The 108,450-nt window shown below is 40.5% G+C and overlaps 5 protein-coding genes across 14 annotated transcripts; 2 read left to right on the top strand and 3 right to left on the bottom strand.

Annotated features, from left to right (window-relative positions):
* The first annotated feature begins 3,323 nt into the window (after positions 1 to 3,323).
* Positions 3,324 to 4,906, top strand: LOC117247672 (fibroblast growth factor 21-like). Its single transcript, XM_033612283.2, has 4 exons — positions 3,324 to 3,920; positions 4,016 to 4,093; positions 4,230 to 4,333; positions 4,421 to 4,906. The coding sequence occupies exons 1-4, from the start codon at positions 3,773 to 3,775 to the stop codon at positions 4,706 to 4,708; spliced, it is 618 nt and encodes a 205-aa protein (XP_033468174.1). The 5' UTR covers positions 3,324 to 3,772; the 3' UTR covers positions 4,709 to 4,906.
* A 1,108-nt stretch (positions 4,907 to 6,014) lies between these two features.
* Positions 6,015 to 20,050, bottom strand: LOC117246952 (potassium voltage-gated channel subfamily A member 7-like). 2 transcript variants are annotated; one of them, XM_033611000.2, is made up of 3 exons: positions 15,153 to 20,050; positions 14,157 to 14,924; positions 6,015 to 9,755 (listed from the first exon to the last, which is right to left on the bottom strand). In XM_033611000.2, exons 2-3 carry the CDS (start codon positions 14,841 to 14,843, stop codon positions 8,850 to 8,852), a joined length of 1,593 nt encoding a protein of 530 aa, XP_033466891.1. In that variant the 5' UTR covers positions 14,844 to 14,924; positions 15,153 to 20,050; the 3' UTR covers positions 6,015 to 8,849. The 2 variants fall into 2 exon arrangements, with proteins under 2 accessions (XP_033466891.1, XP_033466890.1); XM_033610999.2 differs by having other exon boundaries at positions 14,157 to 14,928.
* A 148-nt stretch (positions 20,051 to 20,198) lies between these two features.
* On the bottom strand, positions 20,199 to 87,728 carry LOC117246951 (voltage-gated potassium channel KCNC1-like). Of its 9 annotated transcripts, XM_078163150.1 has the most exons (7): positions 87,570 to 87,728; positions 75,331 to 76,018; positions 47,159 to 48,140; positions 44,763 to 44,957; positions 43,621 to 43,749; positions 42,904 to 42,924; positions 32,743 to 32,932 (listed from the first exon to the last, which is right to left on the bottom strand). In XM_078163150.1, the coding sequence occupies exons 1-5, from the start codon at positions 87,593 to 87,595 to the stop codon at positions 43,628 to 43,630; spliced, it is 2,013 nt and encodes a 670-aa protein (XP_078019276.1). In that variant the 5' UTR covers positions 87,596 to 87,728; the 3' UTR covers positions 32,743 to 32,932; positions 42,904 to 42,924; positions 43,621 to 43,627. The 9 variants fall into 9 exon arrangements, with proteins under 9 accessions (XP_033466882.1, XP_033466884.1, XP_033466885.1 ...); XM_033610991.2 differs by lacking the exon at positions 43,621 to 43,749 and having other exon boundaries at positions 20,199 to 32,932; XM_033610993.2 differs by lacking the exons at positions 32,743 to 32,932; positions 42,904 to 42,924 and adding an exon at positions 20,199 to 25,392.
* A 7,453-nt stretch (positions 87,729 to 95,181) lies between these two features.
* rexo4 (REX4 homolog, 3'-5' exonuclease) lies at positions 95,182 to 102,970 on the bottom strand. Its single transcript, XM_033612319.2, has 8 exons — positions 102,425 to 102,970; positions 102,003 to 102,313; positions 101,767 to 101,913; positions 99,902 to 100,095; positions 99,682 to 99,770; positions 99,517 to 99,591; positions 96,095 to 96,169; positions 95,182 to 95,897 (listed from the first exon to the last, which is right to left on the bottom strand). The coding sequence occupies exons 1-8, from the start codon at positions 102,653 to 102,655 to the stop codon at positions 95,733 to 95,735; spliced, it is 1,287 nt and encodes a 428-aa protein (XP_033468210.1). The 5' UTR covers positions 102,656 to 102,970; the 3' UTR covers positions 95,182 to 95,732.
* A 196-nt stretch (positions 102,971 to 103,166) lies between these two features.
* On the top strand, positions 103,167 to 106,105 carry pigp (phosphatidylinositol glycan anchor biosynthesis, class P). The gene is made up of 5 exons (XM_033612320.2): positions 103,167 to 103,353; positions 103,557 to 103,641; positions 105,223 to 105,295; positions 105,442 to 105,560; positions 105,697 to 106,105. The coding sequence occupies exons 2-5, from the start codon at positions 103,560 to 103,562 to the stop codon at positions 105,810 to 105,812; spliced, it is 390 nt and encodes a 129-aa protein (XP_033468211.1). The 5' UTR covers positions 103,167 to 103,353; positions 103,557 to 103,559; the 3' UTR covers positions 105,813 to 106,105.
* The last annotated feature ends 2,345 nt before the right edge of the window (positions 106,106 to 108,450 follow it).

Genomic DNA, 108,450 nt, shown 5'->3' on the forward strand with positions numbered 1-108,450 from the left:
TTGTGCTTCTGGTTACACTTGTATATGTGACAGCTACAGGTAGCTGGCTGACAGTATCCAGCTGTCATACGGTACGGGGCAGTGGATTGCACTGTATAGTGTTTATATGGGAAGTATAAAGGTGTTTATGGTAATAACAGTGGCCATCAAGGGCCCTTTTTACAATGTTTTTTTGTTTTTGGGGTGGGGGAGAGAGAGAGAGAGAGAGAAGGAGAGAAGATGCTCGGTGTATTATACGTAGGAGGTCCCCCGGCAGACTCGGCCTAAGTCAGCCTAACTAGGGGCTGGCACGAGGCAAGCCTGAGCCAGCCCTAACTATAAGCTTTATTAAAAGGAAAGTCTTAATTCTAAGCTCTGGGTAGTAACCAAAGAATGAGATCGAGGATACAAGCAGCAGAAATGAGTTTCCTCCTTGGGGTGGCTGGACTCAGCCAGGAGTAGAGCCGCTGCTCCTTCGCGTCGAAAGGGGTCAGCTGAGGTGGTTCAGGTATCTGATCAGGATGCCTCCTGGGCGTCTCCTGTTAGAGGTATTCAGGCACGTCCCACTGGTATGATGCCCAGAGGCAGACCCAGAACAAACTGGAGGGATTACATATCTCATCTGGCCTGGGAACACCTTGGGGTCCCCCAGGAGGAGCTGGAAAGTGTTGCTAGGGAGAGGGATGTCTGGGGTGCTTTGCTTGGCCTGTTGCCCCTTCGACCTGGCCCCGGATAAGCGGATGAAAATGGATGGTTGGATGGGGTGTGTAATTGGCATTCAAATGGTTATTTGGGGGTGAAGCATTCCTTTAAACTTTGAACTTCAGCTTGGGCACATTACAGTTAGACAGAGAAGTCAGGAGCACAACAAGGTAGGAAAAGGTCATCAAGGGGGAAACATTAAGAATACTATGCCTCTATGAGGTTTCAGTTTAGGATTACTTTTTTTTCATTCATACAGAATTTACGCCTTAATGTAAAAATTTAAAATGTACATACAAAGGACATGGTCTTTGTTTCCTTATAGTGACAGCCATTTATTATCTTTTGGCTGCATTATGGCAAAGAAATGGACACCCTAACATACAGTATACTGCAGCCCCAACATAGTATACAGCATGTTTTTGCTCAGTTAAGGGTAAACCAATCACCACAGGAGTGGAGATGAGCCAAAACAGGAAGAGGGAACCCCAGTGCTTCTTAGAAATTGCAAATGATATAAATAGTGCGGGCGTTTGTACACTAAACAGAATTAGGGATTTTTATTTTTTGTATTTGTTGTTTAGAAATTTGTTCAGCTGATATTTTGCAACCTACACTGATTTTAATGGGGACTGTTTTTATATTCAAACTTACCCATACCCATTCTCATTTACATCCTTAATATAAATACGTAGGAGGCCCAACAGTCTATTCACCTTAAAATATTCTGTCTTATAAGACAAGACATAGGCCTACATGTACACATAAAGATGATAGCGCTGGAGCTTCCTGTTAGATAGTGCTCATATATGGAGCCTTAGAGTAAACAGGGTAGCGCCATCTCCTGGCTGAGTTCCATCTTTAAAACTGCATCCCATATTTGTTCATCATATGGGATTTAACTGTTATACAAGCTGAATCAAATCGTTTTTTTCAGTGTCAGTTCAGTTAAACTGTGGGGCGAGCATGAGGTACACACAACATGAACAAAACATAAACATGAAGGAATGTTTATCAGTGTTTTGGTCTGCCATTCTGTTTATATTTCACCTGAAATATTTCACACCCGGAAACACGAGCAAGCTTCATTATCAAACACAAATGTAGTTTCATTTTTACATACAATCCATACAAAATAATGGTACCTCAGTTCTTCCCCTGATGTCTGAACAGTTTGGAAGATTAAAGAAGATACACTTAGTGATATCTTGCATCAGAGTGAAACATCACAAGGTGGTAGTTCTTGAGGAGAAAGTTAAGTTCCTCGGTAATGCACCATATTTCTTAACTCGTGACTTTACTGACATACAGATTTTCTGGTGACCACACAGCTGCAGTCACATAAACACTTGTCCTCTGCTTGTAAATCAGTTTCACCCACTGTTTCCCTCATTCTCTCCGTCAAACACACACATATCAAGATAAGATAAACACTGTGAAACCCAGTCACTTCCACTTGTAATTGTTTATTATTTAGCAGATGACGCAGAGAGATGTGTTTGTGTGACATCTTCTGGCTGTTGTGAAATTTGTATATTTTTTAAGTTAAGGCCTGAATGGGAAAACACTCTGATGTAATTTAAAAGTGAACTGTCCTGTCGAAAAATGACAAAGCATAGTTACTGATATTTATCAGTGTAAACTCATAACAAGTCTTAATGAGGAAACTCATTCTAAAATATTTGAAATAAAATAAAAAAGGTAAATGCAATGGAGGGATCTTGACATTGTTTGACATGAACCCTGACTAATACATATCTCAATTATTCAAATCAAATCCCCAAAAATGTATTTAATTAAAAAAGTACTGTTGTGATAGGATGAGAAAAGGTCTAATTCTAGTTAATCCTTATGTATAATTAAGCAACAAAATCAACTTTAATAAACTGCACATACAAATGTAAAGGGTAGAAGATGTCAAAATTAAACTAAGACAGCAATGTATACAAAACATTAACAGGTATTGGTAAACATATAAGAGGGGGCATTGTAAAGGGAAAATAATAAATAAATAAATAAATAAATAAATAAAATTAACATAAATTAATAACTATATTTAAAATTGATAATTTATTTTTTAAAATAAATTAAAAAAGTAAAACAAATAAATACATTTTAAAATTAATAAAACTATTTTTATGTCACATTTTCTGAATAAATTAATTCCCATTTTTTGATATATTATGTTTGGCGCATTCATTTATTTATTATTTATTTATTCTTGAGTTTGACAACCTCCTTCTTCCTTGGAAAAAATTAAGAATTAATTAATTAATTAATTAATCTCAATGACTTCATAAATATACATGTTATTAAATGTTCTAAAATAATATTAAAAATAAATGTAGGCATTAATCTATTTACTTTCATATTAATTCCTCTATTGTTTTTTACTTTCCCTCTACCATTATATTTATTATTTTTTGTTAGTCTGTCATTGTATTTATTTTTGCAATTTATTTTTAGTTATGAAAAAATAAATTGATTGATTAATGTTTAGATGTATATATATTTTTTTTTTATTATTTTATCATTTTCCTTTTGCATTTCTTTTTCCATATTTGTTTCCCAAATCATATATTATTTATATTTATTCATTTATTTTATATTTATATTTATATTTTTGATTTTGGCAACTTCCATCCGCCATATGCAATACATAATAACTATTATTCAGAGTTCTTTGAATGGTGCCAAATAACTTTCTAAAAGAATGTAAGCAATGGAAACTTTACAGAATATACCATCATACTCCTTCCATGTGCTAGTTGGCTCGGATGAGTTTTATCCACCTGACTCTCACATGAATCCAAACACCCAACTTTACTGGCAAATGACAGGAAGAAGCCCAAACATAGTGTTTAAACACAGGTCTTCCTCCGAGCATTAAATCACGGTTTCATTTTGTAGAAATGTCTGACTCACACATTCAGGAAGTTGGACCTCCTTCTCCAAACCCCTTTATAAGGACGCAGAACATGCTCCTGTTTAGAATTTTTGAACAGTAACTGGCTTGTACAGAGCCGTATATTTCTAGGCTTTTTTTAGGCTATTTATTTTTATTTATTCTTTATTTATCTTCTTTTTCCAAATGTTTTTGTTTCCACACTCCTCTTTCTCATACCTGTGTCCTTTTCTCTTAATCATCCCACTGCCTTTCTCTCTATCATTCTATCTCACCGACTCCAACCCTCTATTATCCTTTGATAACCAAGTCAGAGAGGTACACCTCTACACAGGTATTTATATATTTATTTGGAATATTTATGAGAGAATGCTGCTCTTAAGTATTTTTAAATTCTTCATTATGCTAATTTCTTTCTTCATGCTGCAGAAAATCACAGAAGAGGGATGTATCTGCAGATGAACCTGGATGGCAGAGTGTCAGGAAGTGATGCTCAGACACCTTACAGTGAGTATTTGGGAGATAAATCAGAGTGTGTTTTTCAAACACAACCATGGTGGGTCGTTGAAGGCCCAGAGAATAAATGGAAACCAACAGGAGACTTATAAAGAAGACACATCTATTTCTGTTTCTCTGTCTGCAGGTGTGCTGGAGCTGAAATCAGTTAAACCAGGCCACATAGCCATCAAGGGACGGTCATCATCTCTGTTTCTCTGCATGGACAGTGGAGGCCGTTTGAGGGGCCAGGTACAGTAAGCCCAAAAATCTTTATTTTCCCATGCTCTCCCTCCTTCCTGTCGTTCGCTGACAGTTTACATCTGTCTTCCGTTTCAGGGCCAATACTCAGATGCTGACTGCGCCTTCAGAGAACTGCTGCTGGCAGACGGATACACCCGCTTCCTATCTTCGTACCACAGATTTCCTGTGTCTCTTGCATCAAGACATTCCCCAGATCAACACTCGGTCCCCTTTACTCGATTCCTACCGCTTAGGAATACTCTGACAGTGGAGAGTGTGTCTGAGCAGCCACCAAACGACCAGAGATATTTCAACATGGACTCTGATGATCTTCTTGGAATGGGTCTTAATATGGTCAGTCCTCAGTTGTCAGTGGACAAGTAAAGGAAATGAACAGATGTATAACTGTAATGCACATTGCAGAAATGTATTTATTGACCATTGACTTGATTTTGTTGTGAAATGAGTAGCTTTTGGTTCTTAATATGTTTCCATGGTAGCATTATTATTAAGTTATTTATTTATTGTGTGTCTGGTGTCTTTCTAATGGTTATTTAAAGACTGAATAATAAATTATGAGATTTTGAGTGCATGTTTGTGTCTGAGTAATTTGTAATACTCTAGTGTATTTATAAGGCAAGAGAGAGGTTCTGAATGAAAATAAACACGATATAAATTTCACATTTCTTAGTGTTACAGCAATGTCACAAAACAATTAAACAAAGCGAGAAGGATCAATTTACAGAATAAGTAAGAAGATATTCTGGCCAATGATCACACAGCTCACATGCTGGAGGAGAGGAAGTTGGCTGAAAATTGTGAGAGCTGGAGCGCTCTCTGGTGGACAAATAAATAATGATGGAAAGTAGGCCAAGCTCTGAACTACTTGTCTTAGTTTATGGGCTCTGGTGATCATTTCAGGCGTGTGAGCAGGGAGTCTATGATACCATTTCTCAGATGCCTTATTATAAATGAATGGTATTTGGTATGAGATTTTTACAGGCCTAGACATTTAGAAGATTTTTCTAACTCTCGCTGCAGTTATCATTTTTTTAACTTTAACTTTAGTACCACAGGGAAAAAATAAAGTTATTTGCCGTTCTTTGTGATGAACATTATTCTCATGTGGAAGTTTTTAACTTGCAAAACCAAGACAGGTGGAAAACTGCAAACAACATCAGCTTCTAAATTTGGTTGGCATTTCCGGTTTATTTCTTGACTGTCAGGACCACTTTAAACATCTAAATTTTCATGGTGCCCAGTAGCTCAGTGGGTAGAGCAGGCACCCATGTGCAATTCCAGCCTGCCTTGCAACATGTCATCCCCCCTCTCTCTCCCCCCTTCACACTCAACTTGTCCTGTCATTAAAGCCCAGAAGAAAAGATCTAAAAAAAAATAAGAATAGATATTGCACTATTAGAGAAAAGGGCGTAGGTTCGATGTTAACAATGTAAAAATAATGGTGTCAAAATAAAAGAAAGGATGGCAGAAAAGATGCCCACACACCAATACAACTGTGCTGGATAGCCACAAAAAAGGTTTAACAGGCTGAGATCAATGAAAAAAAGAAAGACTTTATTTAGAACATCCGTGCAAGAAAAAGGGTGTTAAAAGTGCAAAAAAAAAGTGGATAAAAACACCAGCAAACATTTCAGTCCTTGACTATCATCAGTGCTTAGCACTGAGCAGAGCCCGGTCTCACTCCAAAGTTGTCAGTTGCCAGCGTCAGAAACCAACAAAAAAGGCGTCCTTTATAGTTTATAGCATCCCTTTTTATAGTTTAACGGCACCTGGCGGCGTCAGGGGGAAAGCAGCAGGACAAGGACAAAAGCTAAGGCAGCAAATATCAGAATGGGGTGGGTGGCAGGGGACGTGGATGGGTCCAACAAACACTGACCCTTACCCGAGTGAATGGTGTTTGCGTCGTGAACCCTATTCTTTTTTCCTAAACCTAACCAAGTGCTTTTGTTGCCTAAACCCAACCATGTGTTTGTTGTTGAAAGGAAAAAAATGTCGATTTTCCATGTTATACAGATGTAGTGCATTTATTTTGAAAGAGACAGTATGTAAACATTGAATTTCCTGTGAAAACGGAAGTGTATCTTGAAAGAAGACAATGCATGTAACAGGCAGAACTTGACATGGTATCCCAGAACGTCAACAACCACCTAGGGTACTTTCACATCATATGTGGATGTGGAAAGTCCAAGCACATCAATATGTGTCAAGGTCAGTGTTGGGTAAGGGTTACTTTAAAAGTAATCAAAGTATGTTACTGCGTTAACTGCTAGTTTACATATCGCACCGTCATTTCAAACTCAACACTTGTTTCAAATTAAAAGCCCCTTATAACCTCAGCTGAGAGAATCCCTCCATTTTCTAAATAGACTTTTATTCTGAAACATTTGTCAGAACTTCCTGTGGAAGATACAGTAGCTTGACAGTTTACTTATGGCGCTTCAAATGGAGCTCCTGCCATCTGCTGACGCTCTTAGGTGACTACAACAACATGTCGGCTGGCACATGAACAGACACAGTTCTGGCAGTCACTCAAATAATAGTCAAAGTAATAAAAACAGGACAAGAATAACCCGATGACATCACACACGCCGTGAAAGACGACCGGGGATAATTGGTGAGTACCAGCGTGTAGCGTGTACCAGGCATAACGTTAATGCAAGTCCTGAGTCTGAAATATGTCTGTCAGCGAGTCCTACTCCGCCTATTTAGACTCCACCTATTTAGACAACGGCAGCATTTCTCCAACCACATAGCGAGCCACAAGCTCCGTGGCTTCTTTCAGACTGATAGGTTTAACGTTGTCTCCGTTATTAGAACCAAATGACAGCCGTTGCTGTTTCGGGGCTGAAGGACCAGCGTTCTAAAAGTAACAGAAGTAACTGATGTCTTGTTTGAAAATGTACTTAAGTATTTGATTACTCAAACAGCAAACTAACGCGTTAGGTTACCCGTTACTGCAAAAACTAATAGTACTCTAACGCGTTACTTTGTAACGCGTTATACCCAACTCTGGTCAAGGTCAGAGTGAGAATGTGTTGCTGAGCACTGATGATGGTCAAGGACTGAAATGTTTGCTACTGTTTTATCTCGTCTGCTGTCCTTTCTTGGTTGTCCATTGTACCTACGTACCCACGATAAACTTTTTTGTTGCCCTATGTAGGTGTAGTTTCACAGAAGCCCTAGGACTTTGCAGTCAAAATAAAAGTCCTCTGCTACTTTGCTGAACGTGTTCACATTATTGAGGGGAATGTCTACCCTGTGTCCCCCTGCACCCCTGCATACATATATAGAGGGAGTGTTAAAATCAACATTATGTTTAATGTCACTCATCTAAGAGTGTTAAATTAACATCAATAAAACAAACACATCAGTGGCAGCGCTTGCAATAGCAAAGCTACATTAGTTCACATACCTTCCATGGATCATCACTGTGCTAGAAAGTCTTATGTGTTCCAGTGACATTGAGAACAGCGTTGTTGGAAGCTACATGCTGAGAGCAGCTTAGTGGCTGTGGTAAAGGTCGTTCATACAAAAGGGAAAGACAGATTGCATCTGGCAGACCTCAGCGACAAATGTTGATCCTAGGGATACAGTAGGCTAAGTGGTGACGGATTAAGTATAATTTTGTTTCTCGAGTTTGTTACGTTTCATTTCCTAACATAACACTGCTATACCTACTAGGCAAATATTATTTTTTCAGTGGCACCAGCACCTTTTCTTTAAATAATTGCTCTATATCACAGGCAACCATAAATAACACTTCTGTTAAGAAAGTTAACAAAATAAAATCTTTATTAAAAACACTGAGAGCATATTTGAGCAGGTAAATACAGAACTTCTGCAATCAAAACGTTCCCCTTTAACACAAATGGGTCACACCGTGTCACTGAGTAATGCGACAGTGTTGTGTTACAGCAATAAAGGTCACGCCAGGCGCTTCAGGTCACATGAGCCGAATCTACACAAATGTGAACTTTGTACATTACCTACAGGAGAATGTTGAGAACGTGGGGTTGGTTGACGAGGGAATCTCGATCTGTCCGTGGCGACAGCTCTGCTGGTGTTTGGTTGAGTTTTGGTGACGTCTATATTGTCGATAATCTATCTGTTTCCACTTCAAACATTAAGCCAAAAAGTGACATCAAAGTGACTAAGACATCATAGTTTTAAGGCACAGAAAGGACATTCAGAAAGTCATTTTAAAACACAAAGCTGATAGCATTAATAAATAACAGCTCATACTATATTTATATCAAGACCCTGAGAATGTTAAACTCACTCAGTCTTTTTTTTGTGGCTTTTTTAAAGCTATATTATACAAAAGTTGCCTTTCAGTGACATTTGGCTGGCAAGTGCTGTCATAAATACCTTTAAATGAACAATAAAAGGCAGTTTTATTTTCCAGTTTCCTTTTTTCTAATTTCATTCATTGTGTTTCATTCTGCTTTTTTGTTCACTTCCGACTGTGTCTTTGTCGAAAGCTACAAAACAACACTCAGCCTCCCTACACTTGAGTAACCAATGGTTCCCTCAGATACATGTTTCCTCCTCTGAACTCTGTGCTTTGCCCTGTACACAGTCCAGCCAGCAGAGTCCCATTCAAAGGGTTGCAGATGCCTTCAATGGCATAATAATCTCCCTCCGGATCTCTATCACCTTCCTCTGTTTCCTCCCCTTCTGGCCCCTCCTCCTCCCAAAGACTCGTCTGGACGTGTTTGTACTCGGTTTGATCCTCACATTCAGTCTCCCGATGGTAGAAGTAGCTAAAATTGGACACTATGACAGGCACTGGCAGTGAGATGGTGAGCACGCCGGCAATGGCACACATCGAGCCAACCATCTTACCCCACACTGTTTCTGGGTACATGTCACCATAGCCCACTGTGGTCATGGTGACAACTGCCCACCAGAAGGCATGTGGTATGCTAATGAAGTCGGTGTCAGTGTGATCAGCCTCGGCAAAGTAGATGGCGCTGGAGAAGAGGATTACGCCAATAAACAGGAAGAAGATCAGCAGGCCCAGCTCGCGCATGCTAGCCCTCAGTGTCTGACCCAGGATCTGGAGGCCCTTGGAGTGACGAGACAACTTGAAGATCCTGAACACCCTCACTAACCTGATGACTCTGATGATGGCCAAGGATGTGGCTGGAGAGGCGTCATTGTCCTTGGCCAGCTCCGTTCCCAATGTGACGAAATAGGGCAGGATAGCACTGAAATCGATGAAGTTCATGACATCCTTGAAGAAGTGCGGTTTGCTGGGACAGCAAGCAAAGCGCATGAGGAGCTCAAAGGAGAACCAGCATATACAGATGGTCTCCACCATGAAGAAGGGGTCTTGGAAAGCACTGTTTGGAGGAGGCATGTTCTCAGATATGTTCTTTGCCTGGGAGTGGTACCTGTAATAATATTCCTGACATAAAAGAGACAGGACAGACAGGAAAGACAGAAAACATGCTAATTAAGTATGGAAATACACAATTAGACCTGTCACTTTGCTAACTGTTCTTCAAGCCCAGTTGCCAGGAGAAGGTGTTGGCATTGTATGTTTCTGCAAACCATGTGTTACATGTTACATTTGTACATTTGATATGTATCATGTCAAAGTTCTGAAAGTGATATATTTCTGATCGCATGTATGAGCTGACATCAGGATGTGGAGGAAATGGTAGATGGTGTGACAGCAAGGTGAGATGGCTGCCAGACTGTAGACCATTGTTCCAGATGGACAAACAATAAAACCAGGTGTTTCTTAGCAAGACAAAGGCAGCAATTCCAGCCATGATTGTGGCACCAAAACTGTATTTTAAGCCAAAACATGATCTTTTCTTAACCATAACCAAGTGTTATTTGTTTCTACACATAACCACAGCATTAAAGAAACATAAAGTTATGTACAAATGTTACACAGGCAGAAATGTACAATGCCAACATCTTTAAACTATAAATAATTAACCAAACTGAAGGGACTAGTTGGATTTGGGGGAGTATGTCTATTTGCTTTCTTGCCCAGAATTGAAAAGATGGAAACCATCACTTTTAAGTCTGTACAGTTGTTATAAAGCTAAAATCAGCAGACAGTTAGCTTAGCTTAGCACAAAGATTGGAAAGAAGGGTAAACAGCTCGCCTGGTTCTTTTCAAAAGTAACAAAATCCACCTACGAGTAGCTGTATAGCTCACTTATTAGGACATTATAATAAGTGTGAAAACAACACATACAAAAACTGAGCAACATTTCTTGCTTGAAATCGTCTGGCACATGACCCTTTGTAAAACTGTGAATTTACATCGTTTATGCTTCAGTTTTTGTATAGATTTTTTGTCAAAAACTAGAATTACCGCCTCCACAAACCTGTCAACTCGCAGTTACAGTTTACATCCATGTCTGTGAAAACATGGATGCTTCAAACCCATCTTCAAGAATCAGCACAGTTTCAAGGTGGGCTCCTAATATTAGCGTCACCAATTCAGTAACGGACCAAATGTCTCTCCGTCTGTTAGATATGACGTTGAGTAATGGCCAGAAAATTGTTTTATGCAGATATTATGACGTCACAGTGAAGCTGACCTTTGACCTTTTGCATGCAAAATGTCATCACGTCACCATTATATCCTATTAGACTTATCAGATTTGACGAAATCCCCTCAAAGCCTTCTTCAGATAGGGTGTTCACAAGAATGAGACAGACGCAAGGCCACAGTAACCTTGACCTTTGACCACCAAACTCCAATCAAATCATCCTAATCACAAGTGGACATTGAGCCAAATTTGAAAATATTCCCTCAAGGTGTTCTTGAGATATTGCACACAAGAATCGGATCGATGGATGGATGGACAGACGAACGGACAACCTTTAAACATAATGCCTCTGGGCACAGCTATTGCCAATGTGGAGGCATAAAAATAGATATAAAGTGTTAATTAGTGAGCTTAGAAGTGCTGGTAGCTGAATTATGTTACCTTTTGACAGAGCCAAGCTGGCTGCTTCCTTGCCTTACCAGTCTTTATGCTAAGCTAGGCTAACCAGCTGGTGGATTCAGCTACATGTATAGGCATGAGAGTGGTATATATATCTTCTCATCTAACTGTTTATCGATATGACAAATTGTTCCTTTAAATGTAGGCTGTCGTATTATTATTATATGTCAAACTGCTGCAGAGATACTGTTTTCATGTAACTGTAATAAACTACATTGACACTTGTGCACCAACTCATTGGTTCTCACTTTTGACACCATCATAAAAGCGTTTGACATCTGTGGCTATACATTTCAGTCATAGCTCTCACTATCTCTTTTTCAGTCCACCTGTCTTTCCTTCCTCCGTGTCTGTTATTAGCATTACACTCAAGCCTTGGACCGTGGCTGTTTAAAACATCTTACACTTAACATCAAATTAAAGGTGTGAAAATGGATGATACGGATATACCAGGATCAGCTTAGTAATGCTGTAATGGGCTGTGTATAATATATAAAGTTTCAGTGTAGTTTAAATAAACCTACAGTATTCCTTGTGACTTTCGGTAGCCGGTCGGTGACAGTGTTTATTGCTAAAGGTGGACATCTATGTGTTGATCTGCTCCAAGGGCTCTCCTAAGACTAAATATAACCCCGTGAGATCTCCGAAGAGAAACGCGAGAACGTCTCCTCGTCCATCTCCGCCTTGGCTGCTATCCCGTCTCCGTGGCCTCTGCAGCCATGCAACATTGGCAATGCAGCTCAGTGGGTCTGTCACTGACTTGGACTGGAGTATGTTACAGTAGTTTCCTGGCAGCTCCCTTGTGCAAAGGCAGGCCTGGCCTAGCACAGCAGTCCTGGAAGAATGTGTTAACATGACCCAGCGTACACTTCTCATCCTGCGAGACCTTTCAGTCTCCTGTTCTAATCCACTGGAAGGCTTTATTGGCTCACCTTTGCCTATGTGTTCGGTCACTTGTATGACCTTTTATTAACACACCTAACTGTCTCCTGACCCTGTCTTTCTTTTTATTTGTACTCCAGGCCCCCACCCATTGCTCCCTGTACCCTTTAGCGCTTCCTCAATCCATGTGTATCAGATTTAACAGCCGACTAAAATAATCACACCATAAGCTTCCCTCAGTCTCTCTCTCCCTCTCTATCTGGTCTGCTTCCAGACATATTGAAAAATTGTTGTGTCCATGTCAGTATTTTTCCTCTTAACACATACTGTAGTACTCACCATGTGTTTACCTAAACACCTGCTTCCCATGATATCATGTTTCCGCTTGACCCAGGGAGTCAACACTTTCAAAACTTTAAACCCAGGTGGTTCAATATGGGCTTTTAGTGTCTCTGCTTTAGCACATGGCATTAATCAGTTGGTGTGATACTGAACATAGAGTCATGATATAAAAATATGAACTAGATTTAATGGTGGTCATCTTTCAAGAGAGACTGATAACATTATATTCTCTCGTGTCCAAGCCCGACCTACCCCACCTATACTAGTTTCCTTTGTTGATATGATTCCCATTTTTATACTGGTGACATTACTACGTAAGTATTGCATTTATAAAAAAAATTAGACACTTTATCCCATGATTACAAGAAAAAAAATGATCTCGTACTTAGGAAAAAAAGCTGGAAATGCATTGATTTAAGCAACTTCCAACAGATCAAACTGGGCTTTCCACCTGAACAATCCCACTAACTTGAGAACCCTAAGCAGTGTTGACATACTAATATTAATTTAGTAAAATTAAAATGTCCCACTGACTCATACCAAGAAGGGCATAAAAGCAGTTTAAATGTGACAGCACCACTATTGCCCACTGTCTAATCCTGTAGCCTAGGTTAGTAACCATTGATAATGTAAGACAAGATTTATTTTCGTGAGGACGTATCCAGTAGATTGTCTCTTCTCATTATTTTGCATCTACATAATTTAATGTTAACTACATTCATATATTGTTTACACATTTTATTTTGCTCTTTACGTTAAATTTGGAACTATTTAATATCGTGCGCCTTACATGCAGACAAGGAGAGTTATGATTAAGATTGGCAGAGTGATGTATACATATATATATATGTGTGTGTATATATATATATAAGATGTGAGATGCCACCATTGTTTGTCAATGCTCAGTTATCCTACATTCTTTCTTGGACATTAAAGTCAATCAAGTTACCCAGAGAATCTGACCCCGTTCTTTTACTTTACCCACAGCCCTATTGATATTTAATTCAGTAACTAGTAAGTTTATAGGTAAAGAATGGGAGAGAAACCTGACGTACAATAGCTACCTCAACATTTTTCATAATTACGAGATCCTGATCTCGTAATTATGAGAAAGTAACTCATAATTGCGAGATCAGGTGTCTAATTTTTTTCTCTTGTGAAGGTCTATGCAATGTGCTGCTGTATAAATCCTCTCAAGGTAGGTCTTATTTGTCTAAATGGAGGACACTGCACACCATTTACCCCCAAAATCCACCTAACCTTCACAGCTGGGACTGGACATCAATATGCCGTCAGAACAAGGACAGACTCTTACATTGGACAGATGTAATGAAATTTAGGTTAATGGTACTTTAAATGTCTAATGGAATTGGAATTGGTTGTTGGGTTTGCTCTCAATACCTCATGTATATATTTTGACACTTGGAAGACACTGGATTTTGGTCATTTGACCTCACAATTTAAATTCAACAAAATATCAACACCTAACGCCATTGGTGGCCAGCTGGGTTTGGACATTTGGAATCCCTAAGAAATTTGCAATCCTCCATCCCTGACACTTCTTTATACTATTCTGCCTCCTAGACACATGCTCTAATCACATCTCCTACCTCTCGTGTCTCTTTCTCAGACCGGAAGTCGGGCAGTGTCTCCAGGCAGAAGATGAGGATGGACACCACAATGACCATGACACTGATGATGGCTATGATACGTGCGCCGGATGAGGACTCAGGGTGCTCAAACAGCATCCACAATCTCCTCTGGATATTGTTCGATGGCAGCGGCCTCTCCTCTTCTTTTGGAAAACCCTCGTCCTCCTTGAAGCGATTCATGATGTCCTCTCCCAGCTCATAGAATATCAGCTCGTCCATGAAAATGTCCAGGGGTATGTTCGCGGGCCTCCGAAGCCTCCCGCCTGATTGGTAAAAGTACAAAATGGCGTCAAAGCAGGCACGATTTCGGTCCAGGAAGAGCTCGTTTCGAAGTGGGTCAAAGTACCGCGACCTCCGCCTGGGGTCACCGAGCATGGAGTCGGGGAATTGGGCTAAGGTGCGGAGCTGAGTTTCGTAACGCATCCCTGAGACATTGATGGCCAGTCTTTCACTCAGCGCCCATCCACTCCTCCATAGAGACCCAGAACGCCGGCTCTCTTTCTTCTTCTCCTTCTCGTTCCCTTTATTCTCCTTCTCTCCTTTTTCCTCACAGTTGAGCTGATTCTTCAGCTGTTTACCACTCTCCCCATCACTCTCTTTCCCTCTGCTTCCTCTTTCGTCTTCCTGTGGGTCACTGCTGTCCATTACTGTGTGTATCCCTGGCCAGGGAACGCTGCAAACCGCTCTCCTGAGAATTCGTAGAGCAACTGGATTTAAGAGCAAACCCTGTCTGAAACCAGAGTGATAGCTCCATCAGTGGATTGTGTTTCAATCGACAAGCATTACAGGTGACATTAGAAGCAAACGTCTGTAGGGGAGATACTGTAGCAGAGACTGTATTTGCAAAAGATTCTTTTAAATGTTATTTATTTTACTTCTTTTCAAAGGTAGATAAAAAAGAGAAACAACAAGCAAAGTTAGTACCCAGTTAGCGAGATGAAAGCATGTACTCACTAAGTGTAAAACAGCTGTTGACAGAGACTAGTGACGGGATGAAAAATCACATTGTTTGTCTTCTGTTTGTCATCGTGTTGCCTGTCTTTCTCTCTGTCATCATGTCCGTCTATCATACACACAAAGTTCTTGTCCACCTGCCTCTCTGACCGGCTTGTACACAAACTGTGCTTCCAGTTGTTTGCTCAGGGAACATCCGCGATCTTCTCCCGTCCCCTTGGTGCCTCGCGTTGTCTGTCTTGAAATTTTTTGGGAATGCTGTCCTGTTGAAATTCAATCTCTGCTAGATCCCTCCAACCCCTCCCTGTCCTTTCCCTCCATTTCAGTTATGAGGCAAGACAACCTTCAACCTTCCTATCAAATGTCACCTCTGCCTGGCACCGCACAGTGTTACCCCCTCTAACAAGCGTGGTACTCTGACAGAGGTCCCTCACTCTTCCGCATTGACTCGTATTTGATTTAAAAACAAAAAACAGTGGAACTCTACGGTGATAATCATGAAAAAAAACATACATGACAAATAGTCTATTCTTTTCCTGATAAGCAACACATATTTCATTGTTTGTTGTAATTTTTTTTTCCATTGTTATGAGGGATTTGGCATATGTTGGTTTTAAATATTTTGCAGAAGCCATTTTTCTTGCGCTTTTAGGTTTATATAAACTATAATTCATGATATACTTTGTGTTATCCTGACTAAGACTATCTCAAACCCATGATAACATTGCACTACTTTAAGACAATTCAAGACAGGGCTTCCAGTTATGTTCACAGAATGTTTTAAGTATAAGACATGAACTTGTTGGAAATGGTTTGCTGTTGGAGAGCAAGTTAGCAATTAAATTAAAGTTGCAAACTTATCACTGCACAAAAAGCAAGCTTGTAATATAGGAATTTAGATCCTGCTGTTTTTTTTAGGTCCAGTTTGATTGGCAGAAATGGAATATGTATGTTTTCATTTATGTATAATCACTTGAAATTAAGAATTGATGTGTTTTTGTTACCTCAGAATGGACGTTTATATCTACATCGGAAGTGGATTCTCTGTGTGTTGCATCGCCATGTTTCTACAGTAGCCCAAAAAGGACAAATCAAACATTGGTGCCAGATAAAGCCGTTCATGTTTTAGCATCAGCCACCGTAGTTAGAAGCCTCTCTGTGACAAAAGCATTAGAAAATGCAGATTTTTTTAATGTGAAACTGCTGTATTGTGCATTGTTACTGTTATAAATCAGCGGGTCCATTTATTTCGGAGAGGGAAGATCTCCAAGGATAATTCAACTCCCAGTAAAAACCTCCTGAACAATGAACACTGAAGTAGTTCTAACTGGGAGAAGTTTCATCTGGTGGCAATCTGCAGTCCTCACTGTGAGATACCACTGAATCCCCCTTAATCTTATTTATTTTACCTTTATTTAACCAGGAAGTCCCATTGAGATTGAAAATCTCTTTTCACAAGAGAGACCTGTCCAAGGTAGCAGTGATGAAAAAAACATTTAAGATGCAACAAATACAACATATAATACAAAAATCCACAATAAAACAACAACTGTTCAAACATAGTGACCCCTAAAAAAACACACAAGCACATGTCTTTGTCGCCACATTCTTTAAGATGCCCTTAAATTCATCAGTGGATATAAGTGTTTCTAATTGTAGATCTCTGTTCCATGCCCAAGGTGAATGGTAAGAGAATGCAGTTTTCCCCATACTATATCTGTTTAAACCCGGCGTACACACTGGACCTTTAATTAATTTACCATTCAAGTATATACCAACCAATCTTTCAACTTTTTTTTTTTAACCAACAAAACTGTCTGTCCTACAGAAGAAAAAAGACAATGAATATGTGACAGCAAATTTTTAGCCAGTCCTTGTGAGTATTTGTGTCTTTTATTTTTGTTTGTTTTATTGTTTTGTTTTTTTGAGTGGGTAATGTTTGAAGAAATTAGAAACCACTTTGTTGGCTACCAACTTTATCACGTAATTGTTGTGTATGTAGTAAAACTGTGGTGCTATTTGCAGTTTTAGCACTATAAGTATAGCCTAGCTTTGATGTTAGCATTGGCATAACTGTTTTGCTGCTTTATGACTGCAGGGAAGCTAAAGAGGAGTAACAGAGGCTAAGGTAGAAAATCAAAGTAAAATTAGCATTTATATATTATAAGCTGTTGTTGAGAAGTACAAGATAAGGTTAATTTTTGCCTCATGGGTAGTTTTGTCACAAAGGAAACAAAGTAAAGCACTACAGGAACAATTACATGAATGTATTTTTTGGGGTAAATTTTGGGTACCTTTTTAATATTTGCAGAGCAGCACAACAATCATTTAGGTAATGCTATTTTTTTTTAGCTTTATTTTTAAATAAACTTGGACCCTTGACCGCCTCCATTTCCATCCATCCATCATGAACAGCCCCGGCCAGTCTCTCAATCTGTTTCTTATCCCCACAGGATTGCTGTGTGTCACACAACAGGCTTCAGCAGGGAAAGCAGCCACCACCTGAGCCTCCGGGGACTGGATTTAAGGCACTGGGGATCAAGTAAGTAGTGGTAAAATGACATTAGCTAAGTATTTGTCACAGGGACAACGTTAAATGCTGCAAGTGAACAATATAAAATAAATATCCCTCATATTATTGGTTTAAATTCTGGTAATCTCGTTTGACTATGGCTTTGTGATATAAAACGGAGTCAGAAAAACAATACAAATACAGGTGCAAAAAGACCCAAAATATCAACAACAATAATAATACTATGTTAAAAATAATGTCAATATTTTAGGTCAGTCTGACTTTGTGATTAAAACAAGAACTTTAAAAATAACCAGATACTTAAAGACTAAACCAACCAATCATCACATTTACTGCTATTAGTCAAAAGTCCTGCTCTAATTATATGGACCACAGCAGACACTACTGCGTATTGCCACCAGAGGGAGGTGAAGTTTTGGCACAGAGGAGAAAAAACTGAAGGAGGCATCTGCCGACATTTCCTCATAGCTGCCTTCAGTCACAGAAAAAAACATACTGCTCACTGGGCTGCTACATTACATCCCCATTTGATGGCATATCATGTCATTGGATGATATAACTCACACTCCTCAGTATGAATCTGACAACCGTTTGTGTAAATGTGCTTATAAAGAAATAATATGTGCAGTGTGGACATAATAAATGAGCTACATATGAATATCAAGTATTGATTAAATGCAGTAAGGAATTCTCCTCGTTTTTGTGGAGGAAATCAACCCCAAAATGACTCTCCATAGAAATGTGTTATTTTTAGTTTGGTGCATCCTAATCCTAGTGAGGGGAATACTGTGACAGAGAAGCAGGTGCTTCTGCCTCTGTAAAATGACTTAATATTCTTTAGGTTTCATGCAGCTATGCAGGCAATTATGAGACTTTTGTGGCTCCCGTGAGATGGCTGCACATACCAGCACAGATTCATCACTACGTAGAACAGGTCTGAAACAGACACTGGGTATCCATGAGTAGAAAACAGATGACTCATCAGACCACATTGCTATTTCTTACCATGTGGTCCTTACAGCAGCGTATGGTTCTGTGCCTTTATCATGGATATAAGTAAACAGCAGTGTTGGGATTATTTAGTAATGCTGTTCCTCTGTGCAGGTATCTCATCAGAAGCTGTGATTTACCTTAGTAAATAGTTGCTGATTTTCAAGCACTTTCTGCTTGCCATGCTTTGTAATGTGTCTGGTAAATCATACAAGATTGTCAGAGCATTAGTGGATGGCTCACCTGCAGTATCCAGCTGTAGTCTTTTATGTACCTTAAGATTATAGCAACAGATTCAGGTTTTATTTTCTCCATCTTGTGCACACCTAATGTACCAATTATCCTAAACTCTCACATGATCTATTATGGATCCAAGAATAGAATTAATTGGTATCAGATAAGACAGTGACTCCCAACCTTTTTTTATTTCAAGGACTCTTTTTCTATCATTGAGTGAACTGATAAACCCCCGACATATTTTAAGTGCAGTAGAACAACTCATAAATTGTACAATTAACTCAAATAGTGACCATGATAAAACTGTTATTTCCTATTATTATAATTCCCCATGAATATTTAATTAGAGACGAGTTTTCCTGATATTTTTAGGAATATTTTATACAATTATCTGTCTGTATTGTTTTTTTATTTTATCTTTTTTATTTATTTATTTTTTCACAATCATACATACTTAATAGGCTTCTTTTTTGACAAATTTGTTTTATCTTCCTGAGGCTTGGCCATTTTTCTTTCAGCTCTTTGGCTAATTTAACTGCTTAATAACACATCTGGGAATAAAGATTGCATTCGGATCTTTACCGTGCCCTTATTGCATGAGACTTTTTAAGTTTATGTCTTGACTGACTAATAATCTCAAATTAAAATACAGTAAGTGTTGAGATAACAGCCTACCTTTTAGATAGATAGATAGATAGATAGATAGATAGATATCTCTATATAGCTTTGGTGACCCCTAGTGGGGGTCAGGACGGGAACCAGTGAGTTAAAACATATTTCAGATCCTTACGATCCAAAGTGTTGGTGTCCACTTTCACGGATATTCGAAGTTACTGTTACAGTTATTTGATATCGAGGCAGGAAACCAGCACTTGCATCACCTCATCATTCTCAAATATCATGTCACAGTCACAGCTGACCTCAAAATTATAGATTACCATTATATGACATGTCTTTATTTTAGACACTAAGAATGTCTCAATGCAACTGTCACCGACTGAAAAAAAAACTTGACAGTTGGACCTTCTTGGAAACGCTGGCGTCAAAATACACCATATCCTTGAACTTCCAGTCACAAATTTAATGTGTCATCCTTCAGTTTCTTGGGAGACTTTGGACTTTGGTTGTGTCCACACTTCAAGCCACATTAGATCAATCACCGTGTTGTGGTACCCTGTTCCTGACAGGCTGATGAAGAGCGTTAACTGTGACAGTCAGTACAGACGTCAGTACGCACAGGAGCACACATTTCCCCAGTTGGAGAGCTTAAACAAACTGACACGCCATTGATGTCACTTTTTCATTTATTTTAAGTTCATCTCAATGATTTTTAAGCAATTTGTAATGTCTCTGAAAAAGCATCTCATGACTGTTAATCAGTTATTCATTCAAGCTGCTATGGAGATTAGTTCACATTAGATCGCATTGACATTCATACATTTTAAGTCTCAATAGTAGAAATATGTTCAATTATGACACTTTATTGATATGTTTCTATTTTTTCTTCAAAATATAAAAAGATAGATCATGAACATTCCGTTGAAATATACTTTATACAGTTCTTGATGAGTTGTTCTTTGTGTCCCAACATTTCAAAAATAAAATCCGGCATAAGTCACAACCAGATACTCCAGTGACCACCTCTTCTCCCCATTCACTCTCCTACTAAGACCGCAGTACAATGGACTAGTACCTAAGTCTGTTTTATACAATGTGATGGCATGTGAAATGAACATACATCTTTTTATCTTTGGAATGCTTACATGAATGCATGATGTCAGCCTGTAATATCAGATGTATGTATATCGGTATGACTTCTGTGGTGTTGACAATGTTATTTCTAATTAAAATAAGATATGAAATATATTAGAAAAATCTATTCAGTATGATAACATTTCCTCTAAAACAACTCTGGTCTTATCGCTTTGTAAAATAATTTTTTTTTTTTTTTAGATTAATGTGATTGCTAAGTCACTCTATGGAAAGCCATAAAGCCACTACACATGTGGTTGCAATCATCTGAACTGATGACAGAACATCTGTGTCTCAGGGAGCATACAGTTAAGTGTCGATCAGCGGCATTCGTGGTGCGGATTGCATACAGTGTCCTCAATTAAGAAAAACATATTGAACAGAAACAGGCACATAAAGAAAACCAATAGAATGTGTCAACCAATGACCACATAACACCTTCTAGACACCCAGAGAGGACGTGTCATAATATTATCACAACACATAGTAACCATGAGGTTAACAGTGGCACCTACTTACCATGTAAAGCATTTTTGTCGTTTTGGTTATGTGAGTGTTACACAGGAAATCTTTAACATTTCATAACAGATTGCAAACTTTTGAAAATAAAACAGACTTAGCACTCTCGACATTGTAACTCATTCTGTTCAACATGACTAAATCAAATGGCAGTATTATGCAATAGAAAAAGGAAAGACATCTTTTTCAGTCTGGCACTGGCAGAGCAGTCACAATGAAGAGAATGAAGACATGGCAAACGTATCGTGAGAAACAAAGGGAAAGAAACAAAAAAACAGGACAGTACTCGGCCATGAAAACACAAACAGCTGGGTGAAGCACAAAGTTTTTGCAAGTGTGCACACCATTGCTCGAAGTTTGCCTCTGAAATATTCATAAACATCTTTGTGACCATCAAAAGCCGCGGTTGCTTAATGCCTTCCAAAATGGGAAAGGAAAAATCGGGAGCTTTAAAAAGATAAGGGACCAAAACAAAATCCCACGGACCGTTTTTGAAAATAGACAGAAGCTCTAGGACTGTGTCTATGTAGTCTACATCACATGATATTCTGGTGAGCCTCCAACTGCAATGTACTGGGAATGGACAGACGACCATTCAGCTGCCTGAGCTGAGCCCTGAACCAGCAGGGCCTGAAACTCACTTGGAATACCAAACCAAGGATGAGGTGCCTGGAGAGCACTCAACAATAAAATGCTTTTTAAAATCAATCTCCCCTTGGTGGACACTGGTATCTCTCATCCTCTCTTTCTCGCAACACTTAAAGTACTTCACTGACATCATTTTGGAAGCTCTGGGTCTCTTTGATTGGTGCTCACATGACTGCGTTGTGTGCTGTAATGAGCTGCCGACTAGCCAGCTGGATGACGGTAACTCCATGGGTAATGACGAACGCAAAGACCTGACCACCTAGAAAAGAAAAACAAAGACGAGCTACCTCTACACACTCATGCTGACACTGCGAGTGTGAGTAGTTTTCAGTTGCCTCTCGAAGGAAGACGTTTCTGCTCTACGACACGGCACAGTGTTCATAGTTATCAGGACTGGATTCATGACAAACGATGATAGGAGGCTAAGGGGGATATGTCAAGACTCTGTTCCCCCCCTCGAGAGATTATCAAGTCATAATGCATGCGTTTTTTTACACATCACGGTGAGGTGTTCACATTATCGTTATCTATATACTAGAATTTATTATGTTAGAAAGAAAACACCTACATCCACACACACCATCGACACACCTGAGTCCTTTAAACCACACATAAACTTTGGAATGGCAGTTGGTTCCATGCAAACCTGAAATCTCTCTTGATTGTTCGCCAGTATAGTATCTTTCTTTATTGGATAACCTGCACTTGTACTCCCATTTTTGTTCTACGTAGGACTAGTGGAACAGAACTGCCTATCCCAGCAAAATCCTGCCATGGGACATCCAAGGCCTTTACAGATCTCTTTAACACTGACTGAGGCGTTGAAGATACTCTCGAGGTTCTCCATTTGCCCTGCTACAATCATGTGACAACTCTTATATTATTGCCAAAGAAAAAAAAGCAAACTATGAGTACTAATCAAGCAGTCAAAGTTGTGGTATGGAGAGCTTTTTTTTTTTTTTTTTAGAAGTGCTGCTGCTGTTGCTGCTGCTGCTGCTGCTGCTGCTGCTGCTACGGTAGTTGTGCAAATGATTCAAGGAAGAAAACATGGACTTTGCGATTAACAACAAACAACCTTTGCGCAAATGCTATAGTTTGGCAAAGTCTCGAATGGTTAGAACTGAATGGTTATAAAATATACTGCTCGATGCACAACAAAGTAAAACTGTGGCAGCGGTCGAAAACACTGGAATTGGGAATGTAGGGCAGTAGTAGCAGAGAGATTTCATCAAACAAAACATAGTTCAGGGTGTACTTTGCAAACATACATGTTTCAATATTCACATTTTTTTTTAACTTTTCAAAACAAAATATAGCTCTTCTCTTTGATTATAATCTTTTTTTAAAACATTAATTGCATATAACATTTTTTTAATTCATTTTATATATACTTTTTTGTATCTCTAGCACCCTTGTCTTCAACTAAGGGCTTGCAGAAAAGACAGTCATGCAAACTAGTCATGCTGGTAAACAAAGTTACAAAAATGCATTATCTTTTTTTTTTTCTTCATTTGTTTATCTCAGCGTCCATCCTTTGTCTTTATAGGCAAGAGTCTGTCATTGCTCATTGTCTTTCAAAAGAACATTTTCCCGGTGCTTGTGGGGAAAACAACCACTCCTCGTAACAAAATATTCACTTCCCATCTTTTTTTTTCCAGGACTTTGACTCCATTTCATGATGCCAAACATTCTATTGAGATTTGCATCTGATTTTTTTTTTCCTTTCTTCCATTCTGGACCTTTTTCTGTTCAGAAACTTCCTTCGAAGCCATGGATAGTTGATTTGTTTATCAAAATATAGATTTGTTCTCTTTGTACACTTCCACACTTGCTCTACTCTTGGTCCATTTCTTCTCATTTTCCCCTTTGCCTAAAGGGCTCCCCTGATGGGCCATCCTTATCTTGACATCGACTTGCCTGAGCAGCAGTCGTTGGCAGCAAGAGGGACAAGAGAGAGATGGGGCAGTATTCATCTGGAAATTCTTGTGCCTAATTGGCAGTGTCGGCCTTTTGTGTTAGGAGGAGCATGTATCTGATTGGTCCCTTTCAAAAAATAATAACACAGAATTTCCAGTTAATGGACAGTTTTATGCGACGTAAAAAGCGTCCTCGTGGCATGGGCGTCCTTTTCGTCGTAATTTAGGCAGGCCAATATCCCTTGATACCGAAGAAAGACTGACAATTGTCTTTTTGTTTTGTTTTGTCTCCTTGAGTCAGTCTTTTTGCTCCTCATGACTGAGCACTGTGTCAGTCAGACATGGGAAAAGGTACTAAAATGTGCATATAGAGATGAGATGCTAGTGGCAGTTAAAGTACTTTTAGAGGCATGTGTTTGTACCAAACATAGGCAATGGGCAGTGTGAGGGCGAGTACAAGCCTCACCCTAAATGAAATATTCCTCTTGATCTGCGATACGTTACAGAAGGTCATTCAGCAAGTCTTTGCTACAGGACCTTTGGTATCGCATTTTCGGGGTGAGCCCATGTCAGTACATGAGAGATAAAGAGAAGTCTTTTTCCACCATTTCCTTGTGGTGAATGTTTCAGGTGAGTCTAAATGTACAGTAAATGCCATACATGACCTGTTTGAGCTGATGCTACATGTGCTTCATTTGTTCAACTTCATAGTTAGTGCTGTTTTTGATTATCTCAGTACTTGTGAAGAGGGCAGTGTTTCAGTCTAATAAAAGTGAATGGAAGACATAGGTTCAGTGGCAAACATGCTATACAAGTGCTAAACTTGAATGAGAGAGTATAGTGTGGGTGTTGGTAAATACTGTGCATTTGTGGTTGATTTCATGTGCACTGTTTGTATTTAGTGCATCGAATTCTTTTTTTGGAATGTTAATAGTTTTAATGAGTAAGACCAATCCTTTGTCTCTCATGTACTCTATATTTTTTTCTTCACTGGAAAGGAACCTAAGAGGAAAATGACATCTAAAAGATCCCTTGAATGCATAAATTCCTCTCTTCGAACTGTGGATGGATTAAGTCAAGTTATTTCCCAGCCAACAAATGCTACAGTATGTTAGCAGAGATGCTACATTGTTCATTCGGTCCTTTGTGAAGACAAGTGTTTGTTTTTTTGTTGTTGTTTTTTTTTTCTTTTCGGAAAGTTGTGAAGTTGCTCAGTTGTTCAGCACTGAGGATGGTACTGAGTTTGGTCATCGTACAAGATGGCGAGTATAATGTTGTCAGAGAGATGTCATCTGGAATGTGTAATCAGGAGTCCTTTTCTCTCCCAAAAGTGTGTCAGTGCAATGCTCAGTCAGTTTGCCCAAAAAACAGAAAAAAGAAAGGAAAAAAAAAAAAGTCAGTCAGACAGTTGTCAAAAAATGTGGTCGGAGTTCCAAGAGGCTGCTTTGGTAACAACGTGAGGAGCAGACCATGTGATTTTTTTAAATTCATGATTAACCTCTGGTCTCTCTCTTGTCACCCCAAAGATCTCCTTTAAACTGTCCATCCGCGTCACACCTGTCGCTTACGTGGCTCCCGCCTCAAATTTGTGTTTACCGGTTACTGACTCCTCATTAGAGAGAAGGCGAATGCTAGAAACTTAACACTGTGAAGACAAGAACAGAAAGCCATTAATATTTAGATCACACAGAATAAACAGAATTTGTAAGAGAATATATTCAGTCAACCCGGTCTCACTCCTAACTTGTCAAATACCGATGTGTGGTCAGAGGCTCTCGGCGTCAGATAGCGAAAAACAGAGGCTTCCTTTGAGAAGCATTAGGGCAGCGGCATTTTTTTAATTTTTCGAGGAACTGCTGTAGTATGAAGCGCGAGAAAGTCCACATAGAGTGGGCAGAGGTAGAGGTGGATTGGTCAAACAAACTCTGGACTTTCACCCAGGAGACCGCTGTTCGTTTCCCGTGTAAAACCAAAGTACATCGACTTATTTTAATGACAAGGTATTGTGTTCATATGTGTAGCATACTATGCTAGGGACAGATGTCATGTGACGTATGTGTCACTTGACACTGCATTATGTTCATAACAAACAGAGTTATTTAAAGCCAAACTATGTTTTTTTCTAAACCTAACCATGAACTTCTGTTGCCTAAACCTAAGAAAGTAAACCTAAAAAGTTCATTTTGAAAAGAAACTCCATTTAACGAGCAGAAACTGCACATTTCCTGTACGAAAAAACAAAATAGGTAGCAAGCGCAAATTGACACGCCGTCCCTGACCGTCAAAAACCAACATTGGTGGAGTACCTAGAACATCATAGTTTGAGATTTAGCTGACCAAGTATCGGCATTAGACAAGCTGGGAGTGAGAATGTGTTGATTCAGTGACATATAAACTAGAACTTTACGAGTAAGCACTTGAATCTTGATTGGTTTACAGAAGTGCTCCACTTATATAAACCAATCTCATATTTGGAATTTGCCAATTACATTGTTTTCCATAACACAGTTTCATAGTTTCACTAACATTATGCACAATATGGTAAGTAATCAGGGATTACCTGTAAACTGCTGGTTAACTGTGCATGTCAGAATGAAGTGCACACATTTAAACTGTTATGACAACTCTAATACAGCTACAGAAACAGTCTATATCCAACATACAGACAGAAAGTTGGCACACAGGTTATTCTTGGGTAACAAAATCAAGAAATGGTGACAATAAAACTGGTGACTGACAATATTAGAAAAACAAACAGTAGCTGCCAGCCAACTGACCAGCACCATGCTCCCCACTCTGCCAAATTCAAACATCTTTACAGGAGTGAATTATGTACAGAGCATTTTGGAACAAGCTTAGATGATGATGACCAGTTATTCACTAATGTGCGTGTATGTGCATATGTACGCGTGTGCAAACATTGTCACTTGAATGATATGTAAACTTCATGGGGAAACACATTTTTGACAGATGGACACGTACAAACATACTCAATGCTTTTCATGGAAGTTTTCACTTTTAAAAGAAACAGTGGGATCACACATTGGGGCTGACACCATTTCAGGAGGCTTAACCCCCGATTTATGCTATGCATTATGCAAGCACAGGTGCAAATTCAAGGAAATGTCTGTCAACAACAGTAGGTTGAGTATTGTTAGTTTGTCGCCTACAGTTATGGCAAACACTCTTGTATCACATGTGCTGGCATCATGCATTATTTACTGGGAGATTAAACACTTCTGTCGTGGTCTCGCTAGCAAACACCAACCCAAAACAAACATTATCCTTTATTGCAGCCACATTAGCTCTTCCAGTCTGCTCTTCATGTCACCCTCTTCCTCTGATATTTTCCACTGTATAGTTGCAGTTTTCTCCAGAGGAAAGCTGTTAGTGAGACACAGTTCATATTTTCTAAAGACCAGTTGTATAGTGAATGTTAGGGATTTAGTCGACTGAGAGGAAAGGCCCTCGTACATCCTACAAGCAGCAACTGCAGCTTACATTATGAGGAAGAGTGAGCACCTATTAATCTAACTCACCATGCTTACCCATTAAGCATAGACTTTGTAATTGTATTAACACAGTATTTCGTCATGCAAATCTCATTAAGAGTAACAGGACCTTCTCCTGGTGTCAGATACATAAATCTGTGTAATTTCCCAAATATGTCTGCACAAAATCAAAAACAAGTTAATAGAGTTACTTCCAGATTTATAAATTCCTGTGTATGCCTTCTTCTGTGTAACACGCTTAACAAAATCGTGCACATGTACAGTCTAAAGATACACCACTGTTTGTTTGGACACAAACCAGACTTTTCTGTCTTTTTCCTGGCACCAGCAGCATCCTGAAACTGTGCCAAAGTAGCCTTTGTGTTGATACACACAACAACACATTATGCACTGCTGTTGTAAATCATAACAGCTTATTGACTGATGGTACTAGTAGGTCAAAGTCAAAGGGATAGTCTAGCTTCTTGGTGAACTTCTTTGATAAATGCATTTTGCTACATGAGGATTGATAGGTGTTTTACCTCAGTGTCTTCAGCAATACATTAGTTTGCTACATCCCATGATAACTCAAGCCAGTTGCCAGGAAAAAATGTTGGCATTGTACATTTTTGCAAACCAAGGATATGTTACATTTGCACATTATTACGTGGCTGTGATGAAGCCATGGTTAGGTTTAGGCTGAAAACCACTTGGTTATGATTAGGAAAAGATTATGTTATACATACAGGAGTTTTAGGGGCAGAAGTCCAGCATGAAAAGTGGGTGCCAAATGCTTTTTGGGTCAGCATACCCACTGGAAAATTAGCGATGGGTCACTATAAAACACCAGTGTTTCGTGCCTAAAAAGCCACCAGAAATCACAACCAGTTTTGCTGTTTATTGGTTTGAAGGTTGGCAGCCACAATCCCCTCCACCTCCTCAGGACAACATCAGCTCAGTGTCACTTTAGAAACATAGATATGATATGTATAAAACGTACAATGTAACATATAGGAGTTGGCGGAAATGTACAATGCCAACATTTTTTTTCTGGCGACTTGGCTGGATGATTCTATAGCACTCATTTAGTGGACATTACAATTAAAGTTGATCAAATAGAATTTCCCCCCTTCATCTCACTAATGAAAAAACATACTTAGAGTACAGCAGTATTTAGTATTCTATTATTACTAATTCCAAATATAATAGTGACAGTCATTTTTCTCTCTAAAAGCTGCACATGTACCATACATGCCTTTTAAGATACATTAGCGAAAACCACTGAAATATTTACATTTACTATATTCAGTAGCATGAACTGCATTTACCCCATGTAGCACCAGCTCTTGTCCAAGCAAACAACAGAACTAAGAACGCATTCAGAAATGTCCTTTATCAATGCAGCTGAATTAATAATAGTGTGCCTTAAAAAGATCATGTGGAAATAGTACAGTAAAATAACAAACAAACATACTTTCTCTTTGAAATCCAGACCTAATATGTATGTATATATGACCAAGTGTTAGTCAGGTTAGTTTGACACTTCAGTGAGTAATTTGTAGGATAAAACTTAAGAAACTTTCTTCCCCACACTCACAAAGTATACATAGGTGTATTAATTTCATATGACTTTAATGTATTCACATGTGTAGATACAGATATGTACATACTTGATAATAACCACTGACCTATTAAGCATTGCTTCGAAGGTTTAGCTAGTTAAATCTAGCTAGTTTGCATGAACTCCTAAATTGACATCAGAGCCTATGGGGGCCTCATAGAGGCACTTACAACATCTGCCTGTTTTGTTTTCTTAAACAATGTGTACGTCAGAGTGTCGTAGGTGATTTGCATTGGCCACAACTATGTGAAATGACTCTTTAAGCCTAACAGAACCACACTTATGACATTCCTCAGATCAATTTTGTTAAAATACAAAGCAAATATGAACAAATACAGAACTTATACAATCATAAATGTTAAAATTAAAGTGGTGTTGAGTGAGATGTTATTCCTCTCACCCATATCCAGTCACTTAGAGCTTGAAAAAAAAAAAAAAAAAACATTCCTCTGCAGATATATAAGATGGATGGACATTTTCTTCACTGTAACAGAAAATGTACATTCCAACTGAAGTGGCATACTGCTGTAATTCAGAGTATCTGCAAATTGTAACGTCCACATTGTGGAGTCATTTGAAGATTATACAGTATGCATGTGCGCTTAAATAGAAGATTTTGTGCACTGAGAGAAGTGATGCTAGCAAAAAAATTGCAGACCAATATTCAGGTTTGCCGATGTGGACTAAGATTAGCTTTGACAATTAAACCCAGGCCAGTGAACATGTTTTATTGTACTCATTACATGTTCACAAATCATTTTCCTGCAAGTTAAATCTATTTAAAAACCTACTATCCCAGAGTTTCCCTACCTTCCCTAAGTTGAGGTTGACATTATCCATTAAGGAGCTGCTGTTAAACCAAAGCTCTGCATGCCACTCAGATATTTTCAGACAACACTAAATTATTCTAATTTTTTGACATCATAATGGTGAAATGTAACAATATTGAGTTTAAACATTACTATTAGCAACTTCAGTCTGAAAATATGTGCAATGGCGTTCAAAAACCCGTATCAGATGAAGCCAGGCAAGCATTACTTCTTGCAGTGACTGTAGGGTAGGATCTACTTTAAATGAGACACTACACATTTTACAAACCTCTCAAACTCCAGTCAACAATAGATTCAAGCAAACATTCAAGTGATGTCATAGCTTTCATCCTGAAACACAGTTCTGCATATCTAAGTTCTCAAACTTGAGGGGTCTGGAAGCACATCGATTTTTTTTTTTGTTGACAAAATGGCAACCATGGATTATGACAGTAAGAATATCAGGACCTGACTCTCTAAACAAGTAAATACACTCTCCCTTTACACCTGCAAAAAATTGTTGGTTTCTAAAGCACTTACAGTTTTTCCTCGTGATTTCAGTCTTGCTATGTTTCTGTTTGTTAAAGAACTTAAGGACAATTAAATACAACATTGTATCTTCTTTTTAACAAATGTTTTTTTTAGACAATCAGTGGTAGAGAAAATTCATTCCTAACAATGAAATACACATTACCAGTACAAGTGAAAAGAAAATATAAAACCATTACAAAACTAAAACAATTTAAAAAATGGCAGCCACAACATTAAAAAGTTTCAAGGACCACTAAGACATTGACTTGAAATAAAACAAGACAAATGGCTCATGATGTCATCGTAACACTAAATCAAACATAATAAGTTGACTGCCTACAAAATCTGTGCATCTTCAGGATTAAAAATAGATCTGCATATTTACATATGTATGTGCACAGCATGTTTTCCAGCATTAAAATAATATTGCATGTTTATTGCATATGTGAATGTTTTATTACTATCTTCTTTTTGCTCAATGTTTCATATAAGATCAATTTTCATGTGAGGGTGTCAATCTGAGGAAGGACCTCAGTGGCAAAAATATAAGCTGTAAATTCCCTAAAAGATATTTTTTATTTTAAATTACTGAGGGAAGTGGTATATAGGTAACCACTGTCCTATTTTTATTTTTCACAGATTAACGGATTGCGTCATTTAAATTTGTATTTTTTAAAACTGTTTTAGACAAACACTTAAACCAAAATCAAATGATTATGGGAAAAAAAATATATATATTTTAAAAAAAGGAGAAGAAGAAGCAAAATAGATATTTGGAAAAAAAACTGAACAGTTAGAGATGTTTAATGGTGCTCAGTCACATGTTCAGTTCGTTGTAATATGGTCTGTATCCCAACATGCAAGCTTTCAAGGTTAGTAAATTAACACTGTGTTAGTAAAGTGCTTGTATTTGTTCTAACTATATAATTATGTAGTCATCCATACCTGATTTTATAAGCATATTTGTTGCATTATTTATTGTCATTTTTAAGTAGCTTCCTAAAAACATTGCATTTAGACTTTTTCGAAAAATTGTAGGCCTACATATAAATACATAATTCATATACATTAGTGTCCTGATTAGCTTTTCTTCAAAGGTCCACTCAGTCATCAAATAGAATTTATTAACTGAGGATGTGATAGCTTAATTGTGCCGTTTGCCAAAGGCAGTGTGGGAGACAAAACATAGTTAGCACGTAGCTAGCCACGCAGCTCGACTCGTGAGGTCCTCGGCTGCACTAATAATGTTTAAAACCAAGGACAGAATTTTCCTAGAAATGCGCTTAACCTGAATGAACAAAAATTTAAAAATCTATTAACAATTTTGTCAAACCCACAGCTATTGTGATTAGCTAAGGTCAGTAGCATGTAACAAGCAAGTGCTAGTTTGGCTACATCCATCGATCTCACGACCCTCGTCTTACAATTTGTAGTGGTCCCTCCAGGATGTGGTGTCTACAGCCTACATGGCATTGAAACAAAAGTATTTAAACATTTTAGTAATTTTTTCATGTATTGTTGGGGGCATACAATGAAATTATTATTTTTATGTTATTAATTGATTTTTAATTTTGGGAAATGATTGTTCTAATTGCATATGATGCATAAGATGATGATAAATATATAGAAATGTATTAGACAACATGCTTGCAATTGCAAAAAAGAGTGACTGAATAGACCTTTAACTTTACACTGGAAGGTAGCAGTTGCATACATGGGATTCCAACAGCAATGTCTTAAAATAAACTAACATTTTAAAAGTCATGTTAGGCTGCAAAACTGAGATAGCTCTTATGATATGATACTTGTATTCTTTTCATTTTAGCTAAGCTCTTTAGTTTTTTTTCCTCAGCTTTTCACATCTTTTAGCTTTGCTGTGTAAGCTAAGGTGTCTATTGATGTCACTATGATGAGATAGAAAATTAAGTGTTAATACTGAGACTTATAGAAGCCGAGTCTGTCTTTTCGAGAGATTTACCAAAATGATGTCTACACTGTACATACATCAATATTCACAGAAGACAGAAAGTAGAAACCTTTTTCAACATCAATCTAATCTATAAATGTATTTTTGTCTTTGGCTAAATGAACTGAAGTATCTTGTCTCATGGTGATTACTCCGGACAGTGTTGTGAGCTTTTTGTTTGGTCCAGAACATTTAAAAATGGATGTCCATCTACACACTTAATCCTAAATTTCAAAATGTAACTGTGCACATGTATTCAAATTCATAATTCTTTTAAATCTCTGATACTATTTTATGAACTAATCAATTCATTTTTTTTTTTTTTACATTTCTTCTAGTAATTTAAAATAACAGTGACCCTTTAAAGCTAGGATTTGTATTTAACCCCATCAGCTAACTGGACGCATGCATCATAAACCATTAGATTCACAAGACAAGGGGTCGTTCTTTCTACATTCAAGTTCATTTCATGTTATTGCTATTGTTTTTGCACGGTGTACAGTCCAAATGGAGGATTCAATGTGATCAGTCCATGGCTAATCCACTGCAACTCTTATCATCCGATCATGAACATCCCTTTCTTTTTTTTCTTTTTTTTTTTTTTTTTTTTTGCTACAAAATGGAGGGGATGGGGGAGCGACAGCGGCGCAGTGGTCCTGGGGCCTCATAGGTTTCAAAGGGTGGGCTAGTGATAGGAGCAAGCCTAAGTGATGACCCAGCCATTCCCGATATGTTATTGAGACTGCGAGATTTCTCGTAGCCCGTTGCTTTAAGGAAATAATTTTAACCATTGATCGATTTAAAGTATTACATTATACATTATTGTTTTGATATCATATGCAAATAAAATAAAAAGAAATCATAGTTGAAATGTTTGGGCATGTTATGACAAATTTCCATATTCAGGTGGTTTGTTATGAAGGTCACATAGTATTGAAACATGAGCATGAGATTTAAGATGTTACAAGAGGAAATCAAAATTGAAAAAGAGGCACATAAGTGGAGCATAAGAAAATGTTATCAAATCATAAAGACATATAAAGGACAGACGAGGACAGACACAGACAAGACAGACAAGACAAGACAAAACAAGAAAATGCGAGTTATGATATGTCTTTTTTTTTTTTTCAAAACAGAAAAGCAAAGGATACTTTGATATTAAGAGATTTAACACCTATAATAGGCCCATTGAATAAAGCACCCAACATTTTATCACGTGAAATGTAATGTGCAACGTTCAGGTGTTTTAGACAACCGTTTGGCCACGACTATACAGTTTAACAACAACACAAGGAGTAAATACTCAAATATCACTGATACAGTTTAGGAGTTAACCACATGAAGTTTTACGTGGGAAAGCTCAGCCCTGTCGCCAGAGGAAAATGGCCGCATTATACATGTCTGCAAACAACGAATATGTTACATTTGCACATCATATTTGTATCATATCGATGTTTCTACTCCTCACAGGGTTTCCCCCATTTTCTGTGGCACTGAACTTGGGTGTTATTTATGAACACATTGCAACATTTCTCAGCAGCATTTGTGGCCCTGAACTTAAGTGGGGTTTTTTTTACCAACATATCGCAGTAGTTGTGGCACCAGCCTGGGTGTTTTTTTACCAACAATTTGCGGCATTTCCCAGCACTGTTTGTGGCCCCAAACCTGAGTGTTTTTTTACCAATATATCACAGTAGTTGTGGCACCAGCCTGGGTGTTTTTTATGAACACATCGCAGCGTTTCCCAGCAATGTTTGTGGCATCAGACCTGGGTGTTTTTTGACCAACTTATCACAGTGTTTGTGGCACATTACCTGGGACGTTTTAGCAACAATTCGCCGTGTTTATGGCACCGAACCTGGGTGTTTTTTACCCACACTTTGCAGTGTTTTCTAGTGGCATTCATGGCACTGAATCTCTCATCACATGATTCCCAGCTGCGTTTGTGGCCCCAAACCTGAGTGTTTTTTAGCAACATGTCGTAATGTTTGTGGCACCAGCCTGGGTGTTTTTACCAACACAGAGCGGTATTTCCCAGCGCTGTTTGTGGCACCATACCTGAGATGTTTAAGCGGCAAATGGTGGTGTTTATGGCACCGTACCTTTGTGTTTTTTGCCCACACTTTGCAGTGTTTTCTAGCGGCATTTGTGGCACCAAATCTCAGTGTTTTACACCACGCAAAACGTAATTCCCAGCAGCGTTTGTGTTTTAATCCCTGCCTTTCCAGCGGTTTTTGTCCCAGCAAACATTTTCAAACTTACCCTAACAGTTTTTGTGCTTTGATGTTACCACCACAACATTGTTGAGAAATGTTAAGTTTCAACATATCCTCTACGAAATAATGTACAAATGTAGCGTATCCATGGTTTGCACGCATTTTTTCTGGCGATTAAGTTGAAAAGCTGAGAAGTACTATGTAAATATTATGTAGAATAATTGATAGTCTTGCATTACACTTCACAAACAGCCAGCTTAGTATTTGCTTTTGGTTCCTGCAAACTTCAAATGGCCAACACAAAACCTGTCCTGCCCTGCAACATTTAAAAACACCTCCTATCCCCTGTTAAAAGCATCCTGTAATGAAGATCAGTTCACATTTTGTTTACAGTGGGAAATGACACACGGCCCACTTGGCTACTTGTGCAAGTGACTTTAAAGTGTAACACATTGTGCTTACACTGCTTAACGTACATTTACCAAAAACAATTTATCTACAAAGTAACACGTTGGCCTTTGTGTCCTTTCCCGCTGTATTTTTGTTGTGTAACACAGCATGCAGATGTTGAATTCCCCCTGTGGGAAGCAGCCACAGAGAAGGTAGTGCTGTGCTGACGGAGTGTTGTTGCATCAAGTGAAGTGAAACACACCATTGGTAGGTAGCAGTTAATCTTCCCTAACAATGGCTAACTGGCCCATAATGGGTGGAGTTTAACAGTTGCATTAAGAATATGTTAACATTAGCTGAAGTTTAGTTGAGTTTGTGACAAAATTACCAAGTTAGTGTGTATATTTTTGTCAAACTCCAACCATCACAAGGCCACAGTCAGACAACAAAGAACACCCATTGGTACAGTATGACGCCCTTAGTGCCTTCCTGCTGAAATGGAAAAATATATTGTGGTGCACAGCGGCCACTGCTCCACCACTCTAGACTACGCATCATTTGAGCCGACCATAAATAATAGTCCTTTTTTTATTCTGACTAGCTCAGGCACATTAGTCGGATGGCAACTCGGTAAAATATTGATGATGCATTTTCACTGGGTTTCTTAGGCTGCATGTCCCACAAGGATGTCTGAGAAGCTGTCTGGACAATCGTGGTGCTGCTTCAATCTCAAGTTTAGTTCAGAAAATATTTTGTTCATGCCACCTTAATGTATTGAGACAAATTGTCAGCTTGCATCACACGGCAGCCATTTTTTTTATGCTGAATCAGAGTTGAGGGGCAACAACAGGAGGGACAGGAAATAAAAAACTGTTTTTATAGCAGTACTACAGCAATGTGTGCTGGTGAATGCAGACAAAAATCTCTTAAAGGAAGAGGTGGATATTGTAAATCTTATACACATTATCTGATAAACTGTTCACCTGACCTAACTGAAGAGCTGATTAAAGCTATAAGCCTTTACGTTTTCATGAAATCAATACCTATTTTTGATATTTATGGTCTGCATTTTTCTTCAATAGCCACCTAATGTAACACATGCTTTCTGTAATTCCCTTTCTATATATTGTAGTTTTGATTGTTAGTGGCGTACTCCGCCACACCTGTGCTGGATTTACATTGTCTTCATGAGGGACTCACAGGAAACAATGTATGCATGAAATTCATCTTAATTTTATTTGATTTAGCCTATATCAGCCTTGTAGTTCACTGTTCGCTCTCTGACACCATGTCAGAGCTACATTAAAGGCATACAATGCAGGATTTTATGTAAAAAAAACAACAAAAAAACAATGTATAGACTCAAACAAAACTAATACTTTTCAGTCATCATTTACGACGCATTAGTGTATCAGGGTGTCTACAGGTTTTAGACACTTAAATGTAATGCTTTTTAAGACCTTTTTCAACCAAATTTAAGACTGAGTTTTAGACAAATCATCTTTTTCTAATTCAGACACTGCAGGTAAGTATGAAGGTAATTAGTATGTATGTTGTCCTGTGCAGAGGGAGATTTTATGTTGGAATATGACTACTAGAGTGCATTTTGCCAACAGGTAAGTGCGAGTATAAAGTAAAAAGACTTATCATTAGGTTAAATGATAATTTTAAACATTTGTGACATTAGAAATTTGGACTTTCAAGCAGAAAATATTTTAATAAAAAAAGAAATTCAAAGATGGATAAAGAAAATTAGAAAAAATGTTTATGGCAACTAAGACATCATAAATTCAAATTTAAGACTATTTAATGACTTTTAAGGCCTAATATTTAGAAAATTAAATTTAAGACTTTTTAAGGACCTGTAGACACCCTGTGTATGAGGATGTAATTTTCTTCAGAGACCCTGCCATTTGCCTGTATTTTCTTATTTATTCTTATTTTGCTGTGTTTGGGTTGTTTATAACTTTATAAAAGCTCATGACCAGGTGCAAAATTGCACTGAATTAGAGGCAGGGGATGAAGAAAAACGCAGAGTTGGCATGTTTTCTGTTAGATAGGTCGATGCTGGCGGTTAGCTTAGTTAGCTTGTTAAAATATTCAGTTTAATTTCAGTTCAATTGGGTTTTATTTATAAAGCTCAATATCACAAATCACAATTTGCCTCAGAGGGCTTTACAGCATTCGACATCCCTCTGTCCCTGGACCCTCACAGCGGGTAAGGAAAAATCAGTATCAGTTTTTCTATTACAAAAAATGTACCATTTCTACAGTAGTGCAGTAGCTTGCAGCGTACAAACAAACGGCGTAGGGAGGAGGGGCCAAGCATGAATGTAGGTTTTATAAATAGCAATCAACAATTCCTGCATAGTATACCTTTAAGTTCCTGCTAATGCAAACTGACTGCTGCTGTTTCACATATAGTCTAACGCCTTGTTTCTGCCATTAAAAAAGTTATTTTTCATAGAGTATAAAAATAAATATAGGGCATAAAAACATAACAACTTTATAATGTAATGGTAAATTAGTAGTATTTACTTGAATATTAATGTACCTGTTATAATCATGTCCCAACAGTTCATATGAGAGTTTTTTATTCTGCTAATATTATGCTATGAGTTGTATTAGCTTAAATATAATGCAATTATTAAACTTAATTTGGGTGCTACCTCTGATTAACAATGACGAGTGCTCTACAGATTTTACGTATGCTTTATGGGAATTCACAAAAAGTTGGGAAGCCTGAATAGGAAGTTACAACAAAAGGTTTTGATTCTGAGAAAGTGATTTGGATCTAATCTTTGAGCAAAATCAGCACGCAGTGTGGAGAGAGAAACAATAAAGGGAATAATACACGCTGCTCACGTGATAAAAACACTAAGATCACTATATTTCATATACAAATTGATTACCAACCATGCTAAGACTACACTACTAAATGTATGGGTGGTCATCTTTGCAGTATTTAATTCTATCCTAATTTTCTATTTTTTGCCTTTTTTAAAGTCTGAAATTGGAGGATTTGAAACACTCATCACGTGTGATATGAGTAAAATATGGACAAGAGAAAAAAAGAGTTCCAATCTTTTGTTAAGATGAAGGTGAAACTGATGAAGAATAATGTAGACGGGGCAGTCAAAGTGCTGCTTGGTAAAAATTCAAGACAAGGATTGTTTTCACAAATGACAATAAAAATGCTGATAAAGTTAATCATGTCTCAGCCACTGCAGTCTGTCACGCTCTGCTGGCCTCCTCCTCACTGTGCTAAGTACTGTATTTACAACATCAACAGGGGTTTGGTGCTCTGGGATCGTCCATCAGGGGAAATATTGAGTCTGGCTGTCACTGCGTTCGGTGATGACATAATTTTCTGCCCAAAGTCACACTTAATTTACACTACGGAGGAAGTACGTACCTACCTACAGTCAGACTTTAGTTACACTTGCACTGCAGTGGCGGCCTGGGGATGGGATGGAGAATGAGTGTTAATCACAGAGGGAGAAGGTAATGGACAGGGAGGACACAGAGGAACACAGAGAGAGAGGAAGAACTGCAAATATTCTGACCAGACTGTTTACAAATGAAATGCTCGTGTAAAACTAAACAGATTGGAAAAAAATAATATCCTTAATCATTCTTGTGTGTATGTACATACAGTAGAAGGCAGAGAGCTACTTGACGCCTCCATTACATAATTCACATATGTCCTATAATTTTATGCGTGTGCTTGCTCTGGAGGACACAGGATTTGCTGACTCTTCAGATGCTATTCTCGGCATGGCCGTATACTGTAACTGTATCATCCTTACATGGGATCAATCGCCTGTTAAAGATGGTGTGATCTCCTGTTACCCTTTATTAGATGTATTGATCGCTTCACGGCAGTTACTGAAGCCACAATGTGTCCATACAGTACATACAGGGTGTCTTTTGGGAAAACTAGATGACATGCAACTGTATCCTGCTTCCTCTTGTTACATGTATTTAGGCCATATGCATCAGCTGTTGAAGCTCAATCCTTTTAATATTTTAGATATGTATGCATCTCATACATATACATATATATTCATCTTTTGTTTTTCTTCTGCGAGATACAGATCTGGCTTGGACGAAAGAATATTTGCAGACTGTTGTGATGAGGCAACATCGTAAGAGACACAGTGGTATTGTTACACACGTTAGAACATGCAAGACAGTGTGGTTTTAGGTACTGAGTACGATGACATACAGGAGGACACTGACACGGTTTCACACATAAGGAGCTGGCAAGTTAGGGTTAGTATATTTTATTTAGTTGTATCATGGACTGAGCCACCTATAAGAACTGTACGCCAGAAATTGGCTGTGATGAATAATTTTGCGTGAGCACAGGCAAATATTATAAAACCTTTGGTCTTGAAAGGTAATTCCACCATCAGTCTATCTTAATCAATATCATAAGAAAGGTAAGCAATTGGGTACATAAGGGTGGAATGAAATGTAGATGGAGAGCGAATGCACCCTGCTAAATATAACAGCTTGTTTATAACTAGGGCTGCAACTAATGTGTATTTTCATTGTTGATTAATCAATGTTGTTGATCATTTTCTTAATTAATTGATTAGTTGTTTGGTCTATAAAATTTTTAAAAATGGTGAGAAAGGTGATAAGTGTTTCCCAAAGCCAAAAATGATGTCCACAACCAAAAGAAAAATCAGTTTACTGTTATAGAGAACTAAAGAAACCAGAAAATATTCACACTAAAGAAGCTGGAATCAGACTCAGACTGATTAATTGATTATCAGATTAGTTAACGATCAATTTAATAGCTGACATGATCGATTAATTGCTTTACCTGTATTTTAAACTAGATTTATTATTTAGATTTGTTTAAACCTCAACATAGTATCGGTTTACAAGTGGTGAAGTTGTTCAATAAATAATATAATCACTATTCTTGGGTCAATAATCCATTAACAGTTTTCATAGTTTAAATTGGTAATTAACAATAAGCTTTTTTGGTCCTTGAAAATGTCCTGAACCAGTGAGATTTGTGCCATTTTTCTGTGAATCAATGTCACTGTTTTGTTGGCAATTTCCTTTGTCATTCCAATTCATAGAAGACAGATAGTTGGTGATGGTAAAACTCAAAGGAGAACACAGGAAGAACATAGGGGAAGTCAAAACATCAAACAACAAAACACAGCTGTACAAAAATCAAAGACATTGATAAAACAAAAAAAAACAACTATAACCACAACAACAAAATATAGTATTCAACATAAAATACAACTTAATCCTACGCACACTGAAAAGCATTCAAAAAACAGCACTACCACACAAAGTCACTTCACGATACTCCACAAAAATACAGAATGAAAGATGTACAAAACATGTTAGAAACATAAATAAGCGCAAAAACCCAAGAAATAAAAGACAAATTTGTACACACAGTGAGGAAGTGAAAGGAGAGAGCGTGGAGAAGGAGAGATACAGAGAGAGAGAGACACAGAGAGAAACAAACGAGATCCTTGAAGAAGGTCTAGAGGAGTGATTGGGAGCGGGCAATCAAAGGGGTGATTGACCGTTTGACCTTAGTGAGACATGCATATTGCATCGGGTGCATAGGAAGTCAAATGGCCAACAATCAAAGAGAAGAAACTGAAAGGCTGATAAAAAGAAGTTGGAAAAAGACATCTTATGCGTGTATCTACGAAATAAATCACAACTGAAGCACACAAGAATGAGTTTTAGAAAGCGTGAGAATCCCTCTTTAAAAACAGGAAGGAGAACGTTTGGTATCAGCGGAGAACAGATAGCTCAGTTTCTAAATATTCACTGTTTGTCTTTCCCTAAATCACACATTTTTTAAGCATGTAAGGTCATGTAAGTTTAAATTTTCTATATGTAGCCAATGCTTCATTTACACACTGGGTGAGAGGTAGCTTTTATGTCTACAAGCCCTGACACACCAAGCCAACAGTCGGCTCTTGGTCAATGTCACGCCATCGGTGAGCATCTGCGCCCTTGTATTGGCGGTGTGTCCAACACTGTTGGCAACAGTCAGCCCCTGTCAGTTTTTTTTGGCTGATTCAGCATGTTAAATCAGCATCAATGACAGCACATCCCGTTGGTTGATAACATCACTCTGATTGGCCAACCTGGTCTCACTCTGAAGTCGTCGAAATCCGGTACTTGGGCAGTGACTTGCGGCGTCAGACACTGACAGAAAAAGCCATCCTTTAATGTCAGCATAAAACGTGGTTGGTCACCGTTATAGTTTGACGGTGCTTTGCAGCATCAGGGGGAAACGCGGTGGGACGAGAAGGAAAGTTAAGGTGGTGAAAGTCCGAGTAGGGTGAGTGGGAGTTGTGGTGGATTTTTCCTAAACCTAACCACGTGCTTTTGTTGCCTAAACCCAACCAAGTGCGTTAGTTGTTCGAGGAAAAAAACATCAATTCACATTGTTGTACCATTGTAGTGCATTTATTTTGAAAGGGACTTGTGTAAACTGTAAATTTCCTGTGAAAACGGAAGTGTATTTTGAAAGAAGACTATGCATGTAACAGGCAGAACTTGACACGGCATCGTAGTACATCAACAACCAACGCACCCAGGGTACCTTTCACGTCGTACCTGGACAGTAAATATAATTTGTTCTTCAACATCTGGTTGTACTGTTTATGTGCCAACTGGCTAACCAGCGTCTTGAATTCGTCCTGTTGGTCTTCCGGTTTCCCTTTTTTTAATTACAAATACAGTAACCGCCACTTGCCAGTATGGAGAGTTATTTCCTCTCACTCAGGCACAGGATGAATGTGCTAGTTGGCTGTAGTCTGTGTGGCGTGTTCAGGTGCAACTTTTTGGCCGAGACATAGGCGACATGAGGCAACTCAACAGTACGCCTTTGTCACTGCTGGTTCTTTGATGTCAGTTCGGTGTGTCTGGGCTATACACACATGACCTCCTTCTCAAATGCTAGATAACTGGGTTCCAGAGATGGCATTCAACAGTTGATTTTTTTTTTTTTTTTTGGTATTAATGGTAAGCACCAACTACAATCTCTTTCTCCAGTGCACAAAGCTCAACATGATCCCAGCCTAAATGTATGAATTACAGAGTACAACATCCCACAACCTGACGCTTTGTCCTGATGACTTGAGCACTTATTTCCTTCACTCCTGATTTGCTTTAAAGAGGGATTTTGGCAGCATTTAGATTGCAGTTTATACATGAGAACCACTGAAACTGAAGCAATGTCAGGGACTTGTAAGTGAAGGGCTTGGACAGCTCGAAGGCTTGCTTACCTTAGACAGCATGTAGCCGCTTTTCAATCAAATCTGTCATAGCGTTTTGTCTGTCTTTCTGTCTGTCTGGTCAGTAAGTGTTTCAGTCACCGAGTGCAGCTCATAATCCTTTTGATTTCTATCCAGGTCTCCACAGTACAAATACAAAAGGTCCTGAACTTTGGAATACACTAGGCACTGAAAGCACAGATACATGGTCGAGGGAATAGTATTTCAGATCCATTACACGCTCACAGCACGGTATTTTTTGCGAAGAAGTATTGTGATGACTGGCTTTGTTTACAAAGCTGAAATAAGACATTGTATAAACAGTTTTAAATGTTTGCTTGTTTTCAGCGTGGCATGTTTCAAGAGGTACTATCCCTTGACCTAGATAGCTCCGCTGACCCCAGTGACCTTTGGGCCTCGGAAAGATGTTTGTCTAACAACACTGCACTCAACTGTGTGAAGATATCAAGGCTGGACAATTGATTTGACATCAAATACAGTATATGTACATGTAAGTATGCACATTTTTGAGCCTGAAAAGTATTCTAGTATAAAAGGAACAGGTGCCATTGCCTGAAGAGTATGTAAGTTTAACCTGTGCATGAGTACATGTACATATATAGATATAGAACTGTAAAAAAGGGTGTATTTTTCAAGGCAAATCTGTTCTAAATTGCAGTGAGTGCTTTTGTTTGCCAAGGTGGAGGCCCGTGGGGTAGGGAGTAACACGGAATAAACACAGTAGAAAGGGAAAAAACAAAATTAAGCCACACACGACAACACAAACACGACACTCAGACGGCATTGAGAGGACAGAGACACAGTGTATAACATGTAAGAATGAAAAAGCCCACATACACACGCGTGATATGACACAACCTGAAGAGAGAGACAACAACAACACAGAGGCACATCAGACAACAACGTGACCCGCTGTTCCCAGTTCAATCTTCTTCAGTGTTATGTTTTATTAGTTACTGACACCGGACAACTTTTCACTTGAGCTGCCGGATGTATTTGCACACGTGCGCGCCCCACATGGACGCGCTCTTGCACTCACGAACGTATGCGACACACACAAGTATACACATTTTTGCGCACACTTCTCATTGTGTGTGTATATCACAGAGCAATCCCATTTTCTTTTTCTTTTTACACCTTGTGCACAAAATTTGTTTGCAGGTAGGATAGTGGGCTGAGGTCAGAAATCAGACAATGAGCCCTAAAATGCCACCCAAACCTTAATATTCAGATTGAAGCAGTTAGCTCAGCTGTTAAAACTGACAGCACACTTTCAGTCACAGAGAGGGTGACAATTCAGACTCAACTGAACATGTAGACACAACACTGTGAAAATGGTGGTGTATCTGTGGTTTGAAGTCATGCATAGTGTGTGCAGCTCTTTGTGTTAAAGTGTGTGCTGTACTGGTTCAGTGTAACTGCAAACAAAAAAACAAAAAAAAAAAACATGCTACGTGATGGAGAGCCAGATCAAAATTTCAGTATGTTCTCAGTCAAAAGTTGACTAAGCTACGGGCTCCTTTATTTTATTTTTTAACCTGTTTTCAGTGTTACCTCTGGTCTATGGTTTGATCCAGGAGGAGGTGGAGTTTGCATTGAGGTCCTGCTGTAACAGAGACCCTTCCATCTTATACCAATCCTCAGTCAGAGGGGAGTCTGGGCTGGGTGCCAGGGCTGCTGCCTCTAGTTTGTTGTCAACAAGGGGGGTGTTGAAAGTTTGGAGGGAGTGTGAGGGAGTGTTTTGGTGCAGGTTGGCGGCAGTGGTGGTGGTTGAATTGCAGTAGTAAATGAATCAAGGTGTTAGGTTTTCATGAGCACAAAGATAATGCACACGGGGTTTAAAAAAAAGGGGAGGGGGGGTAGTGGGGGAGGAGGGGGCGGGGTTATGGTGTAGCACAAAGGAAAAGAAGGGAGGGAAATGAGGGCATGGGTTTTAAGATGGGGCAGAGGAGGAAGGGGGTCAGGAGGGGAAATGTGCGGCAGGTTAGGGAGGGAAAGTCATCACAAAAGGTAAAGGAGGGGGGGGCAAGGGGAAAAAAAACAGGATGATGCAAGGCAGGAGAGAGAGAGAGAGAAACAGAGAGGGAGAAACAGAAGTGACGAGAAGTAAATTAATGCATGGTCAACTGTCTGAGTCCAGAAGACAGAGAAAGACTGAGATCGTTTATGAGCATGGATGAATGTGACATCATGGGACACAGAACAAAATTCACAGACACCATGGAAAGATGGAAGGCGTGACTGCGGAGAAGAGAAAGAAAAAAGGAGAGAAGTAGAGGGGACAGAAAATCTTGTCTGACAGAAGAAATAAAATATGATACCAAGCGGTGATGGAAACACAGACAACATGAGTGTGAAGAGGTGGAAACAGTAGAAGCAGAGCAGAAGTGTGTATGCATGTGTTGTAATTGCCTCACTGTGTATGTGTGTGTATGTTTCGATGCTAGCTGTGATTGGAGCCTTCTATCTGTAGTTGAGGCATCCAAAGTTCAAGTGTGCTCTTCCATCCAACCCATCTTTCCTAAATGTTTGGATCTTCTACATACAGTAACCTGTGTGTAGATATCTGTATCAGCTGCACACTGGACGTATATGCTATATATGTTTGTAATATGTTGTGCCTGGTGTCTTGCTGTGTGGATTTGTTTACATAAGATGTGCATGTTTTCGTGTCCGTCTCCCGGTGTGAAACGTACCTTTCCGCACATTCCCATCTGTGGCACGGAATTCCCTGGTGTTGAGCAGGAAGCAGGCGCGGTCCTGCTGGTAGCGTTCCCGGGTAGGCCCTCGCCCAATAGGGCTCCTCTCGTCAGGGCTCAGCACCTGGTCGATGGTGGGACAGTCCTCGTTAGCCAGGGCGGCCGAGGCCGCGTCGCCGTTCTGCTTAGAATCTGGAGGGAAGGTGGAGGAAAACCACAGAGGAGGATTATGAGAAAACCGTCAAGAGGAGCATCTGGTGTTGTGTTAAGTTATATTGTGGATAAACTGCAAGAAAATACATGTAATCAACAACAACAGTGACAAAGTTTTTGGGTAATGTATTAGAGAAACCTACCCAAACTTTGCTGCAGCATTACAGCCTCCTAAATGTACACATTTGTTTGTCCGTTTCTATTTCACATAACTACAATTTTGGATGTTCTTTGCTGTTAAAGGGACAGTCTGCCCCTAAATCAAAAACAGAGCTTTTTATTTTCTTAGATTGTTTTGTTGTGAGTTGCTGAGTGTTGGAGATATTGGCCGTAGAGATGTCCGCCTTCTCTCGGATATCATGGAACTGGATGGCACTATTTTCTTTCTACTGAACTACACCAGCCAAACACATCACCACACAGAAGGAATCGTGCTAGTACCACTAAGCTAGCACACTTCCTTCTGTGTGGTGATCGGTTGGCAGAAAATAGTTCCTACATGAAACTGCTCACAACAAGCTCTGTGGATTATCTTGAGTAACCGGGTCATGATTTCTGGAAAGAGGCATTGCTGTTGAGTTTTTCAAATTAATGTTTTTGGCGCTTTGAACACCACAAGCTGAGTGTCATAGTTGCATTATATCCAAGAGAAGGCAGACATCTCTACGGCGATATCTCCAACACTCTGCAACTCACACCAAATCTTACCAACCTAGACTGATAACAGGTAACAGGAAAAATATGTATGGTTGATGCTGGGGTGAGTTGTCCCTTTAATCACATGAAAAAATGTCTTATTACTTCAGGCTCTGGTATGTTGGCATTATTTAAAATTTTTAAAAGACAAGACAATTGTCCAACAGAGTAACCAGTCCCTGTATGAATACAGCAGGCCTGAACCTTGGTAAACCATCAAACATGTTGAGTGGTGAATAACATTCATTACTGATTGGAAGTGACAGCTGTAGTGGTCACCCACATGTTCACTGACGCGTTATGATAAAATATTTTACCATCATGTGGCGATGATACTGCAGAGCTGTCTTTGAGCCAGTGATACAACTGCCCGATTAAAAAAAAAAAAATCTACCGACTCAACCTACAAGAAACCTTTTTAGTCTGGAGGGAAGCCAAGCAGACGAGATGGAGTAAAAGCACTGATGAAACCAATATTTTCAGGCTGGCTGATGACTAAGGCAGTAAAGTAATGCATTAAAAGGTGCATTATTGTTGCATGTGGCTGGTGTCTGATGCTGCAGCATGTAAAGGGAAAACAAAAAGGGGCAAATTACCTCCCCTCTTTTACTGCTAATGCCGGAGAGAAAATATGTGCAGTCAGCCCAAATTGAGACGCATTAAGCTGTTTTAATAGATAATTGAGTTCATTTTCCTTCCACAGTGTTTGTTCTTCACTGACAGATGGGTGCCTTAAGGCAACTGTGGACCTACCAGTTGATCATAAATTACACATGAGTTCTGATGGGCCAGTGAGATCTCCGGGGTGGATCCAGAATCAACTATGCATCACTTCTTGATAGTACTCTCACTTCTTTCTTTGGCACTCTATTCCTCTACTGGACCTCTGAAGTCATCACTATGTACGCCTAAAACTGCCATTAGTAAACTGTTATACTTCCCCTGAAGCATGCTGGTCAGGTATTTGCTGCTGAAGATGTTTTTTCTTAAAATGAAGGGACTTAAAGGCCCAGTGGGCAGGATTTAGAGGAATATTTGTTCACTTAAAATTAAGAACTGTAGGGTGTTCATGACCTTAGAATGAGCCGTCTATATCTACATAGGGAGCAAGACCTCCTCTGCGGAGTCTGCAGAGTTCGTCATGTTTGAAAGACAAACCAAATACTGGTTCTTCCATTTTTGCATTGTAGCTTTTTTGCTTTGTTGCATTCTCGCTTTGGCCACTGTAGTTGGAAGCCACTTCGCAGTGGGCAGTGTTGAAAAAAAAGTTGCTTTATTCAGTGTTTTTACTGGTTTAAATCACCGGGTCTGTTTGTTTGGGGAGGATGAGACCTCTGGCGATAATTCGGCTCCTTTTAAAAACCCTCCTGAACAATGAACACTGAACCGTGAGAAGTTTCAGCTGGTTGCAATCTGCAAGCCTCAGTGGTAAATCCCCCTAAATCTCACACACTGGATCTTTAACATGAAAAAATAAATCTTACCTCTATTAATCTCTATAATTTCTTCTTGGGCAAGAGGACAGTCACCCCCAATGCCTCCAGACCCCATCACTCCACCTAGGACGTTTCCCAAGAGCCTTTGTGGTGATGCGGTAGCCATAGCCAGGGCATCTGGCTTGCAGTAGTTGGGGGACCCTGGTTGTGGTGCTCGGGGGATATGTTTGTTCTTCTTTTTGGGCAGCTTTTGTTTGGCCATGGCCAGAGAGTAGTACATGCCGAAGTTGTTGACAATGACGGGCACAGGCATGGCAATGGTCAGCACACCAGCCAAGGCACACAGAGCACCCACCAGCATCCCTGACCATGTTTCTGGGTACATATCTCCATAGCCCAGTGTGGTCATGGTCACGACAGCCCACCAAAATCCAATGGGAATGTTCTTGAAGTTGGTGTGGGCGCTGGCTGTCGGGTCGTCTGGGTCTGCGCCAATTCGTTCGGCATAGTAGATCATGGTGGCAAAGATGAGGACACCAAGGGCTAAGAAGATGATGAGCAGGAGGAATTCATTGGTGCTGGCACGCAGGGTGTGGCCCAGGACACGGAGACCCACAAAGTGGCGGGTCAGCTTGAAGATTCGGAGGATACGGACGAATCGGACAACACGGAGGAACCCCAGGACATCCTTGGCAGCTTTGGAGGACAGACCGCTCAGGCCCACCTCCAGGTAGAAGGGCAGGATGGCGACAAAGTCGATAATGTTGAGGCTGCTCTTGAAGAACTCAAGCTTGTCTGGGCAGAAGGTGACTCGCAGCAGGACCTCAATGGTGAACCAGATGACGCACACGCCCTCGACGTACGTCAACCAGCTGTCAGTCACCACCTCGTATACGATCTCCTCACGGGTCGAGTTGCCAACCGTGACATTCTCTGTCTTGTTGAGGATGGTGTTGAAGGCCTCATGTGTCTCCATGCAGAAAGTGGAGATGGAGATGAGGATGAAGAATAGGGAGCCAAATGCCACATACTGGAAGAAAGAAGGAAAGAAAGAAAGAAAGCAGCAAACAGGAAAAAAAACATTAAAAAGGAAAGCAAAGGAAGGAGAAAGTCAAATCAAGAAAATTCAGCAAGGCAAAGAGAACACAGAAAGCATAAAGGAAAAACTACAGATCTGGTGAAGTTTGAAACCTCATGGCAATAGCAGGGAAAAACAACTGGTGTATGTGCGACCCGCCTACATACACAAGTGTTAAATGCTACACTATGCACAGAAAACTATTACTCACTACTTCGCACTGTAATCTACACTGAGGTCTTCACATCTCTGAAACTGTCTTTTTGTTAGGCCCAAATCTGTTGTGTAAAAATGAATAATAAACAAAACAAAAATGGCCTGTTTTGTAACTGAGGGCGAGTGAATGTGCCCCGGAAAGGACAATTTGACCCGTTGTGATCAAAGTCCAAGGATAATCAGACTCATTAGGCTTGATCAAATTATATCTGACAGTCGTAAATGATTGTGATGAGCGATGAAGCCATAAAAATAGATGTGCTGTCAGTATCGTATCATGTGCCGTCAGGAAATTATGACTTACAGTGATTATAAGTTAACCAAATTATTAAAAGTGCTGAGTTTAATATTGAAAAGGTCAGATTACTGTAATACTATTGTATCTTATATATTTGTTGTGAACTATTACTTTTGGGTTCATTTAGAAAAACACTCAAACCCTTAATCACCTGAACCCCACTCAAGAAAATAGTGAGGTCCTTGCTGACATTTGTTGATCTGGAAGGACCTTTTAAAATGTGATATAGGAAGGAAAGTGCATAAGAAAACAAGAGAAAATCACAATGCATTCATGTAATCCTGAATCCAAAGCAAAAAATTGAAAAATGGGTTGATAATTAAATACAATGCTCCTAATTTATTTGTTGTACTCTGCTAGAGAGGAAGGATGGAGGGAGGACAAGAGATGAAAAACATGTAAATAAAATCAATAAATAACTGATAATATGTGTGTCATAGTCCACTAAATAAATGGGACCATCTGTGTTGTAAGAGTGAAAACATCAAGTTTGGTGCAACAGTGAAAGCGAGCCCCAGTTTTCCTGTTAACATACATTTGTTTACAGACTCACAGTATGATGTCAGACCCTGCAAACCATCAGTTAACTTATGTAAGCTATGTTGAATATTTAGAAAGCTACACTGTTTACAACAACATCATCATTTTTCATTTCAATCATGCTGATTCCCCTCCACTCGATTGATGGTCCAAGCAAGCTGTGGGGTAGCATTACACATCACATCAATTAGCCTTCTTGAGTCGTCTTGTCAATTTAGACTTCACTAAATATTAGATAAAAAGACATTCTGGATTTCGTTAAGCAAAAGACACTGAACATTTTCTAGTGTTTAATGTTTTTAAAGTGTGGATTAGTTCATAAAAATGAAGACTGCATATGTGTGTGACTGTTTGTTAGGTGTAATTTCATAAAGGCAGATGCTGCTTGCACCCAGGTGTTTCTTTAACAGGAACAGGTCCGGCTACACCAAATCTATTATATGATGTATTTAAAGTGTCAGATCAGCCTAAACAAAACTGGTTTGGGCGGATTTTTTTGGCAGACAAATTTAGCAAAGCAACATTTTTTTGCAGCAGGTTGTGGTGAACATTTTAAAATGTGGCACTCTTATGAATATTGTAACTGGCTATCAGCCTCAAAAAACTATGATACAATACCTTAAAAAATATCAATATTCAATAGCATTGTAATACCACAGGGACCAAAATGTCCCCAGAAATACACTGTCATTTTGACAGTGTATTTCTGGGGACATTTTGGTCCCCTGATTTTGCTGCGAAGTGTGCGCTCTTGACTCTCACGCTTAGAGGAGGAGAAACTTTCCACCATAAGGCTGCGAGATAACATCATCTTCTTTCTTCTGCTTTTGAGTGGTTAATTTCTAATCACAGATACTTAATGTGAGACAGTCTCTAGCTTTTGTTTGATGTTTAGTGTCAGCAAAAATGTTATTGCACATTTCTGATCTATCGTTAGCGCCGTTAGCTTGTTTACTATATAATATGAATGCTGGTGTCACACTGAACATCCCGCTGAGCCCTGTTTAGGGCTTAAAACTTTAAGTATTAATACTGCAGATAATGAGTATTGAAACCTTTTCAAATATTCAGAATTGATATGTATAGATAAATTGATATTTTTGAGAATACTAGTGTTCCACTACACCAAGTAGTAGGTTAAGAATGCCGTTATCAGCCCATTAAATGTCCGCTGGCATCGGGAGCAGTTTCATTAGATTTCACTGTAACATTTGTTAGGTTCAGGTGCCAACAAATCTATTCAGCTATTCTTGCCAAAGTTTATGTACACAGAGCGCATTCAGCAGCTTTGTACATCCTAAAAACCGAAGATAACAAGTCAATTTAGTCTAAAAATTAAAGGCCAAGGTCTCACACGAGACTTAAACGCCAGTCTCCCATATTAAAGTCCCATGCTTCACCTAATCAATCTTACATCTTGCATGGACTGTGTCGCTCTTTAGACTACATCACCTGACTTTTTGGTTGTTCATTTTTGAGGTTTTTGCTTGTAAATGTACCACTTTAATCTCAGAGAATATCCAGGATTGGCTTGTACTAGCCCTAACTAGGGTTGGGTATCATTTGGGTTTTTTCCGATACCGGTGTCGAACCGATACTTTTAAAACAGTACCGGTGCTTAAACGGTGCCTGAACCGATACCTCAAAATATGAGGTTTTTTATGGAGGTTGAAAAGTGTGTGAGTATTTTGTGTAACAGTTTTAAATTATTATAAAAACAATGTTTTTATTTATTGCTGAGGCAAATTAGAAATACCTAGAAATAAATAGGTATATGAACTCTATTAACAATTTTACACTTAACAAATTAACATTTAACAACACTTAACATTACAATAATATTAACTCTATTAAAGTCTGGTCTCTGTAGGCAGGCCAGGCTCCGCAAATGGCAACAAAAACATTTGGGTCCAGGCTGTACCAACCAGCGAGCGTGAGACCAGCGAAAGCAGGCACACACACACACATGAACGCGGTGCCCATGTCTCACGGTCTCGCGCAAGCGCGCACACATGAACGTTTGAATCTGGGGAACCGTAAGCCTCCATTAGGTTGAGTTGTGTTGCTACCCCCTCTCCCCTGGGATCTCTGCAAGTGTTGCGAGGACTCTAAAACTTCACCTGAGCCTCTCTTGGCATATGGGTGAGTAGATAATGGGTGAATTTTCATGTTGGGTGCACTATGCCTTGACGGGTGTGTCCAGGTTAACTAGCAGCTATCGCTCGTTCATGTGACAGAGTCACGGAGGACGGGGGGGGGGGGGGGGGGGGGGGGCGAGCTAGCTCGGTTGTGTTTGATAACATTGTTGAACGTAAACAGAAGTGACGCCCAAAGGTCCTTAGCGTGCCTTTAAATAATATTATGCACTCAACAGATGAACAAATGAATGACTGAATGATTCTGTTATGTGTAATGTCCAATAGAGGGAGACATAGCATTAAAAAAAACAAAACACAGAAAGGAGGCACCGTAATGTGTGTTTTGTTTCGGTCCGGTAGGTATCGGTTGTATAGGTACCAGTTCCATATAAGCACAGACTTTCGGTACCCAGCCCTCGCCCTAACCATGACCTCTTTGCCCTAATCTTAACCACTACCAAGCTCTACGCATCAGCTTAACTGGTACAAGCCAATCACATGGCATCGCATGTGCAGGGGATCCATACAAATGTGTCATAGGGATGGGTGTAAATAGCCGAATAGCTGCAGTGTGACTATTTTCCACCGGGTGAAAATAGACACTTCACACAGTTAAGACATTAATAATTTTTGTGTCATAAATATTAAACATCTTGTGAGAACTTGAGATTTACGTGACAATGTGTTTGTTACTGTAAAGCTTACGCTGCCTTCGCTGACTTACCGTCAGTATTTTACTGTTTAATATTAAAGTCCCTGTTTCGAATTAAAATGTTTTAACTGGCTTCTGCCTCTAACCTCCTCCACATCTTGGGAGTATTGTATTGGTATCCTTTCTACAAGTGTCATCCTTCCTATACTACAACTTCCTACAGCTCCATGTTTGCTTGTTTACCTCCAAAACTTTGTCCTTGGGGTAAATTTCCTGGACAGAGAGCAAAAAATATATTTATTTTTATTTTTCAGGTTGCCTTTTCAAAAGCAATTTTCTTCGCATCGACCATCTGTGTGATCTGCAACTTTCCATACCTACCCAAGCTTATCAGTCTACTGTAACCCATTCAATAGTCGCTGAATCAATGACAGTAGCGTGATAACACCAGTGTGTGCGTGGCTGCTGCACAATCTTTCCCCCATTGCGGTCCATTCCTACAAGCCCTGCAGTGTATTTATAGATGCAGTATACTTTGTGCTTTATCAAATAAATAATAAAACAGACATGGCCTGAAGAGCAAAAGAGAAAAGGTAATTCATACTTGAGTGGAGCCCATATATATAAGAAGCCTGAGTGCCTTCAGTGTATTGTGCGTGTCACCGTGTATTTTCGACATTATGCACTTATGTAATATCAAGAGCAACGTACTTATAAGAGGACGCTTTATAACTAAGCAAATGGAGGGAACCAGTTTGGGTTATTTTTCTTGAAAAGGTCTCGCTTCTCTCTCGCAGCTTTTTCTTTGATTTGGAAATTGGATGAGAGCCTACACATATTTCCTCCAAGTGCCTTCATGACAGAAACAGACTAAGCAGAAGACTTACGGCTTTATTGAGATTAGCTGACGAGCGTTTACCCAAAGACGTGACCTTGCAGGAAAGTCAGAGATGCAAGTCAATGTCCAATTTGTAGTTTTAAGATGTTTTGTTGGGGTAAATTTGTGGTTAAGTTAAATCAAGACTTCGCAGATTGTGAGTTTTTAAAGGATTATTTCTTTGTATCTTAAATAGTTTGAGGTACCAGTTTTGTTCCAGGTCATGTGCTCCTCTATCTTCTGTCATTCTCGCAACCCTCTACCCCCACACTCCCAATCTCGTCCGCCTTTTTTTTCCTCTCCATCTCCATCTCTTCTCCCTACCTCGTTTCTCCTCCGCTATGTTTCTCGCTAGTCGATGTCTGACCTACTTTCTCAGATTGCTGCAGTGCTCTCCCCCTCTGTATCATGAAAACACACACCAACACACACACACACACACACACACACACACACACACACACACTGAGGTTCTCAATCACCCTCCTACCTCTACCCCTATACCAGCCCCCTCCCCGTCCCAGGGAAGCAGGATAGCACCAGCGGGACCTGCTCAGGATGCTCCCTCATTGGCTGAACACCAGAAAACCTTCACATGTACAAATCAGGACAACAAGGAGAGTTTTGCCCTGAAGTGTTAGGCACTTATTTTTTATGTTACCGTTGCCATTATTCCTTACGATGGCATTAATGATATATAACAACGGTTTGACTGAGGGGATGAGCAGCACATGGTACTTGTAGAAAGTAGTAAAATGTTGAGGATGATTAAAAGTGTGAGATCTGCCCTCAGATACCCCTTTTTCACCAAAATTAGCTCTGGTTCTTGAGCCAGTTCCCTTCAGGATTCATGGAACCTCGGTATTATCTAGCGAACCAGTCCACGTTTCCACCAGTTTTTTTTTAGCAGAGCCATTGTTATCTAAGACGCATCATTGGAGTGGATTGTACAATGCAAAACAGAAGGACACAGCAACAGCAAGATGGTGGATTTCATCGATTACCTGCGAGCTTTTGTTCTGTTATCACCGATATTAATTATTACAAAAAACAAGCACTGACCACAGTGGCGTAAGGTAGTCACGATGGGCCCCAGTGCACACTATTATGAGTTGCTAGTTATGAAGCACACACACATAGAGTGTTAGGCATGTATATATTACCATCAGTGTGTCTTACTGCCACTTTTATGTTATATCAACTTGCAGATGTGCCCATCAGATTTTGCACCTAAACTAGCTACTGTAAATCATATTGTCTCATTACATGTTTAAACAGAGACTTAATACTGGACAGCATCAACATATATGTTACCCAGAAATACTCATTATATGTCTGTATATGGCAAAAACTACAAAAGAAAATAGAAAATTATTAGTTTAACTAAATATTTTTTGTAGTTAAATTATAGTTTTTCTTTTAGTTTATGTTGAATAAGCATACAAGCTTGTTATAGATTCATACTATTTTACAAAAACAGAAAACCATGATGGAGATGGCTTCACTTCTTTGAGGGCATTTATAGAAATTCGCCATTTTTGATTCAACAAAAGTTCTTCTTTGAACATGGGTGTATTTCCAGGTGGCAATCAGGCCCCTCCACCCAGTTGCACTGCCTGCACTGTCTATATTTACGCCCCTGACTGACCAACTATTGATGCTATGCAGAGCTGGGCAATATGGCTAAAATGTTATCACGATCTTTTTTTTATTTAAACAGTAATTATCACTTTAAATGTCAAAGCATTATTTCTTTTTTCTTCGTTTACAGGGTGATTTTTGCTCCTGAGTAAAAGTTACTGTCAGAACATGACCAACACTCGCCAAACAGGGGAACATTTCACAAATCTGAGGTAGATTCAGAACAATTTTAATCAAAATAATGTCAATAAATAAAACAATAAATACACAAAGAAATCTTAACTGTGGTCAGGAGCATGTTAAACTCTTTGTGTAGACGGTTTAAGACAGTTTCTAAGTGTTTTAGTTGACAATGGAGACAAAATTGGTGGTCAGTATTTTTTGGACAAGTTTTAAACCCACAGTGTTAATTTCTCCCATTTCTCAATCGAAACAATAACAAAAGACAGACTTTGATGATGTCGTGAGGTAGCGTGGGATCATTTATTGCAGATGAAAGTCTACCTGACGTGACTGGGGCAGAAATCGTGTTTACGGATGAGGAAATGAATTAAAGTTTTATGTATGTCACCTTTACTCATGAGATGTCATTTCATTTTAATAAAATAGCCGCAAGTCAGTCAGGTTAGCTTGCTAACTCGTCATCTACTTTTATTCCTACTGTGACTTCTTCTTCTGGTGTTGAAGGTGCATGAACGCCCCCGCTACAGGCATATGGGTGGTTTAATTATATAGAGGATTTATCAAACATTTATTATGCCTCTATTGAGGAAAATTATGTTGAGATAATTACTGTTATCATTTTATCAGCCAGCCCTAGTTAAGAAGATGTAAAAGACTACTATGTACAAGACTCCATCCTCTTTCCAACCTGTAGATTATGACACGCCCACTGATGTTGTCACTGCTTTTTAGGTTTTGAATCAATATATTTTTGGTCAAAATACTCTGAATAGTTTAAAATTAAGGTGTGCAGCCTGGAACACAACCTGAGCCATTGTTGGTTGAAAAGAGGTAAAAGTGAGCTATTTAATGCTGCACTGCTTTTAGACCTGAAGAATACTTTCATTACACATAAACACAAACACAAGCAGCAAAACTGCAGCAGCATCATATCTTCTATGTAGGCTACACAGGTGGAGACACAGGAGGGGGCGGACAGGTGGGAGGGAGACCAGACGATGTGGATCCATGCGTAGAGAAGCACAAAGGGAAAAACAAGTTGAAGCAATCCACCAGAAAGGACAGAGCATGATAAAAGTGAGAGAAGGTGAGGGCCGAATGCCAAAAAAGTTCAAACACTGACAGAGGGAAAGTATCCTGAGCTTAAGTTTTACTTAGATAAGCTGTAACATTATCGGATAAACTAAGGTAGCTCATGGTTTTGATGATGTTAAAGGGATGTGACTGTGTCATGCAATGAAGACTTTTAAAAAGACAAGGGGGAGCACCAAAGAAACGACAGTGAGAGTGAGATGAAAAGGAACAGAGGGAAAGCTATCAGGAGTTTGAAGGCTAATAGGAAATGACAGGCCTTGGCCATAAAAGCAACTTCTGTCAACCAGAGGGACAGAGGGAGTTCTGTGTGTGTTTTTCCTATATAGTATAAAATGTTAGAATCTTGTCCAGAAAAATAAATACATTCCACTAAAAGTTGCATTTAGCAAGATATACTGTATTATCAAATACACCCATCTTATGACACTGATGTCAGGTTCAAACACAGAGGAGGTTGCAGGTGATGTAATGGAGCCACATTCACCCAGTTCGAATGTTATCACTCGATAAAATGGGCGTTATTATTGGTTATCAGTCTCATAGATATGGGTTAGAAGGGTCCTGCTGCATAGACCAGTAGGTTAGGGCTGCTCAATTAATCGAAATAATATCAAAAGGTAAAATCAGTCACAACATACTATTATAAATGACACACTGTGGTGCCACAGTGATGCCCCGGCTTACAAGTCATATTTTAGATGTCCAGAAAGGGAACATGCTTGTTTGGTACAGACCCCATACAAATCACGACTCATAACGCAATCGTTGTATCGGTCAAAATTATCGCCTTTTTTTTTTTTTTTTAATATTGTGCAGCCCTATAGTACGTTCAGAATGCTGTTATCAACCCATTAAATGTGTCTTTTGTTAAGCGCCGACAGAGTAAGTCAGAAAACGTGACGTTACTTTAAGAAACAAGGAAGTCTACACAGGGAGGGGTGTCGAGGTGGCAGATTGGTCAAACACAGGACTTTCACCCAGGAGACTGAGATTTTTATCCCGTGTGAAACCAAAAGTCAGAGTTCTGTTATTTTGACTTTGTGACATATGTCAAGTGATGTTACGTTAATAAAATAGAAACTTATTTTTTTCCTTTTTTCTATTTTTCTAAACCTAACCATGTCGTATTGGCACCTAAACCTAGGAAAAATGAACATGAAAGCTAAAGACACTGCTCCAATGCCAACAGGCATTTAACCCTTTGAAACGTGGCGCGACATCCCTTTTGTGCTGCTTTCAGATGCTTTTCACAAGTATTTAACCCTTTGAACCCTGAGCAAATTGGTGCTATTTATTTCAAGAACATGGGGAAAAAAAGGTAATAAGGAACTTGATAAGAAATGTCCCACAAATTGCAAAAAAAAGTTCATATATTTAGAAAAAAAAATTAATCGGGGAAAAAAGAAAAAAGCGAGGGGAAAAACTACATTTTTAATTATTATTATTATTATTATTATTATTATTATGATTGTTATTTTTTAAAATTATGTTGCAGGACCGTTGTCATTTTCCAGGTCATTTCTTTGTTTCTTTCTTTACTAATTTTCTTGTTTTTAATTTTCTCTTTTAACCAATGTCTTACCAATTCTTTTTGGTCATTTGCTCTTTCGTTGCTCATTGCCTTATTCCCATGTATTTAAAAGAAATCAAGCCAATTTGCTCAGGTTTCAAAGGGTTAACAGGCTGATAACAGCTCTTTCAACCTAGTAAGTGTCACAGGAAAGTGCTAACCCGTATCTATGAGGCTGAAAATGACTAACAGTGCCATTTGTTAGGGTGAGAACATTTGAAACAGTGTCATATTTCAAAATGTCAACCACAACCTGATTTGAAAACAAATATTTGCTAAATGTGTTGAAAAAAATCTGCCAAAACCAGTTTTGTTTAGAATGTGCTGACGCTTTAAATACACCATATATTTGATGATATAATAATGTAAAACTAAATGTAGCTCAGAATAGTGTTCATAAGGCTCATCATTGAATGTAAAATACTTTCTAAATGGAGCAGATCAGTTTAAAGCACCTGTCATGGATGCATCCTGCTATACTTTGTGAGGTCATCTTACAACCAAAACAGCAGGTGATAGAAACTAAAGATAAAACTAAAGGACGTTAAATAGTGTTACTCAGATTTTATCCAGATCATTGTATCACTTTTTTTTAAAAATTATATAAATACAGATAAATCCAAACAATGAGTCCTGAACTAATATTTTTATCTCAGACAGTCCTGAGTTAACATACTCCCACACTTAAACTACATTCTCTGTCTTTCCTTGTCTCGCAGGTACAGTATGAATATCGCAAAAACACCGGAGATTTGTGATGCAACTGCAAAGCCTCTCCTGATTTGCAGATTCGCCCTGTCTCTCTAAATTAAACTCTGGTGTCGGGTGGGAGCTCTGGTGGGAAATCTTATACACACAGGAAATAACACATCTGTATTTCAATCTCAAACACCTGAGACTGAAATACTAAAGCTGTTCCTAAACAACAGGGAGGACGCAGAGAACGCTCTACTCACCAGTGACGACCTATTCATTGAAAATCTGAGAAGGGCAAAAATTAGTTGCACTTAAAAGAGTAGTGTGTAGGATTTAGTCGCATCTAGCAACGAGCATTGCCAATTTCAACCAGGTGAAGCTTCTTGTGTGTGCCAAGCGTGAACTCCCGGTTAGGATTCTTATAGTGTTCATTGTTAAGGAGGTTTTTACTTACCGGAACGTTAACATAAGCATGCTTTAACTTACTGTACTGCAGTCATTAATCTGATTATGATACAGTTAAAAGCCACAACACAATATTGCTGCTGATGAAACAAAGGCTCATTCATGGTTTCGGTAATTAAATGACACAGTGTTTCAAGATGGCAGAGCACAGTGAATTACACTGTAGATCTGAACATCAAATCAATACTGATCAATCCATCACAGCAGCCGGTCCTTTTTAAATATGCAGCAGCACATGCAGTGTGACAGAGAAACACCCCTACTGCTTAAAATGTACTCAAAGCTACAGGTGTGGATGTGTGTATACTGTATGTGCCTGTGTTTACATGGGTTGGTGTGAAGTGCCTGGCACAATCGTGTGTGTGTGTGGACATGACTCACAACGCGAGCGAGACAAACAGCCGATGGGCACAGGAGGTGTGTGCGCAGATCGCAGATAGTGAGTGGTAACTACATGAGCACTGCATTGAGGTGATGGAGAGGGATGAGCGGAGAAAGAAAGAAAGAGGTGGAGGAAGATGATAAAAAGAGGAGTAGCAATCTGTCACTTCACACTTGTTTATCTCCTCGGGCACTTTGTGTCTGTTCTCTCCCTGCATCTCTCTCTCCTCGCTGCAACATGGAGGTATGTGTGTGTGTGTTCCGGTCTGGACGGCCGCGTTAATGCTGTGAATATGTGATTCGGAGACACACTGTAATGTTTGTGTGCAGCTCAGTGCATTGAATCCCCTACACTAAAGCTACCATGTGTGACCACCTGCAGTCCAATGACCTTCAAGGCCCAATAGAGTCTCCCTCGCTCTCTAGACTCTGAAATTAGATTTGGAAAGATCATCAACATAAATTTAAAAGAGCGGGAGTCAGAGATGGGGAGAGAAAGAGAGAGAAGCAAACGAGAAAGAGAGGGGGACTGTGAGAGGAAGTTGATGATAGAGAGCGTTGATTGTGTTTCGATGGATGAATGAAGAAGAGGGAGTAAAGGAACGGAGGGAGAGGAGATGAAAAGGCGAGCAGAGGACAGAAGACAATGACGTGAATCTCACCAATCAAGGGGAGAGGGAGCAGGGCACCGGAGAGTGAGAGTGCAATAAAGAGATAGAGAAGAAGAAAGGAGGAGGTGTTGGGAGAGCATGAATGTAAGTGATATAACCAAGGAGAGATTGTCGGAGCTGATATTAGCCCTACAGGCGTTTTTGCATGCACGGCGGTGCGCCGCGCTCTTCCTTAACGGGACCCTAGTGGCGCTGTGTTTACTGCGGCACCATCCAGAAGAGCTTTATCATTACAGTATTACCACAGCCCTGCCTGGCTCTCTGTCACCATGACAACCACTGCGTTAGCCTCTGCTTTCAGGCACCAAGGACAGGACTAAGCCAAGTACTGCTCCTACAGCTGGCGTAAAAGGGCTGAATGTAGAGGAGCAGAAATTGTGATCAGTCAGTTCCAGCTGCTGATTGTTCGATGAAAGATTTGTGAGGTCAAGGGTGAATGACCTTGACAGAGATATAAAGACAATAAAAGGATGTTGCTTCTGATTAACAGTGCCTTTGTTCCATGTACACTGATAGTGATGTTTGATCAGCATTAGTATGACGAACAGCGCCCAGTAAGACTGAGCATGTGGAGTCTTTCCCAGAGGGCAAAGCAAATGGGCGACCACTGCTGCAGAGTCAGCAATGATAAGAAGACATTGAAGGATGATGTGAAATCTGCACATGAATGAGGCATGAAAAATGGACATTTTAACGATGTGAAATACAGAACGTTCTCCTGAAGGGCAACCCGAGCGACGGGTTCGACTTGGAGTCAGGTGATTAATCTATTATCTTAGGTGAATGGCTGCGGCCATCACTCAGAGATGTACAAAGTAGCCATTTAGCGTGCTGCGCAAGTATAACCTTGGGTGGGTTACAGGAATAGCCTTCACTTTTACCATCATCATCACCGTTGTTATCGTCACTGTTAGATTCTGGGAAACACTGCAGAGTTATTAAAGGTTTGGCTACATTAGTCTTGAGATACCAAAAAACTAAACCTAACAGTCAAACACTCTTGAACAAGACAAAGAGAACAACTAAAATGTCAAAAGAGAGAGAGAGTACCCTTCAGGGACATGGCGTGTGAAATGGACAGGCAGCAACACTGAGTGGAGAGGCAGAGAGAGAGAGAGAGAGAGAGAGAGAGAGAGAGAGAGAGAGAGAGAGAGAGCAGTACAGAAAAGATGTCTTTCCTTTTTTTTCCAGTGTTGCATTTTTTCTACATGTTGAATTATGAATTACTTTAGTGGCCGTTTATGACCCTCAACCTCAAGGCTTCCTCATGTGAGTTTAACTTATGCTGGCATGGGCCATGAAACATGTCTAAGAATGTTAACCACAGTGGGCTACAGTTAGTGTTGTAGTTCTGGAGATCAGTTTTTGGTCTGGAGATCGGTCTCAAGAGCACTTATTGAAGATCTCAGTATCGTCTCGGACTGGGCTGTATTTTCAATCGCTCTTTTCTCGTCCTCAGACGAAGAGGACTTCAAATTTTATTTCAAGACTGGTCAAGATAGTCATATTTCACTGGAGTTGTACCTTGAATGTAGACAGTTAAGGTAATGTCAGCTCATAGAAACAAAGCAAAATTCCTGCGCATAAAATTCACCTTTGAAATACCTTCTGATTATTTTACTGATACATACACACCTATATACAGTACGCACACAAAGAGGTGAATGAAGAGGAATCTTCATTTTGTTTTCTGTGGTTGTTTTTATGGAAACGTGGATCTTTCAGATTCATTTGAGGAATGCCTATGTTTGCATGTTGCACATTTTATCATAAGTCTGTCATTCAGCGTGGGACCTGTACTGATCTGGTCTTGCCCTGGACTTGGTCTCAAGTCCTCAAAGTCTTGGTCTTGTCTCAGTCTCAATACACTCTGGATTTGGTCATGACTTGGTCTCAGTTAGGTGGTCTTGACTACAACACTGGTTACAGTGTTCAGACTGTTGTATGACAACATTTTTTTGTACTGCATTTTGTACTCTATAACAATGTTTATGCCCTCTTTGCCAGGTTGAGATTTTTAATCTCAGTAAGACTTTTACCTGGTTAAATAAAGGACAAATACAGTTAATATCACATGGAAAGCTTCACTTTTTACTTTAATCACTCTGAATAGTCATTTAGTCAAATGTTAAAAAGGGGATGAGCAGTGACTATCCTAAGTTATTGATTTTAAAGCAGCTATAACCAATATTCTTAGACCAACAATAGGTCACATGACCATTTGTCTTTAGGGGTTTGCTTGTAGTGATGAAGTCATAAAGAAAGCTGACAGTTCCTCTCAGCTCATAGGAGAATTTTAGTGTCTTACAGCTCATTGTTCTGGTTTTACGGCTGCAACTTTACTGTTTTGGTTTACTCTTGTCGCTTTTATAGCTTCATATTCAGCTGCAGTAGTTGATAAACTCACTATACGTTATCTGCTCAGCACTTAACAGTACAAAGACAAAGTTAGCAACTAGCTGGTGGACATAGTGGAGCATTTAGCAGCTAAAAAGCAAGAAGTTTCCCTCAGGAGTTGGTGGAGACCAAAAATAGAGCTAAAAGGAGAGTTGATATTGGATTACTTTCATCAGGTGGACACAAACATAACTCCAATGAATGATAACGTTTCTCGTATGAGTAACTAGGAAGCAGTTTGTTATATCTACTTAATAGTTATATATGTCATGTTAATGGTGTCAAATAATCAGCAGGTTTAAAAGCAATACAATTTTACGTGACCAGATAACCTAAACAATGGATAGATTATCAGTTATTGACTGTGTGATCATTTTAGTGCGACATCAGTTATACTGTTGCCTAAACCTAAGCAGCCTCTTCTTTGTACTTCAATAACATGACAGACATTTTGATTATGGAGATTCTACCATTGCTGAATAGTCTAGATTTCAAGGTGCACTGATCGAATGGCCCCTCAGCTTTTTTAAAAGAGGGCCTCAATGACAGCTGATATTAACATACTGAAAATAGACAACGCAATATGAGAGGAGATATCAAATTCTTGTGAGTCTCCCTTCCCCTTTTCCCGTCCCAGAGGAACTGCAGCTGTGTCTCACCTCAAGGGAAATCCAATCAACATGGGTGGAGGACACTGGAGTCCGAGCCAAGAAAGGCAGTTAAAGATTGTCAGGAACCCTCCTAGGGGTCACCCAGCACCCAACGTGGGACACTGCGGGATAATGAAGGGCAAGCGAGGTGAGGCGTGGAAGAGGGTGGGACTAGTAGAAGTAGGCGTGCAGAGAGGAGGGACATAATGGGATGGTTGCATGTGTTGCATGATTGCATGTATGCGTCAGGCTCATCACACACCTGAATGCAGGAGGAGATGAAGGAGGAGGAGGAGGAGGAGCAATGGAGGTTGGAGGGAATGGCTCTGAACTCGGAGATATAATTAGCTTCTGCTCGGGGTAATCCTCGTGTATACTTTATTTTCCAAGTGCTAGAAACACTGGCTCTGAGGTCAGTGCTCTTGGAAGTGATCCTGGTAAAATTTCAATCACAACGCAGACTTCTGTTTCAGACATTCCCTGAATGACTCAACTCCTTGACACGCTACAGTTGAATCGGTAAGCTCTCCTACACACACACACACGCACACACACACTGCTCACCAGTCGACACGTCACAGTGTTGTATCTGCTCTGCGGTGTTCAGGTCCCCTACATTTAATTCCCACTGCAGTCCTGTCAAACCTTTCTGAAGACAAACAAATACTGTGTGGAGGTGAGTGAACTGTACACGTGTCCGTTCCCTCTCATCTGCTTTGTATTTGGTCCGGATTACTGCAGCATGCTATGTGCATTTGTCCTTGCGACGCAGTCCCCCCAACCCCCCTTTTCAGTCAGTCCTCCCTTCCTCACCCCTCTCTCCAATCCCTGTATTGTTCAAGACATGTAAAGCAAGTTTGACAGAGCTATCCCCATTCTAATAGCTGTGATGACTGACTGCCTTCATGCCTCCTCCTCCTCCTCTTTCTCTAAACCCCCTCCGTCCATCCTCCCTCTGTCTTTGTCCCTCTGTGCTTCAGTAGCTGTCCATAATCTACCTCAGCTCCATCATGAAAGAGAAAATGAAATGGGACATGCACAAAGGACTGTTTGGTAAACAAGAGCCTAATATGTATAAAACTGTCAACCTTTCCATGTCAAACTGCAAAGAGTTAATGAAAAATATTAAGTTGCGAAACGCCCCAGTTTCAGAGAATGATCTCACCAAACCTCCACAAGACATTCTGATACATTTCCATCCAAATCCACTCACGAAGCAGACCGTTACACACTTCTCTAGATGACTTTTCTATTTCAAAGTAGTCATTCGCTCTGCCTCCACTCCGCTGCCACTTGGACAGGAGGGACAATCACGAGGAAGCAGATGGTCACACAGGAATTGTCCCAGTGACGCCCTCCAATGTCATTTTCCAGGGGAATGAGCAGGGATACATTTTGACTGTTTTAGAGCCAAAGGGTAACGACACGTAGCCAACTATAGACTAAACACTTAATCAAGACAATTGTCATCAGTGGAGCTAAAGCAGTCCTTTTTTTAAAACATAAATGCCAAAGTTTCATAGACTTAATTCTTAATTATGAGGGTTTGCTGCTTTTCTTTGTGTTATGTAATAGTGAACTGCTTATTTTTTAGGTTTGAAGTGTAGTTTGATGACATCACCTTGGGGTTTAAGAAATTTAGTAGTTGTTACAACGATTCATCATTCTAGATTAATGTATCGATTTAATGATAGAATCCAGTATCATTGACGCTAAGTAAAAACATGTATTCATATCATTATCTTTACGATACGCCCTTACTTTGAAATTCCCTTGGTATGTCTGCATAACCGTCAATCAGTACTAGCAGTGTGAGGCAGACCATGGCAAGAAGCCAAGAAAAAAACAATACTCAAGAATAAATTGTAGTGTGGAAAGATTTGAAAGAAAAGACAGGTCAACAGACAAAGCACATGCATGCCGGCAGCAGAATGGGTGATGGCACAGCAAGAGGGTTCCTGGTTTAAACCTGGGGTGGGGGAGCCCCATGTTGCAAAGCCTGCATGTTCTCCCCATGCCAGTGTGGGTTTTCTCCGGGTACTCCAGCTTCCTCCCACAGCCCAAAGACATGCAGGTTAATTGGTGACTCTAAATTGCCCCAAGGTGTGAATGTGAGCGTAAATGGTTGTCTGTTTATATGTGTCAGCCCTGTGATAGTCTGGTGACCTGTCCAGGGTGTACCCTGCCTCTCGCCCAATGTCAGCTGTGATAGGCTCCAGCCCTCCTGCAACCCCCAGCAGGATAAGCGGCTACGGAAAAATCTACAAAATACTAAGGAAACAACATCAGCATCAGCATCAGCATCTCACTCCACTAACTTGTTTTCACTGCAGCAATATTAGCTGCTCTGTTTGAAGAATGTTGAGCTGACAAATGGGTCAAATGACGCACATCAAGTGCCTGCCCTACCACCAGTAAGTTGCACGTATCAACAGTTAATACTGCTTTTACTAAAAGATCTGTACTTCTTGCACCTCTACATTAGCTTAAAATCATGTGTGGACACCCACTCATTAAACTTGATTTCTCCACCTAAGAGATAATCTCCAGATGGATAATCTCTACGACTTGCCAGGCCATACCTTTTTGACATTATCTTCGTAACGACAGGATTGTGGGTTGTGTAGCTCAGGATATTTAGCAACCTCATCCAGCTTCCTCATCCACTCTTCGTCTCATACAAAAAATAGCGACAGCAACAGATTTCTTTTTAAACATCCATGGTGAAGAGAGGAGCCAAGCTGCCACGGGAGCAAGGACGAAGACCTGCTACAGGAGCCGGTATGGGGGGAAATGTGTTTAATTCAGTGGTGGCGTTGATTTTATTTTATTTTATTTTTTGACAAAAATCACAAAATGCTGATACACACGAGTCTATTACATTTTTAATTATTTATTTACATTATTAGTGCTAAAACAACTAGTTTATTGATTAAATCATCAATCAATCAAGACTTTTGATAATTAGTTAATAATTTAAGGTAAAAACACCAGTCATTTGCTGGTTCTAAATCCTCATCATGTGTGGCTTTTTTTTTACTATTATTTCAAATGAAATATTGTTTAGTTTTTGAAGGTTGATGGGATAAAACACGTTCTCTGAAGGTGTCACCTTTGAATCTAAGAACTTTAATATTTCACTTTTTTAGGCGTAATTATTCACTAGACCTGATTAATAATAAAAATGACAAAATAATAAATAAATATTTATTTTTTAGCCCTAAAAATGATCACTTATTGTAAAGCTGTTCGTCATCCGACAGCTGATTAATATTCAGTTTTTTGGTCTACGTCTTTGTTAAATGCACATATCCACATATCTGGGACATGTGTGAGAGTGATCTGCAGGGTTACATGTGGGGGCGTGTCAAGTGACGTGATTTATCTTTGTGGTGTAAGCGAACGCTCTGCTGAATGGTTTATGTGCAGCTACACTTACAGAGTATGGGCCAATGTGTTAAGGTGAGCGCTCTGAGGGTGATTTATGTTCAGCCAGGTGTTCCAGAGGGTCAAATGTAAGATGCATGTTGGAAGGGAAGTGGGTAAATGTGTTTCTATACCACATTAAGTCTCCCTTTAGTTACAGTATGTGCCGGATATTGCTTATGAATAATTAAGTGTCTTGATGCAGTAAAAGGACTTTTGATTCAGCACGCAATTAAAACTATTTTCTCTCTGTGAGCACACTGTGTACTTGTTTGTTTACACGTGCTTACGCGTGTGGCGGTCTGCTCGACTATAGTACACAATACGCTGCTCTCTCGTGTGATTTGACAAGATTTGCCCCATTTAGAGAATTCAGACTCCCACCACTGTAATCGGCTCTGGCACCGTGTGAGCTCTCCACCATGCCAGTGTCCTGAATCATTTTGATTCCAGAGCATAAGAGCAAAATGTCCAGGGTTTACCACAAGGTCCAACTAATTGACTGTCAGTACAGTGGTGTGGAGCGCTGATTCAGCACTTAACCAGCGCGGCTAAATGGACCGAGGCAGAGGAGAGGAGGAGGGGGAGGAGAAAGATGGCTAAGAAGGACATGGAGAGGAGAGGAAAGCTATTTGGAGTTGTGGCTGCAAGTTTTAAACATGTTAAATTAGGGATGCACCAGTTTTTTGGCTGAACATTGGAATTGGCCGATATTCACCTTGTTGACTGCCATAAGCCTTTTGGCAAATAAGATGACATTCACCAATGCTAGTGGCCAATGGTTTTCTGTTGTTTCATCAGTTGTGCACAGGCTAAAAAGCAGAGCTCAAGACCAACTACCACAAACTTAACTTAATGAGCAGGTACATGGCCTCTGTGATCTTTCTGTTATCTGACTATATGGCTAGTAGCACCTGGCATCCGGTCCTCCTAAAGACAGTACAAACCCTGTTTGGGATGAACAGAGATCTTTCTTGGGATGCCATTGTGACAAAAGGATGCAGTAAACTCACTAGCGAGGTGTCAGAGGACAGACACTATTGTTTCCCCGATAATGTTACATTGTGAACAACGAATCCCTGTTAAAATCTTCAAGAGGAGAGTTGGTTAACGTTTGCTGTTAGCAGCCAGTGGCCGTAACTAACAGCCCACAGAAGCTGCACTGAGTTATGTTATGATGCGTTCAAGCTCTAGTCAGTGAAAGTGAGGATTGGGCTTATTAAATTATAATGTTCTCATGATGTCTTCAAAGAGATCTTGTAAACTTTGAATTAATACAGCTGTTTGAAGGAGAAATTTGTTGATGTTCTCAGCAAAATATAATAATAATTCCCTCTCTAATATTTATGTATTACATATAGTATTAATGCTTTTTAAAAAGTTTTTTTTAAAGATGTTTCTCATGTCAAAGATTGAATTACAGGTTGTTTAATGAATGTGTATGATTGAATTTTGTGGTCATTCAAAGGTAGTGTGATGAAGGGCTTAATAACTTTAAAACATTTTAGTTTTTTTTCATAGTGTAGATTTCTTTGTTTTACTAGAACAAAAAGGGGAATAAATATAACAACAAAAATGAAATAAACAACAATATAAAAACATGGGTATCGCCCCAAAATTTCTAAATCAGTGCATCGCTATGTTAAATGTATCTGTCTGAAATGTAATGTGATACTTAAAGCAATAGGTTGACATTTTGGAAAAAACGCTTACTCGCTTTCTTGCCAAGAGTTAGACGAAAAGATCAATACCACTCCCAAGTCCGTCATTAAATATGAAGATGGAGCCAGCAGCTGCTTGGTTTAGTTCTAAACAGCTAGCTTTACTTTTTCCACATTTTTCCAATTTTAATGCATCTGAGTTGTTAAAATCCTGACCGCAACCCTCTGAAATCAATCCCCTGCCATAGGTAAACAGAAAAATGGGGTCATTTGTCTCTGTATAAAGTCTAGTTGAAAGATTTTACCAATTTTCAGTTTATGTTGGAAATCCAAGATGGCCGTCAAACGGACCCTTGGGACACTATTTCAAGTTGGTAACATCAAAATTTGTTCACTAGACCCCTTGAGGATTACAAAAAACTAAGTTAGAAAAATGTATAATGGGATGCATGGGAACCATCCTCCGATCTAAGTACTCAGCTCTGTCTAAAGGTGGCACAATCTGCCTAGCAGCACATTTAAAGCTCACTAACACGTGTTTATTAAATTTGTAGGGGGAAAAAAGTAAATGAAAAAATTACAATTTGGGTTATGCACTGAACTATTTTTTGCCACTGAGCTGTTGCCAAGCAACCAGGCGACTCCAGGAAGTCACTGGTCCCAGGCACATAAAAATGGCAAATTCATTTAATTTTCTCTATGGAGTAAAGGGATGTTTCCAATCTTCATGGTAAGCTAAGCTAAGTTAAGCTAAGTTAACCTACCCTGCTGCTGGCTGTTGCAACAGATTTACCATACAGACATAAAAGTGGTATCCTCTTACCTGACTCTCAGCAAGAAAGTGAATATGTGTATTTCCTAAAATATTAATTAAGCTATTAATTTAAGACTAATACAAATGATCACTGGTGTTGGATAATCTGAACACAGGTAAGCTTCTCAAGTTTAACCGACCAACAACAGCCTGTCATAATACCCCAAAAACTTTAACTAATGCAACTACTAAGAAAATGTATTCACGATAAACTAAGTGTCGTAGTAATATTATCCAAATCATAAACACTGCTGTGGTTCCATTTTTACTAATAGTAATTGATTAATGGATTAATTGTGACTATTAATCACCAGCTAATTTGATAAACTAATGTTTGAGTAATTTAAATGTTGAAGGGCACGTGTCCCCTGTGTCCCCCCTAAAATCTCCACCTATGCGTTTATTTAACATGGAGATCATGTCTCTGCCCTTGTTATGAGACATCAAGCATCTATCCAGAAAGTATCGCCAACAGACAGCGCTCAGGTTACAAGGCAGCAAACAGGGGGACTGTGACTTCTGAGGATGCAAACACAATATGAGAGGGCCTGCAGTACAAAACATTGTCAGGGAAAATTGAAACAGAACACGATACATTTATCAATTGCAGGCAGAGGAGAGGCAGGTTAATTGACAGGTAATTAGCTTGAGGAAAACAGTTTACCTTAATAAAGTTGGCAAGTACTTAAGAATATCTCCCTCCATCCTTTTTCTTTCTCTGTCAAGACAGGTTTGGTGCTTCAGCTATTTTCAGACTTGTGTTTTCCAAGTATGCGCTGAATGGCTGTACAAGTGCATAGACTCATCCTCTCACCAGTGATGGAGGAATAGATTTGCCACCAGCAAATGAAATTAAGGCCTCCTTTCCCTCTCTTTGCTATTTTCAGATGCAGCCTACAGGGAGACGCACAAGAATGGAAGTTGGAAATAGGCCTTTCAGCGGGGTCGGGGTTTGAATGGAAACAACTTGGAAGCACGAATACCAAACCTCGCCACTGAAAGTAAAAGTTTAATTCAACTCACTTAAGACCTTTCAGTTCACAAAAGAGCACCGTCATCTCGATTTCACATCATCGCTGGCACCGGGACACTGCTGAGGGACGCTGAAGCTCCGAGGTTCAAGACAGGATGTATGTACACTAAGGAGTGGGATGTCTTTGTCGCAGTTTAAGGGTAAGGCGTTTTAAGATGCGGGTAATGATAGTGGCAGCTGTAACGTTAACTGTCCCTGAAGCATAATAGACATAGACAACAAATAACTGGGAAATAAGGCATGGTAGAGTCCAGGATTTCCTGCCCTGCACTAAAGGTTCACAGTCACCTTCACAGCAGTTCCTATTAAGCTCTGATCAGAGTCAGGAGGAACTGTACGTGGAACTCTGTGGCCCTGGGGCAAACAAAACTAGCGCAAAAAAATCTCACAAGACTATTCAAAATTAGAAGTGACCTAGTATATAGTAAAGTGTCTGCTACTGGTTAAAATCAAACGAGGACAGCGCGCTTCATTGAAAACGACACAGGTGTTTTAGTTAGAGAAGTAAAAGATGTTGTCTTTCCAAACCCACACAGAACTCGTCTTTTCCGTCCCCTAAAAATGTAACACAATGTCCCAGACAAAAATGGTAACATCACCCAAACCCTGCCCTGGGCGATCTTTTTTTTTTCCACCCAACACCATATCTATATATACACTGACACCTATATCAATACATCTTTTTTCTAATTTCTGTCCACCACAGTGATTTTCTACCCGGAGACGACCTGTTCCTGGCCGCCCGGCACAGCAGCAGGTCACATTTGTGTTTATGACAGCATTGTGCGCTCCAGCGCTGAATACTGTGGAAAAAGGACAGCAAACAATGAACCACAAGACATGACCTTCAGGGAGAGGATGGGGGGGCGGGGGCTCCGGACACAGCGCTGCTCCCCCGAAAATGAACCAGATACAGGCACACAAAGTCCGATTTGGAGGGGGGCAAAGGGGCATCTTGTACATGCTGAGCTACAAATGGTGCTCTGTCAGGAGATTGCTGACAAAGACAACTGTGCCCTTCTAGTGCGAAACTGGAAGTGACCAAAACACAGCTAAACCTGTGGGACAGTGGGGTGACATTATCGAACAACATACAGATAGTCTGCAGAAGCTTTCATACGACAAAGTACCTTTATTTTTTAAGAAGAGACCAGTTTTTAGAAAACTATGCATCTCATATCTCTGCTTATGTGAGAATTGAAACTGTGTTGAAGTACAGTATTTCAAATAATTTAACCCCCTTTATCCAGACTTTTGATAAAACTTAGCACTTACTTATTATTATGACTTATAATATTTGTTTTTTAGGATGTACAAAGCTGCTGAATGCACACTGTGTGCATAAACTTAGCTGAATAGACTTGTTGGCATCTGAACTCTACAAAACTTTCACAAAAGTTAAAAGTAAAAGTAAATCCAACAAAATGGCTCCCGATTCCGACGGACATTTAATGGGCTGATAATGGTGTTCTTAACCTACAGTGTAGCAGGACACAAGTGTTGTCAAAAATATCAATGTATCGATATATATTGATTCAAAATATTTGAAACAGTTTCAACACCCATTTTCCACAGTATCGATACACCACTACCAGCTGCACTTGTTTTTCTATCTCTTACTATTAATTTTTACAACAGACATTCTGCTGTTCTCTGCTATTAACCGGGCAAAGACAAGTCATCATCATCATTTTTTAGCCTTGTTATATTTATATTTTAATAAATATGTTTTGATTTTATGTCCCTAATGTCAGTTTTTTCCCATAGTAGCGCAAATACTATCAAATAATGACATTTTTCAAGGTATTGTATTAAAGTTAGAAAGAATTTCAATATTTCTTTTAGCAATTCTATCACTATCTTTCTAAGGGTTATTTTCTAACGATGACTTGGGATGTCAACGGTTTACCCTTAATTGGTTAACCATGAGAAAATGTTTGATTGGTTACGCTTGTCGCCGTATACTTTGACTTTGCTACTCTTCAGTTTACTGCACTGCGTATGTAACAGGTCAGGCGGGAGCTAGCTAGCAGCACCGCTCATTCTGCATTTATTGCTAGTAATGCCATCCCGACCTAGCATTGTTTCTATGGAAACATTGTGCCCAATGCCCCAATGAGTATGCAACTCGATTTTGAGATGCAAACCTCTCTGCAAGCACTGTTAACAGTGTCGACTAGTGGTGCTAACATTGCTAACAATGCTAATGGGGTTTTGCGGCTCAAAATAAAGCTGTTTTCTTACCAGAGTGACATGGGGGGGGGGGGCATCGACGACGGCCACCATGTTTCTGCAGCAGTGATCGACAAATGAGCGGTGCCGCTGGCTACCTCCCACCTGATCCAGATGCACAGTGAGGAGCGGCTAAGGCTAAAGTTAGCTAACTAGTGGACACTGGAGGGCGGGCAGTGGGCACTATGTTTCCTTGTGTTAACGCAGCTGTCAGCAAAGCCAACACAAAATACATTTACATCACAAAACGTGAAAATTTCCCCAACTCTAAATGGATAGTGCTTTTAAATGTGGTGCTAGAGCTCACTGTGTCAATGGAGCACTGGACTAAAGGGGATTTGTCATCAGTTTTTTGTTTGTTTTTAATTAACCGATTAGGTACTGGTTTGACCATTATACTCTCCATGTTGTCTTAGCTGCATTGCAAGATCTATGTTAACCAGGCACAGATCAATAAAGAAATCAGATGCAAATTAGATCCTATAACACCTCATCAAACAGAAACTAATACATCCATAAATTTTGTCAATGGGATAACACTCGTGTTACCATCCAACGGAGTAGAACAAACATTACTTCTTGTGAGCACTGTCATATTTTTGGAGGTGATAGAGGAAGAGAATGGCTTTAAGAACAGACAAAAAGAGAAGATAATCAATTGATTGTCAATCAATAGGCAGGCAGGAGGACCGGGGTAGGAAGATTGGATGGCTCAAGCCTTCACAGATAATCGAAGATGCTAAGACAAGGGTCCCCACCCCCATCATGCAACGTCGTTCTCCCTGTGGTTGTCACCTCCTCCCTGTTTATGTGAATACCCCTCTTCCTCCTCATCCTCCATGTCCCTCTCAGGCTCCCCTTCAGTCCCCTGTTCCCTCTATTCCCCTCCACTATCTCACCCCTTCTCCATTTCCCTTGCTCCGTCTCTCACTCTCCCACCCCCACTCCACCTCTTTTCTCGTCCTCCAGTGCTCCCCCTCCTCTCTCCCCTGTCTACTGCAGCAGAAAAGCCAGCACAGACACCAGCATGTGTGTGTTTGTACATGTGTGAGCTGCTACGGTAGATTCTACGAGCGAGCTTCACGCGATCATGAGCGGAGAAGGAGGTGGAAATTTGGAAGGGGAGAAAAAAAAGCCCTGCATGCGTGTCGAAGGCTCTGATCAAAACATTGATTGCTGACGCGTTACATCACAGCCATGCAAACAAAACCCCTTTAAATCATTAGAGTAATGTCTCTCCTCCTGTCTCCCTTTATTTCCTCTCGTCTCCCGCTTCCTCTCTCTGTCTCTCTCTCATCTGTCTCATTGTATTTCCACATCAGCATCTCATTTTTTCCCTGTCCTAGCCTCTCTCCATCTCCCTTGTCTTTTCTCTCCACATATAATTTGCATCTCTCAGGACCGAAAAGGTTCCTCCACGTTGGACGGGATACTTTTAGGAAGACTGAGGGTGGAAAAATGGGTCACAACGCTGTTTGACATATAGCTCTGGTATATTAGACCTACAGAGAGAAACGGGGCTGCGTTCACCCACAAATGGAGCTGGTGTTGTGCAGCCACTGAAATGAATCCCACCTACCACCTGCTCTGTACTCTGCATAACCCCCAACGTGCCGTCACAAAAACACCATATCTGCAACCATTGCACCTCAATGAATGTTCATTTTTGTTATGATTCATGAGATCTTGGCCACTGTAACCAGTGCATGTGGTGTGAAACTGATCATTACATAATATACAGCATTCTAGCAGCTAAGCAGCAGGTACAGTAGCTCGAATCCAAGGAATGCTGCAAATGCTGCCTTCTCTCGCTGTACGATTCAGAATACAGCTCAAAATCCACCTCAGTCTACACAAACATGTCAAGCATCTTCTCGCCTTGCTCGTGTCATATCTATGATGTGATCTGAAATTCCAAACCCTGAAGCTGTCTCCCTCTCATGCAACATTTGGACACTGCAATCCCAACTATAGGAGCTGTTCTGGTGCATGGAGCAGGGATTGAGGAGGGTGGAATAGTGAGAAATCAATCCGATTGGAATGAGAGTGACACTTTGAGAAGTACTTCCTGCCTGATCCCAAATCCAGAGAGGCAGATCGGGTGGCCTAAACCAGACTATGTGTCCGTCACAGCTCGATGCTTTCCCCTTCCTTTGGAGGGAACTGAATCCAGGTATGCAGATCTATATCTGGTGCCAGAAGAGGTGTGTGTTTGGTAATTAAGAGAAGGAGCCTGTGTGACAGTCACCCATTGTCTTCATAGTGATTGCAGATACCGTGTGTATTGCTGAGTGTGCAGTGATTTATGTTTTAAATGTGTTTTGTTGAAGGCATTCTGCTATTTTCAGCATGATGCCATGAACTGGCTACTGCAGGTGTCTGCTGACTGTCTGGTTTTGCATGTGCACCTACAGTGTGCATGCATTCACAGCATCTATGGGTCCTCACACACACACACCCCCTTCCTAACTGCAAAATAGTACCAACAAAAGGCACAGACAGAGTGCAAGACAAGGATGATCAAACTAGATCACTAAAACCCAAATCAAAGCTGCTGTGATCAAGCAGCTGGATCCGTCTGTAACTGGAGGGTCGGAGGGAAAAAAAGAAGCCCACTGTAACTGTTTTCATGTACCACGGATCAAAAACACAGTCAGGGGTACTTGTTACTCCTACACCTGTATGATCAAATGCCATCAAACGCTTGCTTTTAAGAGGGAAATCATTAACTATTTACATGCAAACAATATAGGGTGTTCCAAGTTGTGCGTAACGGCAATCAAGCCCGTGCGTAAAAGCCATGTAGCATTCAACTGGGACAAAAAAACAACCCAGCAGACTGTAGCAGTACCAAGGGCAAATGTGGGGAAAGACATGCACTTTAACACTGACGAATCGGCGTCGTGTGAGCGTCCTCAGTGAGGTGCTACAATAAATAAGACTACTGTGAAATACGGCACATTGATGTGCATCGTAAACGGACAAATATGACCTAATGAAGGCGTTTGGATGCAGGAGGCGCAGCGGATGCCGCGTTTGGAGGCTGATATGTATTAAAGTAGCAGAATACGGCGATAGGAATTATGACAGCAATAAAAACGGCATTCAGTGTGAATCCAGCTCGTTTGAAACATGTCATAAATCAAGTATAAGACATGGAGGTGACGTGTCTGATAGAAAACCACTGTTATATCAACTCGTCCCCATCTGCCAATAGATATAGCTGCTATACTATTTTCCATTTTCCCTATGCTATCAGCATTAATTATTCAATATCAGTAAGTCTATGTCCTGCCATTAAATACAGCCTATCCTGTCAGGGATTACACACACAGCGACAGTCAGCCTGCAGCTAATTATGAAGGACTGGTTTCAATGATAATGTGGCAAGAACATTTAAAAAGCAAAGTTTTAAAAACTTATTATGACTGAAGCAGTGCATGCACAATATATGCAACAGTACAGACACAAGTTGGTCCCTCCAGGAGAGACATTGGGGAACTCACCCGGGCATATTTGGAGGAATACGGGTCTTCAAACAGTGCCCATATTCGGGGCTGCCAGGTTTTCCACCAGCCCGCTTTCCTTGCGTCCTCCTGCATGCACAGTCTTTTCAAGTCCCCATCCGCACCGCCCAGCGCCGGCTCGTCGTCCGGCGCGTCCGGTTCTGGAGTCTCGAAGCTGTCCAGCGCCTCCTCCGCATCCCGGTGCTGCCGGTAATTCATCCAGCAACACGCCTCCACGTCCGTCTCATCGATGCCCCAGAAGGCCAGCTCCTCTTCGAACAGGGGACCGCACACATCGTTGGGACAGTGCAACTTCCCGGTGCGGTAATAGTTGAGGATGAAGGAGAACACTGACGGGTGGCGGTCGAAGAAGAACTCGTCTAATTTGGGGTCGTAGTCGAAGTTGCTGAACGCGTCCGGCTCGGTGAGCCACGACAAGCGGGTACCGGGCAACGTTTTTAGGGTGCTCCGGTACGTCTCATGCCGCACCCCCCCGCAGTTTATCACGATTTTCTCGCTTTCCGACGGACAAGTCATGTCTGCGCTGTAACATGCTTTGTTGGACGACTTGTTCCCACCCTTGCGCCCTTTGAAAGAGGATACACACACCGAACTGAGCATAGAGGACCGGGGGGGAGGGAGAGGATGAGAGAAACCGAAGGGAGGAGGAGGGAGGAGTCTGAGGAGTCTGCGGGGAGAGAAAAAGGGCAGAAATTTTAGCAGAAGGGAGAAATAGATGTGGATTATCAACATTGCAATACAAATGAACAAACACGGGCTGTAATGCCAGCTGTATGTGCAATCAGTCACTTGATAATCAGCTGGTGGAAGGACACAAAATGACCTTGTGCAGGTGCAGTGAGTGAGAGGAAAGGGGGGGGGGGGCTGGGGGGGAGAAATGAGGGGTGGCAAAGTTGTTTTTAACATCCTGGAGCAGGCAGATGCAACTTATGAGTGCAACATGGAAACAGGTGAGCACATTCATGAGTCAGCATCCTCACAGCACCCTGACTGTTGACACCACAGTGATGAGAAGATGTCTTGAGCTATTGTGATGTGACCGGGGGCCTCCTCTTAGCTACTATTCCAGCCATCACTGGACTAACAATCTCTAAATTGATCTGGTCAATGCTCATGGCATTTAAATCCTCTTCCTAATTAGTGAGACTTGAGCATCCCCCCACATCCATCCACACCTGCAGCAACCCTCATCTGGGCACCTAGGAGTGTGTGAGGAGGAAAGAGTGACAGGAAAACTGGGGATCCATCTCCCTGCTTCTTTCCCCCTTCCCCAAGAATGCCTCTCTGACGTAAGGTGGCGCAGCACCGTGTGTGTGTTTGTGTACAAGCATGTGTGTGTGTGTGTGTATTAATTGCCTCCCGAGAGTGCGGTGTCCGTACTAATGTTAGATCGCCTCAATCAGCCTATGTGCGCGCTACACACACTGCTGCAGCCCCCTCCGACCGCACTGAGATTCATGCGATGCACAATTATGTCAATGCTCCCTCTGCCACTTCTCCCATGCACTGCGTGTGTATGTGTGTGTGTGAAGACATGTAGAGATAGAGAGGAGGGTGAGAAAGAGGGAGAGGGGGGAGGAGAAGGAGGCCATAAATCTGATTTTTAATGGAAGGATCGAAAAGGACAGGACAATGAGGAAAACAAGGCAGACAAAGAGCTGAAGATGAGGAAAGTGAATGCAGCACGCTCACTACTAATATTGTGTCTTCCCTATTAATGGAGGAAGGGGGTTGAGGAGAGAGTGTAAGGGGGAAGAGGAGGAGGGGGAGCATCGAAAAGGAGAGTGCACTATAAAAGTGAATGAATTCTGCTGCAGTAAAAAAAGCCAGAGTTATTTGCTCGCCCTCCTTCTTCTTCTCCCAGCGAGGTCAGATTATTCGCCCGCGAGCTGCGTTGCCATCCGTGGGGATGGAGAGGTGGGGGGGGGGGGGGGGGGGGGCTTCAGAGAAAAGACACGCGTCCACAGCAAAAAGCCCATACATGCGCCGCATCTATGTTGTTAACCTTTTTCTCTATTCAAAGAAATGCACCACTCTCCTCTTCCTCCCCCCCTTCCTCCTCCTCTGCGCGCTCTCACCGGCCCTCCCCCTCTCCCTATCTCACTACTCACTTTCTCTCCCCTCGCTCGCGCTCATATTCCGCATAAAGGAATCACATTTCATTGAAGGAGGAGAGTCAAGGCTTCATTCCTTCCTCTTCTTCCTCCTCTCTCACAACATACTCCTATCCAGTGCCCCCTTTCTTCTCCTAATTTCCCTGCATTTTCCGCCATTTCTCCCTTCTCTCTCCTGCTTCACTCCATCCTCCTGTCCTGTCCCGTCCCGTTCTCTCTCCCACCCCCCTCCCCAAAGTACCTCACTTTGGGTCAACTCTCTCCTGCTCTTCCCCCTCAGACTTTTGCTTCCTGTGATGTAGGACACTGCAGTCTTTCTTTCTGACTTGTTATTTGTGTTTGCTCTGTTGTTTTGCTCATCTCACTGCACTTTTTTGTTTAAAAAATCTGAGGAAACAACTTTTTGGGTTCATGGAAAAGTTTGCTGTGTCTCCTTTGTCTTCAGATCTCACATTGACATTAAGTTTCTTGTCATTTTTTTTTTGTATTTCTTTTCGGATATCCTGGACTTAACAGCACTCAGGTAAGATCTGCTAAGAGTAAGACTATTGCATGGGGATGCAGTCAGAGTTAGGGAACACTAAAGTACAAATATTTGGCACTGTGCCCAGCTGACAAAAACAAAAATTGGCGTGATGTGTGTGCACAGATTAAAAAAAGGCTTGCATTTAACTGTTTTCCCTTTAACATCCAAGTTCTTTGCAGTGTTTGCTGCAGAGGGATGATATGCACTCTTGAATTTAGAGTTACACTGCATCACTCTGCAGAAGTAGTTTCGTCTGCATCTAAAAAAAACTCTGTAAATCAAGATTAATTTAATGTAATAAGGAAGTGATAACTTGCAGTAACTTAAACTGAGCAGTTTGACAGTGAGGTCAGGCAGGCAGAGAGTCCTGTGGGGCTCTCCAGCCGGGACCGCTTTTGTTGTGGGATGGATTATGTTTCAGCACCATGGACAGCGGCACTCTCTCCCTCCTCTAACAGGATGCTAAACTTTCCAGAAGCAGCTTTTTGTGATCTCTCCGTGGAACTTTTATCCCTTGGATGACTTTTTTTTTTTTTTTTTTTTTTTTTTGGCTTCACTTTGTAACTTCCCCTACTGCACCTCCTCGCTTCTACTTCACAGGCGGCTGCAGTTTATTGGTGGACTGCTGAATATTTTATACACAGGACAGCCGCAAGTCTGTAACTGTGGCTAAATGCCTTTTTGTCCCCCCTGACTCATGTGTGGTGGGGTTATTGATTTTTAAAATGTACTTAAGTATTCTTATATGCATTTAAAACCGAATTTGGGAGGTTAATTTGGATAGAGTTTCCTCAGAACTCATCTTTACTGAGTTTGAGTGAAAGTAGTTGTGAACAGGACCAGATTGCTGATTTTAATGAGCTCATGATGTATGAGTTTGATTCTTTCTAGCTGCATTTCAGGAGAATGTCCGCAGTTTGAGGCTTAAAACCGGGGAAGTAAGCACATTTCTTTAAAAGCCAGCCTCAGCACTTTAATCACTGACAGCAGTGCAATTGCCTGAAAAACAGAAGGAGCAGAGGGGGGAACGCATGAGGAGGAGAGGTGTGGGGGGGGGTGAAGCTATAGAAGGTGATGTGTAAAATGGAGGAAGGAAGTTGAGAGATGAAAACAAGCTCAGGTGAGATAAGAAGGGAGGCATAAAGAGAGGAAGCAAGAGGCTGAAAAAACTGAGGGAGAAGCAGGAGGAGGGGATGCAGAGAGGAGGAACAATCCACCAGCACCTCTCTTTCTCTCTCCTGCAGCATTTCCTGCCTTGGCCACCATGTCCTGCGCCACCCTGCTACTACTGCCTCACCACTGCACACACACGAGGGGAAAGACAGCGAGAGGGAGGGAGAGAGGGAGGGAGGGAGGGAGGGAGGGAGACGCATACACACACACACACACACACACACACACACACACACACACTCACCTGGCTGCAACAAACAGGCTAAGAAACGCATTTTGAGGGCGAAATGAGGCTCGATCAGGAACCTTTAGATACAGGAGATGATTTCTGCAGTGGACGGATAGATGGAGAGAACGGGGCTGAGAGAGAAAGATGGAGCGTGCGCACGCCTCGTGCACGGAAAAGGCTGCACTGACGCTAATATATATTAGCAGAAACACTGCAGCAAGAGGGGGAGGGAGCACGGGATTATGGGATGCATTGACTGTGAGGTACCAGCAGCAGTAATTGGGGGAGGGGAGGAGAGCGCACGCTAGAGAGAGAGAGAGAAGGAGGGTGAGAGAGAGAGAGGGAGAGAAGGCAAGGGAGGAATTTGGAGGAGTGCTGACTACGCGGAACAGACCCAGCAGTTGGCAGAAAAAGCAAAAACCTTTACCAATCACAGAGGGGGAGATAGGGGGAGGGAGATGAGATGGAGAAGGAGGGATGTTGGACAGAGATGGAGAGAAAAGGATGGAGAGAGTAGGGAGGAGGATGCAGGTGAGGTAGAATGAGCAATCCTGGGGAACATGAAAGAGGGGAGAGAAAAAAAAGGTGGGGGGAGACGGAGAAGACAAAAAAAACACCTTGCAGTGGCTCAGGATAGCACCTGAATGGCTGTAAAGGTGTAGGAGGTGTAGGGGGAGGGGTGGAGGTGGAGGTGGGCGTGGGGGGTAGAAATGGTCTGCAATACTAATAAGAGGATGATGAGGAGAGAGGAGGAGAGGAAGGAAAACAAGTGTAAAACAGACATACAGCTGAGCTGAGGAGCAAAATACCACTGGGGGAAAGGAGGGTTTTGCAGGGGAGTGTGTAATGTATGTATGTGTGTGTGTGTGTGTGTGAGTGTGTGTGTGTGAGAGAGATAGCACAAATTACGTATGTGTTTCTGGTGCGCAGCCATTTTTTTTCCCACCCGCTACCTCATCAAAGGATGTAACCACAAGGCTTCACGCTGTTCCACCCATATCACCTCCCTCCCTCCCTCCTTTCCTGATTCCTCTCCCCCTCATCTCTACCTTATCTCCCTCTCCTCTCCTCTTTCTCACACTCCCCAGTGTTGAGGAGACCCCAACAGGAGAAAGCAAGGCACTGCAGCGCGGTGAAAAGCACTGCGGTCACCTCCCCTTTTAGTGCGGTGTCACACCACCACACAGTGTCCTCTCCCCCCTTGAATTGTCATTGCACCTCATGGTGTACCTCCGAACCTGGCAGGAGAAGAAGAAGAAGAAGAAAGGTGCGTGGCAGTGTGAGGGTAGGGGTGAGAGGTATGAGCTGAATGAATAAGGAGAAAAATGAGATGAATATCATGAATGGATGAAAAAGAAAACAGGGTGCGTATGCAGAGGAAAACAGAGAACAAGGCCACACAATGACCCAGTAGCTCCGAGACGGCTAATGCAGAGGAGGGTAGGAAAAAAAGAACAACAGGGCATTCCTCATCATAATAAAGCTCACTAGTGGCCAATTCCCAGAACATGAATTAAATAGCCAATCAATTAAGCAAGCAGAAAAGGAAATGGCAGCTCTTCTACTCAGCAACACCACCGTGGAGATCTCCAGGGGCTGACCAATCCACACATACTGCAGCACCAACACCCCCTTGGGGGGGGTTCTGGTCCTCCCTCCCACCCCCCAGAAGCTGCTCCTGCTGCTGCTACCCCTTCAGCCACCTTTTTTCTTTTTTTATGAGAGAAAAAAAATCATGTGCTCCTGGTCTGCTCCTTTTAGCTGGCTGAGGATGATTAATACATAAGGCCATTTTCAGGAATAGGCCAGCAGAAATGAAGCCTGTAATAGAGCTCTGAAGGCTCAGCCATTGTCCATGACTAAAAATCCTTCCTGCCCACAGGAGGATAAATGTTGAGATTTTTTTGGGGGGTAGATGTGCCCACTGTGTGAGACTTCACAAATGACAGCAGGAAGGAGAGGTACTACAGCTTCCTTCGAGGAGCAGCGATTGGTGTAGGAGAGGTCAGAAAAAGCCCTGAAACAGCACTGAGTGCAGGCTATGGGATAGTGTGTCATGTCGGGAAGGATCTCTATTTTTGGAGCTGGATGAATCTGAGCAAAAAATCCCTCACTGTTTTAAAATCTGGTTCTTGGAGAATTTGCATCAGGAGCAAATTGCTTTAACCTCCACACCTCCCGACTCTCTCTTAGGTCATTTAAACGTGTCTGCTCCTAATTAATCGTGCTGCACTTCCTGCAAGATTAGGACCATTATGATCCAGCTGAGCGGTGATGTGGTACACGGGGCCAGACAGACAAACGGGACCAGGGAAGATGTATTACTGCACTGACTCCTAACCTGTGAACCAGCTGGCGATTAGACAGAGTAGGGGTGGGAAGTCGCAGATTAGACTCTCAACAGCCAGGAGAGGAAGGGAGAGAAGTTGAACGTGAAGAGACAAAGAGAGAGGATGAAAGGTGAGCCTCAAGGTCGAGGTTTGACAACGCACAAGGGTGTGAAAGGAGAATCAGCTCGATCAGGTGATGAGTTAGTTGGAAGGACAGAGGGAAAGTTCTCCTGAAGCTGGTAGGAAGACGTGAGATGAGAGAGAAAGCAGCCAAGGAGAGAGGAAGGGTCAGAGGCAAGAACACACACACAAACCCAGGACACGACAGATGCGTAATTCAATCACAGCCCTCAAAATAGATTTATTCCCCCCCGTTGCTTAAACAGCAGCGCCCTCCTTTCGAGCCCCATCACTACTCTACCAATCACATCCACTGACAGTATGCCACTGTCTCTGGTGGGGAGGTTTTTTTTTTCTCTTTCTTCTTCTTTTTTTTCCTTTGCTAAAATCGAAGGGGTGTTTTCTGGGTTACCCTCAATCTAAAAATAGCTCCAGCTGTAGATTTATAATGCAGGAAAGCAAGGGAGAGAGAGCAAATGGAGGAAGAGTGTTTCCCATTAGGGGGAAGAGCACGCTGGAGCCAGTTGGCAGGGGGAAAAAAAGCAAGGCATGCGCTGGGAAGTGAAGGAGGAAGAAGGCGTTACGAAACTACAAGACTTTGTGTGCGATGCAGTGGAATGCAGATGGAGCAAGTTGACAGGGTATAGGTGATGTGGCGGCGGAAGAAGGGGGGGAGAAGAAGAAGACCACGTCTAGACGTTTAACTGCCCCCATAGACTTCCTGGATCCTAGTGACGCTATGTCCTTCCTGTGGCTCTGCTCCCCTTCTTCCTCACACCTCCTTCTCCTCTACCTCTCTCTCTCATATGTGTGTGTGTGTGTGTGTTTGTGTGTCAGCCCTCTCGCCCTCCTATATGGTTCCTTTATCAAACCTCCATTTCAGGCCTTGACACTTACCACAGTGCGGCCACGCCACACAGACACAAACACTGGAGGCACATGCAATCATGCACACACAAAAAAAAGCAATACACACATGGACATAGTTGCTCATGCAGACGGACACACAATGATGCCGAGAGGAATGCACACACACACGCACACACACATTCCCCTCAGAGGCATGAAACTGCTCTGATCTAGTGGTGTAGATGGGGAAACACCCACCATTTGTGCAATGAGGGATGTTAGGATTCGAAAAATGAAATTTATAGGCGTCATATCAGTGGATAAATCAAATCTGACTGCTAGAGTACAGTTGTATTTGTATTACAGCAGCTAGAAATGACAATAAAAACCACAATAAATTTGAACACATTGTGAATTACTCCAAATATTGATCAAAACACAAGCAAGGCTACAGAATTTTTAGAAATAAAAAACGCAGTTATTGTGGATATAACGATACTTGTTGAATGTAGGCTAGACGCTTTTTCTTCCTTCTCTTTTAGAGCTGGCCAATAGATGCTTTGTTATTAGACGGGCATAAACGCAGAATAAAAAAAAGCCACCAAGAAATACAGACATATACACAGACACGGTTCATACTCACTTGCTTTTGGTTCAGGTTCGTTTCGAGTGCGTGCAGAAACGCGCACATCAAGCTTTGAAAAGATCAATCAAAATGTAGTTTTCTTTGTTAGATCGCTCTTTCTTATGATTTCAGAGAGTATCCAGTTTCTCGCAGGCATTCGGTTCATCTGCTTTTTTTGCTCCCCACGATTAGAATAAAACAAAATAGGGATTGCGCGCGTCTGTTGCTGGAAACCTCGTTTTGACACCGTTATTGCCGAATGTTACTTATAGCTTATGGTCATGCTGATGATGGCAAAAGGGATGAGGCTTTTCGGATGGAATGAAGCAGGAGTCTTTTTTGTTGTTGTTGTTGTTGCTATTTCCCCTCGATTTCAGAGCCCCCTCTCCCACCTCTTTGTTATTGCCAGAAAAATAAAAAATAAAAATTGCCAGCCTTTGTTACAGTGTCTCTACGCTTCCAGGCGCAGGGTGTAGCTACCATTCAGCTCTTCCTCTGTCTCCCCCCTTTTTGCAAATGTTTCAATGGAGATGCAGCCTGTAGACACCTCTCTCTTTGCCTTTCCCTCTCTGTGCCTCTCTCTGTTCCTTTGGAGGAGCGTCACCTTCTGCACTATTTTTTTTTTCCCTCAGACGATACATGTGGGCGGATTAGAGAACAAGACAGAGGGGTGGGAGGACCCCGGTGAATACAGAGGCTAATTTCTCATATGGCTGTGCTGAACTTCGTAAATACATATGCTGCGAATATACACACACCAGGGATTTAACAGGAGAGGCTAGATTGATTTATGATCATGTGTTTAATTGGGGTTTATTCCCCCCCCCCCCCCCCTTTCTCCTCCTCCTCCTCCTCCTCCTCCTTCCCCACTTAGCCCACATAGCCCACACATGCTCACTCTGCTGGACGGACGCACAAACACCATTTTGTCTACAGGTTCCCAGCCTTGACTCTGACTTGGCTGACATCAGCAGTCATGTGTTAGCAGAGGAGCAGGTGCGTTATATGACAGTGAGTTTCAATAATGATAATAATATATCAATAATAACAAACACATGATCTGTCTTTAAAAATGCCTCTATTTTAAAAGGACAGTGTGTAGGATTCATGGAGCTTTAGCGGCGTCTACAGGTTAGGATTAAAGACTGCAACCAGCTGAAACTTCTTCCAATAAGAATTCCTTCAGTGCTCCTTGTTTTGGAGCATTTTATCAGGAGCCAAATTATCCTCAAACAGACCTTAGGCCCGTACCACGAAGCCAGTTTAACTTACCCAGGATATCTTTTCGTTATCCGGCTTGACTAACCCTGACATTGCACAACGTGATTTTGCCAGACATGTTCCTGGATCAACAACGCGATCAACCAACGCTCTGACATCATCCGTGTGCTGCCCCTGTGCTTCTTTCAAAGCTATTTTGTGCTTCTTCTCAGCAAGTTTTCCAAATTGAAGTTAGTACAGTTGCACAAAATCCTGCAGGGTTAGCAAGTTAGCGTGCCTAATAGGTGGGCTGTTTTGTTTTTTTAACCTGAGAATCCAGGCTTTCGTCCCTGGATACTTTTTTTGTCAGTGATCTGATTGGTCAGACGTCAGAGTGTTGACAGTCTGGGATTCGACACTCTGAAGTTAACCTGCTTTGGATCGGTTAGCTGTTCAGCATAAGTTACCACGTGATTTATCCCGGAAAAAAACACAACCAGCTTCTTAGTACTGAAAACCTAGAGTTAAACCTGAAGTTACCTTGCTAACTCCGAATCCTGCTTCGTAGTATAGGCTTCAGGTGATTAAAACCAGTCAAAACACTAAATAAAGCAGTCTCATGCACGTTGCAAATAGGAAACTCACCCAGCACCTGCTTTGTATGCTCAACTTATTTCTGATCCAGATGTTCAGGAGGTTTAGCCTGGAAATCCAGATGCCCCGTCCCCAGCAAATTCGAATTTGCACTGCACAGGAATCTGGCCCCGACTAGCAGAGCCCGCTGAATCGCCATCAGACCAATCAGATCAGTCTATCTGACAGAGGCTGGCTCTGGGTGGGCGTAACATGATGACGACAGCACTGCGCCGTAGGAGTCTAAAAGTAAACAGCCAAGATGGCAGCTGCCGAGGGACCGCGTCCATTCAGTTTAGCTTTGGAAGAAACGCTAAGCCAACTACTCTTATCTTTTTCCTTGAGAGAGGAACAGAAGACTGCCCTAGAAGCCTTCTTTTCCAGGAAGGATGTTTTTGCCGTTTTGCCGATGGGATACAGCAAAAGCATAATATATCAGTAAGCCCCACTGTTCGGCAAACAAATGGGGCTTAGTGCAATGAATACGTCACCTTGTTTTTTGCTCTGATTGGTTATCATGCTATCCAATTGCATGCAGCGGCATTTGAAATGCCTCCGTTAGTGCTGCCCCTTGGGTAGGAAGGGTGTATCGGTGAGGGCCAGACTCTAAATCTTTCTAGATTTGAGTCTGGATTTCCAGGCTACAGGAGGTTTTTACTGGGAGCTAAATTATCTGCAGCGGTCTTTTAAACACAGAATAAAGCAGTTTAACATTAAAACACAAGTGTTTTTGCTGCGCTGCTCATCGCAGAGGTGCTGCTAGCTACGGTGGCTGACGTGAAAATGCAAATGGCCCTATCTAGAGCCAGTGTTTGTTTGTCCATTCTGGGCTACTGTAGAAACACGGCTGTGCAACATGGCAATCTTCATAGATGAAGACCCACTTCCTATGTAGATATAAACGACTGATTTTAGAGTATCAAAAACGAAACGTTTCTTATTTTCAGTTGATTATACACTAAAGACATACTTATTATATTACATTTCTAATAATATATCCTGCACACTGTACCTTTAATAAACTTCAGTCACTTTAAGACATAGGTGTAGATTTCGGGGGGGATGCAGGGGGGACATCCCTTTCAATATAGAACATGTGCAAAGTCTTCCAAAATGGAAGTAGCAGGGGACTTTTTAGACAAAATTAAAGACATCTACACCATAAATTTGGCCTATTCAACTGGCAAGCAAGCAACTTCTGCTTGGCCCAGTGCGCATAAATCTAAGACAAAACATGTGAACCACACTGTTTTTGCAGGAGGTCTGAGCCACACTCCAGTGGAAGCACAGTGATCAGCAACGTTGCCGATGCATTTACAGTATCGACAGGAAGCTCAGGGTCGAGTGCAACACAGCCTCATAAAAATTACAACAGTGGTAAAAGGGCAAAAGGCTATTTCTCAGGTGCCTGTGGCGTTTTCCTTTGACCACAGAATGTTCTTGTAACAGCAAAGTGCAGACAGAATAAGGGGGAAATGCAAGTTGTTCAAAGTGCATTTAGAATTAGTACAAAAGGAGATTGTGTTGCTGTTAAATGCACAATTAAAAATGCAAAAGGGCTGTTTGCATAGGCTTAGATTCTAGTTATTTATTTAAAATGTGTGCACAAATTGAGGCACTTTATGGTATGAAGGACACAAAATAGTCTTGGATCTGTTTCTGTTTCTCATTAAGTGTAGCTCCCTTCCGTCTTTCTTTGTATTATCATACACCTATTTGGGAAGCCAATGCCAAAATTACATGTTTGACCCCCACAGCAGTTATATGTCTGGCTAAGGAGTCCTCAAGTAAGGTCTGTTCATTGTAATTCACTCTTATCATTATTTTAGGTCTTGCTTTTCCTTATATGTACAGTATATTGTATGCCTAATATTTGATCACACCTTATGTGGTTCCCTAACCAACACCTCTACTAAGTGTGAGGTTTAGAGCCGTTTTCTGCGCCCTCTGGAAATCACACATAATTCTATTATGCACTATATCACTTCTTGTTCATTTACAACCCTTCAAGCCCCTGCAGCGGCGTCTAGAAACGGTCCGACACAAGATTTATACAGGTGTTGCACTCAATAATTCTTAGATAATTCAAACTGTTAAAACAGCAGCTACAGCCCTTCAAGCAAAATCTGTAGGAGTTTTTAATACAGTATGTTAAAGGTAATATAATAACAAGACTAAGTGAACTAATTCCTAACTACAGACATGTTAATGCAAGCATGATCACTGTGACAATCTGTGTTTAGCAGGAAATATTTACCAGGTTCGTCATGTTAGCATGTTAATATAAGCAAATTAGCATCACACAAAGTACAGCTGAGGCTGATGGGTATGTGAGTTTAGCAGGTGGAGGGCAAACTGAGGTGTAAACTTAAAGGAACACTTCACACATAAAAGGATAATTTGTACATGCATTACTCACTGTGTTTTATCTTGAATTCGTGACATAAACTCTGCTTTTCTCGTATGCCTCCGCAGTGAAGGAGAATCCAAAAGATTAATTTATCCAGTCGTAACCTCAGTGCTTCCCAAACATGCCTTCTTACGAACTCTCTATGATATATGAGTAGTGCACACTGAGCATGCCTGTGCTCTTGAAGGCTGGGAAATACTGGGGATTGTGCAATAACTTGGGTTGGGAAATATTGGGGATTGTGCAATAACTTAGCACAATAACTTGGTGTTCTGTCTGTTTTTCACATTTTGTCTGGTTTGTGTCTTATGAGTGTGTATGTTTGCCATTTCCTGTGTCTTTGCTGTTTTGTGTATGTTTATTGTCTGCAAGGCAGCTGGTGTATGTACTCGAGTCCACGACAAATTTCCCCCAGGGGACAATAAAGTATATTCTGTTCTATTCTATTCTATTCTGTGCACACGCGTATGAGCTCTGCTTGAGCACAGTTCAAATGCATGCGCGCGTTCAGGTATGGTACTCGGCCTTGTATGACTGTTTGTAATGACGTTTTAAATCATTTTTATTTTTTTATTTTCGCAAAAATTAATGTGTTTGGGACGTACTGAGCATTCAAATGGATAAATGAGACTTGCATTATACTACATGAGTTGGATTCTCCGCTTTTTGGATTCTCCGCTCACTGTGGAGGCATGTGAGAAAAACAAAGTTTTCTTCATGAATTCAGCGTAACACACGGAGAGTAACAGCTATACAAATGGTCCTTTTATGGGTGAAGTATTCTCATAATAATAATAATGATGTTGCTAGATAAAAGATCAGGGGGTCGTCAGAGTCATTAGAAGTTGCTATCAAAGGGCCGTGAATATCAGAAGCAAGTTTCATGTGTTCACACCAAAGGCGATGTGAATTTTTGCGTTTGAATGCTAGGATATTTTGTGTTGACTTGCTTCATACGTGCAAATAATTCACATCATACATGTGTGTGATCACTAAATCGATGAATAAACTTCCACCAGTACGTCCTAGGCATCAAACGTCCCCAGAGGATCTCAATGCTGATTGGCTATCGTGGCGCAAATTGGTCGCTAAAGTTCAGATTTGTCAATTCTTGCGAATAAGCATATGATGCAAAATCACCCTACTCGCTTCATTCATACCACTTAATTAGCGTCCTTAGCGTCATACGTATCGCATCCAGCGCATTGCCCAGCAGGAATTCGCATCTGATCGCAGCTGTACATTGACTTTACACGTAAATCACTTGTACAAATTTTTTTATTTGCGCTCAGTATGACCACAACATAATAGTTGCCGAGACATTTCGTCCTGAATCAAAAAAAAAAAAAAAAACCTGCTGGTGGCAGTAGAAGTCAGGGGGGTTCATCCTCTGGGGAACATCAGTGTCTTTACAAAAATATTGCTGTTGAGATATTTCAGCCTGGAAGTGGTGGAACAGCCGACTCCGTCCATAGAACCACACCGCTACCGCTATCAGCTAAGAACGAAAAGCAACCTTCTCTGCATAGAGCTTAAAAGTAAATTCCCCCCTTAAGCGTCACCAGACTAGAACAGATGCAGCCGGAAGTCGTTCACAGAAAGTAGCTGACAGTGTTTCTTCATCAACCTGCATAAATACTGAATGCCCAACTTTGTTCGTCCTAAGAGCGAGCATTAGCCAACAGACACATCCACGGTCAGTCTCTCGGCGGCAGCACGGTGCAGCTAGCTCATGCATAAGGAAGTAGAAAGCAGCAGACCTGAGGAGACTTTGTGTGGTCAGGAGAAGATTCTCAAGCACTGATGGAGAAAAAAGCAGAACTGTGATGATGTCCTTAACCTCTTGGTTCACCATTAGTTCCAGTAAAGGTTATTGTTTTTGAACAGCCTCTACTATACGCTGTATTTGCAGTATATCTACCATCGTTCATATATGTGCACAATAATGTGCTGTGGGGGGAACAGAAAGGATGGCTGGCCTTGAGGATGCAAAGACTGATTGACAATGAGAAACCAATGGGTCAATATTCTCAATTGTTGTTGTCCATCAATAATCGGAAAAACAGTGTCCACTGACTCAGTGCTTCCTGTACTCATAAATTAAAACATGCATGTGATCTTCAGGTCTGTTTTGGTGGATGTTGGCTGCACGGTGATATTAAATAGATTCTGCTACAAGAACAAAACAAGACTAACAAATCAAACTTAGCAGAGTTGCTGTTTCTACGCTGCGTATGTAAAACCCACAGACCACACAGCACATGCCAGCACTGACTAATCACTTTTGAGAACGTGCAGTAGAAGGGTAGACTGTGAGCTGCATCTTATTGAATTATGGATCAAGTGGCATGTTAGCAACAGCAGTAATGCCTCCAATCCCATCATGAGCTTCATTAAACGCAGTCCTATTACTATGTTATTCCCAGCACTGCAGTTATTAGGCAGACAATTTTGGTGAGCTGGTCTATGAAGAGATGCTACAGTCCTCCAGAGCTGCGTGCTACAGCTTTATTATGTTATGCACTGCTGAGCAGTATTAATTACCTGATTAATCTAAGAATTAAAAGACATAAATACTGTATTATTATATCAATATAACCAACAAACAGAGCCTTATTGAGACTGTATTTTCATAAGTCCAGTCACCAGAATAAAATGTTTGCATTGTATATTTCTGCAGACCATGGATACATTACTTTTGCACTTTCATACATATCATTTAACCGTTTCTAAAGTGATACAGTATATAAGCTGACGGTCATTGAGAGGTTGAGGGGATGGTGGGCACCATGACACCTGGTGAGATGCTTGCCAAGCTACAGAAACTGTTCATTGCTGCATTTCCAGCAGCATTTTAGCCACTAAACTTAGGTGTTTTTAGTGACCCATCACAGTTTTTCTAGTGGGCATAGTGCCATGAAAAGCACTTGTTTTTTACAGTTATTGCTGCATTACTAACAGGGATTGTGCCCCCACTTTTTAGATTATTTTTTTTTTATCTTTTTGCCTTTATTACAGGACAGCTGGAGAGAGACAGAAAAGGCAGATAGAGAATGGGGATGACATGCAGCAAAGGGATACCGCAGGTATGGAATCAAAAAGGGGATGTTGCAAAGGACTATGTGGGACGCACGCTCTGCCTGCTAGAGGTCACCCCCCAGAACCAAGTATTTTAAACCAAAACCTGATCTTTTCCCAACCATAACCAAGTGGTTTTTGTGCCTAAACCTAACCATGCATTTACCACAATGCCGTTGAAACGTTAAGTTTATGTATCCACCACATAATAAAGTGCAAATATAACTGCGGTTTACAGAAACGTACAATGCCAACATTTTTTCTGGCGACTGGGTTGCTATAAAGACAAATAGGCAATGTAGGAGTTCTGATAAGGTCTAAAGCTTTGACACACAGCTGTGCATGATGCTGTACCAGATGAAGGTTGATATCACATATGACATGGAATGATATTTTGAGCTAATTTTTAGCTAAAATAAAATTTGTCATCAATATCTAATAGAAGGAAATGTTCCTATCCGCTCGCCTGTGGACCGTCACAATGTGGAGCCACACAGGCAGCAAGAGGAAGGATTGAGCAACTGATGATTGCAACACCGTTTAACGTCCATACACTTTCTCTGGAATTAAATGTCTCCACAATAAAAAAATGTTTTTCCCAAGTTCTCTTGAGTAATCTCTTCAGTTTTTTCTAAAAGGTCATACTTAAATGTGCTTGTGTTGTAATGTGTTGTTTCCAAATTTCTGAACATCTATAAATCCTTAACGAAACTCCTGCCTGAGCCAAACTGTTTTGAGCTGTAACTAACATTTCTTTTGTTTTTTATGTGTGTAACTCTTAACTTGTATCCTTTAAATGTCATTTACAATTTAGAGTCTTTGCAATTATAAATACTCCATTACTTGCAAATAAATGGGTGATTAATCCCTAGACAGCATCAAGAGTGTATTCTTTCTTTTTTATACATCTTTTGTTCATGGAGAAAATCCTTTGATAATACACTCAATTACCAGTTTATTATGTACATCTAGCTAAAAACAAAGCATATTATATTAAGTTTGTGTTTAAAGTGTTTTAGAAAGATTTTGATTTATCGTCATGGTCACTTTGGAGACTATTTTGTGATGGGGACATTGGTGAACTTACAAACTGTAAACATATTTGCCTTTGTAACCGTGACCATAGCATTTTAATGATACATTTTAACAAATTGCAGTATGCTGTATCTTTATCATAACAACAAATATCAATGCACTCCAATGATAGTAGGATCTTCCAGGAAGCTGTTTCCTGGAATATGTGTTTGCGTAACTGCATTAATGTATTCATGTTCCTGCTATTATGTCCTAGCTTTAGTGTTTCATGATTTCCTGGAATTGATAGCTCTGTTGGTACAATTTTTTGGAAGGCTACAATGAACAGATGTGGACTCATGGGACATTCCTGACCCACAGTGAAATCCCTGCCATTTCCAGTAAGATCGATATAAGCTGTTTCCGATGCAGCGTAAAATTAAGATTTTATAGACTGTTAAAAAAAAGAAAAGAAAAGAAAAGAAAAAAATGTTCTATGTTCAGTGATACATTTCCCATCATCTGTCAGACCTATTCTTTCCAGACTTTTCCTCTCATCTTAAAGTGTTTACCCACTAGAGGGAGACATGACGTAGTTCTGCACTGAGGAGTCATTGTGCTGTCCTGTTGCACCACAATCATAACAGAGCTAACACCCGGTGTTGTCCTGAAAATTAAATATTTAAACTGTTGTTTCAGCAGATGAGTCGATTGCCCCCATCCACAATGTACTCTGAGGTTTGCTGGTCATCCACCTGAGGCCTTCGCAGCGTCACACCGAGCTCTGCACGCAGCCTAATTTAGAGCCTGAGGCTGCAGACCAAGGGCGTCAGCTTCACTTTAGCAATGTAGGGCACACTTTGCATCAGCCTCTGGGCAGCAAATCACACTGACACACAGGGAACCTACATCCCTCATTTCGTCACTGTGACTGCAACAAAAAGTCCAAATTAAACCACATTAAAAATTACAACATGGCTGAGATTGTGAAGGATAAAACTGCATCTCATTTTCTGACATCTTTTCAGTCACATTTTTGTAAAGAGACACTAGTAGCTCTTGAAGGTGGAAATAAAGTTCATCCTTCTAAAGCTAAAGGAAGCCTCTTCTCATGTGTGTGTGTGTGTGTGTGTCAGAGAAAGATAAAGAACGTACGTTTCCATCCGTTTGAGGCTTCCAAAATCTGATCGGGCTCCATAATAATTTAGAGCCTGGACTCTTCTGACCAAGGTTTCATTTCGACTACCAGAAGGGCACACTCTCCATCAAACACAGGCCGCAAATCACACTGACATACTGCGAGCACACGAGGAGCTCAAATCCCTCACTTTATCTGTTCGTGAAGCATAACACACACATTTACAGAAGACTGCACAGCTATGAGAAGCTCTGATCGAAATAGGTAAGACCCATCAAATGACTCACTCGTCTAATGCACTGTAAAGTTAAAAGGAAAAATAAATATACCAGCATCACATTAGGCAAGAGGATGTAAGTGAGTTACAAGAGTGGTCATTAGAGAGCAACAGATCACAGGAAACACGAGTTTAAAAATCTGAGAGGCAGATTCAACCCTTTGCGTCTCAGGTCAGTTTAAAGGGGTAGTTCAGATCTTTTGAAGTGGGAGGCACTGTCCAGAATACTGAGTGCCGCCTCTCACATCCTGCGTGCCACTCTGGAGTCCCATGCAACACTACTTCTTCTTGTTATATTAAATTCAATATAACACTGATCAGCAGACACAGTCTGTTTTTGCCAAGATTTTCACTCATTTTTAGTAACTCCTGTAATTATTATACTCCTATTGTTACTCTATTAGGCACTGGTTTTTGCTTTTGCTCCTTGAAAACACTTCTATGTTATATCTGTATATTCTGCCAGATATATAACACTCTAATGTTATAAAACTGGGCCCAGTGAGTGACCCTGACCCGTAGAACCCACTGGTTGTTCTGAGTGTTATCTTTGCTCTCTTCAAAGCTCCCAGGCTCCTTTGACATAAACAGTAGTTTTACTTCACAGAACACAAAGTTGCTGGTCTGCCACTGCCTCTATTGTTTAGTTTGTTTGTGTTATTGTGTGACTTTGGTGTTTAAAAAGGTTCATTTGGACTCACCAGAGTTGCACAATGACCGAAACAAACAAACCGACCGGGGCAGCGGTAGACCACTACCTCCTGTGCTCTGCAAGGTCAAATTACGGCTAAGGGAGTGTGGTGGCTTTGAAGAGAGCGATATACAACTTTAGTTCCCCATTGGAAAGGGCTGTTTGATGGCAAGGTAAAGCATTGAAAATACTCTGATTATACCATACACTTAAATGGTTCCTGATGTTATCAGATAACAGTAAGAGTAATATCTTACTATATAATGACGAAAACTCTGTCTGTGTTCCACGTTTTTCTCCTCACTGACTTGGTCAATCCATGGGAAATTTGGCACAGTGGTAGAGGATCATGGGAGGATGTGAATGAAGCAATATTACATCAATTGGCCAAAGGGGGGCGCTATAGCAACCGATTGAATATTGCAAACTTTGAATGGGCATATCTCATGTCCCGTATGTCATAGAGACGTGAAACTTTGCACAGAGATGCCTCTCCTCATGAGGAATAAATTTGCCTCAAGAACCCATAACTCCCGGTTCTATAGATTTTCTGCCATTTTGAATTTTTTGAAAAACACTTCAAATCGATCTCTTCCTAGGAAGTTTGACCGATCTGCATGAAACTCAGTGAACATAATCTAGGGACCAATATCTAAAGTTCCCTCTTGGCACACATAATCTGAGGGGACCCCTCCATTATTGACCCCATCAAACAAAATGGGGGCGCTAGAGAGCTAATTTCTTATCTAGGCCTAACCGCCATATCGATTTTTACTAAACTCGGTAGATATGTAGAACAGGACGCCTCAAGGTGACTGGAGAAATTTAACTCTAATTGGCAACTGGGTGGCGCTATGACAACAGAAAAATGCTTAAAAATGGCTAAAATGTGACCGATCGCTGTGGCTCCCCCTGTGGCCCAATGTTGTTGTTTTTTCTAATTTTTGGTATGACTAAGTCATGGTATGGTATGCTGTACATAATCACGTAAACTGTCAGTGTGTCACTCTGTCTGTCCCACGTTTTTCTACTCACTGACGTGGTCAATCTATGTTTCCCATGTGAACTACCAGTGCGCCCCACTTTTAAGTCAATACAACATTTAAAAACTTTAACTATCTGCCTTTCAGCGTACTACCTCAACTACTAATGTACAGTTTTAGCCCACTAACTATCCCACTATTGCCAATGGTACTACCGTACTTTCAATAAAGCAATCATACTATCAAATTCACAAAAACTCTGTCTGAATACATTGCTCTTCTTAATGGGTTCAGTTGACTATTTAATCGTCAATTTCCTATGACCTGTATCCCAAACACATACCATGTGAAACTGTACGTGGGCAACTGTGCACTCAATGGGTATGGACTAGTAATATCATAATATAAGAGTTTAATAAGCAATAATTGCGGTATAGATATAAAGAAAGAATTTCTCTGTTTAATTCATACTTTTTAAAACATTTAAGGCAACCAGGAATCACATTACTACAAACCAAGTCATGAGAGAACACAGATCTAGATTCATATAACACTGGAACCATTATGCAAAATAAAGGACTGTGCGTGCTAGTGGACAAGTGAGTTTGAGTTCTCATGAGCACTGTGGAGATGAAATAGGATGATCTGAACACCTGCATCCAGCTGCTGGGAAAAACATGTTGTGAAATGATGATCTGGGAATATTTAAGGAGGAAATGGCCCAAAAGCATCACTGTGTGCAGAAGCTCCCACATCTCTTAGATGTTGTAATCCCTGTGCGAGTCGCAGCCCGGGATGCTTACACAGAACACTCCACGCTTTGTGTAAATCTTGGCAAGAACAATCAAGTCTTTTAGATTTTGGCATATCCTGTCAAGAGGGGCCAGCTGTTAAAAACACAATTCTGGACATCTTTCCAAACCTCTAATCATTTTAGTCAGGGCTGCTCTGATCCGGAGATGATCTGTCCTCTTGCCGATTGGTTTTGTTTTCATAATCCCATGAGATTCTTGTCCTTGTTCTTGTACTTGGGAACCTTGGGCTTTCTCACACATTTCTTGTCTAAGTCTTTGTTGTTATGTCTGGCTTTAATCTCTGCTTCCCAGTGCTTTTTCACCATTGTGTAGAGCCTCATGGTGGCCTGAGCGTCTTGGACCTGGTGGTCAGCAGAAGAGGAGAGGCGGAAATTAGTCCAAGATGGGACAGTATGTTTTATATTTTTAATAGCTATTCATTGTATTTTATTTTTGTACTGTTTTCTAACTCAGTTGTTAGCAATGTGAGAGAAAGGTAGAACATTTAAGCACATTATTACACATTTTAGAAAAAGGGACAGATGTGTTGATAACTTACGGATGAATGCTCGCCCTGTTGGACCTTAACATTGAGTATTTCTCTACAGAGGACTTTCAGCGAGGGGCGACCACTCTAAAAAAAAAAAAAAAAAGTGGTCAGGGGTCCACATGCACACAATATGTCAATTTATAAAGGAATACTTCACCACCCAGATCACCATTTGTATCTCAAGAACTCATCGCATGGTATGCTGAATTCACAAAGAAAACTTTCTTTCCTGACATGCGATGAGTCGCCCAAAAAAAGAAAGGGTCAGGGGTCCACATGTACACAATATGTCAATTTATAAAGGATGACTTCACCCCCCAGATGACCATTTGTATCTCAAGAACTCATCGCATGGTATGCTGAATTCACAAAGAAAACTTTCTTTCCTGACATGCGATGAGTCGCCCAAAAAAAAAAAAAAAAAGGGTCAAGGTGTCCACATGCACACAATATGTCAATTTATAAAGGAAGACTTCACCCCCCAGATGACCATTTGTATCTCAAGAACTCATCGCATGGTATGCTGAATTCACAAAGAAAACTTTCTTTCCTGACATGCGATGAGTCGCCCAAAAAAAAAAAAAAAAGGGTCAAGGTGTCCACATGCACACAATATGTCAATTTATAAAGGAATACTTCACCACCCAGATCACCATTTGTATCTCAAGAACTCATCGCATGGTATGCTGAATTCACAAAGAAAACTTTCTTTCCTGACATGCGATGAGTCGCCCAAATAAAGAAAGGGTCAGGGGTCCACATGTACACAATATGTCAATTTATAAAGGATGACTTCACCCCCCAGATGACCATTTGTATCTCAAGAACTCATTGCATGGTATGCTGAATTCACAAAGAAAACTTTCTTTCCCGACATGCTTCCACAGTGAACGAAGAATCTAAAAACAGAAATTTCCTAACACACACGAGTCCATGTTTAACAACAGCAAAACTATATGACAATATCTGTTGACAAACTCTCACATAACTCATGCAGTATAATAAGTTTCATTTATCCAGTCGTTTGCTCAGTACACAAACAGACAGCCCTTCTTGATCGGGATGTAAACTAATCCTTTAAAACACCAAAATCACACAGTAACACAAACTAACTAATAATCCAGGCAGTGGTAGACCAGCAGCTCCCGTGTTGAGCGAGGTAAAATTACAGGTTTTTGTCAATGGAGTCTGGCTTTGAAGAGAACATAGATAAGTTTCACTTTAGGCCTGTTTCCACTGAAGAAGTTCCTGGTACTATTTGGGGGGCAGGAACTACTACAGGAACGTCCTCTCACTTGGCCCTCTCAACCGCCGTGTCTCCACTGAGAGAGCTGAGTACGAGGAAGGTTCCTGTAAAGTTACCGGGCTCTGTATGTGACGTAATCGTTGCGCGACCATTTTGACCGGGGCGACGTAGGGACGCCATTAGCCGATAGCGGTGTCTGTAATAACTCACTAAATGGCCCGTGAAAAAAATATTCTTTCCAGCGGATGTCTTAGTTACAACATGATTGAGCTAACTGGAGTAGTTTCATGTCGTATCCGACAACGGGAGGCTTTTAACAGATGACGTCCTGATGTTAGCTTTGCTGCTGCTGTTAGCTGTCCCTGTCAGCGGCAGCCACTGATGCTTTCTAGACATCGTGATTTCCCAAAACTGAATAAATACCACACATATCAACACAAAACTGCTTTGCTAGCTCAATCATGTTGTTACTAAGATATCCGCTGGAAAAAATATTTTTTTCACGGGCCATTTAGTGAGGTTTTTTTACATGGCGGAGGAAGCTATATGAACGAGCTAACCCTCGTCTGCTGAGTTTTAAAAATGCCGGCTGTTGTGTTGCTTTCTGTTGTCGTCACATCCCTCCTTGAGTATATCCAATCAGCACCAAGTAAACCCCAAGCCCCAGCCAGCAATCTTTCGGGGCCGTTCTGAGTACCTATCCTGAGGCAGGGACTTGTTTAGCCCCTGTAAAAGTTCCGGAACTCTGTCCTTCAGGGGTGGTTCCTGCGGTGGAGACACGCAACAACGACCCCGGCCCCGTAAAATTACCCCGAAGTTCCTGCGGCGGAAACAGGCCTTTTAAGGATGTTTTCACACTTGGTTCTTTTCAGCCCTCCACAGACTCAGCGGTGACTTATCTTTTTTTTTTTGTTGCACAAATGTGAACACTCCAAGAGAACTCGGACCCCTCTGAAGCGAACTGTACTCAGGATACCTCAGGAGGTAGTCTAAAGGTGTTTTCACACTTGGTCCTTTTGAGCCCTCTAAGCGGACTCAGAGCGGTGACTCAGCATTATTTGCGCAAATGTGAAGAGAACCCAGAACCCCCTGCAGCGAACTGAACAGGTGGTCCGAGTTCGGTTCACTTCAAGTCTGCGGTGCGGTTCACTTAACCTGTGCCTTGTGAACACAAAGGGCTCTGGGTCCGCTTTGCCTTTTTCTAAAGTATTGTAGCCCTCCAGGCTTGCCATAGACAGATCACGAACTATTTCAGTGGGACGCATAATAAACACAAGTTTGGCTCACTTCAAGTTTGCAGTCAGTTCACTCAACCTGTGCACTCCAGGTTCACTTTGCTCTTTGCCATTGTATTCAGCCCTCTAGATCACATGCTGTTGCACTGGGACGCTTGAAAAAACAGACAAAACCACATCTGCTTATAACACTTGCAAGGAAGCAGCACGAGGAGTAGTTTGGTCCACGGAGGATTCTGCACGTCTCCAGATGTGTAACGTAGAATACATCAAACAGCAACAGTCTACAGCACAGAAATGCTAAGGGTTTCCTCCAATTTTAAGCTCATCTGAAAGTGAGGGGTTTCATAACCCTGTTGCAATGCCTCATCAAAGTTAAAAAAAAAAAAAAAAAAAAAAAAAACCTTTGTCTTATATAATAAATATAGTGTCATTTAGTGTTATATATAGTGTCATATAGTGTTATATAATAAATATAGGCCCGATCAGAGCTGAAGTTTACCAGAAAGAGAACTGAGTCCTCTTTCAAATGAACTGACAAGGTGAACACAAAAAGTCCCTTTTCTGTTGGTCCACTTTTTGGTGCGCTTTAAGAGGACTGAGTTTGGTTTGTTTAAAAAGGACTGTGAAAACACCCTTAGTTCACTTCTCTGTCGGACAGGCTGCCTGTGTGGGAAGTACTGAACATATAACTGGATAAATGAGACTTGGATCCTATTGCACAAGTTGTGTGAAAGTTTGTAAACAGATGTTCTGATATAGTTTTTCTGCTGTTTAACGTGCACCCCTATGGCTTCAATTCATCAAGAATTTTCTCAGTTTATGGATTCTTCATTCTTCAATAAGGCATGTGAGAAAAGCAAAGTTTTCTTCCCCAATTTAAAGTGAAAATGGGTGAGGAACTGGTATAAAAAAAGGGTCAATTGGGTCCTTTAAAGTAGTAATAATACCTTTACAGCCTTCTTAAAAGGTTTGTACTTCTGAGTATCCCGGATTTTCTTTTTTGGATGATCCAAGAGTAAAATCTGAAATGAAAGTTTAGGAATAGTTTTTGAGTGTTTACATTTACTTTAAAAATCATTTTATGTCCCTCTCAGATATCACATCCAGGCTACCTTTAGGTCGTTGTGTATGGCATGTCCAACCACTATTCTGCCTTGCAGGATGGCAGCAACCTCCCTCTGCACAGTCCGTAAATCCTCTCCTGCAGTGACACAAACACAGATGATAATCGTGGTGTAACAGTACATTCCAAAATTTCAAAGCTACTAATTATAACGTGTCAGTTTCTCATTCAGTTGTTTGTTGCTCATTACAACCACTTTCACAACTCACCATCTCTGATGTCCTGTGGTCGGATGCCACTGACAGCTGTCCTGTAGTCTGTCACCTTCTCTGTGGGTTTCACATACTTGTCATAGATGCATTTCCCAAACTGATTCACGAGGGAAACGCGAGCCAAGATGCTGTCCTCTCCGTCAGGGCCAACTCCCACCATCTCGCAATCAATGGCCACGGCTCTGGTGAGGCTGACGGTTGGTGAATAGGAAACAAGATAAGAGAGGACAGTCCTCACTACTACTTTAACCTGCCTGAGGAAGATCTGTCATCTCTGTTTTGGCATTTCACTGATAATGAGAATAAATTTATGGGTCTAGTATGTGTACGTTATATTCTGTATATATGTATGTGTGCATGTCGTTAAAAAAATAAAACATTTTCTAAGCTGACTCTTTTATCTCAGATGTAAATAAAAACCATCACTTGAAAACATCTCCATGACAACATTTTAAAAATAGTCTCTGCTGTCAAATGCAAAAGTTTATGTCACAGCAGGGTGATTTACATGCTGTGAGAAAATAAATAGAAGCTGTGGAAGTCAGAGAAAACACATTCAACTATCTAAACTGGTATGACATCCCGGGGAAAATAGCTGGCAGTAATCTTATGATATAGGATGACATTTGAAGAAATATGCTCATTCTTAAGATTCATGAATTACAGAGAAGGTTAATGCCAATCTCATGTCTGTCCATTAAAGGGACAGTTCAGATTTTTGGAAGAGGGGTTGTATTAGCTACTAATCCAAGTCAGTGTATTACATGCAGTAGATGGCGGTTGGCACATCCCAGTTTGGAAAACCTGGCAGGAGTACTGCCACGGAATATAAGCAACGTACTGCTGTAAATCAGGGCAGCAAAACGTATTTTCGCCACCTATAAAAAATGTAATATCAGTTAGAGTGTACGCTATATATAGACGGTCCTTTCTGACGGGGAAGTGAAGCCATAAAATCCATCTAAGCTCTCTTCAAAGCCACCAGACTTCTTTGACAAAAACAGTAATTTTACATTGCACAACATGGGAGTTACAAGTCTAACACTGCCTTGATTGGCTAGTTTGTGTGTCATCGTGTGACTTTGGTGTTTTATTTGGATGAGTTTGGATTCTTTAAAGCTACACAATATCACAACCAAGCTAACAGATCGAGACGGTGGTAGATCAGCAGCTCCCATGTTCAGTGAGGTAAAATTACATATTTTGTCAAAGGAGTCTGGTGGCTTTGAAGAGGGGATAGAGAACACCTCATTTCCCTGTTTGAAAGCATGTCATATCAGTGGCAGTACTCCTGAGACCTGCCTGCGCCTCCAAACTGGGGACATGCTGACCGCCATCTACTGTAGTTGGTACACTGACTATGGATAAGTACCTCACACAACCCCACTTCAAAAAATCTGAACTATCCCTTTTAAATGAGGCTACAGACAGCAGGCGGTTTAGAGGGGGAGACAACTAACCCTCCTGTGTCCAAAGGCAATGACTTCCTGGAGCCTTGTTTTTGCTGTGAGGTTGCTAGACAACCAGCGGAGACTCCAGGAAGTCACTTATTAGTGAGCTATAGAGCCAGACTAGCTGTTGTACCATTTCCAGTCTTTAAACTCACCTTGTTTTTGCCGTATAGATATGCGAGTGGCATCAATCTTTTCAATGTCTCATGGTAAGGCCGCAAATAATCAAATATCGCAAAAAGTCAAACTATTCTTCTAAATATGCACTTGATTGGTGCCGAAGATGCATGTAAACCGTATGAGATTTTTCTGTTAATGACTTAATTGTCAATATTCTAACCAGTATGACATGAAGTCTTCTCTGGCACATCTACAGGGCTACAAAATGGCGCTGACTTTGTCATCACTCACCCCTCAAAGGCTTTCTCCTTGACGAGGGAGCTCTCTGTGTCATTGTTCTTCTTAATGCCCTGCTTCTTCCTCATGATCTCTGCTGCCTCTGCTCCCACGGTTGCCTCGATGTCGTCTGGGTCTACGTCATCAAACCAAAGGTCCTCTCTGCAGTGGCACAAGACAGGTTGAAGTTAGCATCCACAATGCCTCGAATATTACTCGAATATTAGCAGACATTAGTGCTGCATACTTACTCTGTAGGCTTCGTCTCTTCAACCACAGGCTTCTTTTTCTTAGCCGCTTGCTCGCTGTTTGACTTTCCGCTGTCCTTTTTCCTTTTCAGAGCAGCAGACTGTTTTGCGTCTGAGACAGATGGACCCTTTGAGTCCACCTGAGAGTCCTTGGGGACAGCACTGGTAGGAAATGTTTTGTGCTTCACTTTTTTCCCTGTGTCTTCCGCTTTATTCTTGGAAATATTTTTTTTAGCCTCCTTTTTCTGCAGAGCACCATTCTGAGGTTTTGGTGTCATGGGCTGCTTCTTCTCCGGCTGACTGGCCTTTAGCATCTGTGGAAAGTTCAGCAAAGTTGTGACCAATCTACATGAGAGTGACGTCACTGAATGTGGTAAATAAAACACATATAATATGTAAACAAGCTAAAATAAAGCATGACAAACCTCTTGTAATGCCTTCCAGTTGGCAGAGAACTGTTGGACGTCTTTTGGAGGTGCTGCTGGCTGAGCTTTAGGTTTTTCTTGTTTCTTCGGTGGAGGCTTTAACTTTTCATACTTCATTTTCAGCCACTGTTTCCTTTTCTTTTTCCTTTCCGCTTTGTTCTTTTTCTCTGCAGATGTGGGTCCTTGTGTTTTAGCATAAGTGTCTTTTTTCTTTGCATTAACTGTTGACATTTTTGCCCCTTTCAGTTAGCTATGTCGTATTTTATTTGGTTATAGTACGTAAAGCCTGTTAGCCGTCCTCAGCCACGCTGGACCGTCAGAGCTCCGTCACTTGGTTACCAGGTAACCTTTAAAAAGTAACGGTCGACACAGTGTCACCAACAAGTGTTTCCCGGTAGTAAGTTTACCGTGTTGCCGCACCGGCGCAAACAAATTGCTCGATAATTTTCCGAAATTGCTGGAAGAAATGCACAGTAACAAACTCCAGGTGCTGTAAAGCCATGCTGATATGTATATTTCCGAAGTGTGCAGTAGCCAAATGCGTCCGGTGAAACATGAATTCGAACACACGCGTGTCTACTTACTTACTAACTAAGCTAACCAACTCGACAACTTCAGCGCAGTTTTTCAGCTAATATTCACTCAAATTTTTATAACATATGGATACGTCAAAAAAGTATGTTTTTAGTTTATTTTTTTATTTTATTTTAAAGGCGGAGACTCGTTTTGTGACAAACGTTTCACATCGGACCAAATGTAATGTGGGACAAGATGCAGGCATAGTAGTTGATCGACGATGCTTGACGGATTCAGGAAAAAGATTTTTCTAAGTGTTTGGTAGAAATTTAGAAATTTAACTTATTATATGTTCACGTTTTGGATAAGTACGTAGCGACTCACACATCGAGGACATCTTGGTAAATATTAAGGTAAGTTTACGTGCGTAACAGGAGGATATCCGGTAGCGTTTTTAAAGGCATAACGTTAAATCAGTTTTCAGTCAGCTTGCAGTAGTTTACGTTGAATTAACCATAAATATACATGTTTGTTGGCTGTAACTGGAGCTAATTTGGGTCTGACGTGTTATGTGTCCTTTATATTGTGACACTTTGTCGTTTAATTGTGGTTTCAGATCATGGTGGTGAACAGTCCCTCTCCTCTACCTGAGAGAGCCATCTATGGGTTTGTCCTTTTCCTTGGCTCACAGTTTGGTTTCTGTAAGTCACATTTTGTTGTTTCACTTTGAAAAAAAAAAGTTTAACATGTCTAATTAATACGGATGATCTAGTAGAGACACAAAGTGAATTGATTGAATGGCATGTTCATATATGTACACAGCTCTGACATTATTCCCGAGGGTTGAACAAGTTATAATAAGATCTGACTTTTTATACTAAAGTGTGACTATCTAAAAAATGTGTTGCCATTGTTGCATCTAAATGAAATGTTTTTACTTTCTGCAGGATTCTTTTACCTGTAGTGAATTCAGAAACAGCTGCAAAACTTTACTACTTTTTCTATACTATATTTCTGTGATCTGCTGTGGAAACAGGCCATCTTTCATTTTTAAAAACACATTGTATTTCACCACTCTTGAGAATTTGGACAAATCATGTCCTACTATTAAAAAAAAATCCTTTAAACTATCACTTATCAACACACTATGAAACATCTATGAAATAAATCTGATTTTTAAAATATTTATATGAATATAACTTCTAAACTTGCCTTGTGTCAGAAAACACCTTTGTCCTAGACAAGAATTCACAGCTTCATTTTTTTTAAAGGGGAAAAAAACTAACAGTACAAACTAATAACATCAGTGACAAAATGTAGTGCTATGATTATCTTTGTCTAAAAATATATTTTTTGTGAAAATGTTGCCCTTTTAAGATTTGTCCCAGGTTTTTTTTTCAACTCCTCAGATCTCGACGAAAATATAATTTAGTTGGGCATAAAAGGGGTTAGCTACATCCTAAGGACTGCTGTCTCAGTTCCTGGTTTCCAAAAAGGTGGGAATGCTGCTCAAGTACCTGTAAGCTTTCTATTTATGATAAATTTGTTAAAAATTTTGCTATCAGGTGTGTCAAAACTATAACCTGGCAACATCATAGCCCTTCTAAATCAAAACTAAAAAATATTTGTGTTTTAAAAATGTGTATTTTGATTAGCATTAAGAGAACTCTTTGAAAAATAAAATGGCTACTCCCTACGACTGTGATATTAATAAGTGGATAACTTTTTGCCAACTCAGTGAGATGTCAACTCCATCAGATCTGACCTCTGACATCCATGATGTTTGCTATTTGCTATAAGAAAAAATTCAATCACTTGGAGGCTAGCCCAGTACAAGGTTTAATAGTCCAGACTTTGATCCTCTAAAATATGTTTTCCCAGCCTATTTGAAGAGTAAAAAAACAACCCAGAAAAGTAATGTTTATCCCAGTTCAGATATTTATTTAATTTTTTTGAAGAAGAAAAACATTTGTATTTTTCTGAGTGTTGTACATTGTAGCATAAAACACTTTTATTATATTTCTAAAACTGTATATACTAGTTTTGTACACTGTAATGCAGCATGATGCACATCTTACACATTTTACATACTGAGCATATTATACATATTTTATATTTTTTAAAGATTTTACATACTAGTGTGAAACACTGGAGCATAATGCACATATTTTTATTGATATATACTTATTCCCCAATATTATACCATGTAAATAGCTATCCAAACAAAAACACCTGGTCAACCGTGTCTGTAATATGACAACTTTCCTTTCTTCTCTCCACAGTTCTGTATTGCCTGTGGGCATTTACACCAGAAGAGTGGCTTCATTCAATAGGGCTCACCTACTGGCCTCAAAAGTAAGTCAAGAATTATGATCAGATCGTAGTTATCCAATAACAAGTCCCCTCCCTTGACTGACAAATGAAACAGTGTGCCTCAGGAAATACACGTACCACACGATGAGTTTTATGATCTGTTAACTCAAACATTTCATCTTGTGTAGATACTGGGCCCTTGCCGCACCTATCTATCTGCTGGTTGCACTGGTGATCTGTTTTGTGTTGCTGTTCGGAGTGAACATGAACAACACGGCTCCACTTGACTCCGTGGACAACATCACAGGTGAGGATGTTGCTATATGCTAACTGTGAGCTACATGTTAGGGGGCAATGCACCTGCGACACTCAAATGTTAAGATGATACTCTAAAAGTTCCTTCCTCATCCTAAAGCCCTTTAATGTCTCCTTCCTGTTACTAGATGTGTACGCTCAAGGCCAGAGGACAACAGACTGCCGCAAGGGGGGAATACCCAGACTGAAAGATGTCTCCATCAGCGATGTCAACAAAATGTTCTATTTGTCGCGCAAGCAATAACAAACTGATTCCAGCCGGAGGCAGAGTAGAAATGAGGCTGCCGGGGATTTATTATTGTGTCACTGTTTACCCTTTGTTTGTAATAGAAGGACTCTGCTGTATTTATTTATTTATTTATCCAGGAACAAAGGGGAAGATGTACAGAAAGAACTGTTAATGGATCTATGTTGGACAAAATGATGTGCTGTGTGTTTGTTAGGCTGAATGTGATGTAACACAGTGTCATCAGAGCAACACTGGATAGAAAAAGGTAGCACATGACTACATTTAATAAATGTCATACTTTTATTACATATTTTTGTGCAATAGTACACTTTTGATAACATCATAATCATATGAAATAAGATGGATACTTTCAGGCAGCGCATTAAAATCACTTTCAGCAGCATATATAATTAAATACACTATAAATAAGTAAGCAATGTATCTTACATACATGAAGATCCTGTTCCCATTTTTAATTCAAGGGGAACATTTTAACCTCAGTGTCCACTGCTAGAAACTTAGGAGTCGAGTTGCATCAAATCACAGGTGCTGGTGCAGTTTGGTGCCCGACCGAAATGTCCTAGATGAGATTTCATTATACAATGCATCCATCTGATTGGTCAAAGCATGACTAGATTTGCAACACAGATCTACAATCCAGGGCCCAAGTATAGAGGTGAATTCATTTTATTTTTTATTGTAGTGTACTATATGTTTCACTTTTAGTCTTATAGAGATGCTCTGAATGTTTAAACAGATAAGCATGTGTTCTCTCTACAGCTCAGGGTTCCCTCTGGTGATGATGTGAAGAATATCATCTCATGTTAGAGAGAGGGGAAAAATGCAGTCTGTGGGACTTTGCCAGGGGTTCTGTGAAAAGTTTTCAGTTTTATCAAATTATCATGATATAAAAAATATTTTTCATTTATTTACAAAAGGCTTCCCAGTTCACTGACTCATATTTAATGCCTTTAATCAAATAGCTCACGGATTATATTCTAATCTAAAGAATCCACAACTGTTCTCTTGTTTTTCAACATAACTGAGATAGAAGTGTAAAAAAGAAGAAGTCGGCTACATCAAATTATTAAGACATACAGTATCTCACATAAGTGAGTACACCCCTCCCATTTCTGCAAATATTTCATTATATCTTTTCATGGGACAACACAATAGAAATGACACTTTGATATAACTTAAAGTAGTCAGTGTGCAGCTTGTATTAGTAGTATAGATTTACCTTCCTCTGAAAATTACTCAAAACACAGCCATCAACATCTAAACAGCTGGCAACATAAGTGAGTACACCCCACAGTGAACATGTCCAAATTGTGCCTAAAGTGTCAATATTGTGTGTGCCAACCATTATTATCTAGCACTGCCTTAACCCTTTTGGGCATGGACTTCACCAGAGCTCACAGGCTGCTTCAGGAATCCTCTCCCACTCCTCCATGATGACATCATGGAGCAGATGGATGTGAAGACACCTTGTGCTCCTCCACCTTCAGCTTGAGGATGCCCTACAGGTGCACAGGTGAGTTTAGGGCTGGATACATACTTGGCCAGTCCATCACCTTCAGCTTCCTCGGCATGGCAGTTGTCATCTTCTAGGTGTGTTTTGGGTCGTTATCATGTTGGAAAACTGCATTGCGGCTCAGTTTCCGAAGAGGGGCGATCATGCTCTGCTTGGAATTCATGTTTCCCTAAATGAACCGAGCTTCCCGGGGCCGGCAGCACTCATGCAGCCCCAAACCATGATGCTGCCACCACTATACTTGACTGTAGGCAAGGGACAGTTGTCTTGGTGCTCTGTCAGCATGTGTGGCACCTTGGTGAAGAACACCAAGACAACTGTCTCTTGCCTACAGTCACAACTCATGTGTTTTACGATTGGAACAAGGGAAGTTTAAAAACTGTTGGACATCTTGGACTACATACGTATCCTCAACTACATCTGACTTCAACTGGACATGATCAATGGAATTAACACATTTGTCTAGCAGCAGGGGGCGCTTCTGGTTTACTAGATTACGTATCAAGGTACAAAAATTAATTGATTCAATAAGTGTTACTTATTATTATTGCTTTGTTTTATCTTTAACTATTTACCTATTCTTTTATTTTTATAAAGGGGATTTTTTTTATTTATTTCAATTATTTAATTTGTGTATTTCCTCCTGCCAAGACTTTTTTTTCCCAAAAACTTTTGTCATGGGTTGAAATATGTGTCATACCACTAGGACTGTCTTTGAAGGCAGTTATAGTTATATAACAAACTGTTTATCTGTATTTGAATATTTTGTTACATTACCTTCAAAAAAAAAGGGGGAAAAACAGAACACTTTGTAACTACAATGTGATGTAAGAATTGTGCTCCAATTTTGTTATAAATAAAAATTTAAATAAACATATTTATTTGAGGTACTTTAACTGTACTTGAGTATTTTAATAACATGCAACTTTCTGCTTTTACTTCACCACAGTTCAGAGGAAAATATTGAACATATTACTCCACTATAATTATTTGATAACTTTAGTTACAAATTCAGATTTTTTTGCACACAAATCATATGAAAATATACAGGTGCAGCTGAGTCATTTAGTCGATTGATAAGAAAATTTATTGCCAACTATTTTGATAATTGTTTAAGTC

Source organism: Epinephelus lanceolatus, chromosome 21 (assembly GCF_041903045.1).
Source record: "Epinephelus lanceolatus isolate andai-2023 chromosome 21, ASM4190304v1, whole genome shotgun sequence".
NCBI lineage: Eukaryota > Metazoa > Chordata > Actinopteri > Perciformes > Serranidae > Epinephelus > Epinephelus lanceolatus.

What these genes read in the sequence shown, in the direction of transcription:
- LOC117247672 (XM_033612283.2), top strand. Translation starts at nt 3,773, where the DNA reads ATGTTTTTGTTTCCACACTCCTCTTTCTCATACCTGTGTCCTTTTCTC. An exon ending in TGATGCTCAGACACCTTACA is followed by an intron (nt 4,094 to 4,229) that starts GTGAGTATTTGG and finishes CTCTGTCTGCAG; the next exon opens with GTGTGCTGGAGCTGAAATCA. An exon ending in GAGGCCGTTTGAGGGGCCAG is followed by an intron (nt 4,334 to 4,420) that starts GTACAGTAAGCC and finishes CTTCCGTTTCAG; the next exon opens with GGCCAATACTCAGATGCTGA.
- LOC117246952 (XM_033611000.2), bottom strand. Translation starts at nt 14,843, where the DNA reads ATGGACAGCAGTGACCCACAGGAAGACGAAAGAGGAAGCAGAGGGAAA. An exon ending in CTGAGAAAGAGACACGAGAG is followed by an intron (nt 9,756 to 14,156) that starts GTAGGAGATGTG and finishes CTTTTATGTCAG; the next exon opens with GAATATTATTACAGGTACCA.
- rexo4 (XM_033612319.2), bottom strand. Translation starts at nt 102,655, where the DNA reads ATGTCAACAGTTAATGCAAAGAAAAAAGACACTTATGCTAAAACACAA. An exon ending in GAAGAGACGAAGCCTACAGA is followed by an intron (nt 101,914 to 102,002) that starts GTAAGTATGCAG and finishes GTGCCACTGCAG; the next exon opens with AGAGGACCTTTGGTTTGATG. An exon ending in ACCACAGGACATCAGAGATG is followed by an intron (nt 99,771 to 99,901) that starts GTGAGTTGTGAA and finishes GTGTCACTGCAG; the next exon opens with GAGAGGATTTACGGACTGTG.
- pigp (XM_033612320.2), top strand. Translation starts at nt 103,560, where the DNA reads ATGGTGGTGAACAGTCCCTCTCCTCTACCTGAGAGAGCCATCTATGGG. An exon ending in CTCACCTACTGGCCTCAAAA is followed by an intron (nt 105,296 to 105,441) that starts GTAAGTCAAGAA and finishes CATCTTGTGTAG; the next exon opens with ATACTGGGCCCTTGCCGCAC. An exon ending in CTCCGTGGACAACATCACAG is followed by an intron (nt 105,561 to 105,696) that starts GTGAGGATGTTG and finishes TCCTGTTACTAG; the next exon opens with ATGTGTACGCTCAAGGCCAG.
- LOC117246951 (XM_033610991.2), bottom strand. Translation starts at nt 87,595, where the DNA reads ATGTCACGAATTCAAGATAAAACACA. An exon ending in CGAATTCAAGATAAAACACA is followed by an intron (nt 76,019 to 87,569) that starts GTGAGTAATGCA and finishes CTCTCCCCGCAG; the next exon opens with ACTCCTCAGACTCCTCCCTC. An exon ending in AATTATAGAGATTAATAGAG is followed by an intron (nt 44,958 to 47,158) that starts GTAAGATTTATT and finishes CCTTCCCTCCAG; the next exon opens with ATTCTAAGCAGAACGGCGAC.